The 128,429-nt window shown below is 39.5% G+C and overlaps 3 protein-coding genes and 1 long non-coding RNA gene across 11 annotated transcripts; 2 read left to right on the top strand and 2 right to left on the bottom strand.

Moving 5' to 3' along the window:
- The first annotated feature begins 987 nt into the window (after positions 1-987).
- Positions 988-1,601, top strand: LOC739614 (required for meiotic nuclear division protein 1 homolog). Its single transcript, XM_054658622.2, has one exon. The coding sequence runs from the start codon at positions 996-998 to the stop codon at positions 1,599-1,601; it is 606 nt and encodes a 201-aa protein (XP_054514597.1). The 5' UTR covers positions 988-995.
- Positions 1,602-12,374: 10,773 nt separating this feature from the next.
- C9H9orf40 (chromosome 9 C9orf40 homolog) lies at positions 12,375-21,279 on the bottom strand. Its single transcript, XM_520076.7, has 2 exons — positions 18,004-21,279; positions 12,375-14,000 (listed from the first exon to the last, which is right to left on the bottom strand). The coding sequence occupies exons 1-2, from the start codon at positions 18,436-18,438 to the stop codon at positions 13,842-13,844; spliced, it is 594 nt and encodes a 197-aa protein (XP_520076.2). The 5' UTR covers positions 18,439-21,279; the 3' UTR covers positions 12,375-13,841.
- Positions 18,839-66,930, top strand: LOC129135938 (uncharacterized). Its single transcript, XR_008537049.2, has 5 exons — positions 18,839-18,944; positions 45,407-45,504; positions 60,735-60,855; positions 61,191-61,244; positions 65,568-66,930. It is a non-coding gene; the product is annotated as an uncharacterized LOC129135938 (long non-coding RNA).
- Positions 50,570-99,532, bottom strand: CARNMT1 (carnosine N-methyltransferase 1). 8 transcript variants are annotated; one of them, XM_528328.9, is made up of 9 exons: positions 98,992-99,532; positions 97,571-98,584; positions 86,811-87,006; positions 85,826-85,989; positions 69,293-69,433; positions 68,166-68,344; positions 66,017-66,130; positions 54,451-54,554; positions 50,570-53,412 (listed from the first exon to the last, which is right to left on the bottom strand). In XM_528328.9, exons 2-9 carry the CDS (start codon positions 97,996-97,998, stop codon positions 53,311-53,313), a joined length of 1,428 nt encoding a protein of 475 aa, XP_528328.2. In that variant the 5' UTR covers positions 97,999-98,584; positions 98,992-99,532; the 3' UTR covers positions 50,570-53,310. The 8 variants fall into 8 exon arrangements, with proteins under 8 accessions (XP_528328.2, XP_063643847.1, XP_063643845.1 ...); XM_063787777.1 differs by lacking the exons at positions 97,571-98,584; positions 98,992-99,532 and adding exons at positions 96,609-96,708; positions 97,296-97,507; XM_063787775.1 differs by lacking the exons at positions 97,571-98,584; positions 98,992-99,532 and adding exons at positions 96,609-96,708; positions 97,096-97,443.
- Positions 99,533-128,429: the final 28,897 nt, after the last annotated feature.

Consider the following 128,429-nt stretch of genomic DNA (forward strand, 5'->3'; position numbering starts at 1 on the left):
TGCAGCCATAAAAAAGAATTAAATCATATCCTTTTCAGCAAGATGGATGCAGCTGGAGGCCATTATTCTAAGGGAATTAATGCAGGAACAGAAAACCAAATACCATGTTTTCACTTATAAGTGGGAGCTAAACACTGGGTACTTAGGGATATAAAGATGGCACAGTGGAAACTGAGGACTTCTTGGGGGAGGGGAGGCAAGGGGCAAGGGGCAAGAGTTGAATAACTGTTGGGTTATATGTTCAGTACCTGGGTGATGGACTCATTTGCACCCCAGATCTCAGCATCATGCAATATACCCAGGTAACCTGCACATGTAGCCCCTGAATCTAAAAAAAAAATTAAAGAAAAAAAAAGGAGTGCTCTAAAAATCATGTGAATTTGGAAAAAAATAAATACAGGTTTAGCCATTTTCAAATATTAGTTTGATTTAACAAAAAAAATGATGAATTCAAATATATGTGTATAACTGTAGGCAAGAAGCAATAAGCCAAAATAATAACTGTGGTTGTCTCTGGGAAATGAGATTTTGATTTTTTCTATATCGTTTTGTGCCTTTGTAAATTTCCACAATGGGCACATATCATTTAAATAATCATAAAAACAGTATTCATTATATAAAAAATTAATAAATAGATTAGTTAAGTACAGATAGAGAGTTATGTACTAGGTTAACAACTTTGCCTGCTAGACTTTACAAATGCTTGTTTAACAATGGAACACAGTAATCAAAGAATACCCAGAAAGCTTAGGGTGGGAATGCTTTTAGACACTATTGAATACACCCACACTTTTGCACCTGCAGTTTCACAGGCTCAAATGAGAAAACCTATCATGTTAATAAAAATAAAAATATTGGAGGGAGCGCCCTTCCAGGAGAGGGGGTGGCTGCCGTAGTGACAGCCTGGTGCTGCGGCTCTTTCCCTGCAGTCCTGCTGAGGAAGTGTGCATCCCTGGCGCTTCCTTCTCTTCAGGCGGAGAGCTTGGGATGTGGTAATGCCAGCCATACTTCTCAGAGCCGTGGCCAGATCTCACCGTATATTATCAAAAGCACATCAGTGCAGAAGAATTGGTCATCTAATGTTAAAACCACTTAAGGAATTTGAAAATACCACATGCAGCACACTGACAATACGTCAAAACTTGGATTTGTTCCTTCCTGATAAAACAGCTGGTGGTTTGAATAAATCTCAGATCCTCGAAATGAACCAAAAAAAAAAAAAAAGATCAAATACTAGCATGCTCTCTCCATTAAATGCTGCTTGTTGCCAAGATGAAAAAGCACACCTTCCAATCAGGAAATCCTTTGGTACTCACAGGAGAGTGACCCACAAACCAAATCTATTGGGTTCTAAATGGTTTATTAAAATATTAAAGAGGCATTTCTTATCTGTATCAACGGAAACATTTGTTCCAAAACAAGACTTTCCACAGATCAAGAGACCACTAAAAGCATCCAGGACCAGGCAGCCATCCAGGACCAACCTTCCCGTTCTGTCTGTGAACGAGGTAAAGTGGGGGTGGCCGCGGCTCTTGTGCTTAGTGATCATTGCCCACGCTAAACCAGTGTGCGTTTGCACCCCAGCCTTACCACCAACATAAGAGAAATGGCAGTCAACTCAGACTTCTTCATCAAGATCTTTGAAGCATAATAAATATTCAAAGGGATTCAAAATCTTAATTTTTAAGAATTAATGATACATATAAAAACAAAATACAGGCAATAAAACATGAAAATATAGTTTATAAAAGATTTAGTTATTGGTCTAAGGAAACTGAAAAAGAGGACTAGTATTAAGTCCAGTCTAAGAATGGAACTGTAAAACAACAACACAAAACCCATTAGAAAAAAAAAAAACTAGAAATTCTTCATCAAATTTAAAAAAAAATTGTAACTCTGCAGACAGATAAGCCTTTATTAGCCTGTGGCAACTGTGCGTGGGGCGGTGAAATGACACACTAGGATAGACTCCAAAAGCAGCAGGGGAAGAGGGCCTTGCTTTTTTATCCTCTTAAGGTTTAAGGGGGTATTTTTTATTCATCTGCAAGGGGTTTATGGGAATTTTTCTGCTACAATTTGCATTTCTCCTTTAATAACAATTTAAGGGTCAAAATCAAGCCCCTGGTAACCTTTGTATCTTGCATAATACCTAGAACTGTGCCTTGTACTTAAATGTTTATTAAATTGGAAAAGATCGGAAAGAGGCAAGAGGATCTTTAATGTCGATAGTCATCAACATTAAAGATATTTTAAACTTGATGAAGACTTCTGAATCTATCAGAAAACAGGTTAGAATGTCTGTCTTCAAGTCTTGATGCTGAAACGTAACCCCTGAGCCTGTTTAATTTTGGCTGTGTTTTTATTATGGTGTAGCTGACACCCCTTAGAAAGGTATACATACCTTTACTCATCCTCAGATCCTGAAGCTAGGAATTAACAAATGGTTTTTGTGTTGGATTCTGGAATGGTTTCAATTCTTGTATGGTTTCTGTGAACCCAGGATGTGAAGGATGGAAGCGTTGTGCAAGTATTGTTCCCCCTTTCCTTTTGCTGGAGCTTTGGGGTAACCTGGGAAATTCAGTATTTAAGTGTCCAAGATGACATTAAGTGTAAAAACCTGAATTCATGGCAGATCCAAAAAAGAGAAAGCTCAACTCATTTTGTTCTTTTGTTACATCTAGCAGCACAGTGCATCAGGTTTCTTAGGAAGATGCTGATACAGCCAGAGAATTCCCTAGGCTCTGTTTCTTTGGGCCATCCCTTAGACTTGGAAGCAATTTTCCTAAATACCATTTCTTATTTTTCCTTAGGATTTTTTTTTTCTACTTCCTTCCAGGAAAGGATTTGAAGTAATTTTCAACATTCAACATAGTTTCAAATGAGATAATAAATACTGTCACATATTAGTCAAAGCAAATAGTTGACACGAACAGAGAAATAAATGTTATAAAATACCTGAAATGAATAATCTAGTTGAATGTTTTGTTTTGAGAGGCCCAGTAATTAAAAGAGGAAATCGTCCTGGGATTTATTGTTTGCTGTTTATTGTTGTGGGGGAGGGCAGAGTAAAAACATAAAAATATCTTAAGAGAAATAATTTTTTCCGGCGCTGAAATTAAGGAGTCAGTTATTTCATGGGTCCTGTTATAGAAGATATTATATAACACGATAGACAATGACTTCAGTCGGAGTTTGGCAAAAAGAAGCCTATGCTGTCTTTCGGAAAGCACAGGAAAATAATAGAAAATCATATGTTTCTGGCTGGGTGGTGGCTCACGCCTGTAATCCCAACACTTTGGGAGGCCGAGGCAGATTACTTGAGGTCAGGAGTTCAAGACCAGCCTGGCCAACATGTTGAAACCCCATCTCTACAAAAATACAAAAATTAGCCAGGCGTGGTGGTGGTGGTGTGCGTCTGTAATCCCAGCTGTTTGGGAGGCTGAGGCAGGAGAATCTCTTGAACCCAGGAGGCAGAGGTTGCAGTGAGCCAAGATCAGGCCACTGCACTCCAGCCTGGGTGACAGAGCGAGACTCTGTCAAAGAAGAAGGAGAAGGAGGAGAAGGAGAGGGACATATGTTTCTAAAGTGACCTGAGATAACTTGAAGATTTTACTTTTCATAGAGAAAGCAGTCTTGGCATGACTAGGTAATATGTCCCCAGGACCAAGACTGACTTTCATCTGCCCCAAATTGAGGGCCACTCCATTTTCATACGGCCACCATAGTGCTGGTAAATCCTTTATACAACTCTTGACTGAGACAAGGAAAAGACTCTGCTTTGTGTCAGAAAGCATGTGGACTTTGTTTTGTTCCCATAGTTGCACCAAACTCATTTTGTTTAGCCCTGCAGAACAGCATGCATCTGGAGTTGGCTGAATGAGGTTTCAGTGATGCTCTCTGTTAAAATTAAATCTTTACCTGGCCTCATTTTCAGAGATCATAAACTGAGATATTCAACCCACATCCCATTGGCTTACAATTCCTAAAAGCAATAGTGGGTGCAGTGGCTCATGCCTATAATTTCAGTGCTTTGGGAGGCTGATGCAGGAGCACCGCTTGAGGCTAGGAGTTGAAGACCAGCCTGGCAACATAGCAAGACTCCCATTTCTAAAAGACTTTTTTTAAAAAAAATTAGCTGGGTATGGTGGTGTGCACCTATAGTCCTAGCTACTCAAGAGGCTGAGGTGGGAGGATCGCTTGAACTCAGGGGTTCCAAGCTGCAGTGAGCCATGACTGTACCTAACTCCATCCAGCCTGGGCAACAGAGTGAGACTCTATCACTAAACAAACAAACAAAAAAACAATAATAGCAGTACTTCTTGTTAATGTCTAGTCTTTGAAGAGAACAGCAGAGGATGGGAAAGGCAGGTCTGAGTGGCGTGGAGCCTGACACCAGGGAGAGAGTTTCCAGGCTAATAGCACAGGGTGTTACAAAATCACTAGTGAATTGTTAACCATTTTTTTGAAAAATGAAATAGAATAGAAAATAACAGAATACACCGCTCATGATAAAGGTAAATATTGGTTTGTGAAGCTTTTGTGGCAATTATTGGTGTGTAAGCATATATGTGTATATGTACTGTATATAATTATTTCTTATCATAGGTTGTAGTAAAAAAAACTTACAAGGTAAAGCATAATACTGGTAACGTAAAAATATAAAAAATAAAAATATTGTCTTCAATTTTTAATAAGCATTACAGAATTTTGTATTAATGCTCTCTGTAATTCTGATAGTCACCATCTTTCATTTAAAGAGCAAGCCAATGTATTTTAATCAGTTGATTAAAAATATGAACTACTAGATGGAATAAGCTATGAATTCAATTGTTAAACATAGGACTGTTCAGGTTATCATTTGTTTCTTTAATATGTCTTGGCAGTTTCCACCTTTAAAAAAATTCGTCCACTTGATCTAAGTACTCAAATACTATTTTTAAAATTCTAAATGTTAAAAGCAATACTATTTTTAAAATTCTAAGTGTTCAAAAGACTCATTAAGCCTTAGAAATATTCTAATAAAATGTCCAGGAATAAGAAAATCTTGGACTAAAAACCAAAATGAGCAGGCAAACAAAAAACAGAATTAGCTTATTATAAGGACAAAATAATAATGTTTATATGTGTTACACTTATTCTAGTAGTCCAGAGAGGGATACATATATTTTTATATACTGTCCTTTTCATATATTGTTAGATTTGTCAATATTTTGTAGAGGATCTGTGTGTTTATGTTCATGAGGGGTATTGTATTGATCTGTAGTCTTCCTCTTCTTCTCCTTCTCCTTTTTTTGAGACAGAGTCTCGCTCTGTCACCCAAGCTGGAGTGCAATGGCGCCCAAGCTGGAGTGCAATTGACTCAACCTCCGCCTCCGAGGTTCAAGCGATTCTCCTGCCTCAGCCTCCTGAGTAGCTGGGATTACAGGCACACGCCACCACGCCCAGCTAATTTTTGTATTTTTAGTTAGAGACGGGGTTTCACCATTTTGGTTAGGCTGGTCTCAAACTTCTGATCTCATGATCCGCCCGCCTCGGCCTCCCAAAGTGCTGGGATTACAGGAGTGAGCCACCGCGCCCGGCCGCTTTCTTCTTCTTGTAATATGTTTGTCTGGATTTGGTATCAAAGTAATGCTGGTTTCCCCAAGTGAACTAGAAAGTAATTCCTACTATTTTTCTGAGAAATAGTACATTTCCTCCTCAAATGTTTGGTGGAATTTTCCAGTGAAATTATATGAGTCTGGAGTTTTATTGTTAGAAGATTTTAAGCTATGAATTCAATTTTTAAAATAAACATAGGACTGTTCAAGTTATCTATTTGTTTCTTTAATAAGTCTTGGCAGTTTACACCTTTAAAGAAGTTTGTCCACTCAAATTTATAGGAATAAAGTTGTTTGTAATATCTGGGACACCAATGACATGAATATTGTACATTTTGATATTGTCTTAAAGGTTGATGAGGGTCTGTTCATTTTTAAATCTTTTTTCTTCCTGTTTTTCAAATGGTTTTCAAAAATTTCTATTGGCCTATTTTCAAGTTCACCGATTTTTCCTGTCTTCCTAATTCTGCTGCTTAGCACATGTACTGCATGTACTGAATCTTTTACCTATTGTAATTTTTTCTTCTCAAATTTCCATTTGATTTTTTCTTATAGTTGATTTTTCTGAAAAATCATATCTTTTCATTAAGTTTATTTTCTTTATGGATTATAAATCGCTTTAAAATCTTTGATAATTCTAACATTTGTGTCATCTTGAGTTTGGCATCTATTGATTGCCTTTTCCCTTGAAAACTAGTCACATTCTCCTAATTCTTTGTGTGTCAAGTATTTTGGATTGTGTCCTGGACATTTTGAATATTATGTTGTGAGAATCTGGGTCTTTTTAAAATCCTCTGGAGAATATCGATTTTTAAATGAGTAATCAACCCAGTTAGGTTCAGGCTTTAAGTTCTGTCTGTTCTTCTGTGAACACGGTTCTAACGTCACTTAAGTTTTCAAAGCCTTGGCTATGCTGCCTTGGGACTGTCCCACACATGTATCACCCTCTGGCGTTAGTATGGAGCTTGGGCAGAAGTTTATATTGCAGTTTAGTTCTCAAAGGCTTCGCTAGGTGGCTTTCAATCTGTCTCCTGTATCTGTACCTCAGGGATGAGGCTGGACCATTGCCAGTTTATACACAGAATCATGGGACCCGTAATCCAGTCCTCTCTGCTCCAGAATTCCTCCTGCTCTCTCTTGCTCAAAGTAGTTCCCCCTTTCTTGGTCTCCTGGCCAAAAAAGATAGGTTTTTATCAATTTCTGCTGTTCATACTGCCCACTGCAGTTCTGCTAGATGCTCACTCTTGCTTCAGAGCTGGGAGAGACAGGAAAAAAATGAAACCAGAAAACTGAACTCTACATGAGTTTCTTTGCCCAGTTCGACTTCCATTCCCAATCCAATAATGCTTTCATTTACTTTTCAGAGACTACAGGTGTACTCTAGCCAGAGCTTTTACTTGTTTTTGTTGTTGTTGTTGTTGTTTGTTTGTTTGTTTTTATTGAGACAGAGTCTTGCTCTGTTGCCCTGGCTAGAGTGCAGTGGTGCAGTCTTGGCTCACTGCAACCACTGCCTCCTGGGTTCAAGTGATTCTCGTGCCTCAGCCTCCCAAGTAGCTGGGATTACAAGCTGCGCTACCACACCCGGCTAATTTTTGTAAGTTTAGTAGAGACAGAGTTTCACCATGTTAGCCAGGCTGGTGTTGAACTCCTGACCTCAAGTGATCCACCTACCCTGGCCTCCCAAAGTGCTGGGATTACAGGTTTGAGCCACTGTGCCCGGCCACTTTTACTTGTAAGTGGAGAGACACATGGGGTATAGTAACTTACTTGATCAACACTGAAAGTCCTTTTTTCACACTTATTTTTAAGCATTTTTCTATACCATTAAAATTTTTAAGAATACCATCTTATCATTTCATTATATTCCACTATATGTATTTTAATTATGCATCGATTCTCTTAAACCGTTTTTGTTGTTGTTGTTTTTTGTTTGTTTTTGTTTTTTTGAGACCCAGTCTCACACTGTCACCCAGGCTGGAGTGCTATGGCACAATCACAACTCACTGCATCCCTGACCTTCTAGGCCCAAGTGATCCTCCCACCTCAGCCTCCCCAGTAGCTGGGACCACAGGCATGTGCCACCATGCCCCAGCTAATTTATTATTATTATTATTTTGTAGAGACGGGGTTTCCCTATGTTGCTCAGGCTGGTTTCAAACTCCTGGGTTCAAGCAGTTGTCCCACCTCGGCCTCCCAAAGTGCTGGGATTACAGGAGGGAGCCACCATGCACAGCCCAAAAGCTATTTTTGTTTACTTCTAATATATTACTATTATATATAACACTGTGACATAAATTTGCATCTTGTTTTCTGATTATTTAACATATATTTTTGGATACAGAATTACTAGTTCAAAGATCACAAAGATGGGCTGGGTTCAGTGGTTTATGCCTGTAATCTCAGTGTTTGGGGAGGCTGAGGCAGGAGGATTACTTGAGGTCAGGAGTTTGAGACCAACCTGGGCCTGTCTACAGAAAAAAAAAAAAACATAGCCGGGCATGGTGGTGCATACCTGTGGTCCTGTGGCTACTCAGGAGGCTGAGGCAGGAGGATGGCTTGAGCCCAGGAGTTCCAGCTGCAGTGAGTTATGATGGGACCACTGCACTCGAGCTTAGGTGGCAGAGTGAAACTGTTTTTGTTTTTGATTTCCCTTGAGTTGGCCAGACTCTGTCTCTTAAGGAAAAAAAGTCACAAAGCTGAAATTAAAGCACCAGCTAGTTTGTGTTCTTTTCTGGAGCCTCTTGAGAAGAATACACTTTCAAGTTCATTTATTTTATTGGCTGAATCTAGATCTTTGAAATTGTAGGGCTGAAGTCCCTGTTTCTTTGCTGACTGGCCGCTAGGAATCTCTCAGCTCCTAGAAACCACTCTCAGGTTTTTGTCCCCTGGCTCCTTCCATCTTCAAGGCCAGCAGGGGAATTACTTTCACATCAAATCCCTTGCACATTGTGCCTCTCCCTGTCTTCCTGTCTCTGACCACTCCATCCTTATTGAAAGGGCTCATGTGATTAGATTAGATCCACCTGGATAATCTCCCTATCTGAAGGTCAACTGGTTTGGGACAGTAGTTAGTCCATTCTTGCACTGCTATAACGAAATACCTGAGACTGGGTAATTTATAAGGAAAAGAGGTTTAATTGGCTCACAGTTCCACAGGGTATACAGGAAGCATAGCAGCTTCTGCTACTGGGGAGGCCTCAGGAAACTTATAGTCACGGTGGAAGGCAAAGGGGGAGTGAGTCATTTCACATGACAGGAGCAGAAGGAAGTGGGGTGGGAGGTGCCACACACTTTTAAACAACCAGATCTCATGAGAACTCACTATCATGACAGCTCCAAGGGGGATGGTGTTAAACCATGAAACCACCCCCATGATTTAATTACCTCCCACCAGGCCCCACCTCCAGCATTGGAGATTATATTTCAACACGAGATTTGGGTGGGGACACAGATCCAAACAGTATCAGGGACTTTAATTACATCTGCAAAATTCTTCACAGTAATGCCTCAACTAGCATTTGATTAAATAAGTGGATGTTACACCAGGGAAAGGGAATCATCCCTTAGGGACGATCTTAGGATTCTGCCACTACAGGGTCACATCAGAAAGACACAAGATACAACAATCAATACATATAAATTGCTAGAGTATTATTGTTTAGGTCTGTGGACTCAAGAGACTCCAATAGCTAAACTTCTTTAAAAGTGACCTTAATCAGAATGTTTGCCTCGGTTCACGTCAGGTTTTGCCAGACATCACTAATAGTTATCTGTCAATCATACATCTATCAGAGATATAGCAAATACATACATTCCAAGTACTACAGAGAAGGAAGAGGGGCCTGAAATGTTATTTAGTGTCCACTGAGTTCCCAACAGCCATCAGGTCATTCCATCCCCATTCTGCTTCTAAGATGGGTATCAGTGTCCTCATTTTCTGAGAATTCCGAGGCTCAAATTGTTTAGTGAATGACAGTGTTGCACAGCCAATACTGATTTCCAGCCATGAAACATGTAAAGTCCACTGTCAACGTTAACCAGTATTCACACAATAAATAATAAAATATATTGAAAAGTGGGGCAAGGAGGAACAAGAGGCAACTTGAAGGGCCTCCAACAGCTAAATCTGGGATCTGTGCCACAAAATGATAGCAATGGATAACTCAGAATAAATTATTGCCCATTAGTCTATATTGGTATCAATAAATACCTGAATAAAGAAATGGGTGAAAGGAAAGCTCTTCCTTTATAGCAGGGGTCCCGAACCCCTGGGCCACAGGTCACTACTAGTCCATGGCCTGTTAGAACCCGGGTTGCACAGCAGGAGGTGAGTGGTGGGCAAGTGATCAAAGCTTCATCTGTATTTATAGCCGCTCTCCATCGCTTGCATTACTGCCTGAGCTCTGCTTCCTGTCAGATTAGCAGCAGCCTTACGTTCTCATAGGATTGCTAACCCTACTGTGAACTGTGCATGCAAGGGATCTAGGTTGCAGGCTCCTTATGAGTATCTAATGCCTGATTATCTGTCACTGTCTCCCATCACCCCTAGATGGGACCATCTAGTTGCAGGAAAACAAGCTCAGGGCTCCCACTGATTCTACGTTATAGTGAGTTGTATAATTTTTTCATTATATATTACAATGTAATAATAATAAAGTGCAAAATAAATATAATGCACTTGAATCATCCCAAAACCATCCCCCACCCCCAGGTCTGTGGAAAAATTGTCTTCCATGAAACTGGTCTCTGGTGCCAGAAAGGTTGTAGACCACTGCTTTACAGAATTCCAATTAATGTAGAAGTCATAATAAAAATAAAAAATTTTTCCTGATTTCCTCCCTCCTCCCACCCTCCACCTTCCGATACACCTCTGTGCATCATTCCCCTCTGTGTCCATGTATTCTCATCATTTAGCTCCCACTTATAAGTAAGAACACGTGGTGTTTGGTTTTCTGTTCCTGTGTTAGTTTGCTAAGGATAGTAGCCTCCAGCTCCTGGATACTAGGCTTAATACCTGGGTGAAATGAAGTAATTCTGTACAACAAACCCCTATGACCCGTGTTTACCTATGTAACAAACCTGCATATCCTGCACATGTACCCCTGCAATTAAAAGTTAAAAAAAAATTTTTTTTACCAGCATGCAAGAAGAATAGAGTATCTTTCTTTTCTCTTTTTTTTTTGAGATGGACTGTTGCTCTGTCGCCGATGTTGAGGTGCAGTGGCACAATCTCAGCTCACTGCAACCTCTACCTCCCGGGTTCAAGCAATTCTCCTGCCTCAGCCTCCCAAGTGGCTGAGACTACAGGCACACACCACCACATCTGGCTAATTTTTGAGTTTTTAGTAGAAACGGGGTTTCACCATATTAGTCAGGCTGGTCTCAAACTCCTGACCTCAGGCGATCCACCCGCCTCAGCCTCCCAAAGTGCTGGGATTACAGGCATGAGCCACCACACCCGGCCAGAATAGAGTATCTTTCTATACTCCTATAGACAAAGATATTACAAAATTATCATCCTATGAAAAGATAATTAGAGAGTAATCAGCCAAAATAGGTAAGGAGAGAAAGCATTATAGAGATCTGTCAGGTAGTTATATAATTTTTAAGTAAGCTATTTTTCTAAATTAAAAAAAAATAGAAAATTACCATTTGACATATACCAGAGCAGTAAGGCAGTAAGGCAAGACTCATCAATCCTAAAATTTGTGGGCAGAGTATAAGAAATGGAGTATTTACTGTCTCAAAATATTTTCCCAGAAGGTAATAATTAATTACAAAAGGGAAAACAGTAACTTTACAAAAGAGAAACCTGGCAGACACCATCTTAACCAAGTAATCAATGTTATGATTACTGATCAGACAAGCTGAGATTCTTGTGCCTGTTGACATGATGCACTGATACATCAACATCACTTCCATGGAGTTCTTACCAAAAGGCATATTTTTAAGAAACATCAGACAAACCAAAATCGAGGGCTATCCTATGAAATACCTGAGCAGTGCTCTTCAAAAGGTACCTAGGTCATGAAAAGCAAAGAAATTCTGTTTTTAGATTAAAGACGACCAAGGAGATATTATAACTAAATATAACATGTGAACCTGAATTTGACGCTGGGCTAGAAAAAGAATAGGACAATGGTGAAAGTCGAATAGTCTATAAATTTTATACTTGTTTTAGGTTTTTGACATATATCCTCTAAGAGTTGTCTGAAGTCATTCTTTCCATGTCCTCAAAATCACACAAGAGAATTTTATCAATGTTAATTTCCTGATTTTCATAAGTGTACTGTGGTAATTTAAGATGTTACATTAGGGAATTGGGGTGAAGGGTTATAACACATTTAAAAACCCACATTTTACCTCAATTTATCCACAATGAAATTTTGCTGTTACCTCAAGTTTACTTAGTAAACAACTTTTTTAAAGGACGGAATTATTTTAACTCTTTCTGTTTTCTATATATAGACTGCCCCTGACTTGATGGTTTGACAGGATTTTTCAGCTTTACCACAGTGTGAAAGTGATATAAATTTAGTACATTTAACTAACCATGGGGTTATGTCCTGATAAACCCATCATAAGTTGAAAATATCATAAGCTGAAAGTTTCAATTCCAATTTCTATCCTGAAACTTCTAGAGGCAGTTAAAACTTTAACTATACGCAGCATGTTTATTCTAATGATTTTTTTTAACCTACCTTAAGGTTATTATGAGAACTAAACAAGATGATGCAAGTAAAGTACTTATAACATTGCTTGACAATAAACAGTCTCTCTGAGGTAGATACTATTTATTATTTCTCATTTTACAGGTGAGAAATTTGAGGCTTGGAGATGAAAAATAACTGGCTTAAAGATACATAGGTAGGAAGTGGCAGTACAAGACTTTGAACCATGTCTGACCACAATGCTATACAGTTTGTCTTCTGTTCTAAAGCATTCTTATTAATGTCAACCCATTCTTAAATCCTTCATTACACACAAAAAATCAAGTTTTTCTCTTTCCCTCTCAATGGCATTTACCATTTGTCTTGAATTTTGGATCTAATGTCATCAACAACAAAAAATGCAAGCAAGAACCAGTTATTCAATTACAAAACCAACATTCTGGATGCAGTACAAAAGTTAGTTAACTTAATCACTGATACTCACATCACAAATTGCTTACTTTATTTCTTTAACAATGAAATAGTAATAACACAATAATTCAGTTGTAACAAAGCCACCAACAGAGCAAAACAAAAACAAAGCTAATTAAGAAGCATTGCTTCAGCTCAAATTAGTTATCTCCTTTAAACAGGAAAAACGACCATTAGTCTACTGGTTCTCAACCCTGTCTGCACATGAGAGGAATGGAGGGAAACAGGACGGGTGTTTAAAAAAATAGTTATATCCAAGACCCACCTCAGAACTATTAAATGAGAATCTCTCAAGAGTGAGGCCCAGGCAAAGATTTTTAAAGTGCTGTCAGTGTTGAAAACTACAGGTCTAAAGTAATAAGGAATAAAACCATGCCTCGAAGCAATTCAAAACCAAGAAGCTGATCATACAATAAATTTTTTCCTCTAATCCTGGGAAAACAGGGGGAAGCAGGCACCGATTCAGTTTTCATTTTTCTTTATCCATCTTCAGTTGCCCATAGTAGAGCTTAACCAACATCAAATATTGGAAGCTTTGCAAACACGCTACCCAAATTGAAATTATCACTACTTTACATTTAGAAAGCTCTTTTAAAACAATAGCTTTTACAACAATCCCGCCCATCTTAAGTTTGCATAGATGTTCAAGTCAGCTATTTGTTCAACTAACAGAGTCAATAGAATGTATTAGAAAGTACTTTATTAACAAGTTATTATAAAACAATATTCATTTTATATACCACAAATAAACTTTTTGGTGCAGATAGGAGGAATATTTGAGTTTTTCCCACCTATTTCTAAAACTGCTAGAATTTCTTTTTATAAGATCAGTACCTTCAATTCTAGAATTTAAACAAAACTTTTTGCTCTAAGAATGCATACATAAAATACTTCCCCTACAACTGTACTCTATCCTTGACAAATCCTTATTAAGAGGTTCAGTAGTAACTGTAGGTATTTAATGTCAGAACAATCTTTCTGCATTTCTCAGGTTTGGAAATATAACTTCAAGTATGGAAAATAACTTTTCCCTTAAGAATACGAGAATTCACTTAGAGACATCTCCTCAAATCAGCCAATCCCACTGCTTCGGCTCCTTACATCAGGACTCCATGTCAACCTCAGCCCCTTCATTCCTGCCCTGAAGTGTTGCTTCTGTCAGGGTGTCTTCACTTAAATCTTCAATGTCTGCCAGATCAATAGGAGGCAAAGGATTCCTCCAGTACTGGAAGGTATTATACTGCCAAAATTCTTCATTGTGCTTTAGAGAAAAAAGAGAGATCAAAGAGCATCAATAGCTTAGAAAAAATTAAGTTTTTTTCAGAAAACAAATTTGTTTTAAAGGCAAACTCATATAAGATTTTGTAGTCTTCTATTTTGTATTTTTAACAAATATACATTTTAAATTTTGTCTCATCTAAGTACTTCATGTACTCGAGGAAATCTGTGCATTTTAATATTTACAATTTGTGAAAGTATTTGTTAAATTTAAAGGAATTTCCTCCAAGAGCATCTCTTTCCACAGTTTATCTCCCATTTTTCACCTAAAGAAAATTATCTAAAAAGTCTTAAAATTTTTTATCTTTCAATAAGGAAAATAAGAATTTATTTTAAAAATACAAACACAGACACACTCCTTATAACTTACTTTTGGTCTTGTTCTTAAGGTCTGGTATTTTAGGAGATTTACTTTACATAGGCCAAAATATTTTGAAATCTTCCAAAAAGTATTAGGTTATAAACATGATGAATAGCAAGAAAATGTTAAACTGATCATTTTATTAAAGATAAAAAAAAAATCAATGCTCAGTAGCCACATGACCTAGTGGCTACTGTGGTGGACAGCACAGGTCTGTAAGAAAGTCTCATTAGGAAGTTCACTGTCTTCTATGCTGAGCCTTAAAGAATTAAGTTTTGGGGGAATTTCTTAATATTGGGATAAACACACAATAAGTCAAAAGATATTAAGAAAAATTTCACTTTAATATTTTGGAAAATCTACTGTACAAATTATCTACTTATAAACATGGACCAAAAAAAGGTCTTTTAATTATGTTAGTAAAACATAGTGACTAAGGGCACATAAACTTTGCCACCAGACAGACCTGGGTTTGCAAGATAACTCCACCGCCCACTAACTCTGATCTTGACCTTATTGATAAAATGGAGGACTGTTGTAAAAATTCAGGCTTGGCATAGTAATTGCTCAATATTGCTAGGTATTATATCCCAATGAGCCTATGAATCATTAATCACTGTCTCCTTAGAGCATTTCTGCTTACTTTCTGTTAAGAATATCTAACAGTTGGCTGGGCATGATTACACCTGTAATCCCAGCACTTTGGGAGGCAGAAGGATCGCTTGAGCCCCAGAGTTTGGGACCAGCCCTGGCAACAAAGCAAGACTCCATCTCAATTTATGAAAAACAAACAAATAAACAAAAAACTAACAGTTAACACTGACAGAGCAGTGAATCTACATAGTGACACTAACATGAAAAAAATACATGAATATTTAATGAATACCTGATTTTATTTCTGTAGTCAAAAAACATCTGAAACAGGAAATACCCTGAAGTTCCGGGACAGAAATGACGTAACATTATCCTGCCTAGATTGTATTCTCAATGTAGAAAAAAAGGTATTTGAGGTAGTATTTCCTAAATGAAGTCCCAAGGGTGAGGGCTGGGACTTAAGCCCTATTCTGAGCACAAAAGAAACCAGGCATTTACTGTATTGAACTGTTTACTTCTTTTTGTTATATTCAATTTTCCCTTGGTAATCAGGTATAAAATCCTTAAAACAAAAAGCCTGTGTCTTTGGAGGCAGGAAGGAAAAACAGAAGCTGGAGAGAGCATGATTGTAAAAGAGAAGCGCCTCCAGAACAAATCTAACAAAAAGAAGGAATAGGAGTGTTACTGGGCTTTCCTTAAAAGAGGGCCTGACAGTGGCTCACGCCTGTAATCCCAGCTATTTGGTAGGCAGAGGCGGGAGGATCACTTGAGCCCAGCCTGGGTAACATGGCAAAACCCCATCTCCACAAAAAAAAAAAAAAAAAAAAAAAAAAAAAAAATTAGTCCAGCGTGGTGGTGTGCACCTGCAGTCCCAACTATTCAGGAAGCTAAGGTTGCAGTGAGCTGGGATGGTGCCACTGCACTCCAGCCTGGGCATGGGAGCGAGACCCCAAGACCCTTTTTTAAAAAACAACAAAGAGAACAAGGGTAGTCTTGGTGAAGAAAGAACCCCTGGAGCCAACCTTTTTCCCTGTCATGTGCTTGCAGCGACTATAGGAAGTAGAGAGCTGCCAGATCTAGTTACTGCTGTGGGGGAAAAGAGTGGAGTCTACGACTCTAAGCAAGCATCACCGTTTCAGGCTACTAGAGAACTCTTACGCTTTGCCTACTGCCATTTCCATATTTCCCTCTTATCACTGTGTGGCATACTATAGACAGTGTATTCTGGTAGGAGACAAGCCTATGCATGAGTGGAGTACTAAAATGGTCTGAAGAGCTTTCAAAAAGTTTTCAAACTACACAGTCCCTAATCTCCATATCCATTATGGATGGATGGTTTAGAAGACTATCCATCTGTTTTCAGTTGATTTTGAATATCTGAGAGCAATCTGAAGAAAAAGTTTAAATAAGGCTCATGTTTCAACCATAGGCAAAAAAAAAAAAAAAAAAAAAAAAAGTCTTTCCCAACTATAAAACTCTCGTTATTTTATTGGATTTTTCACATGAACAAGTCATGCCTAAGAAATTTCATTTATTTTTTTGGAAAGGTATTTGAAAACCCTGACATAAGATACTTGAGAAAATAGAAAAACGTTGGGAGGATGCTATCAGACAGCTGAAGAGAATTTGGTGAATTCTGAGAAACCTGTACTTGGTTCTTCATCTCCCAAGTCCCCTGTCATTCAGGATTGTGAAAAAGTAGTATGAATTCCTAAGTCTAGACCAAAGCTGTCCAATAAATATATAATGCTCCAAAAACATAATTTAAAATTTTCTAGTAGCTGTATTTAAAAAGTAAAAGAAACTTCTGGTATTAATTTTAATATATTTTCTTCAATATAGCCAAGTTATTTCATGTGTAATCAATATAAAATTGAGCTATTTTATCTTCATTTCTTATTAAATCCACGAAATTTCGTGTATATTTTAAACTTAGAGCACATTTCCATTTGGACTAGTCACGTTTCAAGTGTTCTTACCGGCTAGCGGCCGGGCAGCAGAGATCTAGGCAAACCGAGGCATGCCTAGATCTTCTCGGGATTCTTACATGCAGAGATGAGGCAGGCTCATGTCTTGAATAGAAACCCGCCAATGATTCTCATATACGCCTTAAGGCCCAAATTAATTTTCTTTTTTCTTTCTTTTCTTTTTTTTTGAGACAGCGTCTCACTCTGTTGCCCAGGCTGGAGTGCAGTGGCCCAATCTCAGCTCACTGCAACCTCCATCTCCCAGGTTAAAGTGATTCTTGTGCCTCAGCCTCCCGAGTAGCTGTGATTACGGGCATACACCACCACACCCAGCTAGTTTTTGTGTTTTAATAGAGACAGAGTTTCACCCTATTGGCCAGGCTGGTCTCGAACTCCCGACCTCAGGTGATCCACCCGCCGTGGCCTCCCAAAGTCCTGGGATTCCAGGCGTGAGACACCACGCCCCGCCCCCAAATTAATTTTCAATGATACTTTTGCCTAGGATCAGATTTAACACTATGAGTTAAAACAAAGCTTTGACCAAGGTACGGTGGTCCATCCTTTTCTCCAGAAGCTGTACCAGCCTGTAGGATGTTCAATTAATCAATGGCTACCACACTGGTCTCCCTCTAGAAAAAGAACTCTATCCCGAATTCTAGACTAATCATCGTTAAACCCAGGAAGGCCCTCTACACCTTTATCTGTCGTTTGTCTTTGGGCTGAACCTATGCCCTGACGGTCTGCGTTCTCGCCATGCTCACAGCCCGCCACGACCCACGGTCCCGTTTCCCTTTTACGGAGCGCGGCGCTGACGCCGCAAGGCCACTTCTATCGCTCCCGACCACGGTCTGTTTCCCCCTCGCCCAGCCCAGTGCTTTCTGCCCATCGGACTCTCGGGGTGTGCTTCTGGCGGTCGGCGTCCTCTCCCGGAGCGGTGACCCCTTCTTTCACCCCCCTCAGGCGTCTTAACCTACACAAGTCATGAGTGGGAACCGGGGCGTTTTGTGTGTGGGGGGAAAAGGCAAGCCCCTTCGCCCCTCAGCCCACCCGCCCCCAGCCCCTACCTGGCGCGATGCGACCCCCCAGTCTCCCCGCGGGGGTCCTGGGCGCCCCGCCCCGTCGTCGCCACCGCCCCCCGGGGGCCGGGCGCCCGGGAGCTCCTCCCCCGGCCCCGGCAGTACGGGCGGCGGCGGCAGCGGCGGCAGCGGCGGATCGCCCGTCTCCAGACCGTGGTCCTCACGCTCCTGGCCGCTCGGGGCGCTGTTGTCCCCGCTGTCACGGCGCTTGCTGGGCGAAGCCGAGGGCTCTGCCATGGTCCCTGCGTCGATTTTGCGCTTTCGGTGCTGCTCTGGGACGCCAAGGAGCTGCCCAGCATGCGCGACCCCGGGCGGCCGGATCCAGAGAGGCGGTGGCGGCGGCTGCTCAGCGAAGTCGCAAAGCAGGAGCCGCTTCCAAGGCACGTGGAACGTCACCGGCTCGGCCGCACGCCGCTTGGCCATGGGCCCAGAGGCTCGGGCGGAGCCCGCCAGGCGCGGGAGACCGAGTGCCGATAGCTGCGGGGGGCGAAGAGCGAGGACTGAGCGCGTGAGAGAGGGACAGGCCGAAGTCGGGCGAGGAGGCGACAGGACGCTGGAGGGGGTAGGGCGGGGCGGCTTGCGCAGGAGCTAGGGCTGGGGCTCCGGCTCGGAGGCAGCTCCCGCGCTCAGCCCTCGCCGCCGCCGAGATGCGGCCCGGACGTTGAGAAGCAACCGCGAAGCGGCGGAGATTCGAACCTGCGCACAACGTGCGCGCGCGCACTCTGTCTGGCCAGGCGGAGCCGCTGGTTGGTGGAGGCTCGCGGGGCGCGCTCCCGAGCGCCCTCGCGACCGGAAGTGCGCGCTCGGGGGTAGGCGGGAAGGCGGCGGCGGGATTAATTAAAGACCCGATCAAGCGGCCCGCAGAGGGGCGTGACCTTGTTTCCTCAGGAGCGTGGCGGTGGTCTTACTACTATGTTCGTTATAGCGCGGTACGTTCTAGACCCTTCTATAGGAAATTTAAAACCTTTAAAATGTGTATTTCCTTCCTCCAGTCAGTGACCACGGGGGCGTCTCCATGAGATTAAGACAAAGATTATAATAGAGTTCCAGACTATCCTGGGCAACATAGCAAGACCTCGTCTCTACAAAAAATACAAAAATAGGCCAGGCTTGTTGGCCTGCCCCTGTGGTCCCAGCTACTCGGGAGGCTGAGGAGGAAGATTCACTTGAGCCCGGGAGGTGGAGGCTGTAGTGAGCCAGAGATCGCACCACTACACTGCAGCCTGGGCAACAGAGCGAGACTCCGTCTCAAAAAAAAAAAAAAAAAAAAAAAAAGGAAAAGGATAATACAAGGTTTAAATAAAACTAGTGTTTAAGAAGCTTCACAGTAGGTTGTTATTCAAAACAAAAGACTGAAGGGGAGTCTGGGCTGAGGGAAGTAGCTAAAGCTAACAGAAAACACAAATCGAAGTGTATGTTTTGCATGTTTTGCGCAGCTGCTGTGGAAGGTGAAGCAGGCCCTACATTCCTGGAAGATCTCTTGATTAAAAACTTAGGGAGGAAGTTACAGACAAAATGTGCAGCTTATCCAGAATAGCTGAGTAGTTGGCAAGAACCAAGCCTGAAGCGCAGCTGTCCTTTCTAACTGAAACCTAAAATTGTTGGGCTCTTAAATTAATGTTGGAAGGCTGAGTTCCCTGCTTACTATGGGCGGTGGTCAGATCAAGATTCTATGGCCATTACAGCAAAATAGTGTTGTCAGGTGAAGTGAGGTGGAGACAATTGCAGTATATTTACTATTTTATTATTTTTATTTTTTATTTTGTTTGAGACAGGGTCTCTCTCGGCCACCTAGGCGGGAGTGCAGTGGTGCCATCACGGCTCACTGCAGCTGGGCCCCACTGAGCTCAAGCGATCTCCTGTCTGGACCTCCCAAAGTGCTTGGTTTATAGGTGTGAGCCACCGCATCTGGTCGTATTTACTACTTTAATAGTTTGATAAAGACAGTAACCAAGTAAGCAGAAATGGAAGGAAGAAAATAAGACTATTACCAGTGCTTTGAAGGGAAAAACTATCATCCTCTGTAGAAAAAGTGTGCAAGAAAGATAATTCTATTTTAGTGCTAGGTACTATCTCTACTAATTACCCTGTACCCCTGCATCTCAAGGTGGTTGTGAGAGGACAAGTTAATTATTAGTTATTAACAAGCACAGAAATGTACCAAGTTAGGGTAGTAAGCAATAGCTTTTCTGTTTGGTTTTTACTTTTCTTGTTTGAAATTGGTAACCGGCCGGGTGCGGTGGCTCACGTCTTTAATCCCAGCACTTTTGGGAAGATGAGGTGCACAGATCACCTGAGCCCAGGAGTTCCATACCAGCCTGGCCAACATGGTGAAACCCCATCTCTACAGAAAATACAAAAATTAGCCAGAGGTGGTGCCTTGCACCTGTAGTCCCAGGGAGGCTGAGGTGGGAGGATCGCTTGAACCCTGGAGGCAGAGGCCAAGACTGCACCACTGTACTTCCAGCCTGGGTGACAGTGTGAGACCCTGTCTCCAAAAAAAAAAAAAAAAAAATTGAAAACCCGTCTGTCTCAAACAGAGGAAGAGTTTTGCCATTTTTAAATCAGCAGGAAAGATCTTAATCGTAGTCATCAAGTGCTGTTTGAAAGGTTTTGAGTACCCCCAAAATAATAAGTTTAGCTAATGGTTGGTTCTTTTGTGTTCCTCTTTACAAACGCTCATTTTTTCAAAATTGTGAAACTTATATATGCAAAAGGTTGTATAAAATACACATGTAGTTAAAAGAATGATAGACATACAGCATTCTGTTTCAGAAATAGAATACTACCTATACTAGAACATGACAAGCTCCCTATGCGCCCCTTCCCCACTGGCACATACCCTTCCCTTTCCCTCACTCCCGGTAATTACTGTTTTACATGTTGAGTTAATCATTCCTTTGCTTTTTAACTCTTCCATTTGTATGTCTGTATGTATATTGCTAAATAACTTTTTTTTTTTTTTTTTTGAGACGGGGCTTGCTCTGTTGCCCCGGCTGGAGAGCAGTGATATGATTACAGCTCACTGCAGCCCTGACCTCTCAGGGGCAAGCAGTCCTCCCACCTCAGCCTCCTGAGTAGCTGAGACTACAGGTGTACATCACCACACCCAGCTAATTTTTAAAATTTTTTTGTAGAGCCAGGGTTTTGCCACGTTGCCCAGACTTGTCTCAAAGTCCTGAACTCAAACAGTCTGCCTGCCCTGGCCTCCCAAAGTGTTGGGATTACAGGCATGAGCCACCACAACCAGCTTAATATATTTTCTGAGACCAGGTCTTGCTCTGTTGCCCAGGCTGGAATGTAGTGGCATGATCACTGCTCACTGCAGCTTCAACTTCCTGGCCTCAAGCAATCCTCCTGCCTCAGCCTCCCAAGTAGCTGGGCCCATGGCTTGTGCCACCACACCCAGCTAATTTTTTATTTTTAGTAGCGACAAGGTCTCACTATGTTGCCCAGGCTTGTTTTGCCGGGCTTTTTTTTTGTTTTTGTTTTTGTTTTTAAAACAGCTTTACCTAGATCTAAATGACATACAATAATGTGCATATAAAGCGTACAATTTGACATTCATACACCTGTGAAACCATAACCACAATCAAGATGATCAAAGTTTTGAGAGCAATCTTTGACATCTTGTTCTTTAGGAGTGTGTCAACTATACTTGGCCCTTTGTTCTTCCATAATAGCATCCTCTGTAACATTTAGTTACCCTTTTGGAATTTTGGTTATAATTGCATTGAGATTATAGATCAATTTGGGAAGAATTATTATCTTTACAATACCAAGCTCATTTCCTCTTCAAGAATATAACTATTTAAGTTTTAAAAAATCTTTCAATAAAGTTTTATATTTCTCAACATAAAGAGCTTATATCTTTGTTAAGTTTATCCCTAGGCACTTTATAATTTTTGTAGACAATATTCTTTTTCTCTTTAAATAACATTTTCTGAGTTTTTGTTGCTGCTCTGGGTTCTTTTTTTTTTAAGGCCCCAGAAGTAGAATTTGAAATTAGTTTACCCTAAGTTGTAAGTAGTACCAGATCCACTTGTTCAAGGAATTTGTCCATTTCATTCATCACATTTGTTGGAATATTTTCTTAGTTTGTCTTTTTCCCATTTCATTGGCTTCTACTAAATTTGGATTTACTTTGCTCTTCTTTCTCTAGCTTCTTCTAATAGAACCTAGGTCACTGATTGTAGTCTTTGTTAGTTTCTTTTTGGAGACAGAGTCACTCTGGCTGGAGTGAAGTGGCACGATCTTGGCTCACTGCAGCCTCTGCCTCCCAGGTTCAAGCGATTCTCCTGCCTCAGCCTCCCGAGTAGCTGGGACTACAGGTGCATGCCACCGCACCTGGCTAATTTTTGCATTTTTAGTAGAGATGGGGTTTCACCATGCTAGCCAGCTTGGTCTCAAACTCCTGACTTCAGGTGATCCACCCACCTCGGCCTCCCAAAGTGCTGGGATTACAGGCGTGAGCCACCGCGCCCAGCTGTCTTTGTTAGTTTCTAAAATAAACACTTAAAGCTGTAACTTTCCCTGTAGCACTGCTTTGGCTACATCCTACAAATTTTGGTATGTTGTGTTTTTATTATCTTTCAGTTTGAAATACTTTCAAAATTTCCTTTCTTGTTACTCTACCTCCTTCCTATCGTTATGAATTTCATTTTAAGTTAACCTATTGGTATTTACTTAGCTATACCTCTTTGAATTAATAATGTGGTTGCCATAAGGACTGTTCATATACATCTTTATTTTTTCACAGTCTAGTTCGAGCTAACATTGTACCACTTTATGTAAAACATAAATACCTTGCACCCCTCCCCCTGCCCTATCCAAATGCATTTTTTATTGATGTAATAGGATCTTCTACCTATTCTACATATCCCATAATTTTGTGGATAATAACTCAGAAGTCATTAGTTACAACAAAGAAGGGAAACTTTTTTTCTTCTTACTGAAAAAGGAATACACACAAACTTATTCTGCTTATCTTTAAACTTGTGTGTTTCAGACTAACTGAAGCCTCACAGCAGTGTAGGGTGGGGAAGTAGTTTAAAATTTTTTAATTGCCAGAACTTTTACATATCTCATTTGATCCCAAAAACTTTGGGGCAGATTATTGCCAGTATAACAGATAAACCTCTCCTCTGAGCATCAGATCCATGTGACTTCTCATGAGTCTACCTTAACCACCTTATTTAAAATTGCAACTCACTCTACATTTCTCCTGACTCTTGATTCCCCTCTTTTCCCATAGCATGATTACTTTCTAATCTATTATATATTTCACTTACTTATTACTCTTATTGTCTCCCTTTCTAGAAAGTAAGCTTGTTGAAGGTAGGGTTCCAGTTTGTTTTTTGGGTTTTGTCCCCAGTCATATACTCAAAGTGACTAGCATGGTAGGTGCTCAGTAAATATTCGTTGCCTGAATGAGTGTCCATTATTTCCATCTGGGTGTTCTGTAGGCATCTCGTATTCCATCCTCCAGTGTCATCAGTCATCTATACAGGTACCCATACCAGAAATATAACTGTATTCTTTCATAATCACATTCACTCAATTTATTCTTTGAATACATATTTTAAGCATCTGCTACAGACCAGGCACTGGGTTACAACAGTAAAACAAAAATCCCTACCCCATGACTGTCCAAGGAATCTTGGGGGAGACAGACAATAAATAAGCACATCTATCAGGTGGTGCTGAGGAAAAATAAAAATAAGGCAGGATAAAAGGTCAAGATGGGCATCTCTGACAAGACTTCTGGGCCAAGACCTGAGGAAAGTGAGGGGGGGAAAATCATGTGATCCTAGTCAGATGTAATAGCAAGTATGAATGTCCAAAAGTGTAAAATAGCAAAAGCATGAGCAAAGGATGGCAAAAAAACAAAAACAAAACAAAACAAAAACCCAGTGCTGCCTTTTCCTCAGTGTTTTGTTTTGGGTAGTGTCTGTTTCTTCAAGTTCACTAGTTCGTTCTCTTGTACCTTATCTGCTGTTAACCCCACACACTATTTTTTCATCCTACACGATGTACTTTTCATCTCTAGTTCCATTTCGGTCTTTTTTTCTATCTTCCAAATCTAGGTAACTTTTTGAACATATGGAATACAGTTATTCTGTTTTAATGCTCTCTGCTAATTCTGACATCTGTGTCAGGTCTGGTTTGGGTTCACCTGATCTTTCTCCTCTCTATGGGTCGTGTTATCCAGCATACCTGGTATTGTGTTTGTCAGCATACCTGGTAGTTTCTGATCAGACACCAGATATTTTTTTACTTTGTTGGGTGCTAACTATTTTTGTATTTCAATAAGTATTCTTGAGATTTATTCTAGGATGCTGTTAAGTACATAGACATAGTTTGACCCATTTGGATCTTGCTTACAAGATTTGTCAAGTGGGACCTGAGCTTTTTAAATCTAGGGCTAATGACTCCACATTACCAAGGCAAGACTTCTCTGTACCACACCTAGTGCCCTACACATTTTGAGGTTTTATAGTCTGGGTGTGAGAACAAACACTCTGGTCCTGTGTGGGCCCTGGCTACTGTTCTGATACTTCAGGTGCTTTTTTTCTCTGGCCATGGTTTGTTTTCTCACACATGCACTGATCAGTAGTACTCTGAAGATTACTCAAGGGGCACTGTCCTCATATCTCCAGTGTTCTATGTGCAGCTACCAATGTTTGTATCATATTGGTTATTAAAATTTTAATAAGTGATTGTGTGGATAAGGATATGCAGAAACAGATGCTCTCTTTGTTTTAAAGTGTAAGTTAGTATAACCTTTTAAGAGAGCAATCTGGGCAGGGTGTGGTGGCTCATGCCTGTAATCCCAGCACTTTGGGAGGCCAAGCTGGGTGGATCACTTGAGGTCAGGAGTTTGAGACCAGTCTGACCGATGTGGTGAAACCCCATCTCTACTAAAAAATACAAAATAGCCAGGCGTGGGGGCATGCGGCTGTAATCCCAGCTACTTGGGAGACTGAGGCAGGAGAATTGCTTGAACCCGGGAGGCGGAGGTTGCAGTAAGCCAAGATCGCACCATTGCCACTACAGCCTGGGCAGCAACAAGAGCGAAATTCCGTCTCAAAAAAAAAAAAAAAGAGCAATCTGACAATATCTGTGAAAATTAAAAAATACACACACACATTCTGAAACTGTAACTCTAGGAACTTATACTCCAGATATACTACTGACAATAGACATAAACAACTACGTACAGGATTATTACATTGTGGCATAATGCTACATAGCAAAAGATTGAAAACAACCGAATGTTACTTATTAAAGTATGGCCTATATTATGTATTATATTAATAATATTAGTATAATACATATAATATGGATTTTATGTATAATGGAATGCTTTTTTTTTTTTTTTTTTGAGTCAGAGTCTTGCTCTGTCACCCAGGCTGGAGTGCAGTGGCGCGCGATCTCGGTTCACTGCAACCTCTGCCTCCTGGGTTCAAGCAATTCTCCTGCCTCAGCTTCCCAAATAGCTGGGATTACAGGCATGCACCTCCACGCCTAATTTTTGTATTTTTAGTAGAGATGGGTTTCACCATGTTGGCCAGGCTGGTCTCGAACTCCTGACCTCAGGTGATCTGACTGCCTCGGCCTCCTAAATTGTTGGGATTACAGGCGTGAGCCACCATGCCCAGCCTGTGCTTTTTAACTGAAGTAAATTTGTATTTATGGGTATAGAATAATTGTCAAAATGTAACAAAAAAGGTGCACAGTAGACTCTATTGGTCACAAATATATAGGCATTTCTCAGAGATACTGCATGTTCAGTTCCAGACCAACACAATAAAGCAATTATCATAATAAAGTGAGTCTCACAAATTTTTTGGTTTCCCAGTGCAAATAAAAGTTATGCTGGCCGGGTACAGTAGCTTATGCCTGTAATCCCAGCATAAGGGAGGCTGAGGTGGGTGGATCAGTTGAGCTCAGGAGTTTGAGACCAGCCTGGGCAACACGGTGAAATCCTGTCTCTACTAAAATACAAAAAAAAAAAAAAAAAAAAAAAAAAAAAAGTCGGGCATGGCAGTGTGCGCCTGTAATCCCAACTACTCAGGAGGCTGAGACAGGAGAATTCCTTGAACCCAGGAGGCGGAGGTTGCAGTGAGCCGAGATTGTGCCATTGCACTCCAGCCTAGGTGACAGAGCAAGACTCCATCTCAAACAAAACAAAACAAAACAAAAAAACACAAAAATTAGCTGGGCTTGGTGGTGCACACCTGTAATTTCAGCTACTCAGGAGGCTGAGGCAGGAGGATCGCTTTAACCCAGGAGGTAGAGACTGCAGTGAGCCGAGATGGTGCCACTGCACTCCAGCCTGGGCGCTAGAGCAAAATCCTGTCTCAAAAAATAAAAAGTGATGCTTACACTATACTATAGTCTATTAAGCGTATAATAGCATATCAAAAAAAGTATATACTGTAACTTACAAGTAACTTATTGCTACAAGATGCTAACAGTTATCTGAACCTGCAGTGAGCCATAATCTTTTTGCTCATGGAAGATGTTGCCTCAATGTTGATAGCTGTTGACTCATCAGGGTGGTGGCTGCTGAAGGTTGGAGTGGTTGTGCAATTTCTTAAGACAACAATGAAGTTTGCTGCATCAATTGATTCATCCTTTCACAGAAGTATCTGATGCTGTTTGATAGCATTCTACCCATAGAAGAACTTTTTCAAAACAGTAGTCAGTCTTCAAACCCTACCACTGCTTTATTGACTACATTTATTCTAAATTATTTGTTGTTATGTCAATAGTGTTCACAGCATCTTTATCAGGAATAGATTCCATCAAGAATTTCTTTGCTTAACTATAAGAAGCCACTCTTCACCTTTCAAGTTTTACCATAAGATTGTAGCAGTCCAGTCATATCTTCACTCATAAGCTTTTTTCATGTCATTCCATTGGGTGCTCAAGAAGGGTGGGGGCATACATAGCAGGAGTCTGCTGCGATCCCCCCTGTAAAGCAAAGATATATAGTATAGCTGCCCCTGAGGTGGGGATAGGCACAAAAACCCACCTGTTTCCCTGGTTCATTTTCTGCCGAAAACGGAAGCCTTAAGCCACTGATGGAGGGTTAACAGACATTTTCTCAGGGCAGAAAATGCTTTTGTGGGAGGAACAGAGGCAAAACGTCTCTGCCTCAGAAGGAAGGACAAAGGCAAAGATCTTTCATTTAAGGAGAAAAAGTAGAAGCACAAATCTTAGTTTAGAGGAGAGAGACAGAAAATAGTTTGGGGCCTAGCATCCTCCACTGATACTACTGGGAGAGGAGTAGGAAATTCCTGCTGAAGACCAGTCATAAATACAGGGATAGGAATGCTAAGAAGGACACAATTCTGAGGCCAGGTGTGCAAAGCCTGCCTAAGACTGAGGCTCAGCTAAGACAACAAAGATTCCTTATTGTCTCTACCATGAGCCTAGCACAGACTAACAAGAAAATTCAGTCTACCTCTGAGGGAGGGGCAAGAGCATGGAGAGAGAATGTCTTGGGAGCAAAGGCATACAGAGACAGCTGGAAGGTGGAGAGGGAGCTGAAACATTGAGGAAAATACCCTCTGGCATCCTGTCCTTTAAGCGCACAGGAAAAGCTCACTGCTAGACGAATTTGAAATCTGTGATGTGCTGCAGATAACAGTAAGAAAACATAAACTCAGTTTCTTACAATACTGACTCAACCTCCCATACCAGCCTAACAGGCATGTATTTATAGCCAGACATAAATACTGTTTACCTCAGTTTCTGTTTTTTTCTACACACGATAAATGAAATTCAATATTATAAGACTCAAGGGAAAAAAAGTAAAGAAAAAAAAACACCTTGTCAAGAGATAAAGCAATTAATAGAACAAGACTTGGAGGTGACTCAGATAAAATTTGAATTATCAGTTAAGGACTAACATTAATATACTATATTGAAGGATATAGTGAAATAGGTGGACAACACATTGACGCAGGGTGTTTTAGCAGAGATGAAAACTATAAAAAATAAATGGAAATGCTAGAAATAAAAAGCATGATATCAGAGATGAAAATCCCTTCAACAGGTTCATTAGTAGAATGGAGATAGCTGAGGAAAGATTCAGTGTATTGGAAGATACATTTAAAAAGTCATTCTGAAACACTGAGAAAAAAATTACAAAAAAAAAAAAGCCCAGTGTGGTGGCTCACACCTGTAATCCCAGCACTTTGCGGGAGCAAGACGGGCAGATCACTTGAGGTCAGGAGTTGGAGACCAGCCTGGCCAACATGGCAAAACCCCATCTCTACTAAAAATACAAAAATGAGCCGGGCATGGTGGCAGGTGCTGGGAATCCCAGCTACTTGGGAGGCTGAGGCAGGAGAATTGCTTGAACCCAGGAGGCGGAGGTTGCAGTGAGCTGAGATCCCGCCATTGCGCTCCAGCCTGGGTGACAAGAGTGAAACTCCGCTTCCAAAACAAACAAAAACAAACAATAAAAACAGTGCCCAGGAGCTATGGAATAATAACAAGCAGTCTAACATACATGTAATAAAAGTCTCAGAAGGAGAAGAGAAAACAGGAAAGAATATTTTAGGAGATAATGGCAAGGAATTTTTCAGAAATAATAACAAAACATCAAACCACAGATCTAACCAGTTTAGAGAACCCCAAACAGGATAAATACCAAAACCAATTAAAGCAGCCAGAGGAAAAAAGAAACAGAAGGACAAAGTTAAGAATTATAGTGGAGTACTCATCAAAACAACAGTGACATTTAAATAAATCAATCAACCCCCAATTTTGTATTCTGTGAATAAATCTTTGAAAAATAAAAGAGAAATAAAGACTTTTTAGACAAAAGCTGAAAGAATTCACTGTCAGCAGACTATGATATAAAGTAAGTTCTCTAGGCAGAAGTGTGATGGCAGATAGAAACTTGGATGCGTACAAAGAAATGACTAGTGCTTTATAACAAGTTATCCCCAAACTTAAGTGAGTTAAAACAACATTTTCTCAAGTCTGTGGGTTAGAAATTCACCATCAGTTTGGCTGGGTGTTACAGTGTCGCTCATGTGGTTACAATTATGTGGTTGGCTGGGTGTGTGATTATAGGAAGGCTTGCCTGGGGTGGAGGATCCACTTCCAAGCTCATTCAATTCATATGACTCTTTGGAGGAGGCCTAACTTCTTCACCAAGTGGGATTCTCCATAGGGGTATTTCAGTATCTTCATGACATGTCATCTGACTTCCCCCAGTGCCAGAGATCTGAGAGAAAATGGAAGGTGCAATGTCCTTTATGACCTAGCCTTGGAATCACACATTTCTACGACATTCTATTCATTTAGTAAATTAGTACAGCCCACAATCAAGGGAACGGGAATTAGGCTATTCCCAAGGTAGGAGTATCGAAGAATTTGTGGACATATTTTTAAAGCAACCCACACCAGAAACTATTCAAAAATCATGATAAATATAAAAGATATTTTTTTGTTAAAGAATTTAGTCTAAAGCAAAAATATTACCACTGTATTCTGGGGTTTATTACACACATAAAATTAAGATGTATGACAATAGCATAAATGATGCAAGAGAAATTGGAAGTATATTGTTGTAAGGTTCTTCTAACTATACATGAAGTGGTACACCATTTGAGGTTTGTATAAGTTGAACATGCGTATTTTAAAACCTGGAGAAGCCACTGAAACCTTTTTTTAAATAAAGAGCTGTAACTAATAAGCCAATAATGGAGATAAAATCAAGAAAATACTCAATCCAAAAGAAAGTGAGAAAAAAGAAAATGGGACAAGTAGAAAATAGCAAAATGGCGAGATTACATTCAACCACATCCATTATTACTGTAAACTAATTTCCAATTAAAAGACAGCAGATTGAATTAAAAAACAAGACCCATCGGTCTTCAAGATGGCTGATTAGAAGCATCTGGTACTCACCTTCTCCATAAAGAACCAAAATAGTGAATAGATAATCACAGTTCGAATAGATTATCTAGGAGAGAACACTAAAATTCAACAGAGAAGTGAACAGGAAACACCTAAAACAAGGAAGGAGAGGGAAGTGAGGCAGCCTGCTCAGCTGGGATTGGCTGGGAGCCTGTAGAGACTTCCCAATGAAGGGAAAGGGTACGGGATAGACCCCCCAGCAGTCCACATTTTTATTGCAGACTCCTACAATCCTAACCACAGGAGAGCCCCCTCAATCCTTGTGGGCCCTGAGACTAACATAGGGAGCTGCTGGAAGACCATCTGATGGTATTGCTCCAGAAAGGGAGCTAAGGCTGAGTCTTGCATACCCTGAGTTCTAAGCAGCTACAGCAAGGTCCCATTTTGAGAGCCAGCACCTCCATGTGCCACCAGGCAGCCTGGGGACAGGTTTGCCTAGACTGGCTCTGTACCCCCTAGTCCCCGAGCACACTGTCAGTGACCCTGGGGATTGCCCAGCTCAGCCCACCGCCATTGACGCCTGAGCACTCCTCCCAGGATCCTGAGGTCATCAGGCCCATCCAACCTGCCACTACCATCACAGATGTCACCCACCTGTATATGCCACCCTGTGAGCCTAGGGACTGGCCCTCCCAGCCTGTCACAGCCACTGCCAATGCTAGCATGGACCACTCGGGAACCAGAGAACTGTCCCACCAGTGCTACTGCCTTGGCTTATGCCATGCTGACTATCCAGGGGCCTGACAAACTGCCTACCTGCTCAGCCCACCATTGTCACTACCCAGCACCCAAGCAAGCCAACTGGAGGGCCAAGAATCTGCCCATCTGAACCTGCTAATATACCAGTGACAGCATACCCCACCCGGGGGCCCAAGGACAGGCATGCTCAGCCCACTCCTGCCATCACTGAGAATTGAGGACTGGCCCACCTATGTCCCTGTCCGCAGCAAAACTTCACCACAGCCTCCACTAAATGGACCCTAAGCCACTGAGAAAATCACAGACACCATTGACACTATTTATACCTAAAGAAAACATACAGAGACTACACTACTGCACACACTGAGAATCAAGGCCACAGTGCCCTACCCAACCAACACCACATATACATCTTCAGGAAAAAGTCCTCCACTATGAAAGCAAATCCAAAAAAATTCGAAGAAGTTACTGTTAGAACAGATGTGCCGAGAAAAATGTAAGGACACAACAAACATGAAAAAGCAGGGAAATATAACACCTTCAAGGGCACACAATAATTCTCCAGCAACAGATTCCAATGAAAAAGAAATTTATGAAGTACCAGAAAAAGAATTCAAAATAATGATATTAAAGAAGCTCAGTGAGAAAGAAGAGCACACAACAAATACAAAAAATAATGAGAAATTTACCAAAGACGCAACGATCATGAAAAAAAAAAAAAAAAACCACCAAATTTTGGAACTGATGAATTCACTGAATGAAATACAATATACATTTAAAAGCTTCAAAAATAGATCAAGCAGAACAAAGAATTGCAGAACTTGCAGACAGGTCTTTTGAAATAACCCAGTCAGACAAAAATAAAGAAAAAAGAATGAACAAAGCCTACATGACATATGGGACACCATAAAATGACCAATATTCAAATTTTTGGTGTTCCAGAATGCAAAGAGAAAAGGGATAGAAAATCCATTTAATGAAACAGTAGCTGAAAACTTCCCTGGTCTAGTAAGAGATTTAAAGATCCAATACAGGAAGTTTAGAGATCCCCAAACAGATGCAATTCAAAGAGGTCTTCACGACACATGGTCGTCAAATTTCAAAGACAGAGAATTCCAAAAACAGCAAGAGAATAGTGTCTAGTCACTTATAAGGGATCCCCCAACTGACTAAGCAGAATTCTCAATGGAAACCCTACAGGCCAGGAAAGAATGGGATGGTATAGACAATGAGCTGAGAGAAAAAACTGCCAGCCAAGGACGCTACACCCAGCAAAGTTATCCATCATAAATGAATGAGAAGTAGTCTTTCCCAGACAAGCAACAGTTGAGGGAATTCATCACACTAGGTGAGCCCTACAAGAAATGTTTAAGAGAGTCCTGGAAGGAAAACAATGATACACACCACCACAAAAACACAAAATTACAAACCCCACTGGTAGAGCAAAGACACAAATGAGAAAGGACTCAAACATTACCACTACAGAAAACCACCAAATCACAATAATAAATAAGAGAGAAAGGGAGGAACAAGGGATATATAAAACAAGTAGCTATCAAGTAATAAAATGACAGGAATTAGCTCTTACATATCAATAATAACCTTGAATGTAAACAGATTAAACTTTCCACTTGAAAGTTACAGGCTGGCCAAATGGATTTAAAAAAAAAACATGGCCCACCCATAAGCTGCCTAAAAGAAACTCGTCTCACTTGTAGGAACATATACAGACAAATGAAAGACATGGAAAAAGAGATTCCAATCAAATGGTAATCAAAAAAAAGCAGGGGTAGCTATACTAATGTTAGATAAAACAGACTTTAAGTCAAAAACTGTTAAAAGAGACAAAGAAGGTCACTATATAATGATAAGTGGATTAATAGAGCAAGAAGATATAACAATTATAAATAAATATGTACCCAACATTAGAGCACCCAGATATATAAAGCAAATATTAGATCTAAAGGGAGAGATGGACTGTAACATAGAGTTTGGGACTTCAACATACCACTTTCAGAATTAGACCAACTAGATGGAAAATTAACAAACATTTACACTGCACTTTAGACCTAATGGACCTAAACAGAACATTTCATCCTACAGCTATAGAATACACTTTCTCCTAATCAGCACACGAAGCATTTTCCAGCACAGACCATATGTTAAGCCACAAAACAAGTCTCAACAAATTTTTAAAATAGAAATCATATCAATTATCTTCGCGGACCACAATGGGATAAAACAATAAATAAGTAGCATGGGCTGGGCGTGGTGGCTCATGCCTGTAATCTCAGCACTTTGGGAGGCTGAAGCAGGCGGATCACCTGAGGTCAGGAGTTCGAGACCAGCCTGGTCGGCATGGTGAAACCCCGTCTCTACTAAAAATACAAAAAATTGGCCGGGCATGGTGGCGTGCACCTGTAATCCCAGCCACTCGGGAGGCTGAGGCAGGAGAATTGCTTGAACCCAGGAGGCAGAGGTTGCAGTGAGCTGAGATGGTGCCACTGCACTCCAGCATAGGCGACAGAGTGAGACTCTGTCTCAGAAAAAAAAAAGAAAAAAAAAAAAAAGAAGTAGCATGAGGAACTTCGGAAACTGTACAAATACGCAGATATTAAATAATATGTTCCTGAATGACCACTGGGCAAGGAAGGAGTTAATGAGGAAATTAAAAAGAAAACTTTTTTTTGCAACAGGATCTCGTTCTGTTGCCTAGGCTGCAGAGCAGTAGTACGAACATAGCTCACCGCAGCCTCAACCTCCCAGGATCAAGTGTTTCTCCAGCATCAACCTCCTTAGTAGCTGGGACCACAGCTGTGTGTCACTATGCCCAGCTAATTTTTAATTTTTTGTAGAGATGGGGTGTTGCCATGTTGCTCAGCCTGGTCTCGGCTCCTGGGCTCAAGTGATCCTCTTGCCTCAGCTTCCCAAAGTGCTAGGACTATAGGCGTGAGCCACCACACATGGCCAAAAAGTCTCTCGAAACAAATAAAAATTAAAACACAACATATTGGCTGGACACAGTGGCTCATGCCTGTAATCCCAGTTCTTTGGGAGGCTGAGGCAGAGGATCACTTGAGGTCAGTAGTTTAAGATCAGCCTATGCAACATAGCAAGACTACATCTCTACAAACAACATTTTTTAAATTAGCTGGGCATGGTGGTGTGCACCTGTAGTCCTAGCTACTTGGGAGGCTGAGGCGGGAGTTCAAGGTTAAAGTGAGCTACAATCACACGACTGCACTCCAGCCAGAGTGATAGAGCAAGTCCCTGTCTCTAAAACAGCAACATACAAAAACCTATGAGATACAGCAAAAACAATGCTAAGAAGGGAGTTTATAGCAGTAAACACTTACATCAAAAAAGTAGAAAGATTTCGAACAATCTATTGATGCACTTCAAGGAACCAGGAAGGCAACAAACCAAACCCCAAATTAGTAGAAGTTAAGAAATAATAAAGGTCAGAGGAGAACTAAACAAGCAGATAAAAGAGTAAGGCACAGTGGTGCAAGCCTGTATACCAGCTAATCTGGAGGCTGAGGAGGGAGGATTGTTTTCACTCAGGAGTTTGAGACCAGCCTGGGTAACATAGCAAGACCCCATCTTAAAAAACAAAACAAAACAAACAAACCTGGCCAGAGTAATCAGACAAGAGAAAGAAGTAAAGGGCATTGAAATTGGAAAAGAGAAAGTCAAACCGTCGACGTTCACTGATGATATGATTGTATACCTAGAAAACCCTAAAGACTCACCCAAAAAGCTCCTAGATCTGATAAACAAACTCAGTAAAGTCTCAGGATACAAAATCAATGTACACCAATCCGTAGCACTGCTATATGCCAACAACGATCGAGCTGAGAATCAAATCAAGAACTCAATCCCTTTTACAATAGCTGCAAAAAATAAAATAAAATACCTAGGAATATACTTAACCAAGGAGGTGAAAGAGCTTTATAAGGAAGACTACAAAACACTGCTGAAAGAAATAATAGATGACACAAATGGAAACACATTCCATGATCATGGATGGGTAGAATCAATATTGTGAAAATGACTACACTGCCTAAAGCATTCTACAGATTCAATGCAATTCCCATAAAAATATCATCATCATTCTTCACAGAATGAGAAAAAATTCCTAAAATTTATATGGAATCCAAAATGAGCCTGTGCAGCCAAAGCAATACTAAGCAAAAAGAACAAATCTGAAGGCATCACATTACCCAACTTTGACTGTACTATAAGGCTATAGCTACCAAAATAGCATGAGACCAGTATAAAAACAGGCACGTAGACCAATGCAACAGAATAGAGAGCACAGAAATAAAACGAAATACTTACACCTACCTGATCGTTGATGAAGCATACAAAAACATAAATTGCGGAAGGGATACCCTATTCAATAACTGGTACTGGAAAAATTGGCAAGCCACATGTAGAAGAATGAAACTGGATCCTCATCTCTCACCTTATACAAAAATCAACTTAAGATGGATCAAAGACTTAAATCTAAGACCTGAAACCATAAAAATTCTAGAACATCAGAAAAACTGTTCTGGACATTAGCTTAGGCCAACACTCATGACTAAGGCCCCAAAAGCAAATGCAACAAAAATAAAAATAAATAAATGGGACCTAATTAAACTAAAAAGCTTCTGCACAGCAAAAGAAATAGCAGAGATAACACACAGTGGGAGAAAATATTTGCAAACTATACATCTGAAAAAGGACTAATATCCAGAATCTACATTTGGATATTTGAACAAATTTGAACAAATCAGCAAGAAAAAAAAAAAAAAAACAAATAATCCCATCAAAAAGTGGGCAAAGGACACAAATAGACAATTTTCAACAGAAGATACACGGCCAACAAACATATGAAAAATGCTCAACATCATTAATTATCAGAGGAATGCAAATTAAAACCACAATGATACCACCTTACTCCTGCAAAAATAGTCGTAATTAAAAAGTCAAAAAACAATAGATATTGGTGTGGATTTGGTGAAAAGGGCATATTTTTACACTACTGGTAGGAATGTAAACTAGTACAACTACTATGGAAAACAGTATGGAGATTCCTAAAGGTAGAATTACCATCTGATCCAGCAATCCCACTACTTGGTATCTACCCAAAGGAAAAGAAGTTATTATATGAAAAAGACACGTGCACATACATGCATGTTTATAGTAGCACAGTTCACAATTGCAAAGATAATGGAACCAACCTAAGTAACCCACCAACCAACAAGTGGATAAAGAAAATGTGGTATATATACACCATGGAATACTACTCAGCCACAGAAAGGAAAAAAATAATGTCTTTTGCAGCAAGTTGAATGGAGCCGGAGGCCATTATTCTAAGTGAGGTAATCAGGAATGGAAAACCAAATATGGCATGTTCTCACTTATAAGTGGGAGCTAAGCTATGAGGATGCAAAGCAGAAGAATGATATAATGCACTTTGGTGATTTGGAGGGGGTGGTGAGGGATAAAAGACTACATATTGGGATAAAAGCAGTGTACATTGCTTGGGTGATGGGTGTGCCAAAATCTCAGAAATCACCACTGAAGAACTTATCCATGTAACCATGGATACTTTTGGTTACTTTTCCATGTAACCAAAAACCACCCGTACCCCAAAAACTATTGAAATAAAGAAAAGTTGGCTTTTAAAAGAGGATAAACAAAATGGATACTGTTAGCTAGACTAACCAAGAAAAAAAGAGACAACCTAAATAGAATAAGAAATGAAAAAGGAGACATTACAACTGATACCACAGAAATATAAAAGATTATCAGATATTATTAACAAGTAAACACTAATAAACTGAAAAACCTAGTGGAAATGAATAAATTCCTGAAAATATACAACCTACCAAGATTGAATAAAAAAGACATAGAAAACCTGAACAGACCAGTAACAAGTAATGAAGCTGAAACAGTAATTTTAAAAATCTTCCAACAAAGAAATGTGCAAGACTGGATGGCTTAATTGCCAAATTCTACCAAACTTTCTAAGAACTAACACCAATTCTCCTCAAACTATTCCAAAAAATTAAAGAAGGAATTCTCCATAACTCATTTTATAAGGCCAGCATTACCTTGATACTAAAACCAGACAGAGACTCAACAAAAAAGTACAGGCCAACATCTCTGAAGAACATGCACACAAAACTCAATAAGGCTGGGCGGGTGGCTCACACCTGTAATCCCAGCACTTTGGGAGGCCGAGGCGAGTGGATCATGAGGTTAGGAGATCAGGACCATCTTGGCCAATATGATGAAACCACGTCTCTACTAAAAAAACAAAAATTAGCACCTGTAGTCCCAGCTACTCAGGAGGCTGAGGCAGGAGAATCACTTGAAGCCGGGAGGTGGAGGTTGCAGTGAGCCAAGATTGCACCACTGCACTCCATCCTGGGTGAAAGAGAGAGACTCCATCTCAAAACAAACAAACAAACAAACAAACTCCTCAACAAATACTAGGAAACCCAATCCAACAGCATATCAATCCAACAGCATACCAACCATGATCAACTAAGATTTATCCCAGGGATTCAAGGATGATTCACCATATGCAAATCAATAAACGTGCTACATCACATCAACAGAATGAAGGACAAATACTGTATGACCATCTCAATAGATGCAGAAAAAGGATTTAATAAAATTCAACATCGCTTCATGATAAAAATTCTCAACTAGACATAGAAGAAATGTGTGTCAACATAGTAAAGGTCATATATAACACACAGTTAACATCATACAGAATGAGGAACAGCTGAACGCTTTTCCACTAAGAATTGGAACAAGACAGGGATGACTACTTTCAGCACTCCTAGTCAACACAGTACTGGAAATCCCAGCCACAGCAATCAAGCGAATGAAAGAAATAAAACACATCCAGCCTTATTGGCAATTTATATGCCTTATTGGATCCATTAAACTTTTTAAAAACTTTAAATAAATAAATAAAAGCAATCCACATTGAAAAAGGGGAGGTCAAATTGTACCTCTTTGCAGATGATATAATCTTGTATCTAGAAGAACCTAAAGACTCCACCAAAAAAATTATTAGATCCGATGAATAAATTTGGTAAAGTTGTAAGATACAAAATCAGCATACAAAAATCAGTAGTGTTTTGGTTTTTTAAACTAGAGATGGGGTCTCGCTATGTTGCCTACCTAGGCTGGTCTTGGACTCCTGGGCTCAAGTGATCCCCCCATCTTGGCCTCCCAAAGTGCTGGGATTACAGGCATGAGCCACAGTGCCCAGCCTCAAAAATCGGTAGTGTTTCTACACACCAATAATACACTAGCTGAGAAAGAAATCAAGAAGGCAATCCCACTTAAAATAGTTACAAAAAAATTTAAATACCTAGGAATAAATTTAACCAAGGAAGTGAAAGACCTCTACAAGGAAAACTGCCAAACATTGATAAAAGAAACTGAAAAGGACACAAACAAATGGAAAGACATCCCAAGCATGTGGATCAGAAGAATTAATATTATTAAAATGACTATACTGCCCAAAGCATTCTACAGACTGAATACAACCTGTATCAAAATACCAATGCAATTTTTCACATAAATAGGAAAAAACACTCCTAAAATTCATATGGAACCAAAAAAAGCCCAAATAGCCAAAGGAATCCAGAGCAAAAAGAAAAGAGCTTGAGGCATCATACTACTTGACTTCAAAATATATTACAAGCCTATAGTAACCAAGACAGCATGGCATTAGTTTAAAAACAGAAACACAGACCAGTGGAGCGAAACAAAGAACACAGAAAGAAATCCATGTATTTACAGCTGACTGATTTTTGACAAAGGTGTGAAGAACATACATTGGGTGAAGAACACCCTCTTCAATAAACTGTGCTAGGAAAACTGGATATACATTTGCAGAAGAATGAAAGAAGACCCCCTACCTCTCACCACAACCAAAAACCAGTTCAAGATGGAGTAAATACTTGACGTAAGTCCTGAAACTATAGAACTACTAGAAGAAAACATATGAGAAACACCAGGACATTGATCTAGGCAAAGATTTTATGGCTAGGACCTCAAAAGCACAGGCAACAAAAATAAAATTAGATGAGTGGGACCATACTAAATTAAAAAGCTTCTGCACAGCAAAGGAAACAATAAACAGACTGAAGAGATAGCCTGTTGAATGGGAGAAAATATCTGCAAACTATTTCTCTGATAAAGGACTAATAACCAGAATATATAGGAAGTCCAAGAACAGTAAAACAACAACAAATAATCTCATTAAAAAGTGGGCAAAGAACATGAATAGACATTTCTTTTTTTTTTTTACATTTCTGATTTTATTTAAAATACAAACATAGTAGATAGGACACATACTACATAATGATAATTGTTTAATAACATAGAAGGTAAATTAATATAGCCAAGGCACTGAGTTGGGAAGAAAGTGTGTGCAGTTACTGGCCTCTTTATTTTCTATGTGACTCCCTTTCCTTTTTCTGTGTCTTCATATGTATGTAAATATTTCTTTTTTTATTATTATTGTACTTTAAGTTCTAGGGTAAATGTGCACAACGTGCAGGTTTGATACATAGGTATACATGTGCCATGTTGGTTTGCTGCACGGATCAACTCATCATTTACATTAGATATTTCTCCTAATGCTATGCCTCCCCCAGCCCCCCAACCCCCGACAGGCCCTAGTGTGTTATGTTCCCCACCCTGTGTCCAAGTGATCTCATTGTTCAATTCCCACCTATGAGTAAGAACATGTGGTGTTTGGTTTTCTGTCCTTGTGATAGTTTGCTGAGAATGATGGTTTCCAGCTTCATCTATGTCCCTACAAAGGACATGAACTCATCCTTTTTTATGGCGGCATAGTATTCCATGGTGGATATGTGCCACATTTTCTTAATCCAGTCTATCATTGATGGACATTTGGGTTGGTTCCAAGTCTTTGCTATTGTGAATAGTGCTACAATAAACATACATGTGCATGTGCCTTTATAGTAGTATGATTTATAATGCTTTAGGTATATACCCAGTAATGGGATTGCTGGGTCAAATGGTAATTCTAGTTCTAGATCCTTGAGGAATCGCCACACTATCTTCCACAATGGTTGAACTAATTTACACTCCCACCAACAGTGTAAAAGCTTTCCTATTTCTCCACATCCTCTCCAGCATCTATCATTTCCTGACTTTTTAATGACTGCCATTCTAACTGGCGTGAGATGGCATCTCATTGTGGTTTTGATTTGCATTTCTCTGATGACCAGTGATGATGAGCATTTTTTCATGTGTCTGTTGGCTGCATAGATGTCTTCTTTTGAGAAGTGTCTGTTCATATCCTTTGCCCACTTTTTGATGGGGCTGTTTTTTTCTTGTAGATGTGTTTGAGTTCATTGTAGATTCTGCATATTATCCCTTTGTCAGATGGGTAGATTGCAAAAATTTTCTCCCATTCTGTAGGTTGCCTGTTCACTCTGATGGTAGTTTCTTTTGCCGTGCAGAAGCTCTTTAGTTTAATTAGATCCCATTTGTCTATTTTGGCTTTCGTTGCTATTGCTTTTGGTGTTTTAGTCATGAAGTCCTTGCCCATGCCTATGTCCTGAATGGTATTGCCTAGGTTTTCTTCTAGGGTTTTTATAGTTTCAGGTCTAACATTTAAATCTTTAATCCATCTTGAATTAATTTTTGTATAAGGTGTAAGGAAGGGAGCCAGTTTCAGGTTTCTACATATGGCTAGCCAGTTTTCCCAGCACCATTTATTAAATAGGGAATCCTTCCCCCATTTCTTGTTCAGGTTTATCAAAGATCAGATGATTGTAGATTTGTGGCACTATTTCTGAGGCCTCTGTTCTTTTCCATTGTCTATATATCTGTTTTGGTACCAGTACCATGCTGTTTTGGTTACTGTCGCCTTGCAGTATAGTTTGAAGTCAGGTAGTGTGATGCCTTCAGCTTTGCTCTTTTTGCTTAGGATTGTCTTGGCAATGCAGGCTCTTTTTTGGTTCCATGTGAACTTTAGTTTTTTCCAATTCTGTGAAGAAAGTCATTGGTAGCTTGATGGGGATGGAACTGAATCTGCAAATTATCTTGGGCAGTATGGGCATTTTCACGATATTGATTCTTCCTATCCATGAGCATAGAATATTCTTCCATTTGTTTGTGTCCTCTTTTATTTCGTTGAGCAGTGGTCTGTAGTTCTCCTTGAAGAGGTCCTTCATGTTCCTTGTAAGTTGGATTCCTAGGTATTTTATTCTCTTTGTAGCAATTGTGAATAGGAGTTCACTCATGATTTGGCTGTTAATGGTGTATAGGAATGCTTGTGATTTTTGCACATTCATTTTGTATCCTGAGACGTTGCTGAAGTTGCTTATCAGCTTAAGGAGATTTTGGGCTGAGACAACGGGGTTTTCTAAATATACAAACATGTCATCTGCAAACAGGGACAATTTGACTTCCTCATTTCCTAATTAAACACCCTTTATTTCTTTCTCTTGCCTGACTGCCCTGGCCAGTACTTCCAACACTATGTTGAATAGCAGTAGTGAGAGAGGGCATCCTTGTCTTGTGCCAGTTTTCAAAGGGAATGCTTCCAGTTTTTGCCCATTCAGTATGATATTGGCTGTGGGTTTGTCATAAATAGCCCTTATTATGTTGAGATATGTTCCATCAATACCTATTGAGTTTTTAGCATGAAGGGCTGAATTTTGCCAAAGGCCTTTTCTGCATCTATTGAGATAATCATGTGGTTTTTGTCACTGGTTCTGTTATGTGATGGATTACGTTTATTGATTTGTGTATGTTGAACCAGACTTGCATACCAGGGATGAAGCCGACTTGATGGTGGTGGATAAGCTTTTTGATGTGCTGCTAGATTCAGTTTGCCAGTATTTTATCGAGGATTTTTGCATGGATGTTCATCAGGGATATTGGTCTAAAATTCCCTTTTTTTGTTGTTGTCTCTGCCAGGCCTTGGTATCAGGATGAAGTTTGCCTCATGAGTTAGGGAGGATTCCCTCTTTTTCTATTGATTGGAATAGTTTCAGAAGGAATGGTACCAGCTCCTCTTTGTGCCACTGGTAGAATTCGGCTGTGAATCCGTCTGTTCCTGGACTTTTTTTGGTTGGTAGGCTATTAATTATTGCCTCAATTTCAGAGCCTGTTATTGGTCTATTCAGAGATTCAACTTCTTCCTGGTTTAGTTTTGGGAGGGTGTATGTGTCCAGAAATTTATCCATTTCTTCTAGATTTTCTAGTTTATTTGCATAGAGGTGTTTATAGTATTCTCTGATGGTAGTTTGTATTTCTGTGGGATTGGTGGTGATATCCCCTTTATCATTTTTTATTGTGTCTATCTGATTCTTCTCTTTTCGCCTTTATTAGTCTTGCTAGCGGTCTATCAATTTTGTTGATCTTTTCAAAAAACTAGCTCTGAGACTCACTGATATTTTTGAAGGGTTTTTTATGTCTCTTTCAGTTCTGCTTAGTTATTTCTTGCCTTCTGCTAGCTTTTGATTGTGTTTGCTCTTGCTTCTCTAGTTCTTTTAATTGTGATGTTAGGGTGTCAATTTCAGATCTTTCCTGCTTTCTCTTGTGGGCATTTAGTGCTATAAATTTCCCTCTACACACTGCTTTAAATGTGTCCCAGAGATTCTGATATGTTCTTTGTTCTCATTGGTTTCAAAGAACATCTTTATTTCTGCCTTCATTTTGTTATTTACCCAGTACTCATTCAGGAGCAAGTTGTTCAGTTTCCATGTAGTTGTGCGGTTTTGAGTGAGTTTCTTAATCCTGAGTTCTAATTTGATTGCACTGTGGTCTGAGAGACAGTTTGTTGTGATTTCTGTTCTTTTACATTTGCTGAGGAGTGCTTTACTTCCAATTATGTGGTCAATTTTAGAATAAGTGCAATGTGGTGCTGAGAAGAATGTATATTCTGTTCATTTGGGGTGGAGAGTTCTGTAGATGTCTATGAATAGACATTTCTTAAAAGAAGACATACAAACGATCAACAGGAAATGTTCAACATCAGTAATCATCAGAGGAAAATCAAAATCATAATGAGGGGCTGGGCACGGTGGCTCAAGCCTGTAATCCCAGCACTTTGGGAGGCCAATGCGGGCGGATCACAAGGTCAGGAGTTTGAGACCAGCCTGACCAACATGGTGAACCCCCATCTCTACTAAAATTACACAAATAATTAGCTGGGTGTGGTGGCGTGGTGCCTGTAATCCCAGCTACGCAGGAGGCTGAGGCAGGAGAATCGCTTGAACCCCAGGAGGTGGAGGTTGCAGTGGGCTGAGGTCACACCACTGCACTCCGGCCTGGGCAACAAAGTGAGACTCTGTCTCAAAAAATATATATATTTTTTATATAATATGCAATATATTTTATATAAGCTATGTAATATATATAATCTATATTATATATAATCTATAATAGTTATAATCTATATTATAATCTACAAATTATAATCTATATTATATAATCTATAATTATAATCTATATTATATAATCTATATTAATCTATATTATATAATCTATATTATATATAATATATATAATTATATATAATATAGATTATAATATATAATATACTATCTAGATTACATTATTTATAATATAGATTATATAATATATATATAGTGTGTGTGGTGTGTGGGAGTGGGGAGCAGACTTGTCTTGCTGTCTTTGTCAGAAATTCTAAGGGCTGTGTCTTTGTGGATTACCTTCTTTTGTTCTTCCTGCCAGAGATCATGTAAGGAGGATGTTGGGGGTAGGATTAGCTTGAATTTTTTTTTTTCATTACACTCTTCTCCTGTCTGCTCCCTGCTTAGCCCTCCGTTTTCTCATTCCTCTGGAGTTATCTTGGAGCAGCCCCTGTTGTTAGTTGGCTGGTCTTCAAAACTCTCATGTGTAGGGTTGACAATGTTGGGGGTAGGGGATCCAGCTTATTCTTTTATTTTCAAGTCCATTCTTGGAGCTGGTGGGGAGGCAGAATGCCCCTCCCTAAGCCCTTAGTGTGTGCTGAGCTTGCTTTTTGATGTTGGCAGTGGAGGGGGAACCTCCCCTCCAGTCTCCAGGGTGGTGACTGAGTTTCCTATATCAAACCCTTCAATGGGCACAAAATGGGAGTGCTTGATTTCAGGTTTTATTTTTTTCATGAATGTGCAAATCTGTGTTTCTCCCTGCCCTCCCAGACTGTGTGGTCAGTTGAAAGTGTCTGGTTTGTGTTCGTCTCTCCCTCATTTCCGGAGCAAGGCCTGAGACCCTGCCACATCTCCTATGCTCTGCATCCATGCCTCCTTTGGACATTAAAGGTTGACTGATGCAATAATAATAAATCATAATGAGGTCTCACTTTACATTAGAATACGTATTATTAAAAAGCAAAAAAAAAATTACAGATGCTGGTGAGAATGTACAGAAAAGGGAACTCAAACTGTTGGTGGAAATGTAAATTAGTTCAGCCACTATGGAAAACAATAGAGAAAAAAACTAAAAATAGAACTACAATACCACCTAGCAATTCTTCTACTGGGCATTTATCCAAAGGAAATCAGTATACCAGAAGGATACATGCACTCCCATGTTTTTGACAGCTCTACTGACAGCAAAGATAAGGAATCAACCTAAGTGTCCATCAACAGACAAAGGAAATGTGGTCTACATACACAATGGAGTACTATTCAGTCATAAAAGAGAGTGAAATCATGTCATTTACGGCAACATTGATGGATCTGGAGGACATTAAGTTAAATAAGCCAGGCAGAGAAAGACAAATACTGCATGTTCTCACTCATATGTGGGAGCTAAGAAAGTTGATCTCATGGAGGTAGTGAGTAGAATGATAGCCATCAGAGGATGGGAAGGGCATATGGGTGGGAGTGGCTATGAAGAGAGGTTGGTTAATGGGTACAAACATACAGTTAGATAGAGTAAGTTCTAATGTTTGTTACAAAGTTGGGTGACTATAGTTAATAGTTAACAACAATGTATATTTCAAAATAACTAGAAAAGAGGACTTGGAATGTTCCTAATATATAGAAATAAATATTCAAGGTGATGGATACCCCAAATACCCTAAATTGATTATCACACATTCTATACATGTAACAATATCACATGTGCCCTATATAAATATGTACAAATACTATGCATTAATTAAAATTTAAAAAGCAAGACCAAGGTATGTGCTGTTAATAAGAAACCCATTTTAAATATTAAGGTAGTTAAAAGTGAAAAAATAAGGGAAAAAAACAACAGTGCATGCAAATACTGGTAAACTCCAAACAAGGTCTGTCAGTAGTTTAGTAATAGTATTGTACCAATGTCAACTTCAAGGTTTTAATAATATGGTTACTTAAAATGCTATCTTTGGGGGAAGCTGGGTGAGAGTACACAGAACTCTCTGTATTATTTGTGTAATTTCTCATGTCTTTACTAGCATCTAGGAAACTGTAACAGACTAACTTATTAGATTGTAAATAGGGTAAACTCAAATAGCAGACTTAGCAATTTTGTTGAGAAAGGAAGGATGCTGATAGACATGGATTTCTGGATTAGGAAGGACAAGGCTCTGCAGGCCGATTCAAGAAAATAAGACTCCCAAGATCCAGTAATGAATACCATTGCCCAATTGGCAGGAGACCCTACTTCTTCCCGTTTATATGCTGAGCTGCTAGAAGCAGGACTGAAAGAAGTCACCCAAATAATAACTTCATTGTTGCTCACTCTCTTCCAGGCAGAAAGAAGAAATGTTATGACAACAGAGCAGCAAGTCCCATGGTCCTAGCTAAAAGGCGGTACGGCTGTGACTGCTGAGATGGAGAGTCCTCAAAGGTAAATTAATGTGTCAGCAATGAAGGCTTTGCTATTTAATATAGAGCTTTGAGTGACCTGAAGACAGAAGTTAATTTGGTTGAATTGAGCATGGGTGGCCACTTAAAAGTGAGTGAAGGAAACACCTTGCCTAATAGTATAAAGGCAAACACCTGGTTCCTGTCAACAGTCCAACCTGGCTTATAATGAGGACAGGGCTCTGGGTGCCAGGGCAGCCAAGGTTGAAAGACTGCAGGGCAGAACACAGTGGGGTGAGCATGGACAGAAAGGAAGTTAGGATCATAATCCTGAAAAACAATTCTGAATGCCATAATCTCAAATATTGAAATACTGAAAGATCAAAGTCCCTGAAGTCTAAAAATCCAGAAAATTGCAATCCCAAAATTTCAAAATCTTGAAAATATAATGTAGGGAAAAATATCTTAAAAGTTATTTAAAAAGCATTTATTTACATTTTAAAAAGGGGATTTATTTGAGAAACATAAAAACACTAGAGAACACTGTGTAGACCACTTCACACAATGAAATAGGCAATAACATATTTTTTGCAAGCATAAACACTCAGGCATACTAATGACAATTGCGTGGATGTAACAATTATGAGCAGATAAACTGTATTCATAAAGAAATGGGTGAAAAAGCTAAATATATAAAAGCATACACCCAGCTTTATAACTGCAGTCATCTGAAATACAGTGATAGACAACCTAAGTCTCCTGACGAGATCAATCAAAAACTTCAATGGGGGGGCGGGCGTGGTGGCTCATGCCTGTAATCCCAGCACTTTGGGAGGCCGAGGCGGGCAGATCACTTCAGATCAGGAGTTCGAGACCAGCCTGACCAACATGGTGAAACCCTGTCTCTACCAAATATACAAAAATTAGTCGGGTGTGGTGGCAGGCATCTATGATCCCAGCTACTCAGGAGGCTGAGGCAGGAGAATTGCTTGAATCCAGTAGGTGATTACAGTGAGTCCAGATCACGCCACTGCACTTAAGCTGGGGCAACAGAGCAAGACTCCATCTCAAAAGGAAACAACAACAAAAAAACAAAAAACAAAAAACAAAAAACAAAACTTGGCTGGGCATGGTGGCTCACGTCTGCAATTCCAGCACTTTGGGAGGCCAACATGGGCGGATCACCTGGAGTCAGGAGTTCAAGACCAGCCTGGCCAATATGGTGAAACCCTGTCTCTACAAAAATACAAAAATTAGCCAGGCGCGGTGGTGGGCGCCTGTAGTCCCAGCTACTTGAGAGGCTGATGCAGGAGAATCGCTTGAACCCAGGGGGCGGAGGTTGCAGTGAGCTGAGATGGTGCCACTGCACTCCAGCCTGGGCGACAGAGCAAGACTCTGTCTTGAAAAAACAAACAAAAAAACCAAAAACCTTCAGTGGGTCACCACCACATACACATTAGCCCAAAGAGCCAAGATTTTCAGAAATTTTATCTTTGACAAATGCAGATGTACAAAGAGGACATCTCTTCCTTTACTGAGGAAGTTTCTACATTTTTACATACATGCATAATGCTTACACATGGTTAATGCTGTGATAATGTAGTTTGTGGTGTCAAATTTCTGATGTCCAAGGCAGCAGCAGAAAATTTGTCCCAGCTCTGAGAGGGACTAATTTGCCTTCTCTGTTCTCTATAGGCCCCTGGCTGATTGGATGGCTCCTGCCAACACTGAGGACAGATCTTTCCCACTTAGTCCACTGAGACTCACATACACGTCTCCCCTAGAAGGACTCTCACAGATACACTGAAAATAATGCCTTACTAGGTTTCTAGGTATTCCTTAATCCAGACAAGGTGACACCTAAAACTATGTCCATAAGTCCACTTCTTGTCAATTTGGCACCTATATGAATCCCCTTAAACTGTAATTTCCTAGTAGAGACAATAACAAGGTAATAGTTCTGCCTGTCATGATGCAAGTACACTGCATACAACTGAAAACACATTAATCCCTTCCCCAGAATTTGTCTCATGGGATTTCAAAGATTTTAATCCATTGAAATTTTAGATGTTAGGGACTTTAGACCTTAAGGATTTTGGTATTTCAGGATTTCAACATTCAGAATTATGTATTTTGAGATTATGATCAGCACTAAAGTAAGGGGTCTTGGAAGCTGGACACTCATTGGATGCTGGAGATAGATGGGGGAAGAAGTAGCAGCAGTGCTCAGGTACTGAACCTGGAGACAGTGGTCAATGGAAAAAAAATGCTGAGAATCAAATTTCTTTCCCACCACCATTGAGAAACATAAAAACACCAGAGAACACTTTGCAGGCCACTCCACACATTGAAATAGGCAATAACATTTTTTTGCAAGCATAAACACTCAGGCATACTAATGACAATTGTGTGGATATAACAATTATGAGCAGATGAACTGTATGCCCCACCACCATTGCTCCTACTGTCATTGTAGACTAGCTTCCTCTGCCACCTGGAACTCCCAACTGGGGGATAACCTGATCTTTTGGAATCTGTGCTGTAGCACCTGATGCACATGTTAAACTTCTTGGTCTGTGTTCCTACAGGAAAAAAGGCACTTTAATTCAACTGACAGGGTTTGGACAGGGCTTGGAGTGGGGAAGGAAAACTGAAATTGTTAGGGGCCAGGGAGAGCTGAGCAGGCAGGTCGAACAGTCAAAGCTTTAATCACTTACTGAAATAGCAAGAGGTTAAACTAGAGAAAGTGCCAACTCTCTTCTGTCCTATCCCAGCCCCCAAGTTTTTGATGAGGAGCTGGACCCCTCAAAAATAATGTCACCATGGTTCTTTGGACATATTCAATATATGTATAATAGAATTTGTGGATTTTATGCCTGCACTTCTTGGTCTATATCTCATTCCATCTCACTTTCAAGGAATACGGCACAGACTGACCTCCCTCCCCAGGTGGTCCAGTATAGTAATATAGGCCTCCAAGAGGAGAAGTTTCAAAGACTTATGGCTGCCTGAGTACTCAGAGAGGCAACAGCTCAATACTAACAATCGCAACAGCTGCCTGACCCAGCCACCACGTACATCTTTATATGTTAACAAAAGAAGGCAGCTATTAATCTGCTAAGCTTTTGTTGAAACTTAATGTGACTTAACATGGGTCTTCTGACTCTTTGGCTTGACATCCCCATTTTGGGATGGGTCAACTTCGACTTGATGACTAAAAAGGTGAAAAGTATCTAACAAGCCTTGCTAGTCAAAGAGAAATAGCATAGCTGGCCTGGCCCTAGCAGCTTTTTGGTCCTACATGAAAAAATGGCAGCTATCCTTTTGGAGGTAAACTGTACGGCCAACTCCACTGCATAAAGCAATCCCATTGGTTCAATGGGGCCCTTGACTTAGTTTCCCCTAAATTTCTGGGTCTACTTCATGAATTGTTTGGCTACAATGAAACATAATGGAGTCCAATGAGGAGCTGCTGCTGCTGTTCAGCTTCAGTGCCAGCTATGTAAATCCAAAAGCAGATGTGGTTGCTCCTCTCAATTACTAAAACTCAAGGCAGTCCTCATGGCTCTGGCCAATACTCTCCCTGATGAACCTCACTATGTTTTAATTACGTTTGGAGCTATTGCCAATGGCCTATCAGGTCTGCCACATGAAATCATATAGACTGTCAGATTAAAAACACTTCTCTTTGGCCATTAAACTCAGAGAAATTGCTTAACTTTCCCAATAATTAAGTAAATGAATATTCAAATTAGATAACACTTCTTATACAGGCATACCTTGGAGATACTGCAGACTCAGTTCCAGACCATCATGATAAAGTGAGTCACACACATTTTGAGGTTTCCCAGTGCATATGAAAGTATGTTTATACTACACTGTAGCGTATTAAATGTGCAATAACATTTTGTCTAAAACAATGTACATACTTAATTTAAAAATACGTGATTGCAAAAAAATGCTGACACAGAGACATGACATGAGCACATGCTGTTGGAAAATGACACCAATACAGACTTGTTTGATGCAGGGTCGCCACAAACCTTCAATTTGTAAAAAATAAAAAAATTAAAAAAAAATACAGTATCTGCAAGGTGCAATAAAGCAAAGTAGAATAAAATGAGGTATGTCTGTACTGACAAAAATGAAAAGCTCAGCAATATCCAGTACTGGCCACAGAATGGATATACGTTACTTGTAAACACTGTTCCTGGCATGTAAATTGGTGCAGTCCTTCTGAAAGGCAACTTTTCACTGAAAATGCACATACACACTGACTGAAAGATCCCACATCTAAATAGGTATCAAAGAGAAAGAATCAAACATATATAAGAGGGATGTGCTAGCAGGTTAATAAAAGTGGGAGTAACATGCCATTAAATTTTACTTATGCCCTCACCCATTACCTACTATTATACTTCATTATAATTCCCAACAAACTTTTGGAATCTGTATCTGTACCCACCATTTTTTACTGTTTTCCCCAGGATTCCACGGAAATCTTTTTCAAAGGGTCACTGTATGATAATTAAAACTAATGTCCTGTTAACAATCCTCATTTTTTCCATCACTATATAGCAGTCAACACAGACTGAAATTACATTTATGGTAATCGTCTATCATGTGCTTTCATACACACAAAAATATATATAAAAGCTCATATGACCTAATAAACCATCTGAAATAGATGGTATTAATCCTCTCTTACAGATGAGGAAACAAGCCAAGAGTGGCTTGCCTGAGATCACAATCATTCAGGAAAATGAACCCAGAAGATCTAAGTGCTCATCCCACTGATGGCTGGTCCTAGAACTGTCTTCTACTAGTTCCTTTTATAGTTCTTTTTCCATTATTTAACAAAACTGAAAATCAAGATTATTCATTTTCCTCAATGGATTCTAACTTTATTACAGTGAACTTGAATGAAACAAAGTGAAAATAGTTAGTATAAGGCCTGGCATATTATAAGGCGAAGTATTCATGTTACTGACTTCTTAGAAGCATATAAAAATAGGCTAATCCAAGAGTTCAAAAGTATATATGCTCAACTCATTAAAATCCCCACATCTATAGTTACATTAACTTAGATGAAAACCAAGCAACTATCGTTTCATAGCAATTGGCAGACTTTAATATTCAAGAAAAATTAATTTCATCATACACATTAAAAATATAGGAAATTTCATGCAGACATGAAGCTTCCAATTCAGCTTTTGTGGCAACTTTTAGAATGAGAGTTACATATAAATACAGTACATTTTACAGTTACCAAACTTCATAATTTTATACTGTGATTTTTACAGCTTCTCCTTATATTGTACATATTCCACCTTGCTCACTTGATTAGCATACCCTATATCTGCACTGCTTCAGAATATAGAAATTAAACAAAAAAACATAAGCACAGTGGACTATCTCCTCCCATTTCATAAAGTAAATGAAAATGTTTGTGTATAAAGCTAATTTAAGAAAAACATTTTAAACTTTAAGGCTTACATACTTTAGTAGCTAGGACTAAAATTAAGAAATACAAAGTTAAATAAATCCTCCAGTGATACTTCTATTATTGATTGATACCACATTTTCAAGTTTAGATTAACTGCAAAAGCTGTAAGAAAAAAAGTGATGCAAATTTGTATAGAACATTTAAAAAACAATATTCATGATATGAGGGATAAATTAACAAATGAAGTAACTGATTTCAGAATTAACTAAAACATATGCTATAATTTAGAAATTTAACATTATTAAAGAAAACCTAATAGAAAAAAATTAATTAATAAAGCCAACCCACCAGTGTCAACCTGTTTTTGCCTGTGACAAAAACAAAGATCATTTGTTTTGATACAAGTTGTAAAAAAGTGAATACTAGTCAGTGAATAAAAAGCATGTCTAAGCCATTGAAAAACAGCATGCATTCCTTTCTGTTCAATTGATTTTTAAAAAATACTTATGTACTTTGCAAGTTTTCTTCTTTTAAAACAATAATTTGAGTTTTTTTTTTCTTCCTTGCCACTAAATTCAAACTCATTCATGTAAGTAATAAGAATTTCCACCAAATGAACATCTGCTAAGTATTGAGGGACACAAAAAAGAGAAATCTTTAAAAAAAAAAAAAAAAGGTTACAGTCTTCCCAATTTTGACATGTCAGATTAACTACATGAAACCCTCTATTGCATAGTGAGAGTAAAGGTCACAAAAGTCCCATCACTGTACACGGAAAAGGTCCCCCCAACTAGTAAGATGCCAAATAGAGTAGTGACTCCCCAGCCTAAGTGACAACAAAGGTCTAAAGATTTACAAGTAACTTTTCCTATTAAAACATGACATTTATGCGACCAGCACATTACTGAGATTAAATCCATCTAATTTAAATTGCCACAGAGGTCATTTAAAGCAATCACAATCATCTGTGAAAATATTCAAGAAGAGTTCTTCCTTTTCTCCAAGAAAAGGCTAAAACATTAGTCATCTCTACTTTCCAAGCTACTGGAAACAGAATATCATACATTAAAAAATACAAAGGAAAACTCCCTCCAATAAAGATCTGCTAGAGGTAGAAATTTAAAGCAGCATATACTGTTTAAGCTCCATCTATCAGGGAACAAAATTGGTATTAATCTGAAATTACATGATGGCTGCTGCTTACAATATTGAAGACACAGACCACGGGCAGTAATTTATCCCTGAATTTCATAATCAAAATTCCCCACATTAATACTATTATGACAGTTTTTCCTAGTATATAATTTTTTTAATGAAAAAAGTGCTTGCTTTCATAATCCAGATAATCTAAAGAAAAGACATTATTGTAAACATCACACTGTCAAACTCTGTATTCATTTAGAGTCTGAAAATCACATATTTCAAATGGGTAAATTTTATTCTTATTTTCTCTGTTTCCTAGCACTACTTTTAATAAAGGCTTTTTATTTCTCACTTTGAATGTTGAGATCTCGTATATTTCAAAGTGATCCATGATGAGTATGCTTTCATAAAGTGTTCAGTTTATTGTGGCCAAAAGACTTTGATATTTCTGTTACTTGAATATATTTTACCGGCCTGTGATGCTATTAAATTTAACATTTCATAAAAAAGAAATGTTTGATGCTTCTTTAAGTTCATCTGAGCCAGAAAATACAAAATTAAATTAATCTGAATGATAAAAGAATAGACACAGGCCAGGCGCGGTGGTACATGCCTATAGTCCTAGCTACTCAGGAGGCTAAGGCAGGAAGATCGCTTGAGTCCAGGAGTTTGAGGTTACAGTGAGCTATGATCGTGCCACTGCACTCCGGCCTGGGAGACAGAGCGGGATCCTGTCTCTGAAGAAAAAAAAAAAAAAAAGACACATTTTACGCATAGTTTTCTTAGATTGAAAGTGAACAAAGTCCCAACTCCAGATGTTGAATATGACTGAGGATCCTTAGACTCTTCTAAAAGTTACATGTGCAATGCATACAAAACAACAAAAAAAGGAAGATTATTATGTACTTCAATACTATTAGTCATTAATTCGGCAGACTTGCAATGGACAGCATCATGAAGACACTGGAGATTAGGTTTTTTTTCCTACTGAAACACAATTCTGGGCTTCAAGGAAAAAGTATACTTCAAGACATTTCCTCCATTTTTACTTGTGTAGTACAAATCTGCATGGCATAGTATATTTCTGAAAAAGCAATAGACATATTAAGAAAATAGACACTATTTCTAAATTTCGTTAGGAATAAGAAGGCACCACTGATTTGAGGTTGTGTCCTGTCATCACTGATAGTTGATTTTGAGTCGTTGATTTCAGCATTTGTTCTTACTAAACTTTTTTCCAGGTGGTATCACTTGAGACCATTATTGTGGCTTACGGACCACAAACAAGACACATTCATAGTAGTATTTCATCATAGAGAGATCATTCACAGTATATGTTGACAATACAGATTCTTTTTCCACCTGCAATGCAAACAATAATCATAATACTATGACAGTCATGATGACCACACCACTAACAAATTCTGAGCACATATGTATCAGTGGCAGGCACTATTTTAAGCATATTCATTTATTACATACAACTACCCCCATAAGAGAGGTACTATTAATATTAGTAGTCTCACTTTACAAAGAACAGTCACACTAGTAAGTGGTGGAACTGAGATTCAAACTCAGGCAGTCTTGAGCTCTGAACTACTATAATATGTTGCTTCTCGTCATTCTTAAAAACAAACCTATTGTTTCTAAAATGGAATGCTTCTAAATAAATGAACTGAAACACAATAGCCAAAATATCACAGAACTTTATAGTAATGCACATGATTAAAAAAAGATGAAGCAGTACACAAGGACATATTGTGAATATCCCTCTTATACCTGCCCTCCGACCCCCTTTTGTTTTCCCCAGAGCCTACTCTACTTTCTATCAGTGAGAGTCTGTAAGACCAGTATTATAATGATCGGCTACCATTTATTGAAAGGCTATTTCACCAGAAAGTAGTTTTCCCTTTATGTACACATTATCCCAAATCCTTATAATTCTGAAAGCTAAGGAACACAGGTCAAGCATCCCTAATCTGAAAATCTGAAACGCTTCAAAATCCAAAATGTTTTGAGCGCCTACATAATGCCACAAGTGACAAATTCCACATCTGACTTCATGTGGCAGGTGGTCAAAATTTTAAAATATTGTATCAAATTACCTTCGGGCTACGCTTATAAGGCATATATAAAACATAAATGAATTTCACATTTAGACTTCAGTCCCCTCCCAAGATATGTCACGTATATGCATATATTGCAAAATTGGAAAAAAATCCAAAATCCCAAACATTTCTGGTCCCAAGCATTTTGAATAAGGGATACTCAACCTGTATTATCTTCCCTTTATAGATAAGAAAACACAGAATTCAAATAGTCACTAACAGCCATGATATCAACACTTCTGTTGAGGTGCTTTGGGAGTTAAACTTTGGCAATATTTTATTCCATTCTTACCTCTACCTTGAATCCATACTGCAGAACAACGTTTTTTATATCCTCATAGCTCAATTCTATGGAAAGTTCATTTGCCAGATTTTCAAAGTGGTACAGCAGAGGACCTATGGTTTAAAGATACTATGAATTACTTGAATATAAACATACACTCATAGCTGTGTTACACTGAATTCCAAGTTGAGTAAGTTAGGTACTGGATGAGACAAACATAAAAAGTCTGGGCATTTGCTGAAAATGCCCAGACCTCTGAAAATTTGGCCTAGTATCTGACACCCTCAAGAGTTGGGCCTACACTCATGAGGAGTGAGTCCCTCTGGTATACCTGCCTTGCACTGTGATTCACACCATGGGCCTTCACCTTTAACTTGCAAGTTACTGAAGGAGTAGATGAATCAGAGAATGCTAAGTCCTCAAATTCCAAATGTATTCTGCAATTATAATTCCATAAGCAAATGCAAAACTGCAGTTACCAACTGTATATCATATGAAAACAAAGGAGGAGCCTCAAGTTAACCTAGGTAGTAAAAGGTGGACAGGAGTTATATGGAAGGTTTCCTGAAAGGAAGAAGTAACATTAGAGCTGGCTTTTGTTTTTTTAAGTGCACTGTTCATATCCCAGCTCTAACATCTAATAATTGTGTGTCTGTGGGCAATTCAATAACTCCACTTCATCTACAATATGAGTTTTTTTTTTTTTTTTTTTTGAGACAATCTCACTCTGTTGCCCAGGATGGGTGGGGTGCAGTGGCACGATCTGGGCTTACTGCAACCTCCACCTCCCAGGTTCAAGTGATTTTCCTGCCTCAGCCTCCTGAATAGCTGAGATTACAGGAACCTGTCGCCACGCCAGGCTAATTTTTATATTTTTAGTAGAGACAGGGTTTCACCATGTTGGCCAGGCTGGTCTTGAACTCCTGACCTCAAGTGATCCACCAGCCTTGGCCTCCCAAAGTGTTGCGATTACAGGCGTGAGCCACCGTGTGTGCCCTGTAGTATGACTTTAATGTGAGATAATATGTATTACACCTGTCATAAACAAGGCACTAAGTAAATGACAGGTATTACACTGTTTATATGACATCCTCCCTTTACCATTTGCTCATTCTATACATTCAAGAAATGCACATATGATTTAAAGCATGATTTTCAAATCTTTCAATCTATCATTTTGCCCAATCCATCAACCTCATCCAGGAACCATTATCACTTAACACAGTTATATATACCTCAGGCTAATCTAGACAATCTTCTCTTTACACCTTTCATTGGGTTAATTATAAATCCTGCAACCAGCTCTCTACTCCTACTCCCCATACAATGTGCTAATCATGGAAGACAGAAGTATTTAATAACAAGACAAAGGTTCTGCTACCAAGAGGCTTAACATTCTGTGGATCACAGGGTAAAAAAGTTTTTCTTTCTCTCTCCTTTCTGTATCCTACATAAACGGCTAGAAAAAATGACCATGAATATAATGTATATGTTAGTGCTACTTACAAAAGATAACAATGGTTCCTTATCAAACTACTCTATCAAGCTGAAATTTGTTACATTAGTACTAGTAAAAATGATTGTTTTCTACCATTTCCTGAGCACTGCTGTTCCTAGACTACCCAAAGCTTTTATAAGAATGCAGAGCCTCACAGCAGAGTCTTTCCAGCTTTTAAAGATTATGCTGTTCCTGTTCCATTATTTTAAGAGCCTCCAATAACATAGTTTTATTATCTCTACATACATACATACATTCCAATGATTTTTACATACTTAGACCATTTTTACCTCTAGTCATGGTGTGTTCCACCTAGAAAGCTCCAACCCTCCAACTCAAGCTTTAGCCGTGCTTCAAAACCTTGCTGAAATCCATCCAAGTCTTCATCCCTACTGCTCATTCTTCTTAATGTGGCATATTTTAACACTCATTTAATGCTGTGTTGCATTGCTCAGTGAAAATTTTTCAGGCAATTAGCAGTTTTCTCACTAGATTACAAGTTATGTAAGTCAAGGAACACATCTTAAGTTGCTTTTGAACCCACCACAATGCCTAGCTTAGTGCTGAATTTATAAATTTTACCAAAGACAACAGCTGGAGTGTATATTTTTAGTCTTCTAATACAATGGTACTTTGACAAATATCCTTGTGCATATTTTAGATTATCCCTTACAAAGATGTTTCTTGAAGGCCAGAGAATAAACATCTTTACTGACCTGATTCAGACTGCCAAAAATGCTTTCCCAAAGAGTTATAAGTTTTCACTCACAATTGCAATAAGTACTTATTTCAGCATCTTATATTAAGTTGTGGGAATGCAATAGTACAGTCACTTTGGAAAACACCTTGCCAGTTTCTAAGTTATAGATACACTCACCATATGTGACCCAGCAATTCTGTTAGGTACATATTTACGCAGGATAAATGGAAATTTGTAGCCACACAAAGATTTATACTCATATTTAATGCAACTTTATTCTTAATCATAATAATTTGGGAATAACCCAAACGTCCACCAACCAGTGAATGGATAAACAAAATGTAATATATCAAATGGAAAACTACTCAACAATAAAAAAAGACCACCACAATAGTACATGCAACAAAATGATGAATCTCAAAAGTGTTATGCTAAGAAAGCCAGAGACAAAAAGCAGCATACTGTATGATTCTATTTATATGACATTCTAGAAAAGGGAAAACTATAGTAACAGAATCCAAAGTAGTGACAGCATGGTATTAGGAGTAAGAGGAGAGAATGGAGTACAAGGGGACATTTTGGGGTGATGGAAATGGGAAGATTCCCGGTCTTGATAGTGGCCATGGTTACACAATTATCCAGTTTTCAAAATGCATCAAACTGTACATTTGTAAAAAGGGTGAATTTTATTATATGTCAATTATATCTCCAAAAAAATCCAACTTAAAAAAAAACACAACAAGAATTTTTATTAAACAAAATATTTGCTAATTTGATATGGGGAAAATTATATATAATTTGAATTTGCACCTCTTTGAGGCTGAGCAGTTTTTCATATTTACGACCTAGTTGCCCATTCTTTAAACAAATGTTTACCAAGCACCTAGCTAATGTCTGGCACTGGATATATATGAAGATGAATAACAGAGACACATTCCTCAAAGGGTTCTTTATTTTCTCAACTCTCATGTCTCTTCGTTCTTTTTTTCTTTTTTAATTTTTAATTATTTAACTTTTTTGTTTAGAGACAGTGTCTTGTTATATTACCCAAGCTGGATTAGAATTCCTGGGCTCAAGCAATCCTCTTGCCTCAGTCTCCCAAATAGCTGGGACTACAGGCATGCAACACCACACGCAGCTTTCTTCATATTCTTTTAGTGGCCATAACAGAAGGAGCAAAGATATGTTTTTTTCCTTGATTATAAGATCAAAACTAGGAAGCTGAGATAACATGAAAAAGCATTAAAAAATTAAAAAATCACCTATAAGTCTAACATTCAGAGTAAGCACTTGAATATTTATCTCCTTGCAGTCTTTCCTCGATGTACAGTATATTCCATATACAGTTTTACATCTTATACTTCATTAGGAACATTTCTCTATTTCATTATTTCTAGAAAATAGTTTTACTGTATGAATGTCTTATGACTCTCCACTCCATTACTGTTAGAAATATAAGTTCACTCTAAGTTCTTGCTGAGTATGTCTGTCCATTTCATCAGTCTTTAGTCCGCCCATATCTGATTATTTGCCTCTGACAGACTTCTAGAAGTATAATTAATCTAATAAATATAGGTAATAGTGAATTAATTATGTAACAGGACAGATGGCAAATAGTTGAGGCTTTGTGTCCCACTTACAGTGTCTAGCATATATTCTTATTTGTGTTTTTCCCCATTACCCTTTAAGAATGTAAGAAATACTTGTAGTGGTAGGGCCATACAAAAATAGGCTACAGGCCAAATTGGGCTGTAGTTTGCCAACCCCTGACTAATTGTATGAATATTTAAGGTTTTCCCACACACTATTTTATAACATGTTACTGTTTTTCTAGAAGAAAGTCATATCATTTTACATCCCCACTAACAGAACAAGAGCATATCCCATCTCACTGTACTTACCTAAGCTTTAAGTAAGCAAATTTAAAAACTTAGTGAATATGATAGGTGAAAAATGGTAGCACATTTATGTTTATTTACTTAACAGTGAGAATGAACATTTTTTTCTGTATATAGGTTTTTTACATTTATTCTTTTTTTCATTTTTTTACTGAGTGTTGGAGTTTTGCTCTGTCACCCAGGTTGAAGTACAATGGCATAGGCATAGTTCACTGCAGCCTTGAATTTCTGGGCTCCAGTGATCCTCCCACCTCAGGTCCCAAGTAGCTGGGACTACACGCACAGGCCACTACACCTGGCTAATTTTTAAACTCTTTTTTTTAGAGATGAAGGGTCTTGCTGTGTTGCCCAGGCTGGTCTAGAAATCCTGGCCTCAAGTGATCTGCCTGGCTTGACCTCAGGAGTTGTCAGGATTACAGGCATGAGCTACGTCATCTAGTTTTTTTATTATTAAAATAACTTGCATATTTATGTTGTACAGCCTATTTCATTGCTGGGTAGTTTTCTCTTTGTTCCCCCTTTAAAGAATTTTTTTAATCTAAAAATATAGTTTACTGCTGATATGGTTTGCCTTTGTGCCTCCACCCAAATCTCATCTCAAATTATAATCCCACGTGGAGGGAGGGACCTGGTGGGAGGTGACTGGATCATGGGGGTGGTTCCCCCCATGCTGTTCTCAGGATACTGAGTTCTTGCAAGATCTGATGCTTTAAAAGTGGCAAATGCAAATTCCTCTGGGGAAAAACACTTCAACCCAGGCCTTAAGAAATCCAAAGTGTGATTTCTTATGAACAATCCCCAATAAACACTCAAAGTCAACAGCACAGAGAAACAAGGAATCATGAACAAGAACCAAGAAAAGCAAGAGAAAGCAGAAAATGACCTGCAAAGACTTGAGATGTCAGAATTATCAGAAATAATATGCTCAGTATTTTCAAATAAAAGACTATCGGTCAGAAGAAACTATCCAGAGTGCAGCATGGCGAGAAAGATAGCAAGAGAAGTGGTTGAGATATATGAAAGCTACCATGAGAAGTTCTAAAATATATTTGATTGCATTTCCAGAAGAAACAGAGAAAAAGAATGAGGCAGAGGTAGTATGTGAAGAAATAATGGCTATTGTTACATATTTTAATGCTAAACCTATGATTGGTAAGAGGGGATCCCCCCGCAAAGCTGAGAATTTTTCACAACTGATAAGGTCAATTCATAGACTTAAGAAGCCTAACAAACTGTGCACAGTATTAAAAAGAGAACTCCACACCTAGATGTAATATTAGACCTGATAAAACTACAAGGTAAAAATCTTAAAAAAACAGAATACCTTCAGAGGAGCAACATTTTAAAAAGCTGAATTCTCAACAGCAAAGACGGAAGCTAGAGGCCACTGAGTGTGATATATTCTAAGTGTTGAAAGCTACCTGCCACCTTAGTATTTTATACTGAGTGTTGCATTGGAACTAAAGTTATCAGTATGAACTTACGATTTTGTCTGTATGTTTGTGTGTATGTATGTATGTGTGTGTGTTTAGTTTTTCTTAAGGGCCCTCCTTTGATGATTTTTACATACACGCATATACATGATTTTTACAGACGGACATATACATATATTTCCCACCCTGTTTGCCAAAAAGGCCTAGACAAAATACCACTTCGGTGGTAGGAACTAGATTTTCCATTTCTACAAACCATTCCCCATTAAAAGGAACTAGGAATCCTTGGAAATAATGGCTGGTCAGAGAAAGTACAAGATGGGCTTGGAATATCTGGTTGTTTCACAAAGGAGGTACCAAACAGTGACAGGGATATGTCGAAAGAACAGGAACTAGCTTAAAGGGGGTTGCCAAACCACTTGCCAAATCTGTGACAGGCGGATTTAAACCATTTACACCTGTAAGGCTCTAAAAGTTCTGGCTAAGAGATAAAGATTGTTTGACTGGATAGTAAAAATGTACTGTATGCTGTTTGTAAGAGACACACCTAAAACATAAAGATTGCCACAAAAAGGCTGAAAAATCTAAAAAGTTAGGCATAAAGATTTAAGAAACAGAAAAAGATACAAGAAACAGTTATTAATTTTAAAATAAGCTCATATAGCGATATTGACATGCCCACTCCAAGAAATGTGACTTGCATCTGTGCAAAACATCTGGAATTCAAACCTTGGTAAGTTTTTTTTTCTTTTTTTTTTTTCCAGAGGGAGTCTCGCTCTGTCGCCAGGCTGGAGTGAAGTGGCACAATCTCAGATCACTGCAACCTCTGCCTCCCAAGTTCAAGCAATTCTCCTGCCTCAGCCTCCCGAGTAGCTGTGACTACAGGTGTGCGCCACCACACTCAGCTAATTTTTGTATTTTTAGTAGAGACGGGGTTTCACCATGTTGGCCAGGATGGTCTCAATTTCTTGACCTCATGATCTGCCTGCCTCACCTCCCAAAGTGCTGGGATTACAGGTGTGAGCCACCATGCCCGGCCAAACCTTGGTACGTTTTATAGGCAGGGTAGGGGTTGGAGATGGCTTGGGCTGATGTTCACTGCTTGAGCATTTTCCAAAGTTTTTAATTAATCCCCTTCTTTTCTGCCCTACATTTTGCCCCCATTCTATATGAGGACACGCTTTCCTAAATCCTGCTCCTTTCCTATTTACTTTTTCTAGGGAATTAAACTTATGGTCTCTCACCTGAGCATGGAGTGGAAATGGGCATATAAGGTAGGCATCTTGATTATAGAGGAGTCAACTGTTAAATATATACAGATTTTCAAGTTAGGTTTTTCCATACAGCACCTCGTTTTCCAGAGTTATTCGGGTAAGGTGGCTCTCACATGTGTTTTTCTTCACAAAACTTACCTATCTACCCCAACTTCTAAAAACTGGCACATTATTTTGTCCCCCAATAACATGCCTGCCATTCTTTGTCCATGTGTTTTATATCTTTTTATATTTTTACTACTACTATAATGAGGAAAGGCTGTATGTGTTCAGTCATCTATCTTTTAAAGGGAATCTCGTTTTAAAAAATTCTAGGCCGGGCACAGTGGCTCACGCTTGTAATCCCAGCACTTTGGGAGGCTGAGGCAGGTGGATCACCTGAGGTCGGGAGTTCAAGACCAGCCTGGCCAACATGGTGAAACCCCATCTCCACTTAAAATACAAAAAACAGCCAGGTGTGGTGGCACACGCCTGTAACCCCAGCTACTTGAGAGGCTGAGGCATGAGAATCGCTTGAACCCAGGAGACAGAGGTTGCAGTGAGCCGAGATGGTACCACTGCACTCCAGCCTGGGTGACAGAGTGAGACTCCGTCTAAAAAAAAAAAGAAAAAAAAAAGAAAAAAAAAATTCTGTAGCTTCATAATGCTCTAAAATCTGATAAGACCTATCTTTCAGTACACTTTACAAAGATCTCCTTTGCTACTTTTACCAGATGTAGTTACATTTTAATTCTTCAGATGTAGTTAGATTCATTTTATTAATTCTTCCAGATGTAGCTAAATGCCTGCCCTCCACTACCTGACTCCCAAATTTATCAGTGGATACATACACACACACTTTCTTTTTAGAAGAAATTATAAATAAATGTGTTTAAGGAGTGCTGGTCAGGATGAAAAACTGAAAAAGGGAATTCACAGGCATTCTTTTGTTCTTTGCCAAAATCATAGCCTTACCCAAAGGGCATATGCATAATAGTTCCCTTAAAAGGCCTACTAGCTTTCCTTAAACTGGGTAGTGTTAAAGAGTCCATCAAATCCTCCTTAATTAAAGCATTTGTAAATTAATGATCCCCACCAAATCTGATTTCATGCAGTTTGGGCAACATTTTCATATATAATTTTACCTCCAATGTCATTTGTTCCAGAATGGCTGGCCATTACATTTCCCATTATATATGAATATATTGATGTTCTAGTCTACCTAAGCAGGGTTAGGGTAAAATCATCCCCAAGAGGTTGATCTCTCAGTTTACAGGGTAAATTAAGCCTCCAGGTCTATATAATTAAAGCCAAAACCATAAGAATGTTATGAATTTACCAATATAGATGGCACTTCATCATGTCTTCAAGACATCTTAGTATGTTCCCTTTTTCAAATTTTGAAACAATACATTCATACATACATGTAACAGTCATTAATACCCACTGTTTGCCAGGCTTTGTACCAGGTGACTAGGAAGCATTAGATCTTTGCCCTTATGGAGCTTAGAGACTAGCAGTGGAAACAAAAGCATATGGGTGCTAATACCAAACTGAAGTATATGTTACAGCAGAGTCTCTTAGAACATAAGAAATACAGAATACTTAACCCAACCCGAAAGGATCACCTGAGCTAAGTGTTTAAGAACACATAAGGGCTAACCAAGGGAAAACAGAAGAGAAAGAAAGGGCTAAGTCAAAGGACTGGCACTTGAGGTCAGAGAAGGGGTGGTAAAAAACAATCCTGAAGGTAAAAAACATAATCCTGAAGAGTTTAGGTTTTCCAGAAAGCTAGAATTTCATGCAGGGAGTCTTACAGGAACAGATTTGCATGTTAGGAAGGTCACTGATGATTATGTGGAGAAATGAAAAGGGCTGAAGACAACTTGAAGGCAGGGGGGTCCTTAAGGAAATTACTACAGTAATCCTAATGCTAATCCAGGCAAGAAACCATGAAATTGGAGCAATGGTTCTCAACTGGGGATGACTTTGCCAACACCCTCCACCCCCAGAGGGCAACATTTTTCAATATCTAAAGACATTTTGGTTGTCAAAACTGGGAGGTACTACTGGAGTCTTAGAGGCCAGGAAGGCTGTTAACCATCCTACACTATACAGGTCAGACCCCCACTTCCCTCCCCACTCCCACTGAAGAATGATCCAGCCCAAATGTCAAAACCACAATCGAGAAACCCTGGAATAGAAGGATATTCAAGAGCGATTAAGTAGCTTTAGGAGATACAACTTTTAGACTGACTAGAGACAAACAGTGAGGAAAAAGAGAGGTCCTATTGACTGTGTCCCCCTGCCTCCAAATTCACATGTTGAAGCCCTAATCCCCAGTGTGGCTGTATTTGAAGGTAGGACTTCTAAGGAAGTAATTAAGGTAAATGAGGTCGTAAGGGTGGGGTCCTCATCCAATAGGATTAGTGTCCTTATAAGAAGAGACACACCAAAGAGCTCACTCATGCTCTCATTCACTCCTTCTCCCTCTATGCATAACCAAAGAAAGGCTATGTGAATACACAGCAAGAGGGTAACCCCTGCAAATCAAAGGAAGAGCCCTCACTAGACACCAACCTGGTGAGCACCTGGAATTCCAGTCATCAGAACTGTGAGAAAATAAACTTGTTATTTAAGCCACCCAATCTGTGGTATTGTTATGGTAGCCTGAGTGACCTAATAAAAGGGGTAACGAAAGGCTCCCAGTATTTTTCTTTGGGGTAACCTGAGTAGATGATTAATAGAAAAGATATTGGGAGGCATGGAATCATTTTCTGTTTTGTTTTGGCTTTTTTTTGAGATGGGGTCTCGGGGCATGTTGCCCAGGCTGGTCTTGAGACACAAAGATTTTGAAGTATCTGTGGTACACCCAAGTTGGACATACTGGCTTGGAGCACAAGAGAGATGTTTGGACCAGAGATACAGATTGGGAATCGAAAAAGTAGGAAAAGCCATGAGAATAGGTAGGAGGAATATAGAGTCAAAAATGAGTACATGGCATAAAAAATGAAAAACACAGATTAGATGCCCAGAACACAATAACATTTAAAAGAAAGCTGATTCTGAGATTTTTTTTTAACATTCTTTAACTTATACATGCAAAAGATGTATAAGTTAATACTTTATAAAGTACTAACCTTCCAAATAACTATTTTTAAGGACTGTGTTTCTCCATTATTACAATTTTCAAAATTGTTTTGAGACTCCATAATGGAATTAGCTCTCCTAATTGACTTCCTGTTAACCAACATGCTCCATTACTTCTGATGCCCATGACAGATCATAAGTCACACTATAGTACATCTACTCTTATCAAACAGTATACTTATCAGGAGCCAACTTTATGTGCTTCAGGTAGTTACAATTATTGTATTATATAACTTAATAAAATATTCATAAACCAATAAAACAAATGTTAAAAAAAGCTGTTTCTATGAAAGTCACATGCTCTGGAAATACATAAAACCTTACCATAACTCAGTAATGGGGGTCAAAAAATTTAATTATGTAAACACAGGGTCATGTTAATGCTAACTTACAAATTAACTGAGGGTGATCAAGAAATTGGCTCTGGGCTTCAAGCCTGTCTTTGTCACATGTAAGCTACAGGACTGTTCTGCTAGTTATTTAACCCAAGACTCTAAGTCTCTTCAACTATAACATAGTGCCATTTCAATATAGGGCTGCTTTGAGATTCCACAAGGTATTTATAAGGGACCAACACAGTACCTAACCCATAGTAAGCAAATACCCAGTAGGTAATATCTTTCCATTTTTCCTTGGGAAAAATTTCCCAAGGTAACTACTTTTAAAGAAGACTTACAGTTTGGGATATTTATTTTATTATGATTGCATTGTACAGCTGCTTTCATCTGGTCCTAAGGAATTCTTAAGAGAAGTTTGCAAAAGACTTACTACTACCTCCAGGGCTTAGTCCCAAATGGCAAAATTTCTGGTAAATTAAAATTAAAAAGAGAGTAGGTGTCAGAAATCAGTCACAAAACTAGACCCACCCGGAAGGTCAAGGGCTCAAGACCATGTACGTTATGTCCTTTTATGTAGTATAATAATCCTTATCTTGAAAACCTTTATGTTCTAGTCGTGATGTCTTTCTGAACACAGATTATATATCACGAAAGAATACATGTATATCTACCTGAATACTATCATTATACCCCCTTTATTTTAAAAAGGAGTAAAGTGGCAATTTCCTTTAGATTCTGGACTGGAGGGACCATGTTATAGTCAACATTTAATTTCTAACATCGAGTAGTAAGTAGAATGCAGTAAAAAAATTTTTTGCATAAAAAAATTGTGTTTCTATTCTTTCTTAAACTCAAGGTAATCACAGAAGTTATCACACCTACACCCTTCCCAGTATATGGATGTACTAGGGAGGAAGATTCCATGGAAGAGGTAAAATCCCCCCCCATGCTTCATTATAGAAAGAAAAAGAGAACACTCTCTTCCTAACAGAACGGACCACTGTCTCAGCATGTGGGATGGTGATAATGAGGGAATGATTACCTACCATCAGATCAACAATTAGTATACACTGAAATTACAATGACTGTGAGACTGACCTAAGTGTGAATATACAACTTCTGAGCTTCCACTGCCTTTGGAGGGATCACCACCAGGATGCAGTCTAAAGGAAACTGTAGTGGTTTTAAAACATTTACAACTTAATTCTAATGTTCATGCACATTTGAGACTGTGAAGTTAAATGTAATACAGCTGTAAGTACTCAGATTAATATACAAAATTTTAGTAAATACTAAAAAACTTACCTAGATTTATCCAAATTCCACCTGGCTTGAGTATTTTCCATATTGTATCAATATAATCAATTACATTGTGAGCTGTGTCTATGAAGAAACAGGTAGCAATACAGTCCCAGGTATCTAATGAAGAAAAATCAAATTACTGCATCTGTTATGTTATTTTGCTTTTTTCTTTTAATTAATTATTTAAATCTGCCAGTTACCTTTTACAGAGTATTAATATTTGACAGAGATACAGAAGCTAAACTTCTGATCAACATTATAATTACAGTAACCAACAGTCATTTATGGGAAATACTGATATCAATAATCTGATTAAGTAATCAATTTGGAAATCATCCCCAATAACACTAATATTATAATCTAATCTCTACATATTATTACCAAATGGTATTTGTTAGAGTTTTGTTTATCCTCTATTCAACTTCTAGCCTTCATTTAAAATCACTTAAAACAAAATAATAGTCATTCAAATTTAAACTAGTGTTAACCACCAATTCTGGCAGGTTTCAGAAAGACTGCAGGCACCGGTTGCCAACTGAGAAATGAATGACATCCAAATACTTCAACATCTACCACAACTTCGAATAATTACCAGGGAAAAAGGGGAGCCAGGGGCAGGCAGAAGCAGTGGGTGGGAACCCAGCAGAGAACACCGTTTGCCTGTAGGAGGTATGGTGTCTATACAAATGCTGGTGCAATAAAGGCACTTGATCCCATGGAGGACTACCTTCATCATCTGTTCTCTCAAACCTTGCTCCAGAAAAAGGGGACTTTTACTTGCCTAAGTGATGTTTTACATTATTTCATTCCTTATCCACAACACCTAACATCTTCCATCTCTCCCTTTCTTCCTTCAGAGTACAGGTTGTCCCAATCTCAGAGTTCAGAGAAAAATAAACAGAAACTTTCTATGTTGTAAAATAAATAAATAAATAAAAACAATCTATGTTGTTGCTATCCCTGCTTTAAGCCCTCCAGTGGCTTCCTGTTTCTCTGAGTACAATTCCAAGTCCTTGCTATGGCCTGCCAACAAGTTTGCCTCATCAAACCCTCTCAAGGCTGACCTCTCACCACTGTACCCATTGCTTACTACAGCCTAGCTCCTCTTTGAGCAGAGCAAGCACTCGCTCTACTCCCTGATCCTCTTCCCTTGCCATTCCCCATCTGCAAAATTTTGCCTTCAAATATCTCAGTGGTTTGTCTGTGTACTCTTTCAAGGTTCTCTACTAGACATTTTTTTTTTTAGTTTCTACTCTTAGAAAGGCTTTCCCTGACAACTCTATATAAAGCAGCAGCCTCTCCCCAGTCACTCTGTAACCCCTCTTCCCTGCCTTATTTTTTCTTCCTTACAATATTATATTTGTTATTGCCTCACTTTCTCTATTGGAAGTTCTCTGTGGACAGGGATTTTGTTTTGTTCACTGTTCTCTTTTGACACCTAGAAAAATACCTAGTACTTAGTAGGTGCTCAACAAATACCTATTGACTCAATGATCTTGCTGAACCCTCGGTATTCTATTTTGCTTTCCTTTTAGTGCCAATCTCCCTCTCCTCTTTCCCTATTACCATCTCCCTTTCTCTCCTGCCTAGCTCAGATTTCTTCAACAGTTTGCCAGGCTGAAGTCAACTGTGCAGCCTGACTATACAAGTCCTCCATGATCTGGAACAAATTTACTTTTCTAGCAATAGCTCCCATTAAATCTCATTATATCTCCCATTAAATCTTTTCTTTCCCTGCCAGTACAGCTGTGCTGCCATCCCCAATCACCTTGTTCATATCTTTGTACTTCTGTCTGCCTCAAATGCTATTCTCTCAACCTTCAAGTCATAGCCTCACTATGAACAGCTTCCTTCTTACACTAATAACCTTTCATTTTTTTGGTATTCATTACTCATTTAACCTTTGTTTACATGGTGTCTCTTAGTATTAATGGGCCCAACAGATTCTAAATTTCTTGACTGTAGATATCTTACACTTCTTATTTCCTATCACTGCCTTGTACATGACCTTGAAAACATTCTAAATTGACACTGACATATGCCTTATGTTCTACCATGAAAATGAATGATCTAAACCTTGGCTTAGGATAAAACTAGCTCATTAAATTTAGAATAAAGGACACGACTTTTTAAACAATTGATTTGGACTTACTGCATTCTGAATAAATCTCTTGAAAATCTCCTGCTGTCATAGAAAAGTTAGAACCAGGAGGAAGACTGTGGGGGTCAACATCAGGGAAAAAGATGGGTCGAATCTGATCAGCTGATCTCCGGTTATTGCTAAACTGATGGATCCAAGGATAAAGTTTATATTTATTAATTTCAGAACATCTGCAAAATATGAGTATAAAATCAGGTGTTAACTAAATATTTTACCAAGAAAATCCACTTTAAATACTAAAAATATACTGTTTAATTGAAGATTTGCATATATAATTAATATTTAAAGAGTCACTATTACAGCTTCCCTAATTATCTGAAAATGTACATATACATGTAGATGAGCAACCAATGGATTAAAGACAGAAAAAAAAAGTAAATTCAGAGATATAAATGTGCTGTTCATTCAGATTTTTAAAAATGTATTTCGAAACTTCAAAACCAAGTAAAACAGTCCAACGAGGTTTTTTAAAATGGTACTGGTTTCAACTAAAACAGTTTGCTATTTTTTGTATAACCCTCTTCTTTTTTCCCTTTTTCACCAACCCCCTAAAACTCATACTGCCATCCGAGACAACGTATTATTTAAACAAGGCAGCTACTCAATGTACATCTTCTGGCTTTAAAAATAACAATTGTTTTCCACTGCCTTCCAAAAGAGGCCACAGAAGTTCTGAGAGATCTTTCCAACTCAGTCATGAGAGCATACTTGGCCATTTTATAAGAACTTGATTAAGGAGAAAAAGTTATAATTGCTAAACTAAACTCTTATTTAACTAAAGAAACAAGGAAGTAAAGAAGCTTAAGGAATAAATTTAGAAATACTCCTTCCTGGTTCATACTTAGTCCTGAAGATTTTGTACAGAAATCATTTCATGGAATGCCCAGTCACTTTCTATAAAGTCACTTACCCATCTTGTTTCAACACTCTAATAACTAGGCAATTGGTTCAAGTGATAATTTGTGTAAGTACTTTGATTTTAACATAAGACACATTTGTGATATATATAATAATCAAATGCTATGTACTTATCTTCAAATTCAAAATTGTTCAAGAAAATAGGTAAGTCAATCTGATTCTGAGAAATTACTATTTCCAGCAAAAAATAAATTAAATACCTGTTGAGTACAAAGTTGGAAGAAAAGAGCATAAAAAAACTCCATTCATTTCCTTGACAAGCATAACCTAGCATAGCTATTTCCCAGGCCAGTCTTCCTAGTCCAGCACCAGGTACCAGAATATTTACTTTAGAAGGATCCCTGAAATGAAATAAGGCAATTATGTCCAACCCCTCAAAGAAAAAAAGGAAAAGACAAAATCCACATTAACAACTAAAAACTTACTCATTTACTCAATAAGAATAAGCTAAGACTCTGACTTCTCACAATCAAGAAATACTTCTAAATATCAAAAATAAAAGGTATAAGGAATTATTATGTATGTTCCGATATCAGATGAGGGTTTTAGCCCTCAAAAATTATTTTTCAGAAAAAAGGAGTCCCCTTACATCTGAAGACTTATAAAGTCACTCATATTCCTAATAGCTGTCACCCTGAACAACTATCTTAGAAAGACAAATTATTCCAAAGGGATCCCAATTAAATATGAAGAGTTTGAACAAAAGTACTTCATCATATGGGACAATAAATACAACATAACTTTATTTCTAAATTTTATATGTAACCCAATTGTTTATGTTAGATTAAACAGATGTAGAGTTTAATGTGTCAGGTATATCTCTAAATCCCTATATATTTTAGTTGACAGAAGAATTTGGGGGAGGGGATATTTTTATGGGGAAAATGGGAAACGGCCCTCTAATTAAACATACATGATAACAAATATATTACACCAAACCAGAGTTTCACAATCAAACTGATCTCTACCTACTAGCACCACACTGCCATTACATATTTCCTTCACGTAAGATCCATCATTCCACTTTCAAACCACTAAAAGTTTTACCAAAACAAGGCTTTTTCTCAGGAATTTTGGCAAATCAATATAATCCCGAGGAAACTAAAATTGTAGTCTTATAAGAAGCCAAAGGAAAATGTATACAATCAGCTAATATCATGTCAACAAGTAAAAAGAAACTTCACTATTGTATTTCCTAAATTTGGTTCACAAATCAAATCCAATTTCCAAATCTACTCCTACTAATGATTTTTTTATCTTTAACTATGTGGCCTTTAAGTTTGGCATGCTCCAAGCAGCAACAGGGCACTTTACTAGTAGCCCATATAACCTTTGCATGTCCCACTTCAAAATAAGAAAGAACACTATGGGGCTTTTGAAAACTCATAGCTCTAGGACTCTGTGCTATTCCTTATATAAGGGAACTGCCATGATGGCATCCTACTCAGACCTAACGCTCTCTCATTTCTCACTCCCTACCAGACCCACCGAAACCCCTACTCTGGAGAATTACCTTTCTTTTCTCAGTTCCCATCTGTCCAATCATAACATGCATTTCTACCCTTACCCCAGCAAGTGGCTGTTCTCAGTTTAGAATTTTTAAAAAAATTATCTGATTAAACTCATGCAACAGAAAGCAAAAGGATTTGGAAGTAAATTCATATAGTATTTAAATCTTTATATAAAAATAACCAGCAATCGATTTCCAAATGGCTGATGACCCCAGTAAAATATTACCATGCAGGAGTTAGAAATTATGCTACCCTGAAGGGAAAGCTGTGACATAATGTTAACAACAATTATTTTGCTAACTTACAGAAAGTTAACTTAATGACTGCTTTTATCAAATTCTCCTTAACTAAACAGAACCATAGAACTCTCTACCTCAACCTAATGGCAGAAAATATATTAACAGTACCTTGTATTAAAACTGCTATTGAAAGGCTACCCATCAAGTCACAGAATGAAGAATATATCAAAGTCCTATCTTAAGAGTTAACAGACACTAATATAGATGTAAATTACTGGCATTATGACAAAGAGGAAGTGGACATGTAAGAAATGCATTAAAACAAACCCTCTAGAACTGAAAAAATGATCAGGAACTATGCAATGAATGGGTAAGATGGAGAAAATTTTTCCCTAAATCTTTGTTCTTAGCTAGATTTTCTTCATTTGGTCTTTACACAAGGGATATTAACAGCATAATGAAAAGTTCCTCTAACTGTGATGTGTATGAAACTAACTCACTCTAAGTGGGAATTTCTGCTATGAATCCGTATGAAGTCTAGGGCATTTCTATGAGGTCATTTCTGTGGAGAAAAAGAAACACAAATCTAATACAGACCTTAATGGTGAGACAACCTTAAACCAGGCTGAAATTTTTTTTAAAGCCGGAATAGAAAGGCATACAATATGTGGCTCAGTAATCAAATGGTGCCTACTTGAGATTCTTAGTGAAAACAAGCAAGCCAACAAGTTTACCTAGTTAATAAGGCCCAAATGTGGAGAAGCAGTACATTTACTACAGTGTGACCTCCCTAATAACAGGAGGAAAAGTTTCAACAGTTTATTCAAGACAAACAGGAACGGAGAAGGGATACATCTGTAAGGACATAGAGCCCATGTGTCTAAAGAGGCCATAGATCACACTTCCATCACCCTTTCTGCTCCAGCTTTTTCACCAGCAGTAAACATTACTCTTGACAGAGGTTTCCTTTGTTGCACACAGAACGATCTTTGCACTGCAGTTGTAAATTTTAAAACTCCAACACAAAATGCTGTCTTGTTGGGTCATTATGACACTTGGCTGACCCCTAGTGGTAGAAGTAAATACAACTTTTAAGTACCTACAGTGGTTCTCTTTGAATCACAGTACAGTACAGTAAAAGCCACTAACTACATGTGGCTACTGAACACTTAAAATGTGGCTATTGCAAATTGAGACGTGCTGTAAGTGTAAAATGAACACCAAATTTAAAGACAGTACAAAAAGGAATGAAAAACATCTCATTAATAATCTTTTATTACATTGAAATTTTCAAAATAAAAATAAAATTGCTTCTTTTAAAAAATATGGCTGCCCTGAGCACACTGCCTGTGGCGTAGCCCTGCTCTGCAGAGGCAGTCAAAAAAATTTTTTTTAATATGAAAAAGAGATCTAAAGCAAATATGGCAAAATGTCAAGGTTTAACAGAGCTAGTATTGAATTTCTTTTTTTTAAATTTGAGACAGTCTTGCTCTGTTGCCCAGGCTGGAGTGCAATAGTGCCATCTCAGGTCACTGCAACCTCTGCCTCTCAGGCTCAGACGATCCTCCTGCCTCAGCCTCCCAAGTGGCTGGGACTACAGGTGTGTGCCACCATGCTCAGCTAATTTTTGTATTTTTAGAGATGGGGTTTCGCCGTGTTGCCCAGGCTGGTCTTGAACTCCTGGGCTTAAGTAACCTACCCACCTTGGCCTCCCAAAGTGCTGGGATTATAGGCATGAGCCACCACACCCAGCCAAAAATTTTTTTATTCATCATAGAAAATTGACTATAAATCAGGAGTGTTTAGCATCTCCTAACTTACCTCTTCATCAACTCCCAACAAAGAACTCATTTCAGCCAGACAACTTCTCACTGATCCCAGAAGACTTTCTTTAGAGCTCTTACCCACAGAAACTCAATTACCTTATTATTATAAATTATCACTTCATCTATATTTCCTAAATATCCCAGGCAAAGTTCCCTGAACTCTCTTCTCTATGCTTTCAATAATTCATTCACAGTTCTATTATAGTTTACATACCAAGGTTCTTCACTTCGCGTCATTCACTTAACACAGGTACAGCAACTATGGCTTGCAGGCCAGTCACCTGTCATTGTAAATGAAGTTTTACTAAAACGCAGCCATACTCACTCATCTAAGAATTGTTTATGGCTGCATTCCTGCAACAAGGCGCTAAGCAGTCTCAACAGAGACGACATTGCTGGCAAAGCCTAAAACATTTACTGTTTGGCACTTCAAGAAAACATTTGCCAACCCCTGATCTAATACAATACCCCTGAATCTCCTTCACAGCAGTACACAGAGCTTCCTTAACTCACTGCATGACTGTAACATAATTTATCAAAATCTCCTAATTAAGGACATTTATATTGTTTCCAATCTTTCACTATCATAATGTTAAAACGAATACCCTTAGCATGAATAACTTTTTATTTTGAAAAATTTTACTTCCCACACTACACTAATGTAGTGGCATAAATAACTTTCACATGCAGAAATATATATGTAGAACACCTTCCCTTAAATTGAACTTCAAGAATCAAGATATGCATTTGTTTTTTGTTTTGTTTTGTTCTGTTTTGCTATGAGACGGAGTCTCGCTCTGTCGCCCAGGCTAGAGTGCAGTGGCACAATCTTGACTCACTGCAACCTCCGCCTCCAGGGTTAAAGCAATTCTCCTGCCTCAGCCTCCCAAATTGCTGGGACTACAGGCCTGTGCCACCACACCCAGCTAATTTTTGTATTTTTAGTAGAGACAGGTTTCACCATGTTAGCAAGGCTGGTCTTGAACTCCTGACCTCAGGTGATCCACCTACTTCAGCCTCCCAAAGTGTTGGGATTACAGGAGTGAGCCACGGCGCCTGGCCAAGATATGCATTTGAATTTTGACAAATAAGCCACATTGTTCTACATAATTTTTTGCTAATTTATTCTTCCACCAGCAACATATTTATGTTTCCTCACACCTGCACTAATAGTTATCTTTTAAATCTTTGCAATAAAATAAGTAAAAAATGGCATCTTAACGTGGTTTTTACATTTGCATTTCCTTATGAGATTGAGTGTCCTGTATTTCTTTTTCTGTGATCTATTTACAGGATTTGTCTACTGGGTTATGAATGCTGAGTGGTTTTTCTACTGTGTTATTCTTCTAGATCTGTAAGCACTTGAAATCTTGACTTGAAAGAAATATGAAACACATACCTGTCTTTGGTCTAGGAGAGCTTTCAGGATGAGGGAGAAATCTGTCTTTAGTCTCTGAACTACCACCTGCACTATTTGGCAGTCTACATTTTCTCCAATTTCCTCCATTTTCTTTTTAAAAATGAGTTCTCCTAGCTAAAAGAATCTTTTCATGAACTATAATTTACATTACTTATTTTATCTTAAGTGGAAAAAAAATGCTTCGTTAAAGCTCAGAGTATTTTTTTCCTAATGCCCAACTATATAAAAGAAAAAACGAATTCAACCAGTCAGTAGTGCATCAGTATCTTTTTGGAGTGTTTGTGTATATATATTAAAATGCAAAGACATAACAGATTTTCCCCCACAAATCACTTCAAAGTCTTCTAAAATTGAATGGGCTAATGAAATTAAGATCTAAAAAATATAGTCCAGCAACTTTTAGACTCAAAAAATGTGATTTTACATGTTAGCCTTCCTTCCAGATAGGATGCAAACTTAAGAATCTATATTTCCTTACCTACTATAAGCTTTACAGCACTGAATTCTTATATTTAAATGATTAGACATTCACTTGGAAAAATTTTTTTTTAAATTTCAATACATACAGGTCTGACCATCAATTAAGAAGAGTTATTACATTATGTTTATGTTCATACGTGAGAAAAAGGTTTAAACCCTAAGCTCATTCTTTAAATTAAAAACATATATATCATAAATTTCAATGAGCAACTGCTCACTAGAGTAGTGTTCAAATACTATTTAAAACAAAAACCAGAGGATACGAAAACAGCATTTCCTTAATTAACAAACAGACTCTATACAAAAGCAAGTCGATCTGTGGCTCCAAACTGCTTGTGCTTGCAAACTCAGGCATATTAAAAACTTGAAACATAGACAGATTGGAGAAACTGATATATGTGTTTCCTTAGGAAAAATATCTTAATGACCACAAATATAGTTAATTTTACACATATTTCATTAAGTATATGATCTTTTTTTTTTTTTTTTTTTTGAGACGGAGTCTCGCTGTCGCCCAGGCTGGAGTGCAGTGGTGCAATCTCGGCTCACTGCAAGCTCCGCCTCCCGGGTTCACACCATTCTCCTGCCTCAGCCTCCTGAGTAGCTGGGACTACAGGCACCTGTCACCACGCCCGGCTAATTTTTTTGTATTTTTAGTAGAGACAGGGTTTCACCGTGTTAGCCAGGATGATCTCGATCTCCTGACCTCGTGATCCACCCACCTCCGCCTCCCAAAGTGCTGGGATTACAGGCGTGAGCCACTGAGCCCGGCAAGTATATGATCTTCTATAGGCAGTACAATTAGAAAAGGCCTTCAGTGAAATTAAAACACACACACACACACACACACACACACAATAAAAGGCTAGCTGACATAAATTTGTGTTAACTCCAGCCTGAGTATAAAGACATTAAATTCCCCATGTACTTACTGTGGCATAAACAGAGTCCTAGAAATTTACCTGAAAGACACAAAGTTGACCAGAATTTATCTAGAATCAACCTGGATTCTGAAGGGCTACAATTAATGACCCTTTTCTTCCTTTTCTTTTTTTTTTGTGACAGAGTCTCGCTCTGTTGCTCAGGCTGGAGTGCAGTGGCTCGATCTCGGCTCACTGCAACCTCCACCTCCCGGGTTCAAGCGATTCTCCTGCCTTGGCCTCCCAGGTAGCTGGGATTACAAGTGCACGCCACCACGCCCAGCAAATTTTTGTATTTTTAGTAGAGACGGGGCCTCACCATGTTGGCCAGGGTGGTCTTGAACTCCTGACTGCAAGTGATCCACCCACCTCAGCCTCCCAAAGTGCTGGGATTACAGGCATGAGCCACCACAGCTGGCCTAATGCCCCTTTTCCAGGCTCTAGGGTTTAATTTATTCTGACAAAGCTATGATTTTAATATTGATGCAGCCTTTACTGTGTTTTATTAGGTTTCCTGTTTAGGTTTTTTTGATAGCTCACCTTATCTACTATAAGGAAATCAATCTAAATCAAGTAAGTAAAACAAATAACATAGGAAGAAATGTAACAAAAAACAGTGTAATAGATATTACATTTCAGTGTACTTCATTTAAAGTTCATATATACCTATCCACTTTTATAACAATTACTTTCAGGAAAGGAAACTGGGTAACTGAGGAACAGTTATGAGGAACAGTTATGGAAAGGAGACTATATATCCCTTGAAACCTTTTAAGTTTTAAATCCTGCAAAATGTTTTAGTTATTCAGAACGGTTTTAAATTATTTTTATTTAAAAAATAACCTATTAGTACCATTTAGAGTTAACTCATCCTTTCCTCACCAGTTTACATTTTGTCAAGTAATAATAACAATGGAAAAGTAACAGTGTGTGCTAGTTCACTAATTATCTTATAATTATCTAATAATGCCATGCCCTTTTAGTATTGCTGACACTGTTATACTAATGAATGGTATCATACATGATTCTATAATCACTGAGTATAAACCAAGTCATGTTTTAAGTGCCAGAAATGATGTTGATATAAACATTTCACATTCAGCCTCCAACATTCACTCAAACTTTGGTACATTTCTATTAAAAGCCTTATCAATTAAAACCTACAGATATTTCAGCAACAGATATTTTGAATTTTGAGTTATACCTGGACTTTATAGAAAGTATTAAACTTGTATCTATTACTTTATAAAGCAGGGCACTGAATATATTGAGAGAGAATACCAGCTAGAAACTTTAAGAATATAACATCTTTTTGGAAACAACAATGTTTATTTAAACAATTATTTACCATGACCAAGTGGTATTTATCCCAGGAATGCAAGGGTGGTTCAACACAAGAAAATCAATTGATGAAATATATCACATTAATGGAAGAAAAAACATATATATCATCTCAACTGATGCAAAAAATATATTTGACAAAATTCAGCACTCTATCAGAAAAACCTTTAGAAAACTTTAAGAAAATTTGGCTGGGCGTGGTGGCTCACACCTGTAATCCCAGCACTTTGAGAGGCCAAGGTGGGTGGATCAATTGAGGTCAAGAGTTTGAGATCAGCCTGACCAACATGGTGAAACCCCGTCTCTACTGAAAATACAAAAATTAGCCAGGTGTGGTGGTGGGCGCCTGTAATCCCAGCTACTCGGGAGGCTGAGGCAGGAGAATCACTTGAACCTAGGAGGCAGAGGTTGCAGAGAGCCAAGATCATGCCACTGCACTCCAGCCTGGGTGACAGAGCGAGACCCTGTCTCAAAAAAAAAAAAAAAAAAACTAAGAAAATTCTTCAACACGATAAAGGGTATTTACGAAAGTCCCACAGCTACTCAATGGTGAAAGACTGAAAGCTTTCTCCCTAAGAACAGAAACAAGGAAACAAAAGGCATTCAAATTGGAAAAGAAAAGGTAAAAACTCTCTTTTTGCATAATGTGATCCACAAAGTATCCCTAAGAAAGCTAACAGAGCTAATAAAGCAAGATTGCAGGGTACAAGATCAACACACAAAATTCAGTTGTGCTTCTACTACATTAGCAACAAAAATTCTGAAAAGTAAATTAAGAAAGCAATTCTATTTATAATAGCATCTAACACAGGGATGTCAAATCTTTTGGCTTCCCTGGGCCACACTGGAAGAACTGTCTTGGGCCACACATAAAATAACACTAAAAACAGCTGATGAGCTTAAAAAAAAACAACAAAAAAAACCCCTCATAATGTTTTAAGAAAGTTTATGACTTTGTGCTGGGCCACATTCAAAGCTGTCCTGGGCCGCATGCAGCCCACTGGCCATGGGTTGGACAAGCTTGATTTAAAAGAATTAAATACATACAAATAAATCTTTATGAATTTTTTTTTCTTGAGACAGAGTCTCACTCTGTTGCTCAGGCTGGAGTGCAATGGCACAATCTCAGCTCACTGCAACCTCTGCCTCCTGAGTTCAAGCAATTCTCCTGCCTCAGCCTTCCAAGTAGCTGGAATTACAGGTGCACGCCACCACGCCCAGCTACATTTTGTATTTTAGTAGAGACAGGGTTTCACCATGTTGGCCAGGCTGGTCTTGAACTCCTGATCTCGTGATCCACCTGCCTCGGCCCCCCAAAGTGCTGGGATTACAGGCATGAGCCACCACGCCTGGCCACATATGAATAAATCTAACCAAAGTGAAAGACCTATACACTGAAAACTACAAAACACTGCTGAGAGAAATTAAAGCTCTAAATAGATGGAAAGACATACTGTGATAATGTGTAAGATTTAACATTGTCAAGACCTCAGTACTACCCAAAGCAATCTATATATTCAGCACAATCCTTAATGAAAATTCCAACAAACTTTTTTGCAGAAATGAAAAAACCTGAAATTCACAAGAATTACAAGAGGCCCCCAAAATAATCTTGAAAAACAACAAACGAGGACTCACACTTCCTGACTTTGAAATTTATAAAACTACGGCAATTAAAATAGTATGTTATGGCATAAGGACAAACACACAGACCAATGAAACAGAATATAGAGTCCAGAAAAAACCCACATATATGGTCCACTAATTTTCAACGAGTCTACCAAGACCATTCAATCGGGAAAGGACAGTCTTTTTTTTTTTTTTTAACAAATGTATTGGGAAAACTGGATATCCATATGCAAAAGAATAAAGTTGGATTATTACCTTACCCACATATAAAAATTAACTCAAAATGGATCAAAGACCTAAACTTAGGAATTAAAACTATAAAAATTTTATTAAAAAATTTTTTTTCTTTTTAACTTTAGAGGTAAGTCTTTGCAATGTTGCCCAGGCTGGGGTGCAGTGGCTATTATTAGAGGTGCAATCACAGCACACAGCACACTACACCCCTGAACTCCTGGGCTCAAGCAGTCCTCCTGACTCAGGGACTACTGGTGTTTGCCACCATGCCCAACCCAAGTATTTTTTTTTTTCTTTTTGGTGTAAGTAAGTAACCCATACCAAGTATTTCTTAATGTTGCAAAGATATTCCTACTACTCTGACGCAGGAAAAATATTAAAATCATCAAACATAAAATAAAAGGTGAGAAGCATATGAAACTTCAGAAAGCAGTAATATTCCTATATTGCCATATTTCTAGATGCAAGGCTTATGGACAAATAAGTGATTAGTAGAAGCAGCTAATACATGCAAATATATTAGAAATTAAAATCACTTAAATGATTCAGTCAGCACCACCCTTCTCCCCACCCCCCAGCCCACTAGTGGCCTAATAAGACTAAGGAGAAATGATTTTTTTCTGGTCATTAATATTACTTTATTGTCTACTATTCCTTTACATACAATGCCTGGCATTCAATAAAAAAAATTAAGAAACATGCAAAGAAGCAAGAAAATGTGGAACTCATTGTTATAAGGAAGCCTTCAAGAAAACAGTTGCACAAACAGAATGTAAGAATCATTAGGTAGGGATTTTAAAATAACCATGAAAAGTACGTTAAAGCATGTAGTGCAAAAGGTAGATCATGTATACAAAGAGATAGGGAATTTGGGTACAGACAGAGTATATGTGTAGGGGTGTGCATGTATATGTAAGTGCTAGAAATTTTTTAAAAAATCAAAAAATGAGTATAAGAGATAAAAAAAACTCTTTCTCTCTTATAAAAAAAGAAAGAAATTCTTTTTTTTTTTTTTTTCTGAGACGGAGTTTCGCTCTTGCTGCCCAGGCTAGAATGGCATGATCTCAGCTCACTGCAACCTCTGCCTCTTGAGTTCAAGGGATTCTCCTGCCTCAGCCTTCCAAGTATATGGGATTATAGGTGCCCACCACCACACCCAGCTAATTTTTTGTATTTTCAGTAGAGACAGGGTTTCACCATGTTGGCCAGGCTGGTCTTGAACTCCTGACCTCAAGTGATCCACTCACCTCAGCCTCCCAAAGTGCTGGGTTTACAGGTGTGAGCTATCACCCCAGGCCAAGAACTCTTTCAAAGGACTTATCAGCAGATTAGCATAGTAAATAATCAGTGAAGTTGAAGTTAGGTTAACAGAAATTATCCAAACTATACTATAAAGGGCTGGGAGGAGAAGGAGTGTGTGGAAAGAGTCATGTGAAACCTAAGAGATGACATGAAATGGTTTAATACTTAATATACATGTAACTGGAGTACCAGAAGAGAAAGAAGTAGAGGAAATGACAGAGAAATAATGTGAAGAGACATAGCAAAGAATTTCTGAATTGATGATATAGATCTACCTAAACCCCAAGACATTAGCAAATCTTAACCAAGATAAATACAAAGGAAACCACATTTAAGACACCTCACAGTCAAACTGCTAAATAATAAAGGTGGAGGCAGGGTGGGGAGAATGGTGGGGAGAATGGGGAGTAACTGCTTAATGGGTATGAGGTTTTATTCTGGGTTGATGAAATGTTTTGGATCTACACAGTGGTGACAGATGTACAATACTGTGAAGTACTGAATGTCCCTGAATTTAAAATGATTACTTTTGTTATATGCAATTCACCTCAATAAAAAACTGAGGGCAAAAGACATAAATATATAATTCTCAAAAAAAAAAAACATGTAACATGACCCTTTAACATATGAAGATGTTCAGTTTCACTCATCATAAGAGAAATGCAAATTAAGACTATGCCAACATATAATTTCCCACCCATCAGGTTGGCAAAAGGTCAAAGGCTTAAAACTACAGTATTTGTCAGGGCTGTGCATAAACAGGCACTTTGATACACTGCCAGTAGACAGACAAAACAGTGCAACCCTTATAGAAGAACATAGTAATGACTGTGGCAGACAGACCCTGTAGTGGTGCTCCCACGCTCCCTACCTCCTGGTCCCCATGTCTTGTTTCTACCCAACAGAATATGGCAAAGGTGATGAGATGTCCCTCCTGTGATTGTCATTATTATTATTATTGAGACAGGGTCTTGCTCTGTTGCCCAGGCTGGAATGCAGTAATCTTATCACTGCAACTTTGAATTCCTGGGCTCAAATGATCCCCTTGCCTGGCATCCACCTCCAGAGTAGCCAGGACTATACAAGTGCATGCCACCTCACCTAATATTCAAATTTTTAGTAGAGATGAGGTCTCACTACATTGCCCAAGTTGGTCTTGAATTCCTGGCCTCAAGTGATTCTCCCATCTCAGTCTCTCAAAGTACTGGGATTATAGACATGAGCCTTGACACCCAGCTCTGTGACTGTTCAACACTGTAAGACGGTTGACAGCTTGCTTGATCTAGACACCCTCCTTGCTGGCTTGATGAAGTGGTCCTTTTGGGAAAGACAAGGAACTGTGGGTTGCCTCTAGGAGATGAGGCAGGCTTCCAACTGACAAACAGAGAGCAGCTAAGACCCTCAGTCCTACAGCCACAGTGAAAACAATTCTGCCTCAGTACTACAACTGCAATTAAACAAAATGAAATATGAGTGACAGATTCTTCCCCAGTCAAGTCTCCAGGTGAAAACACAGCCCGGCAGACACGTGGACTCCTGCCTTGTAAGCTCCTACACAGAAGAACCAGTTAAGCCAAGCCCAGACTCCTGACCCATAGCAACTGAAATCAATGTGTTATGCAGCAATCCCACTTCTAAGAATTTAAATTAAAGATACTCTCCTGCACACATACCCGATGAAAGGAACTGAGATTTTTCTGCTAGCAAATGTGAGCTTCAAGGTCTTGATGCCAAACACTATATATCCTTGACCATTTGAGATGTGACTGAATATCACTTATATCTGAGCTCTGAATGTACATTAATATGTTGGGTCAGTTAAGAGCCCAGGTACTGAGGGTCTTCAAGTTTTCGGTTTTGTTTTTTTTTTTCTTTGAGATAGCCTTGCTCTACTGGCCAGGCTGGAGTTCAGTGGCATGATCTTGACTCACTGCAACCTCTGCCTCCCGGGTTCAGACAATTCTCCTGCCTCAGACTCCTGAGTAGCTAGAATTACAGGTGTGCACCACCATGCCCAGCTAATTTTTGTATTTTTAGTAGAGACGGGGTTTCGCCATGTTAGCCAGGCTGATCTTGAACTCTTGACCTCAAGTGATCCATCCAGCTCAGCCTAAGTGCTGGGATTACAGGCGTGAGCCACCACGCCTGGACAGGTCTTCAAGTTTTAAGAATTTTTTAAAAATTTGAGCTCCATTTTTCTTCAGAATGATCCATGCCCAAATACAGAACCATGTTGACAGTGGGTTACAGAGTTTGCATGGCAAAGTTCAAGTTGTTACACTGTGTTTTTAAAAAATCTTATCTACCCCGTCTCTACTAAAAATACAAAAAAAAAAAATTAGCCGGGCATCATGGCGGGTGTCTGTAGTCCTAGCTACTCGGGAGGCTGAGGCAGCAGAATGGCGTGAACCCGGGAGGCGGAGGTTGCAGTGAGCCGAGATCGTGCCACTGCACTCCAGCCTGGGCGACTGAGCAAGACTCCGCCTCAAAAAAAAAAAAAAAAAAAAAAAAAAAATCTTATCTATATGTACTGTTAAATCAGAGACCATGAGATCTACTTATCAGAACCAGGAAGATAAATTCTTCAGAGCTATTTCAACTGATACTTCTTTTCCTCAAAACTTGGTGGACTGTCGGGGAAAGGGCCCCACAATTTTTTGTCTTTGATATTAGCTCCAATTCTCATAAGTATATACAGGCCCTATAATTGCAGCAGAAAAAAATGCATGATGGAAAATTTCCATAACCCATGCACGGAGACCTGAAAAATCATCCTTACTGGGTATAATTTATTATGATGCAATTAAGTGCCAACTGATATTTCTCACCATGGACTGGTCAGGAACTGCTGCAAAGAAAAATAAACAGATCCTTCTGCATTATTTATATTCTAAAATGTGGGAAGGGGAAATCAGGAGAAATTACTTCTGAAATTATATTATGGATTTTTTAAAAGATTATCAAATAAAGTTATTTTTAAATAAAAATTAAAGTTATACCTCCAATTATATAAAAATACATATGCATAAAGTTATTAATTTTAGCATTATGTATAATTGCTAGATACTGCCAACTACCTAAATAGCCTAATGTAGGAGAAAGTTGGTTGAATAAACTATGATACATCCAAATAACAGAGTAATCTTCAGCTGGGAAAAAAAAAAATGACTGAAGATCTCTGTGAAATGACAGCATAGCTATTTCCAGGATACACTAAGTGAAAAAAGCAAGGTACAGAATACATGTATGCTATATTATCTTTTGTGGATGACCAAAGAGGGTAATTATAAAGAAAAACAAAAAGGCCAGGCACAGTGGTTTATGCCTGTAATCCCAACATTTTGGGAGGCAGAGGCAGGAGGATCACTTGAGGCCGGGAGTTCAAGACCAGCCTGTTCAACATAGCTAGACCCCTGTCTCTACAAAAAATACTAAAAAATTAGCTGGGAGGTTGAGGTGGGAGGAGTACTTGAGCCCAGGAGTTTAAGGCTACAGTGAGCTACGATAACACCACTGCACTACAGCCTGGATGACAGAGCAACACTTTGTGTCCAAAAAAAAAGAGAGAGAGAGAGAAAAAAAAAAACCACATCCACTTACTTAAAAAAAAACAAAACAAAAAAAACCCTAAGAATAAAAGGATGAATAAACAAGATGCCAATGATACTGATTATCCAAATGGGGTATAGAATAAAGGGAGGGAATAAAACACCAGGAGGCTGAAGATTAAAGGGAGAGCTAATTTGGGTAAACTGCAAAGAATAAATTCACTATACAACCTTAGTCTAAGGGAAAAATAACTATTAGCAAATCCCGAACTCCTTTTAGTAGGTTTCTTTTTCACAGAGGTATGGATGAAGCAATTCTGAAACCATTCTGTGTGTACTGTAGACAACTGGGCGAATAAGTAAACGTATTGATGTTGTTGGAAGTGAGGTAAACAGATACAGAAAAGAGGGAAAACCAAGGATAACCCTATAGAGTTGGGACTGGAATTAAGAGTTATCAGTATGAACCACAGTAAACTATGAAACTTGAATATAGACTGTAAATTACCTAACAGTATTCAGGGTTAAATTTTCTCAATGGTTTCAGACACACACATACATAATGCAAGGGAAAGAGGGAGGGAGGGAAGAAGGAAGAGGAAACAATAAAAGCAAATGTGGCAAAATGTTAAAAACTGGTGAATTCAGGTAAAAAGTATAAGTGAATTCAGGAGGTCTCCATATAATTCATGCAATTTATCTGTAATTTTAAAGTTATTTCAAAATAGTTAAAATAGCCAGGCATAGTGGTAGGTGTCTGTAATCCCAGCTACTCGGGAGGCTGAGGAACGAGAATCACTTGAGCCCAGGAGGCGGAGGTTGCAGTAAGCAGCGCCACTGCACCCCAGCCTGGGCAACAGAGTGAAAAATAAAAATAATAAATAAATAAATAATCAATAAAATAAAATGTCCTAACAAAAAATAAAGAGAGAGAAGAGACACATATGTATTGAAATTTCTGAAAGCAAATACTCAAACGTAAAGTTGTCAATCAATATGGAGGCAAAGGAGAGGAGGAAAAGGGGTCTCTCTAAAAGATCTTTAAATAAGACTGAATTCCATCCAATAGCTTTCGTTAAATATATACCCCTAAATCAGGGGTTCCTAACCTGGGACAGAGGTTAGGTGGATTAAATTCTATCCATCAAGAGGTCTGTGGATAGAATTCACTGAGTCTCTGAAGGGAATGGGAAAAAATTACATTTTAATTTCAGAAACTGATTTTTTTCCCTCAATTACGGATGCAGGCAACAAACAATAGTTTTAGCAATACCTATGACTTTATCACGAAGAGAAATCACACATATTTTCACTTCACATTAGCTGAAGTTCTCAAAACAGTGTATATCCCATTCAGCATTTTCATAATACAGTAATTATACTTGCAGCTAAATTCTATTTAAAGTGATATATGATTTAAAAAAACATGCATCACAAATTTTAAATATTTTGATAACTGTATTTCAAAATCAGTTTTCTTTGTAATCATATGCACTTAAATTTATTCACTTAAAATTGTTATTCTGGGCCAGGTGAGGTAGCTCACACCTGTAATCCCAGCACTTTGGGAGGAAGACACAGGCAGATCACTTGAGGTCAGGAGTTCGAGACCAGCCTGGCCAACATGGTGAGCCCATGTCTCTACCAAAAACACACAAATTAGCCAGGCGTGGTGGTGTAAGCCTGCAGTCCCAGCTACTTCGGAGTCTGAGGCATGAGAATCACTTGAACCCAGGAGGCAGAGGTCGCAGTGAACCAAGACCACACCACTGCACTCCAGCCTGGTCAAGAGAGTGAGACTGTCTCAAAAAAAAAAATAAATAAATAAATAAAATTTAAAAAAAAATTATTCTGAAAAGCAGACCATGGGCTTCAGACTGAACAATGGTTCCAAGGCATAAAAAAGTTAAGAATCTCTGCTTGCTCAGAGGTACAGATCCCTCACTTGTTTACAACTATGTCATAATGAGGGGAATTAAAAGTTTAGTTTTTTTGCTTTGCCATAAAGCAAATTATAAAAAGATACACATCATTGATAATTTTCGATCTAACCTTATTATTTAATTTCTAAGTAATTTCCCCTAAGCACCAGCACAAAAATTATTCAAAATAATAACTGTAATCTCACACAGAGCATCCAATAACAAATGTTAACACTTACACATGTAAAACATACAGGCACACAGCAACTATAACAATGAAGCGAGACTGTGAAACATTTTATCAAGAAACTCAAGTGTTCATACACTTTAAAAACTTGGTTAAAAACGAGGTACTATTTACCATCTCTCTTTTGGAAAATTTTTTAAAATTTCTTTAATGATTGGCTGGTAACAGGCATCCCTTTCTGCTTTCCCAGTTTCACTCCAGTCTCTCACAAACTGTTTCAGCGTGGATTTTAACTTATCCATGTCAAATGTAGATGCTGGCATAATCTTTCCATTCCCCTGTTTAAAAAACAGACATCAATTAGCTTCTGAGAGAGTAATCCACTTATATTATGGTTAAATAGACATGCTACTAAGGGGCTATATAGGTGGTTTAGTGGATAAATCACTAGCCTCTCACCTCAACTGGGGTTCAAGTGCAGCTTGAGATCCTAAATGAAAAGAGTTTGGTGGTCTCACTGCTACCCTCAAAAGATTAAGGTCCATTAATCATAAAACCACCATATAATTAAGCAGTCTTTACTCAGGAGAGGACCAAACTGAGCTGCTATGGAGACCGAACATCCTCTCTAAGAGAGGGAAGAAAGTCCCTCCAGGTCATTGATGGGGCAGCATGGAGAGGCTCACACTGGAGTGGCCCAACTGTATCCATCCTGTGGATACAAAAAGAGGACTTCAGTTTCTATGTACTGCCAGTCCCTTGAGATTTATAAGTGAAAACAATTTCTTACAATAAAAGATGAACAGCAATAGATACAAGACACTGAAAAAATATGAGTTAAGCAAGGGAAATTAATTTCTAGCTAGTAAAGTTGCTTTTAAAAATTTAAGTCACTAACCCTGTATCCCAAAACAGAACATTATGTCAAAATGCATCAAAATCTCAACAGTTATATTAGTACTTAAAAAAGGAAAACAAGTGAACAGATCCAGTCTCTGGCTATTAAGCCTAATCAAATGACTGAACATTTAAGTTAAAACTTTCTGAGTAGAGCAAATAGCCTGTGCCAGATTATAAAAATGAAATCCAGAAAATAAAAGACCTCAAAATACAGAGGTTGACCCTAAAATAAACAGAAATAGAACAAACTTTGACATACATCTTCTCCATATTCTTTATTTTCAAACATATGTATGCAATCATTCACAATGGTCAGTAGTATTTCTTGATTATGATCAATGCATTTCCGGATCTTGTCCAAGTGAAGAAGAAACTGAGGAAGTAGTTTCTGTTGGTTAGCTGGAAGTGATCGAAACTGTCTTTCTGTTCGGTTCACCCGCTCATGCATACTGGTGCTAAAACATAAAAGGTGTTTTTTAAATTCACAGAAGAATTCTCACCAGAGGCCAATCTTACTTTAAGGTTGTCTTTCTGTACAATTATTTCCTTATTATGCTGGATACTGTCCTATCATTTACAATCTCTTGGCTTTAAAAAGGCATTAACTTATAAAGTTGTAAATGTTTTTACTTTATTACAAATCCTTCTCTAAGCAACCAAAATACAAATGGTTTATCACTAGTAAAAGTAAACATATGCACCAATTAGAAGAGGAAAAAGAAGATTAATGTACAATTAATTTATTTTTGTGTTTTAAACTTAAAATTTTCAGCAAAACCAGCTTTAGATTTTTCCATCTTTAAGTAGCAAAATAAATACTGCTATGAAATTATAATACACACAAAATATGTCCTGAAATTAACTAAAAGCTAACCAGGTTGATTTTTTTTAAATATCATAGAAGATCTTATATACTACAAATTACTAAGCAAATAAAAAATTAAAATTCTATAGTGTTTTACTTAACAATAACCACAATTTGCATTCCAAAAACGAACCCAAAGGTCACTTTGGGGACTACTTATTCATAAAACCAGAAAATAGAACATAATTTTTACTTATATTTACTTACTATTATTATTTTTGAGAGGGATTTTCGCTCTTGTCGCCCAGGCTGGAATGCAGTGGCACAGTCTCGGCTCACTGCAACCTCTGTCTCCCAGGTTCAAGCCATCCTCCCACCTCAGCCTCCCAAGTAACTGGGACTACAGTCATGTGCCACCACACTTGGCTAATATTTTTGTATTTTTTTGTAGAGATGGGTTTCATCATGCTGCCCAGGCTGGTCTCAAACTCCGGGGCTCAAGGAATCTGCCTGCCCTGGTCACCCAAAGTACTGGGATTACAGACATGAGCCACCATGCCTGGCCATAAAAACATCATTTTTTAAAGTTAAATATATACTCACAGTATATCATTTTTATATTGACAAGATGGCCAAAATTTAAAATCCTGACTATATCAAATTTTGGTGATTGGTGAAAATATGGTGTAATTAGGACATTTACACACTAATGGTAAGTGCATACATCAGTGCAACCACTTTGGAAAATTAAATTTAGAGCATTACCTAGTACAACTTAGCATGGTACTTGCCTTATGACCTAGCAATTATATCCTAGAAACTCTTGCAAATGGGCCCCATGAAACATGAACAATCTTTGTCATAGCACTGTTAGAGATAAGAAACAGGTGGGCGCAGTGGCTCATCCCTGTAATCCCTTGGCACTTTGGGAGGCCAATGTGGGCGGATCACTTGAGGTCAGAAGTTCAAGACCAGCCTGGCCAACACGGTGAAACCCCATCTCTACTAAAATATAAAAATTAGCTGGGCATGGTGGCGCCCACCAGTAATCCCAGCTACTTGGAAGGCTGAGGCAGGAGAATCGCTTGAACGCAGGAGGCAGAGGCTGCAGTGAGCCGAGACTGCACCACTGCGTTCCAGCCTGGGCGACAGAGTGAGACTCCATCTCATAAAAAAAAAAAAAAAAGAAAGGAATAAAATATCTGGAAACAACCCAAAGGTCTACTATCAGAAATTATCATATAGTTACTGTAGAATGAAGAAATTACAGTATAGTTATACAGTGGAATGCAGTGAAATGAGTAAATTACAGCTCATACAATAATATGTGAGGACTAAACGCTGATCTTTTTTATTTTTTCTCTCTTCTCCAAGTTCCTCACTAAGAGGCCTGGGGAGTCATGCTTTACAAATTATGAAATCTCACTGGACAGGTTTTTATTAACCCTATATAATATGACTTACTTTCCAACCTGACTGTGGTATGGCATCTTATGACAAATAGCAGACTCAGAAGGAAATCAGAATATTTTACCCCAAAATATATTTGACATTTTGAAATGGCTGCCACATGGCCAACGGATTTCAATGGCCCCACAAAGCCATGTTTCCTAGGGGAAATATGCACCTGTCAAGAATCTCCATTAATGCAACCAGGCCTTCCCTTCTAGGCCTTTCCTGGATCCAGGAGAGATTAACTGAGAGCCTGATAACATTAAAGTCTAAAAAGTGACATTTAGTATCTCTTCCCTCTGAGGGCTGCTACCTAGGAGGCTTCAATTAACTTAACAAGAACCTTGGCCTTCACAAGCCCCTTAACTCAAGCATTCCTTTCTACTTACCATAGCTTACCTCTATCAACCAACTACCAACTGAAGAATCCTTAAAACCCACCTATGACTTGTAACCCCCTCTTTAAGATGTTCTACCTTTTGAGTGAGATCAATGTATACCTTGCATGTAATTCCTGTATCTAAAATGTATAAAACCAAGCTGTAACCTGACCACCTGGGGCGCACTTTGTCAGGGTTGTTTGAGATCGTGTAACCACAGGCTGCAGTCACTATCATATTGGCCCAGAACAAACCTCTAAATATATTTTGGCAGAAATTGGTTACTCCCATCACCATCTGGATAACCTCAAGAACATATACATTTGTTGAAAACAATTGCAGGAAAATACATAATGTACAATTGCATTTCATAGAAAACTAAATATTATTTAGGGACTGAGCATATGTGGAAAAACTACAAAGAAAGCAAAGAAGTAAAAATTCAGATTAATGATTCTGAGGGTGAAAGAGACAGGATAATGTGTTTTAAAAACTAGGTGATTTATAAGTGTTCACTGTAATATTCCTTACATTTTATATCTATGTATGTATGTGTATATGTTTAAATGTTCTTTGGTATTAATTCAATATTAAATGAAAATGGAAGTATTTTTCATTTTCTATTTCATTTTTCTTTTTCTTTTTTTTTTTTTTGAGATGGAGTCTTGCTCTGTTGCCCAGGCTGGAGTGCAGTAGCGCGATTTCAGCTCACTGCAACCTCCCCCTCCCAGGTTCAAGCGACTCTCCTGCCTCAGCCTCCCGAGTAGCTGGGACTACAGGTGCGCGCCACCATGCCCAGCTGATTTTTGTATTTTTAGTAGAGACGGGGTTTCACCATACTGTCCAGGATGGTCTCGATCTCTTGACCTCGTGATCTGCCTGCCTCCGCCTTCCAAAGTGCTGGGATTACAGGCGTGAGCCACCACACCCAGCCTTCATTTTCATTTTCAATTTCACTTTCATTTTCAATATCTTTGTCATTTGGTTTCTTAAATCTTTATTCATCCAAACAATTTTCTTATTTTTAACCTCTGCCAAATTATTCCAACTGCCGAACAGTAATGAACTTCAGAAGAAGCTCCTGACAAACAAGCAAAAACCTGGCTGGTCGCGTTTTTACAAGCTTGTGTTTGGTGGCTTGGTGTGGGGGGCCCTTAGGGATAAGGTGAAGAGATCAAGTTGTCAGAAGCTCTACTGACATCCCCCTCTGGGGAGAGTATAATAATGAGCTTTGAAGTCAGAAAGATCAGGGATGAAATCCAGGTTACGACACCTATTTGCCACATGACACCAGGCAAATTACCGCCTTCCTTTGTCCAACTCTCTCATATACAGAAGCAAGATAAGAATGAACAATGATGATGATCATGGAAGCTACCATTTATTGAGATTTAATAAATACCAGGGACTAAACCAAGTCAGTTAATACGGATTATTCTGAAAGATCTTCATAATTAGGTAGGTAGCATTACCTTCCTCTGCCTAGCAGACAGGGTTTCATTGGAAAAATAACGTACTCAAAAGATTTAGCCCAACAGCTGAAAATACAGCAAGCACTCAAAATATATATACTATATATATACCTACTGTTCAATATACTATATAGAGTATATATATACTATATACATAGCATATATGTATATATACATAGTATATACATAGTGTATATATGTATATATACATAGTATATACATAGTATATATACTACTATATACATACCATATATATTATATATAGTATATATATACTATACATACCATATATAATATACATAGTATATATCTACTATATACAGTATATATACTATATATACTATATATAGTATAAATAGTATATATAATATAAATAGTATATATAGGATAAATATATATACTATATATATCTCTACTGTTCAAAAAAGGAGTAGGTATATCTCATTTATATTACTAAAATGTTCAAAGCATGAACAATGTAGAAATTAGAAGTACTCAGGAAAGAAGGCCTAATAATTCCTCTTCTAGAGGGAACCACTTCTAACCTTTTGGCACATTTCCGTTTTGCTTAATACAAAGTTGCAGTGGCTCATGCCAGTAATCCCTGTATTTTGGGAGGCCAAGGTGGGAAGCCTGTTTGAGGCCAGGTGTTCCAAACCGGCCTGGGCAATATAGCAAGACCTTCCTCTCTACAAAAAAATAAAAAAACAAAAGGAGCCAGGCGTGGTGGTGCATGCCTGTAGTCTCACCTACTTGGGAGGCTGAGGTAGGAGAATTGCTTTAGCCCAGAAAGTCAAGGGGGCAGTGAGCTATGATTGTGTCACTGCACTACAGGCTGCGTAACAGAGCAAAAAACCCTGTCTCCAAAAAAGAGAAGAAAAAAAAAAGTCATCTAGCATCTTACTTTTTTTAAGGTGAATATTGACAAATTATAATTGTCTATATTTGTGGGGTACAAAGTGGATGTTCATCATTCCATCTTAGGTAACCATCAGTGACTTAGCTATTTCCCAACTACTGGGCATTTAGACACTCACTTGTTTTTATGATGAACATTTTGGGTTCAAAATCTGTCTATAATTTAGGGAAAAAATTAGCATAAACTCTCAAAACCAGAATTACCAGGTGAGAAGGAATACTTTTTTTTTTTTTGGAGATGGAGTCTCACTCTGTCACCTAGGCTGGAGTACAGTGGCATGATCTCAGCTCACTGCCAGCTCTGCCTCCCAGCTTCAAGCGATTCTTCTGGTTCAGTCTCCCAAGTAGCTGGGACTACAGGTGCACACCACCATGCCCGGCTAATTTTTATATTTTTAGTAGAGATGGGGTTTCACCATGTTGGTCAGGCTGATCTTGAACTGACCTGAAGTGATCTGCCAACCTTGGTCTCCCAAAATACTGGGATTATAGGCGTGAGCCCCTACACCTGGCCAGGAGTTAGTATTTTTAAGGCTCTTGATATAAAATGATGTGCAAAAAGACTCCATAAATTTACATTCCTAACAGCAGAGTATGACATTAAAGGAACTAAAATGGCCACATCAAGTTAGGCAAACAGCAGAGCTTCAACAGTTGAACAGCCTCACAGAGCTTTCTTCCTAGTGTTTACTCCCGGGCTCTGGATGCCCCACAACTTCCCTCTCACCATACTCAAAACTCATATCCAAAGTGAACTTAGCACATGCCCCACAAAAACCTGCCCTCCTTCCTTCATGGCTAAGATTAACAAATGCACCCAAGTTAGAAATTAAAGGAGTCATCAGCCGGGCATGGTGGCTCACGCCTGTAATCCCAGCACTTTGAGAGGCTGAGGTGGGCAGATCACTTCAGGTCAGGAGTTTGAGATCAAGAACATCCTGGCTAACACAGTGAAACCCTGTCTCTACTAAAAATACAAAAAATTAGCCAGGCATGGTGGCATGCGCCTGTAATCCCAGCTACTTGGGAGGCTGAGGCAGGAGAATCGCTTGAACCTGGGAGGCAGAGGTTGCAGTGAGTTGAGATTCTGCCACTGCACTCCAGCCTGGGTGACAGAGCGAGACCCAAAAAAAAAAAAAAGAAATTAAGGAGTCATCCTAAATGCCTCTTCTCCTAGTCCCACAATCAATAAACCCAGGATACTTTTCAATTCTACTTCCTAACTCCTCCCCTGCCCTTCCTGCCCCACCTCTAATCAGAAGAATTATTCTAAAACACAAGTGTCATCTTGGTCATTATTCAATATCTCCGTATTTCAGCATATGTAAAAAGCAATAAATGTTCAGTTATATTCCCACGGGTGCCACTTTTGGTTTTCCATGGAGACTACTTATCACCAAGTAATATCAAGGTTGCAAGGGTGAGTTGAGATGAGTTATAGATTGGTTACAAGAGCTGTCAATTTTTGATACAGAAGTAACTACACAGAGCAGGATGAGATCCTTAAACCCCTGGTTACTTAATGGTGTGCAAAGCTGCCATAACATACATCCACCAGTGACTCTTAAAATAGGTGGGATCTTACTAAAGTTGAGAATACAGTCCAATCCCTATTATACCCTTATAACTGGGGCTAACTTCACTATCCTGCACATGCTTACCCTATCAGAATTGCTTTAAGCCAGGGGCCCATTGGTTACCTGGTTTTTGTACAGTCTTATTGGTACAAAGCCACACTATTTGATTACACAAAGCCTAAGGCTCCTTCCATTCAAGGGCAGAGTTGATGAGTTGTAACAAGAGACCACTTGGCCTTCAGAGCTTAAAATATTTACTGCCTGGCCCTTTTAAGAAACTCTGCCAAACCTGCTTTGAAGGAGTATTTTACAAAAATCAGACTCTCCTTGGTTCTGAACTAAGTCAGCATCAGGAGGTGACATCCTCTTGCTGATAAGAGGAGAAAGTAAACTTAGTAGCCATTTTTCCCCAATGGTGGTATCTCTACCTCTAACTCTCTCTAGAAACCTGGTGTCAGCAGTGACCTCAACTCTGATTTAGTCACCTGTCATCAGGGTGAACCCATACCAGGTCTGATCTAAAGGCCATGGTCACAGGCCCATTCCTCTGCACCTAGTTGAACTACTCTAGGAAATCCAAATAGAAAAAAACATAACTTGTCAGAAACAAAGCCTGGCCTGTCTTGATTCATTTTAAATCTTTATTAAATACCTAACATTAAATTTGTGTTACTAGTATAACTCCTCATTAATGCACAGTAAAATTTTAGGTAACGATTTTGGATTTTAGGTCAGATTCTACCACAACTGGATTGTGTAACCCTGAGCAAGTTGCTTACCGCTTTGTGTCTATCCACATCCTCACCTGTAAAAATCAGTTCTAAATCTCAATATTAAAAAATCTCACCCCGTTATTTCTAAAAGTAAGAAGTTTCTGAAAAGACTTTCAGCTTTTCAACTCTAGTGTTTTCTATGTGCTGAGGTGCTTCATTCATAACAAGACTGGGTTATAAAACTAACACTTTTGCTATTCAATACAAATGAGCTATATCCATTTTTACCTTAATGAGAATGTCATCTAAGCAAAATCTGTGGGAATCACAAAATTGAAACTCATTAGAAAGAGAAAATATTAATCAAAAGACATTCCTTGCTTTATGACCTTTTATCTAAATCTCCTACGTATTAACTAAAAGACATTTTGCAGTAAAATTGAAGCCTGCAAAATCTGGACGTACAGCTGACCCTTGAACAATACTTGGGTTGGGGCACCAACCCCCTGTGCAGTCGAAAACCCACACCTAACTTTGATTCACCAAAAACTTAACTACTAATAGCCTACTACTGACCGAAAGCCGTACCAATAACATAAACAACTGACAGATATGTTGTATGTTAATATATTACGTACTACATTCTTACAATAAAGCTAAAGAAAATATTAAGAAAGTCGTAGGAAAGGGAAAATACATTTACACTACTGCACTGCATTTATCAATACTATAAGTTTACATAATTTGATTACAAGATGAATCCTCTGTCTGAAATGGGGTTGGGGGGCAACCTCCAACTGCAGACCTCTATCTACAGTACATATCAAACAAATCAACTTTTTCTTGTAATGTCTTTTTTCTCTGCTTCTTGGGAGCACCTGCAGCATCACCAGTGGCACGTCATATGGGACCCATGGTATTATTTAAGGTTTATGGTATTGCATTAAATTTGATAAAATCTGTTTACTGCTATATGCAATTTACTTGACAGACAAAAGCAGAGTGATTATTTTAAGAAGATACTGGTAACATTTGAGCTTACTGCAAAAGCAACAGGAAGTGGCTACAAAATTATTACAGTAGTACAGTATCTACTACAGATAATTTTATGCAACTAAGATTTAATGCTACATCTTTGCTTGTTTACATTTATCTCAATTGCAAATAGCTCCATGTAAGATCTGTGTTTGTGTAAGTTTTGATAAATTTTAACTTTTTATAATAGATTTGTGTATATTTTATGGTAGTAAATAATAAACTAGTATCTACACATATGCATTCATGGCATAATTTTTTCTTAATTTTTTCACTATTTCTAGGCTATGCAAGTTTGCTAAGTTTTTCAAATTGTTGCAAATCTCAAAACAATTTTCCAATATGTTTATTTCAAAAAATTTGTGTATACGTGGACCCGTGCAGTTCAGATCCATATTGTTTAAGGGTCCACTGTACTTGCTAAATGTGTAGAACCGGATTGTCCATCACAACCTACTTCGATAATGGAAAAGCTTTTATTTGCACTGTCCAGTACAGCAGACTCTAGCCACATGTAGCTATTGAGCACCTGAAATATGGGTAGTGAAACTGAGCAACTAAATTTTAAAGCTTATTAAATACTAATTAATTTTAGCTTAAATTTATCCAGATATGATTAGTGGCTACAGTTTAAGTCTAGAAGATCACAAAATATTAGAATGTAACAATCCACTGTTCTCTGCTACATAAACTTTCTGTACCCCAGGCTTTAAGTGACATTTTAAAAAGCATATTTTTGATGTTATACTATTTTCAGCCCAAGTATTTGAAGTGTTTCAAGAGAGTATATACAAATAAAACTATTTTTTTTAAAAAATGAAATGTCCTGAATCCAACATTACGCTGGTAAAGAAGAGAGTATAGGAAATAGTATCACAACCACTAGAATATTCACACAAGATCTCTTCTCTATATTGCCACACTTCAGTTCCTGATCAACCCCTACCCCAACAAAGTCCCATCCCATACTTACCCATAAATATCAATTTTAAATTGGTCCTAATATATTAAAAGTAAGTACAACTACGCACTTAACTAAATGGGTCCACCATATTCCCAAGACATTTCCCAATATTCTTTCTAGATTTTTCAAGAGCAAAATGTATCAGACTTTTCTGTATCTCCCACTCTTAGCTATCTGATGTTAGCTGCCTTTCCTAACTTTATGGTTCTTTCCGTCACAATTCCTGCATCAAATTCAATTCTCTGATGGTCTGCCTTGCTCCCTCTGTTACTACTAAATCTGGAGAAATAAAATATCCAAACTACTCTTTTGGGCTCCGTAAAGTAATGCTGTCCCTGGTCCCTATTTCTGGGTTTAATCATTAAATTATTTCATCAAGATCTTCGAAGTTCAAAAGTTCCTATCACATATACAATCAGATTCCAAATAACTTTAAGCTTTCACTAAGCAAGCTTCTAAATTCAGACTAGTAAACTAATTTAACTATCAGTCAAAAACTTGACAGACTATTTGGGAATGAGAAATGTATTTCTTTGCTACTATTTGTTTTGTTAAAAATAGAGCTTAAACAACATATGCCAAGCACTAGTGACATAAAAATAAAAAAGACTCAGCCCCTGCCCTTGAGGAGGTCACAGCAAAGCAAGAGATTTATAAAAACAACTATAATACATAAGATGAACAATATAAAAAAACTTTGCATAAAGCACAGCAGGAACCCACCTATGGGAACAGGTTTACCTGCGTAGGAGGTCATGTCTGTCTGATTCCAACTGCAGCCTCAGAACATAGTCACCGGTGGACTCATATCTCTTACGTGAATAAAAGTGTTATTCTTCACCTGAAAATCCAGTTGATTTAAGTCCCTTTCAGCTCTTGGAATTATAACTTTGTGATTAAGCTACTTTAACATCTATCTAGAAGAAACGTGGAAGTTAGGGAGCTGTTTTTATGAATGAGGAGCATAAAGGTCCTACCACAGTGCCTAGCACACCAGGGAGAATTAGATACAGATTTGCAGAAAAAAAGAACGTAAAGGCAGCTCTTATTGTGACTTCTCTCATTTCTCTCCTAATAATTAGCAAATTTTAGAATATCCGGACCACTTCCGCCCTTAATCACCCACCAGTTAAAGACACTGAGCAGCATCATTCAATCGCTCACACAAAAGTGCAAGTGCGTTCACAGCGCCAAAGAGGGGTGGGTGGAAATCTTAAACTGCTCTTACAAGCACTGGTAACAGTTTGGGAAAATACGTCCTACAGCATCCCACGCGTAGGTGAACTTGGGCTCTCCGTGTGTTCAGTTTGGAGGACATCGACCACACACACCAATCAGCCCAGCAGTGGACGATTGTACCACCATCGTCTTCTATCTGAAATTGTTACAGCGCTTCTCCGGTCACCCCCATCGGCCTCAAAGCCAAACCTTTACGAGGACGGAGGCAGGAGAGCTAATCTGATCCTGAGGTCAGAAGACACGAGGCTGTGCAGCAGACGGCGCGGCGGACACGCGGGTGTGCAGGGCCGGGAGGGGCTGGGGTGGTGCGAGGTGACTCGGGGCCCGGAGGTCAGCTGCAGCAGCCGGGTCCCGACGCCTCGGAGGCGTGGCGGCGGGACGGCGAGCGCCCCCGTTCCGGCGGGTCCGCCGCCACCAGTGGGCGCCCCGACGGTCTGGGCCGGGGTCCGCCACGGGCTCCTTACCCGTAGTAGCGGAAGGCATTAATGATCTTCCAGAAGTGCTCACGCTCAAGCCTCTCCTCCTCCTCCTCAGTGCTACGCGTGGCCGCCGCCGCTGCCGCCGAAACCGCCGCGGCCGAGCCCCAACGCCCGGCGGAAAACTGCACTTCCACCTCCTCGCTGCCACCGCCTCCTCCCCCGCAGCCCTCGGGCAGCCGGGAGGTGGGCGGCGGAGGGCGACGCCGTCGCTGCATCGCCGCCGCGGCCCTCGGCCTGGCTCGCTTGCGTCTCTCCGCGACCGACAGCGTGGTGGCGGCTGCTTGGCCTTCCTCTAGACGGCGCCCGCCGCGGACATGCCCCCAGCTCGCGGCGCGCTCCGCCCCCGCCACCCTCAGGCCTCCATCCGCGCTGGGCTCCGCCCGGTCTTCAGGGCTCTCAGAACCAATGCGCATGCGTATGCCTTGGTACGCGGAGGGCCCGTGCGGTCTGCGCTCATTTGCTGCCGGGCTTCGGAGACAGCGCGCTGACGTCACAACCACGCTTCCAAGGGCGGGGCCAAGGCCCCTTGGTGGGAGGCGGAGGAGGAGCTCGTAGGTGGGGTGGGACTGGCACTGCGGTTACCTGTGCGCTGCCGCGTGGGTGGGACTTAAGAACCTGCGAGTGCCGGATTGTTGAGCTGGAGGCTGAACGCGGTCCCAGGCACTAGCAAGGAAGGGAAAGGCAAAAAGGAAAAGTTCGGCTTTGATGATTTTATTCGGAATTTTTATTTCAGAAAGTCTAGAAGGAACGTCTTGTATCCACCCTAATTTAAGTTTTAATTCACTTCCTAAATGAATTCCTATTTTTAATTACTTAAGGGGGTCGGAAGTGGGCGCCATCATCTTTTCACTTTTTTTTTTTCCCCCCACTCTGTCGCCCAGGCTGGAGTGCAGTGGTGCGATCTCGGCTCATTGCAACCTCTGCTTCCTGGGTTCAAGCGATTCTCCTGCTTCTGCCTCCCGAGTGGCTGGGATTACAGGCGCGCGCCACCACGCCCGGCTAATTTTAGTATTTTTAGTAGAGATGGGGTTTCACCATGTTGGCCAGCTGGTCTGGAATTCCTGGCCTCAGGCGATCCACCCTCCTCGGCCTCCCAAATTGCTGGGATTACAGGCGTGAGCCATCGCGCCCGTCCCATCTTTCCAGTCTTTAGGGGCTTGCGGCAGTTCTAATTCCTCCTTTACTGAGGATGGCAACAGATGAGGAAAATGCTAGGACCTTCTATCCAGCACCTGGTCTTGGGAAGACCATGACACCTACCAGCATCTAAGGGTGGCTCTTGGGAAATAACTTATTCTGGGGCCGGGCGCGGTGGATCACGCTTGTAATCCCAGCACTTTGGAAGGCCTAGGTGGGCGGATGACGAGGTCAGGAGATCAAGACCATCCTGGCTTACATGGTGAAACCCCGTCTCTACTAAAAACACAAAAAATTAGCCGGGCTTGGTGGCTGGCGCCTGTAGTCGCAGCTACTCCGGAGACTGAGGCAGGAGAATGGCGTGAACCCGGGAGGCGGAGCTTGCAGTGAGCCGAGATCGTGCTACTGTACTCCAGCCTGGGCGAGAGAGCGAGACAACGTCTCAAAAAAAAAAAAAAGAAAGAAAGAAAGAAAAGAAAAAGAAATAACTTATTCTGTTCAATTTAATCCACCACCCAGCAAATGAGTCTTACAAAGTAATGATAAATGGGAAAGATTGCTTTATTCGAGGGGTTAAATATGCCCAGTGACCACAAAGTCTGTTAAAAAGTTACAATCATATTGAAAGTGAAGTGGCTTCATATTTTCATAATTTAAATTAATAGTTGAAATAAAGGTAATGCTTAAAATGACTTAACATTTTTATATAAAAGTTTTCTAAAACGTGAGTCTATTAATAGTAATGCAGTAATACATGTTTCAAAATTCAAAAAGAAAGTGCAAAGGATTACAAATATGAATTGGAGACAGTCTCGCTCTGCTGCCCAGGCTGGAGTGCAGTGGCACGATCTCAGCTCACTGCAAGCTCCCGGCCTTCCAGGCTCAAGCGATTCTCCTGCCTCAGCATCCCGAGTAGCTGGGATTACAGGCATGCGCCACCACACCTGGCTAATTTTTTGTATTTGAAAATACTAAAGTAGAGACGGGGTTTCACCATGTTGCCCAGGTTAGTCTCCCTGAACTCAGGCAATCCACCTGCCTGGGCCTCCCAAAGTGCTGGGATTACAGGCGTGAGCCGCCACGCTCGGCCAACTGTGAATAATTGTTTTACCTGTCCCTAGCCAGCTATGTTCCTCTCCAGACACAATATACCAATTCCTTGCCCATTCTTCCAGATTTTCTATCTAATGTCTATTTTTCCAAACACTAATTGTTCGGAAGTTATGTATAAACACTCATAGTAGTAGCTGTTTCTAATACTGTTCTCATGTACACATGCACAGAAGTTTTACATGTTGTAATTCATTAAATGTATTGATATAGGTCTGAATGACCTAATTGATAAAGGCCAGAATGTCATGGATAAAGATAATCAGCTCCATACTTTGAAATATCCTCGGAGGTAGAATAAACAATTTCAAATTAAAATTATGTGCAGAGGCTTCCTTGACTCTGTCTCCTAACTTGGTGAGTCTTAGAGTCTGTGTCATGAAGGTGCTCAGCTTTAAACTCAATTGTGATCTTACAGGTGAGGAAACCAGGGAATCAGAGATATTAAGTGATCTTCATACACCCACCCGCCTCTCATACCTATATTTATCAATATTTGTTTATGACTGTGACTGTACTTTTTAAATATTATGCTAGCTAACATTTGTTTAATTAATATTTTTCAAATTGTTTTCCCAGTTTATCACCTTATTTGTCCCTTAGCTCTGTGAACTAGATGTCATTATTATCTTGCTATAAGAAATGAAGAAATAGACTCAAAGAAATTAATTTTCCTGCCCAGGGACACATAAATAGCAGAGCTGAAGTTAAGTCGCTCATTCATTTATTCTTTTTTTTTTTTCAACAAACATGTTGATTGCCTTCTATGTTTCTTTGCCCTGAGCTGAAGGCAGCAGAAGCTACAAGTATGGGCCTCTCACTCTCACTTCACCACCTAGTAATTCCATGACCTGTACGAAACATTATGTAAAGCTTCAATTGCAATATTTCTTATATTTCTTTTTCTTTTCTTTCTTACTTTTTTTGAGTGGGGTGGGGTACAGAGTCTGGCTCTGTCACCCAGGCTGGAGGGCAGTGATGTGATCATGGCTTACTGAAGCCTTGACTTCCTGGCCTTACGTGATCCTCCCACCTCAGCCTCCTGAGTAGCTGGGACAACAGGCATGCGCCACCACTCCTAGCTAATGTTTTTTTAAATTTTTAATAGAGATGAGGTCTCATTATTTTGCCCAGGCTGATCTTGAACTCCTGAGCTCAAGCGATATTTCTGCCTTGGCCTCCAAAGTACTAGGATTACAGGCATGGGCCACCAAGTTCGGCAATTGTAATATTTATAAAATAGACATATTACCCTTTTTACAGGGTCATTGGGAGGAATGCATGAGATAAAGACTGAAAAATGCCTGGTATATAGGCTCAATAAATCTTAGTTACCTTCCCTACTCTCAGTTGTCTTTAGAATAAAGTTTTAGCCTTGTTTTAAAACACTTTTCTTAGGACTTCTTTGACTTAACTTCTTTGCAGTGAGTTTCTTCCACTGATATCTTCCCAAACCATACAGTGATTTGAGCTGAAAGATTTGGAATGTTTTTATCAGAAGGAGACCAATTAATCTCCAGGAATTAATAAGTAAAAAGCACCATCGTGCTTTTGTTAGTTATTCTGAAGAACTGTTGGTTAAGCACTTAAACTGCTTACATACATTTGCACACTGCTGCTGGAAATGTAACACGGTGCAGCCACTCTGGAAAAGAGTGCAAAGCAGGTTTGCTGTGCACTGGTTACCAACTGAGTCTGGTGAGACAGAACACCCATGTGTACAAGTTACATGAAGTGAATTTATTATTTACAGCTAGGCAACAAGGGAAAACCGAAGCATAGGATTCACTGTGAGCCAATCTCCCGAGACTCAGGAAAGTTGCCCTGGAAGGATGGAGTCTCATTTGTGTGTACCCCATTTGTACCACAGCTGAGTGACCCTGGAAAGCAGACCATCTTGGGTTTTATATTCTGGAGGCAACATGACATGTTGGGCTAAAATGATGAAGGACATCCTGTTTCTAGGAGGGACTGGAACAGAGCCTGGGCTGTTTCAGCCAGTCCCTCCTTATCTCAGGATATTGCATTCCTAGCACATTCTACAGTTATTCTTGAGAACTATTAATACAAGTGAGAAACTGGGGAGAAGTTGATCAGTCCAAGGCCACTGGGAACTGTCATGCAAAGAGTATAGTGATTTTTTTTTTACAAAACTGAACGTGCACTTACCATACAACCCAGCAATTACGCTCTTAGACATTTATCTCAGATAAATGAAAACATGTATACACAAAAACCTGTACATAAAAGTTCATAGCAGCTTTATTTGTAAAAGCCAGAAATTGAAAACAACCCAAATGTCCTTCAACAGATGAATGGTTAAACAAACTGTAGCTACTCAGCAATACAAAGTAATGAACTCTTGATATATGTAATAATTTGGAAGAATCTCAAAGGGATTATGCTGAATGGAAAAAAAGGGCAATCTCAAAGGGTTATATACTGTATGATTGTATTTATTTTACTTTATTTTTATTTTTTTTAGAGACAGGGTCTCACTGTTTCACCCAGGCTGAAATGCAGTGGTGTGACAGTGGCCCAGTGCAGTCTTGAGCTCCTGGTTCAAGCGATGTTCCTGTCACAGCCTCTGTGAGTAGCTGGGACTACAGATGTGCACCACCACACCTGGCTGATTTTTTTTTTCTTTTGTGAGACGGGCCCTTGCTTGGTTGCCCAGGCTTGTTTTGAACTCCTGGCTTCAAGTAATATGATTACATTTATGTAGCATTTTCAAAATGACAAAATTATAGGGATGGAGAACAGATGATTAGTCGCTTGGGGTTGGCGGTGGTGGGGAGTAAGGGCGGTGTCTGTGTTTATGAAAGGGTAGCTCAAGGGAAACTTGTAGTAGAACTGTCCTGTATCTTGACTATAGCAGTGGTCACACAAATCTACACACGAGATACAATTGCATAAAAATTAGGGCGTTTCTCTCAGCCTACTTTGGCTCAGGAGACCGCCCCACAAAATATAAAATAAAATTTAAAAATTAATATACACACCCACCCACACGCAAGTGAATACCACTCACAAATTCATCCATCTGGTGAATTTCAAATAAGTCCATTAGTTATATCAATGTTAACTCACTAAACTCCATGCTCTATTGTCTGAACCAGGAAGACTCAACTTGTTTTCCCAGTCATACCAATGAAGTTACTCCCTCATTATTTTCAAGGATGTTTCATAATCAATAAATGTTTGTAAATAAGGGCTTTGAAATGTGCAAGTCTTCTCATCTATTAATCCTAAGTATATATACATATTTTTAAACATTAACGTTTAGCAGCTACTAAATATATTTTTATTAGCCTCATATTTCCCAGTTAAATGCCTCATTGAAAGTTTGTAATATATATTATGTTGGTTTTAACTGACCTTTTAACTGCCTTGCCTAGTAGACTGTATGTCTGAGGGCAGAAGGCATATCTGTTTTGTTCATGCCTGTATCCCCAGCATCTAACAAAGTGAGATTTTTCTATAACCACTTTTTGAAATGAATAAATGAATTTACAAGTGCCAGACACTGCACTAAACCCTGTAATATATCATTACATATAACTTAATACAATAGTATCATCTTTTTTGTTTTTAAACAAGGACTTGCTGTGTTGCCCAGGTTGGAATAGCTGGGACCCCCCTGACACACACTTTTTAAAAAACCAATGAGCACACTATAATTAAGTACCTTGCTCAAAGTCATACAGCTGTTAATAAGTAAAGCCTCAATTTGAAATCAAGCCCAGGAAATGATTAACCACTGGATCTACTGCCTCTGCTGAAGTTGGTCTTGTCTATCTTTAAATAAGTTTCATGAAGTTGTTTTACTTTTGGAAATCTTATTAATTTGTAAATAATTGTTTGCAGTGATTTAGCATTTTAGTTGAGTAAGAAAATATATATTTTGCTGACCAAAACTGAAAGACTAGATTGCCCACAGAGTATGTTTATAGAGAAAATGAACAATTTCTTACGCTTTATGTTAAAAATCTGGTTTATATATCAACAATGACTCAAACTGCTGTTGAGCTAAAACCTCAAGGAAAAAGGCAAAGGCAAGTAGGGGCTTTTTTCACTTAATACAAGGGCTCCCTTATAATTCTCATCGTCATTCTAGGATTTATTATTTTTACTCTTGGGATTCCTCTATTAATTCTGTTCTTTATGCAAAACCGTCTTTGACTTAGAACTAGCTAGTTTTGTCTTTGTATTCTTTGTTCTAGTCCCTGGATCCACATGAAGGATATTATAATTTGCTCTTAAAATAATAAGAATGCTCTCCACTATGGAGCTAGGGATATGATTCCTATAAATGGTCACTTCGTGCCTTTGGTGAGTTTTTTTATTTAAATATTTTGTACGATAATTAAATTGTTTTTTGTCTTATTACTCCTAGTAACTCACAGAACACCTTTAGTGAATTTTTATATTCTTTCTTAATCACAGGAACCGGAACCCAGTTGCAGTGTTTGTATGCACGTAGTTTTAATGCTCTCAATGGTTATTCTCAAACTTGGAATGAAAATTCTATTATTGTTGTTAATTTTTGAGGGGGTGGTTAAAAAGTGAAGTGAAATGGAGTTTGTGTAACTGATTAGTGCTAAGTTAGTTTACAGAAAAACATCACAGGGTATGTACTGCTAGGAATAAGTCTCTCTTTCTAGGGATCCTATAATGGTCCCTACAAAGATATCTTCCCATCCCATAACCTTTAAATCTTTTTGTTGTTGTTGGGGAACATTTCAAGTTAAAAGAATACACTGAACTGACGTTATTCAATGCTTTCTCATGCATGCTTAGGGTATTAGCCAAACAACTGCACCCAAATAAAACATTTTGGGAAGATATGTATGTATGTATGTATATATGTATATATGTATTTATGTATGTATTTGAGACCAGGTCTTGCTCTGTTGCCCAGCCTGGAGTGCAGTGGCATGAATATGGCTCATTGCAGCCTTTACCTCCTGGGTTCAAGCCATCCTCCAGCCTCAGCCTCCCAAGTAGCTGGGACCACAGGCATGCAACATGATGCCCTGCTAATTGTATTTATTTTTTGTAGAGGCAAGGTCTCACTATGTTGCCCAGGCTGGTCTCCAATTCCTGGGCTCAAGTGATCCTCCTATCTTAGCCTCCCAAAATGCTGAGATTAAAGGTGTGAGCCACTGTGCTTGGCTGAATTATGTATTTATTACTTCCCCAAGTAGCATCAAAATAGTAATCATGGGGGGAAATATCAGAATTTGGTTGGACTTCCTCATATTTATCTTACAGATTATTTTTGTTATTTTAAGTTACTTTTAGTGGCAAAGATGGGAGTACCACAGGATGTTCAGAGCAAAAAGATTTGTGTTTTGTCTGAGACCCTCACACAAGTAAGAAAGATACTTTCTACTTCCATCTTCACTGCGAAGCCAGTCTCCAAGATCTTGGCCTGTTTTTATCATCTGGCCCTGATGTTTTCTGAAATTATTAATAAAGGGTAAGATTGGGCTATCATATTTGAATTAGCAGAATCACTCTAACGCCCTATCGTGACTCCTGTCTCTCCATTTAAAATCCTTTCAGTCTCTGGAAGGTTCCCCTCTACCCAACGCTTAATGGATGATACCTGCAGTCCACATTTGCTACTCAAAAGTATGGACCAGCTCATTTATATCTCCTGGGATACTGTTAGGAATGCAGTATCTCAGACCTCACCTACTGAATCTGAATCTGCATTTAAACAAGATCCCCAGGTGATTCACAGTCATGTTAAAGTTTTGAAAAGCACTGCTCCAGAAACAAAACAGAACATATACATCTCAATCCTTTTACTGATAGATTAAACCCTCATATGGGCCAGGCGCGGTGGCTCACGACTGTAATCCCAGCACTTTCGGAGGCCGAGGTGGGCGGATCACGAGGTCAGATGGAGCCCATCCTGGCTAACACAGTGAAACCCTGTCTCTACTAAAAATAGAAAAAAAAATTAGCCAGGCGTGGTGGCAGGTACCCATAGTCCCAGCTACTCAGGAGGCTGAGGCAGAAGAATGGCGTGAACCCGGGAGGCGGAGCTTGCAGTGAGCCGAGATCGCACCACTGCAGTCCGGCCTGGGTGAAAGAGCGAGACTCCGTCTCAAAAAAAAAAAAAAAGGGTGGGCTGGGCACAGTGTCTCACACCTGTAATCCTAGCACTTTGGAAGTCTGAGGTGGGAGGATTGCTCGGGGTCAGCAGTTTGAGACCAGCCTGGGCAACATGCAAGAAATTAAAAAATTAGCCCTAACTACTCTGGAGGCTTGAGGCAGGAGGATTACTTGAGCCCAAGAGTTCAAGGGTGCAGTGAGCTATGATTGTACTGCTGCACTCCAACCTAGGCAACAGAGAGAGACCCTGTCTTTAATAAAAAATTAAAAAATGAAAGAAGAAAGGCGAACAGTGGGGTAGAGATGGGAGAGTTTGCTTCTAAGAAGACAAGTGAAAATAACTTTATCTTCATGTTTAAAAAGAAAAAAACCCAACTAAATCTTCTTCAAGAATGCATTCTCTCTGATTTAATATATACCCACACTATAAGAATAACTAGCTAAATACGTGTATTTAATTAATGTTTGGCTTCAGTTTACTTTATTGTGTTCTATGCTGTATGCCAAACGAAATGCTAGTGTGTGCTTTACTTGCTAATCAATATGCTTACATAAAAATTATTTGGGGCGGGGCTTGGCATAGTACAGTCATTGGGCCAACACTTTTTAACTAATCTGCCAGCCTCCAGACTTTCCTCCAGTGCCACTAGATATAGAGTGACTTCAGATTATTCTTTTTTCAATAAATAACTTTTTTTGTCCAATGTGAATTGATTATGTTACTCTTCTGATTCAAATCCCTCAATGGTGTTCCACTATTTATTGGACAGAGTCTTACGTTCCCTCACATAACATATAATGTCCTTCCCATGTGGGCCACAGGCCATCTTTCCAGTCAATCCCATGACTTCCCTCTCAACCCCTTACCTTACCATCCCCCAAAGAGTCACTCCTTCCTCAGTTACTAAGTTTCTCACACTGCTAAAATATCTGGTTTCCCAGTAGAATGTGAACTCATTTAAGGCATAGGTTGTCCCTGTTCATAGCACTGTCCCTTGCACAGTGAGGGCAATCTGTAAACATACAATGAACATATATACAGCAGGCATTGACAAACTTCTATAACAGGGATCCCTAACCCCCAGGCCATGGACCAATATCATTCGGTGGCCTGTTAGGAAATAGGCCACACAGGAGGTAAGTGGCAGGCAAGCAAGTGAAGCTTCATCTGAATTTACAGCCACTTCTCATCGTTCACATTGCCTCCTGAGCTCCACCTCCTCTCAGATCAGCTTTGGCATTACATTCTCATAGGAGCATGGACCCTATTGTGTACTGCTCATGTGAGGGATCTAGGTTGTGTGCTCCTTATGAGAATCTAATGCCTGATGATCTGCCACTGTCTCCCATCACCCCCAGATGGGACTGTCTAGTTGCAGGAAAACAAGCTCAGGGCTCCCATTGATTCTACATTATAGTGAGCTGAATAATTATTTCATTATATATTACAATGTAATAATAATAGAAATGAAGTGCACAATAAATGTAATGCACTTGAATCCTCCCAAAACCATCCCTCTGCAACCCGGGGTCTGTGGAAAAATTGTCTTTCACGAAACAAGTCCCTGATGCCAAAAACTTGGTAACCACTGTTCTACAGAGAATCAGTGCATAAATATTTTCAGCTTTGCAGGCCACGAGACCCTTACAACTACTCAACTCTGCTGTTATAGCATGCAAACAATCACAAAGAACACAAAAAGGAGTGATGTGACTGCGTTTCAAAAAAAGTTTTTTTTTTTGTTTTTTGTTTTTTTTTTAGATAGGTTCTCACTGTGTTACTCACATTGTACTCACACAGGCTGGAGTACAATGGCGTGATACTGGCTTACTGGAGCCTCAACCTCCCAGGCCCAGGCAATCCTCCTACTCAGCCTCCTGAGTAGCAGGGACCACAGGCATGCACCACCATGCCCAGCTAATTTTGCGTATTTTTTATAAAGATGAGGTTTTGCCAGGTTGCCACGGTTGGTCTTGAACTCCTAGACTCAAGTGATCTGCTTGCCTCTGCCTCCCAAAGTGCTGGAATTACAGGCATGAGCCATAGTGCCCGGCCAATAAAACTTAAAAAACAAAACAAAACAGGTGACTGGTTGGATTTGGCCAATAGGACATAATTTGCTGACCCTAACATAGATGAATAAATGTTGACAGTAAACATGAATGCTACTGTAAATGACTTTCTCCTGTTTTCCCATACCACCTTGAGGCCTTTCTAGGCCTCAAACATCATGTCTAGGTCATTCATTACTAACATATCTGCCAGATGATAGTTCCCCAGTGTCTGGGCCTATAGGCCCTTCCCCTCGCTCTTTCAAAAAAAGTCTAAGTAGGAGAGTATGCAACCAAGAGCCATAGCAGGATATTTCCCACATACCAGAGAGTCTGAAAGTTCACCCTAAATTTTATAGTGTAGGAACCCACCTATGGACCCCTATGTGGGTTGAATCATTTCTCTTCTTCTGAACGTCAATTAGTTAAAACTCTGGATTTAAAATGTAAAACCTTGAAGCTGGAACCATAACTAGGAATGTGTCAGAATTTTATCTTCCGAAAATCTCTAGAAAAGTCAGCGTTTCTTGGTGTTGGTGGAGGGGGGTGGGCAGTGATATTTCTTTCTCATGTTTGAGGTTTCCACAGAAAGGGAGTTCAGTCAAGCGACAGTCCTTGGCTTCCTCTATTCTTTACTCATCCTGTTTGGGAAAGGTAGAGCAAGTTGTCTGATTGGTACATCTGGAAAGAATAAACTGGGCTTACTTGGCTCAGCCCCTGACCTTATTTTTTCCTCCTAGGATTACATTTGCTTACATCAAGCACAATTTCTTCTCTGTTACTCATTCCATAAAATTCTTCCTAGTTGTCCTCATTTAGTACTGCCTATCATGATGTGAGTAAGCCTGACTATTTCTGGATAGAGTTAGGAGGCTCATTTTACTCTCACATTAACATATTTCTTCCAGTGTAGCTTTATTGCCTGTGATTGAGCAGACATTTTGGCCACCATCAGTTTCTTCTTCGTCTTATTGTTTAATCTCTTCTGAGCCGAGTGGGAAAGAGGGGAGTGTATAAAGATATCTTCTTATATTCAGTATTCTTGATTCCCTGGCATCTGCAGCCTCACTGGCCAGGGAGAGATTGACTCTCCCCAGACTAGCTAGTTCCTAGAGATAGTCAACAACTCCTCTGTGCCTTTCATTGGCAAATTGAACAGTCCAGAACTCATATTCCCCAACCACCTCCTTTATTGAACTCTTATACACAAGCCAACTTTCCCCTGCCCTAATCAACCTAGGGTCAGGTACCACGCAACTCAGGACAGTCCCTACACCCCAGAGACTGCTGAAATTATTAAAACTAAGCAATCCTACATCTTCCTTGCCTTGCCTTTTTTCTTGCCTTGCTCCTTCCTTGCCTTGCCCCTCCCCTCCCCTTCCCTCCCTTCCCTTCCCTTCCTCTTCCCTCTCTTCCCCTTCCCTTCCCTCTCCTCCCTTGCCCTCCCCTCCCCTTCTCTTTCCTGTAGAAACGATGATAAAGGCTCATGCCCATGGTTTCCTCTTGCTTCTTCTGCCTCCTGACCGACACTGGTGCTTCCCCATGTGGCCCTGTGTGGCATGTTGTGCCCCTTCCCTCTTGGGAACTGTGAGTCACAAGCTATCTCTTCATTGGCAGTCATCTCATCATCTGCTGGCCTCACCGTACCTAAATAATAACATCTACATTTTAAAACAAACAGTTGTTACTGGGCCCCTCCAAAGGCCCAACAAATATCGTTTTTCCCTTCGTTCCTGATGTGTTTCTTTTGAAATCAGGAAGATGGAACAGAATTACCTAAATATCTAGGTCCTGATTAGCAATAATTTGCCCAGTTTTCATTTGTTTTTGAGATTCTTACTACTGATTTCTTAAAGAGAAGTAACTTATCTTAAGAATTTATCAATCTGCATCTTAAGTATGAAACATTCTTAAGCTTTGGGAACTAAGAGAAATGTAATTCATGGTCCAAGCCCTCAGTAAACTTATGGCCCATTGGGAAAGCAAAACTAGAAAATGTTAGACAGTTGAGACAATTTAGTGTTAAAACAATATGGATTAAGGAGGGTGTAGTGGGAATTAAGGAAAGGAAAGAACAGTTTGAAAGGGGCATGACAGCTAGATCTCAAAGAGTGAATTTAACTCAAAGAAGCAAAGAGGCAGGAGTACTCCTTGCAAGCCAATTCAAGTAGGTTTAAGCCAAAAGGCAAAAGGATTTCTTGTTTGTAACTAAAAAGATCAGGCATAGATAGATCTAGAGGCTCAAATTATATCATCATCAGGAACTTCTCCCTTGCTATTTCTTGGCTTTCCCAAACACTATTCTTTCCTAAAAATTCTAACAGAAGCTCTAGGCAGGGCTGGATTGGACCAAGTTGCATCTTGTGCCCTTCACTCAAGTGCTGTAACCAAGGGACTGAGGTGCTCTGATTGGCCAGGTTTGGGTCACATGCTACCCTAGAGCTGGCTGTGGAGTCAGCCATATCCAAATTTATGGACTCTAAGTAAGGGTCTGATGGTTCCCCCAAAAATTCTGAGAAATATTACCAAAAGGTAAAACTGATTCTGGACAGCAAAATACAACCATCTTTGGTGTAGTGGAAGAACAATGACATGAGCAAGGAGTAAAGGAAAGTAAAGACCTGTCTGATTACAAACCATGTTAAGAAGCAGGAGAAACCACATTCAATAATTCAGGTGGTATAAAACTATTAGGAACTTTACAAGTCAGACCAAAAGTTTGGATAAATCACTAAGCAATGGAGATTGTTTTTTAGATTCTAAAGCACTAGAGTCATATGATGAAAGTAGTAGTATAGAATGATTCATTAGACAAGAGCCAGGGGATTAACTGTCATCAAGAAGACCAGATGAGAAAATTGTTTAAAGAATCCGGAAATGGCATGATAAAAGTTTAGGCTACACAATAATAGCAAAGGGAAGAGATTAAAGCAAAAATCCAGATAATATTTTCAAAGAAAAGACAGAGTTGAATATAGGGGAAGAATAAGGGGAAAAATCAAAAGAGATGCTGGAGGCTATAGCTAGAGTTACAAAGGCATTACTATTAGAAATTTATAAGGGAAGTAGGTTTCCCCTTCTTCTGATGCCTTCTGCCCCACAGGCCTGCTCTCTTATCCTCTGATTTCTATCAAATCTAGCAGACTGAATTAAGACTGCTGGGGGTTCTAATGACTGAAAGATTATGACCTCCCACCTCCATCACTGTATGTGATTCCAAATAAAAATACTAATTGTCAGGCCCGGCGTGGTGCCTCATGGCTATATTCCCAAACCTTTGGGAGACTGAGGTGAGAGGATCGCTTGAACTGAGAAGTTCAAGACCAGCCTGAACAACATAGCAAGATCTCATCTCCACAAAAAGTTTAAAAAATTAGCCAGGCACTGTGACATGCATCTGTAATCCCAGCTACTTGGGAGACTGAGGTGGCAGCATCCCTTAAGCCCAGGAGTTTGAGGTTGCAGTGAGTTCTGATGGCAACCCTGTACTCCAGCCTGGGTGACAGAGTGAGATTCTGCCTCTAAAAACAACAACAACCACAACAACAACTAAATGGTCAAGGAAGTCCAACAGGCATGATTTCTCACATGATGCTACCATGATGCTTTGCTTACAGTTGCATATATGACATTTTATAATTTTTTTCTAACTAGAAATTGACTTGCTGCTGATACCCTAATTTAGGTAATCCATCACCACTTTTTTTTTTGAGACAGAGTTTCACTCTTGTTGCCCAGGCTGAGTGCAATGGCACGATCTTGGTTCACTGCAACCTCCGCCTCCTGGGTTCAAGCGATTCTCCTGCTTCGGCCTCCCGAGTAGCTGGGATTACAGGCATGTGCCACCATGCCTGGCTAATTTTGTATTTTTAGTAGAGATGGGGTTTCTCCATGTTGGTCAGGCTGGTCTTGAACTCTCGATCTCAGGTGATCCGCCCGCCTCGGCCTCCCAAAGTGCTGGGATTACAGGCGTGAGCCACCATGCCTGGCCATTACCTTTTTTTTTTTTTTTTGAGACACAGTCTCACTCTGTTGCCCAGGCTGGAGTGCAGTGGTGTGATCTCGGCTCAGTGCAACCTCCACCTCCCAGATTCAAGTGATTCTCCTGCCTCAGCCTCCCGAGTAGCTGGGACTACAGGTGGGTGCCACCATACCTGGCTAGTTTTTGTATTTTTAGTAGAGACAGGTTTTCACAATGTTGGCCAGGCTGGTCTCAAACTTCTGACCTCAGGTGATCCACCTGCCTTGGCCTCCCAAAGTGATGAAATTACAGCCGTGAGCCACTGTGCCCGGCCTCATCACTACTTTTATTGTCATAATTTTTCACTCACAGGTTGGAAACATGTTTTTGGACTATAGATGTTCTCTCTCTCTCTCTCTCTCTCTCTCTCTCTCTCTCTCTCTCTCTGTGTGTGTGTGTGTGTGTGTGTGTGTGTGTTTTAAGGCAACTTTTAAAATGGTGCTTGAATACTACAGAATTTTTTTTTTTTTGAGACAGGGTCTCACTCCCATCACCCAGGCTGGAGTACAGTGGTGCAATCATGGCTCACTCTAGCCTCGACTTCCCAAGTTCAGGTGATCCTCCCACCTCAGCCTCCTGAGTAGCCTCCCAGTGTACTACAGGCACACACCACCACACCTAGCTAATTTCTAATGTTTTTAGTCTTGAACTCCTGGGCTCAAGCCATCCATCTGCCTTGGCCTCCCAAACTGCTGGGATTACAGGCATGAGCCACCATGTCCAGCCTATGGCTGAAATTATTTATAACTTCTGGCTGGTAAAAAAGTGTATCTAGGCTGGGCGTGGTGGCTAACACCTGTAATCCCAGCACTTTGGGTGGCTGAGGCAGGCAGATCACGAGGTCAAGAGATTGAGACCAACCTGGCCAACAGGGTGAAACCCCGTCTCTACTAAAAATACAAAAATTAGCTGGGCATGGTGGTGCACACCTGTAGTCCCAGCTACTCAGGAGGCTGAGGCAAGAGAATCACTTGAACCTGGGAGGCGGAGGTTGCAGTGCGCTGAGATTGTGCTACTGCACTCCAGCCTGGCAACAGAGCAAGACTCTGTCTCAAAAAAAAAAAAAAAAAAGGGTGTATCTATCTAGGTAGAGTGCAGTGGCTCATGCCTGTAATCCCAGCACTTTGGGAGGCTGAGGTGAGTAGATCACTTGAGGTCAGGAGTTCGAGACCAGCTTGACCAACTTAGTGAAATCCCATCTCTACTAAAAATACAAAAATTAGCCAGGCATGGTGGTGCTCGTCTGTAATCCCAGCTACTAGGGAGGCTGAGGCAGGAGAATTGCTTGAACCTGGAAGGCAGAGGTGGCAGGGAGCCAAGATCACACCACTGTACTCCAGCCTGGATGACAGAGTGACAGCCTGCCTGCCCCCCACACACATATGTCTACCTAATTTTAGTAATTAAACTATTTGATAGGGATATCAATTATATAGAGGCAAAAGGAAGAGAAGAGAGAGAAAATGAAAGATGAAAAGTGCATCAGGTAAAGATGTCTTCAGACTGGGAGAGGGCTGGCATTGGCACTTGGACAAATATATTCATCTTTCCTTCCTAGTTTCCCTTCTCTGGGCACTAGATTAGAAGGATAGATTCTTCATTTTAGGAAACTAGAGTGATTAGATGATTTGGTGGATAGAATGTAGAGAATGTAGGAGTGAGCAAAGAAGTAAAGTCTACAATGAAAAAGGAAAGCTGAATGCCAGCTCACAATTTCAAAACTGTTGATTACTGGATTACTGGAACACACATTAGCGCAATATCCAAAGAACTATAAGCCAACAGCTGTACTTGAATGTCTTACCCTTAGCCTTCCACTGCTACAAATTTTAGACTTTTGTTTACATCTTTAAATAATAATAACTAATATGTAAAGGCCATGTGTCCTATGCCAGATTACTGTGATAAATGTAAAGTGTAGGTTAAAAAATTTAATCTTCAAAGCAACTTTATAAAGCAAGTTTGTCATTATCTCTGTTTTATAGACAAGGTGACTAAGTCTCAAGACTTAGCTTCTTGAAATCACACAGCCAGATTTGATTCTGTTCTAAATGATGGACACCAAAGTTCTGCATTTTATTATTACATTATACCCTTTTCCAAATACACAGAGAAATACTGAAATTTCTTTTCTCAGGGAGACAATGTTCTAATCTGAAAACCAGGATTTTTATTGCTAAAGAAGAAGGGGCAGATGGAAATTGGGAGGGCTTCTCTGCCACATCCAATAAATTAGCACAATCATTTTTTCCTGTAGTGCTGGAACAGACCACTGTTTCTTCAGTTGAGTGCCAGATAAAGTAACTGACTTGCAATTAGGCATCACATTCTCTCAAGAGTTAAACCACATTTAGCACAGTGGGATGTTCATACTATATGTGCATTTGGGGGAGCTGATGGTTTGTCCTGTAAATTCACATCTCATCTCATGTACCTGCTAGACATGCATTCATATTCTCTCCAACGCTCCCCACCCCTCTATCTGTCTCTCTTTCTCACTCTCTCTCTCTCTCTTTCCTCTAAGCCTATATAGTTGATTAGAATTTGATGCAATGGGATACACTTTTTTTTCCCTGCTTTCTTTTCCATCACCTTGTGAAATAATTTCGGACTTTAGGATTTTCTAAGAGCAGTACAGAGGGTCTTCATATCATTTTCACCCAGCTTCCTCTGTCAACATTTTGCTTGATGATATACAATGATCAAAACTAAAACATTGGTACCATAGCACTACTACAGAATTTATTTGCACTTCACCAGTTTTCTCACTAAGGTTCATTTACTGTTCCAGAATCCAGTCCAGGATCTGGCATTGCCTTTAGTTGTTGTGCCTACTTAGTCTTCTCCAGTCTGTGACAGTTCTTCAGTCTTTTTCTTTCATGACCTTGACACTTTGGAAGAGTGCTGGATATTTGTTTCATAGAATGTTTCTTAATTTGGGTGTATGTGCTGTTTTCTCATAATTAGATCAAGGGTACACATTTTCAGCAACAATACTATAAAAGTAGCGTACCTTTCCCAGTGTACACATTAGGGGGTACATGACAGAAATGGCATATTTTTAGTCAAATGAGTGGCACGATACAATTCACAATTTAAAATAAAAAGACAACTCAGGCAGCTATGTGCAGGGTAGGCTGGAGAGAGGAAGATTACTGTCAAAGCCACCAGTTAAGAGGCTGTTGTAATAAACTAGACAGGGAATGAGCAAAGGTGCTCTGAACAAAGGCTGTAGTTGCAGAGACAAATGAAAGTCTGAATATGAGATTTCTGAAGTAAAAATAATAGGATCTGGGGGCTGTTTCCATAAGTGGAGTGAAGAGAGAGAGGAAGTGAGGGTAATTACTAGGATATTAAGTAGATGGTTGACTCCATTGTCAATTGGTGGCCAAGATCTTTGTAATTTAGATTCCTTAGTAAGATTTTAAAATAATTTGCTAATGTGTGACTGCCTCCATGTTTGTGATAAAGAGAGGGGATGGGGAAGAGATGCTGAGCAATTTATTGATTCTGTTTTCAAGTTCCAGGTTTGGAAATTAAGTATCTTTGGTTTATATCTATGAGTGAGGACCAGGCACAAGTACCAGCATCTCATCATTGCCCTCATTTTCTCTGGGTAAAAGATAACTTGACATGTACTTTAAAAATATTTGTTGAGCGCCTGTAGTCCCAGCTACTCGGGAGGCTGAGGCAGGAGAATGGCGTGAACCCGGGAGGCGGAGATTGCAGTGAGCCGAGATCGTGCCACTGTACTCCAGCCTGGGCGACAGAGCGAGACTCCATCTCAAAAAAAAAAAAAAAATATATATATATATATATATATATTATATATATATATATATATAAGTTGAATGTTGTATGAAAGAATTAGTACATCTGAGTCAGGGGCTGGCAACAGAATGTCATGGGAGCAGTTGTAAATTGTTCCAGAGCCAAGGAGTCTTACACATAAATTACCTCTGGTGTTCCCCTGGAACACTGAAGCCAAGATGGATATTCAAGAGTAAAGTAATGAAAATTAATCTTTTTTGCTCATTTCTCTGTTAGAAATAGAGGGGAAATAAAACGCTTAAATTTCCCTAATTTTGGAGAAGCCTACCTGAGCTCCCATTGACCTAAAAACTGGACCTAACACTAACAATGTATCATGAAAGTAAGAAGGAAATTTAGCATTTGAAAGCAGTGGGTTATCATTACATGTTAAATATCTACATCCCCAAATAAAACAGGTTTTTAACATGGGGCTGCATATCAGAATCATCTGCAGAGCTTTTAAACCATACAGGTGCCCAGGACCCATCCCAAGCAATTCTGATACAGTAGGTGTGTTATTCAGAATTTCTTTGGTTAGGAGTGGCAGAGAGCAATTCAAATCAGCCTCAGCCAACAATTGGAAGGGAGTTGTGTATTAGTTATCTAATGCTGCCTGACAGGTTACCCAAAGCTTAGCAGCTTATAACACAGTCACCTTGTACTGTTTCTTTGGTCAGGAGTTTGGGAGTGACTTAGCTGGTGATTCTACCTCTGAGTCTCTCACAAAGTTGAAATCAAGGTGTCAGCTGAGCTTCAGTCATCTGAAGGCTTGACTGGAGTTGGAGGACCTACTTCTGAGATGGTGCCTGTCACATGGCTGGCAAGCTGGTGCTGGCTCTTGGCAGGTGGTCCTGCTGTTTTGCCATATGGGTTTTTGCGCAGAATAGCTTGAGTATTCTCACAATGGGTTGGCTGGTTTTTCCCAGAGCAAACAATCCAAGAGAGCAAGGCAAAGCAGCTCAATACAATTTTACAGCTGGGATTCAGGGGTCCTCGAGTAGGAGAAGGTGGGTGGTATGCATAGGTTGGATGATCTAATGCTGCAAAGGCTGAGGGCCACCCTTATATGGAGTTTTAGGTACTAAGAGAAAATATACCACATGTTCCACTGTACCCATTTGTTTTTTAATAAGGTGAAAATAATTAAATAATTAAAATGAATATCAAGGGAAGCCTTGAAGAGGAAAGAATAATACTTTTTAAAACTCCAAGGTTATGGATGACCTCCTTTAGCCACAGTGATAGACTTAGCTCTGTCTTTTAACCTTTAACATCTTTAATATTTGCAGAACCCTTTAGAGTTTCTCAGGTAATTTCATAACTTGTTATTTGAATTTAAGAACAAATCTTAGGTTTGTAGGATGGAATGAGGAGAGTTGGGATTGAAAGATGGAGCTAATAATAGTGAACGCCCACCAGGTGCCAGGCACTTGGCTAGATGCTCTATATTCATGAACTCTTTAAATAAAATACCATGAAGCAGAAATGAATAATTTTAATTTTGAGGGAAGCTCAGCTTCCTTAGGCTTGGGGAGGTTAAATGACATGCTCATGGCCAAGCATTGGAGTCGGGCTGAGAACCCAGCTTTCCCAGTCCCATGTGCTTTCAACTCAGCTGCTTCATTTTTCAGCATGACCAGCCATTGCTGTCACTTCCCTTATGCTCCATCCCTGACTTCCTCTTCCTCTTCTGGCAGCAAAGGACTCCCCAAAAGACAGAGGACCCTACAAATGTAGACTGTTCCATGGTGGGCACCTCTATGCAAGTTTGCTGCCAAAGTCCAAGGAAGTTGGGAGGCCAAAGGAATAGGCTGACGAATTCCGTTTCTTAGAAAAAAAACATCTAGGCCGGGCGCGGTGGCTCACGCCTGTAATCCCAACTCTTTGGGAGGCTGAGGCGGGTGGATCACCTGAGGTCAGGGGTTCAAGACCAGCCTGACCAACATGGTGAAACCTCCTTTCAACTAAAAATACAGAAAATTAGCTGGGTGTGATGGCGGGGGCCTGTAATCCCAGCTACTCAGGAGGCTGAGGCAGTAGAATCGCTTGAACCCGGAGGCAGAGGTTGCAGTGAACCGAGATCGCGCCATTGCACTCCAGCCTGGGCAACATGAGCAAAATTCCGTCTCAAAAAAAAAAAAAAATGAAAAAAATGTATTTATTAAGGACTTAGGAACAGAAGGCATGTCTGTGTCTTGGACAGAGGCAAAACAAGATGGTGGATCCCTGTGCAATTACCCCCCAGACCCAGAGCTCATATTCCCTAGGGAAAGAGTGGTTCAGAAGGGATGTGTAGGACAATCGAAGTATGACAACACCAAGATTGTTTGATCTAAGGGCAGGATCTATGGTATGTACCTGCTCTTACATAGGGACAGTAGATAAACTGAAAATCTTAGAGGCCTTCTTGGACCTGGGGTTAATCAGAAGCCAACATGGTGGATTAGACATTGAAGATGGAATTGCTTTGGCCTCCACACAGGTCCAGACTTATGCCCTAAAAAGTTTTTTTCCTTTTGTTTTGGTAACTGCTTTATTGCAAGCCTATTGGAAAGAAAAAAGAGAGAGAGAGAGAGAGAAGGAAGTATATTGGATTGGAAAGGATAAGTAGTTCACAATTTATACTGAAATAAACCAAACAAGTCTGGCTCTAACACTGACTACTTGAGTGGCCTCAAATAACTTCTTGATGCCTCATTTTCCTTTGTTGTCAAGTGTAGTAACACTTCTTAGGGTTGCCCTACCTTTCATGGATATAGTAGAATAGGTGGCATGAATGGTGGAAAGCGCTTTGTGTTCCTATAGGTATTTGGGTGAAATAAATCATTTTCAGGCAGTTTATATTATCTCTATTACTAATGTCTCAAGATTTTTAATCACTCTTTTACCTTACAAATATGCTTAAATGTGATTTGAGTCAAAGTTTCCAATTGCAAGAAGTAAACATTACTTCTTCACATGGTTTGTGGCTTACTAAAAGCAATAATAGTAATAGCTGGGCATGGTGGCTCACGCCTGTAATGCCAGCATTTTGGGAGGTCAAGGTGGGTGAATCACTTGAGGTTAGGAGTTTGAGACCAGCCTGGCCAACATGGTGAAACCCCATTCCTACTAAAAATACAAAATTAGCTGGGGGTGGCAGGGGGTGCCTGTAGTCCCAGCTACTCGGGAGGCTGAGGCACAAGAATCTCTTGAGCCCGGGAGGTGGAGGTTGCAGTGAGCTGAGATCGCACCACTGCATTCCAGCCTGGGCAACAGAGTGAAACTTCAACTCAAAAAGAAAAAAAAAAGTAATAATAATAATACCTGAGATTATCCAATATAGATGTCAACTTTCAACTTTCCCACCAAATGAATCTGCTATTTCTAGCAGCTGTAGACCAGCTGAACAACACATCCTAAATCCAGTATTATCAGGGTGATCATAGGCGAGAACAAGGGACCTTCTTTTCTGAGCCTTGCAACACCTCTGCAGGACAGTAAGGACCACATAAAAATAGAGGTCTTGAGGAGCTGTCATCTTACATGCTCCAGCTATCTAGGACTCCCAAACAGTCAGCTAGTCATATCCTCAGTGAAGTCTGTGGAGCCCTAATTAGGGAAAAGGAGTCAAGCTAGTGGGAGCAGAGGAAGGCAAAAAGAAAAAGCAGATAATCTCTAAGTCTGCCTTTCTTCACAATCCAGGACACATAACCCTCCTGCGCAAATAACTCACAATCTTCCTGTGGCCAGACCCTTGGCTGATAGAAAAATGCAAGTTAGCTCACTGCAGCCTTGGCATTATCGGTACTGCATGTAACTCTCTCCAGCACAAGTACTATCCTATAAAATCCCCAGCAAGCCTTTGTCTCCTTGCAGTCAGCTCCTTTCTTGCTGACTTGCCCATTACTTCCTTGCAACGTATTTTCATAGTTTCTCTAATAAATCTACCTTTCTTTATCTATAACTGTCTTGGTAAATTCTTCTTACCACCCACACCACCAACCCCATAGTTGGCTTTCACTCACAACAAAATCTTATTCTTCTGACACTATCATTTTACTCCTGCCAATCTGATAGACAATCACTTCCGCCAATAGAGTCCAGTGGTTAAGAGCACGGACTCTGAAGTCAAATTTGAATTTGGCTCTGCCAATACTTGTGTGGCCTTGGTCAAGTTACTTAACATCTTTGTGCCTCATTTTCCTCATCTGAAAAGTAAAAATATCTCCTAATAGAGGTTTTTGTTTGTTTGTTTTGTTTTTGTTTTTTGTTTTGTTTTGTTTTGTTTTTGAGATGGAGTCTCACTCTGTTGCACAGGCTGGAGTGCAGTGGCACGATCCTAATAGAATTTTATGAGTATTAAATGAGATCTATGTAGGGAGCTTAGAATGGTGGCTGGTATGTGATAAGCACTCTACAAGTTATAGCTATTTGAGGTATAACTTGAGATATAGCTACTTGAAGTGTAATCTGAGTTACCTCCTCAGAACTTCAAGACTTAGGTAAATGGCTGTTTAAGTAGAAAGTCTAATAAGCATTCACAGGCCGGGTGTGGTGGCTCATGCCTGTAATCCCAGAACTTTGGGACGCCGAGGTGAGTAGATCACTCGAGGCCAGGAGTTCGAGACAAGCCTGGCCAACATGGCGAAACCCCATCTCTACTAAAAATACAAAAGTTAGCCGGGTGTGGTGGCATAAACCTGTAGTCCCAGCTACTTGGGAGGCTGAGGCACAAGAATTGCTTGAACCCAGGAGGCAGAGGTTGCAGTGAGCTGAGATTGGGCCATGGCACTCCAGCCTGGGCAACAGAGCGACACTGTCTCAAAAAAAAAAAAAAAAAAAAAAGCAGCATAGATGGAGAAGACATGAAGATCAGCATAGACCTAAACCAAATAGCATTAAGTACTGATATCATCAATCTTTGATGCCTTTGTGCTTTATTCTACCATATCCATCCACCATTTGTAAAATAGGAAGAGGGACAAAAATGTGAGTATCAGGATAAGCGAGTCTCTGCAGAGTTCCTGCTGGGTCTCTCTTTTGCCTGGAGAAAGCAGCAACTCACTCATGGAGATAAGTTCAAGGAGTGTCTTGAATTGAGTAGCTACAGATTCCAGGTACTCCTCAATCAGCCTCCTGTGATAATACAATTAAGTGAGCACAGCATGTTCCAAAGTTAAAGGGCTTCTTTGATTGGTTCTTGGATTCTGAACTGTGAAGCCTCTTCATAGAACGTAGTGTGGGTAGCCAAGATAACAGAGGTGGAATTGCAAGCTACATGCATGATAGTGGCAAGCTAGGTCATAGAGTTTTGGGGCTAGCTTCATAATACAGTATAGCATGGTGGTTAAGAACTCACTATTTGGGCCATGCAAACTTGGGTTCCAAATCTGGCTCTGAAACTTGTAAGCCATGACATTTTGGGTAGTTACTTTACTACTCAAAGCTTCATGTTTATATGGTTGTTATAATGATTAAATAATGTATGTAAACTATTGTCAAAATATACTTTCCAAAAGTTGAAAATATGACTCTCATACCAATATAAAGAGAACATGACTCAAAGATTTATTCACTTAGCCTGGCAAGATGGTAAATCTTGTTCAAAGAGAATTGGAGGCAGCAAAGTATTCGTGGTGGCTGAAAGAAGAGTGTTTGAATAAGATCATCAATTTGATATAAAACTTGTTAATGTATAGAGCACTATAACAGTAACTTTTAGGATGATCTTTTCTACCAAAAAAATCATTTGCATCTCTACTGGACAAATTTAATTTCTATCACAATCAACAGTTCTCAAGTGGGGACGATTTTGCCCTCCAGGGGACAGTTGGCAATGTTTGAAGTTATTTTTGATTGTCACAACTCTGTTGGAGGTAGGGGAGGCGGGTGCTACTAGCATCTAGTGGGTAGAGAACAAGGATGATACTAAACATCCTTTGATGCACAGGACAGCCTCCCACAAAAGAACTATCCAGCCCCAAATGCCAACAGTGCTGAGGTTGAGAAACCCAGGCTGTCAGCTTCTGCAAGTTAATATCTACCTTTATGAGATTTAAAATATGCTAATTAAGAAAAAACACCAAGTGAAAGGTACACACTCATGAAGAATTTGATAACCACTGGGCAGGTTGGTTAGACAATGCTCAGATAACCCTGAAAGGACCTCTTTTGCTTATTTCCAAGTTTTTAGAAAGTTTTCTTTTTTCTTTTTTTTTGAGATGGAGTCTTGCTCTGTCACCCAGGCTGAAGTACAGTGCCACCATCTCAGCTCACTGCAACCTCCGCCTCGTAGGTTCAAGACATTCTGCTGCCTCAGCCTTCTGAGTACCTGAGATTATAGGCACCCGCTACCACACCCAGCTAATTTTTTCTGTATTTTTAGTAGAGATGGGGTTTCTCCTGTTGGCCAGGCTGGTCTTGAACTCCTCACCTCAAGTGATCTGCCTGCCTTGGCCTCCCAAAGTGCTGGGATTACAAGCGTGAGCCACCACGTCAGACCCCAAGTTTTAGAAAATGTTCTTAACAGCACTTGACACAGTAGTCACCTAGTCCATGATAGGTGCTGAGTAAATGTTAGTTATTACTGTAAATTTACAGGCCACTAGGTAGAAGGCCAAATTTCCATTCAATAAAATAAGCACATTATTAGACTGGAGTCTGTGAAGAGCACTACAGTGGCCATAGCACTGTCGGAAATTATTTTTGTTAGATTATTCCATCATAGTTACTTTGAGGTTTTAAGAAAGTCCTTCAGTATAACCTTCAGACTAACAGATGGTAGATCATGTCTAAAAAGCAAGCCATATTTTAAAATTATCTTGAAATCCTGGACTCAAAAAAACCAAGCCCCTCTTTCTGCCTGAGAAACTGTACCCTCAAATTGAGGGTATCCAACGTATCCTTAGGAAACCCGTTGACTGTCTGATGCAGAACAAGTATGGTAAGGTAAAATTTCAGGACCGCAGTCTGTGGCACTTGTGATTGGCCAAAATGTTTTTATTCTATGGGCAAATGGTATGTGCATTGAATCTGAGAAATAAGAGGTGGCAAAAGTTTTTTTTTTTAAAGGAAAGGACAGCCACACAGTTGCCCAAGTCCATCTTTGATAAATCAGTTGGATAGTACACCCAGTAGTTGTCTTAGTCTGGGTCCAATCAGGAGAGAAAAGTCACTCAATAATAATGCGAACAGGAGGTTTAATATAAAGAATTATATAGGCCGGGCAAGGTGGCTCACAGCTGTAATCCCAGCACGTTGGGAAGCCGAGGTGGGTGGATCACTTGAGGTCAGGAGTCTGAGACCAGCCTGGCCAACATGGCAAAACCCTGTCTCTATTCAAAATACAAAAATTAGCCATGCGTGGTGGCGCACACCTGTAATCCCAGCTAACCTGGAGGCTGAGACATGAGAATCACTTGAGCCCGAGAGGCAGAGGTTGCAGTGAGCTGAGATTGTGCCACTACACTCCAGCCTGAGTGACAAGAGGGAGATTCTGCGTCAAAAAACCAAACAACAACAATAAAAATAATGATATAAATTCTTTCTATGAAATAAATATAATTATTTTTAAAACTCTAATAAATGTGTTTATATAAATTTAATAATAAACAGATAATAAATTATATGTAAATGTGTAAAATATATTTCAAGTAGATTTATTTAAATCTACTTAAATAGGTAAAATACAAAGCATTCATGCTTTAAAAAGAGCTGTAGAAAAATATAAAACATAAAAATACAATATATAGATACACATAAACAATTTAATAAATATAATTAGATATTATGTAAAATATAAACAAAGGATTGGCTAGTAAAAAGTAAAGAGGGAACTCTAAGAAGAGATAAAAGAACAGCTGGCTGGGTGCAGTGGCTCACGCCTGTAATCCTAGCACGTTGGGAGGTCGAGGCGGGTGGATTACCTGAGGTCAGGAGTTCAGACCAGGAGTTCAAGACCAGCCCGGCCAACATGGTGAAACCTCATCTCTACTAAAAATACCAAAATTAGCTGGGTGTGGTGGCATATGCCTGTAATCCCAGCTACTTGGGAGGCTGAGGCAGGAGAATCGCTTGAACCTGGGAGGCGGAGATTGCAGTGAGCCAAGATTGCGCTATTGCACTCCAGCTGGGCTGACAGAGTGATGACTCTGTCTCCAAAAAAAACGTAACAGCCACCGAAGGAAGAGCCTTGGTAGGAAGGAGAGCCAGACCTTGTTGGAGAGGGCACTAAAGAAAGTAGCTCTGGTGCCATGTTGGCATAATTTGCTGGAAATCTATTCTCTGGAATTTTGGGGAAATCTGCCCTCTGGGGCGCCGTGGAAAAGCTGCTCATGGGGAGGTGTTTCTCTATAGGTGCTCCACTGCAGCGGCTGGCCCTGGGGTGCTGCTCTCTGCCCTGCACTGCAGGAACTGAAAGCTGGGGAAGTCATGCTTGCTGCAGTCACCTGGCAAGCAAGCACACAGGAACCAAAAGGCAAAACCTTTTCCTCCTGCAGTGTGTCTCCAGAGCCTTCTACTGACAATGCTCAACATTATGCCACTTGGCAAAAGAAAAAATATTTAAAGGGCCCAGATTCATTTTCACAGATGAGGCAAAAAGGGAGAATTTGGAACTAAATGTCAGTAAAATCAATAACTGGTATAAGAGCGATTCTGCAATATTTTAGGGGCTGATAATACTGATAATTTCAGGCTTTTAGTATCCAAATAACAATTCAGTGTGGCCCCTTCAGAGCCTGGAAGCTGCTATTTGTCCACTATAGAGCCGGAATTCTGAAAGTGTGGTCCGTGGGTAATGAATATCAGCATCTAGCTAGAAACATGCTAGAAATGCAAATTTTAGGGCCCTATCCCAAACCTACTGAATCAGAAACTCTGGCATTGGGGACTAGCAATCTATGTTTTAATAAGCTCTCCAAGTGATTCTGACACATGCTAAGGTTTGGAAACCACTGCCATATGCGGGAAGTTCCAGGAATCTGCTTGTGCAAGCTTGACAGGAAGAGTCAATAGGATTTCTTTGTATGAGTTTTAGTTTCTCTCTTTCTTTTTTTTTTTTCTTTTTTTTTTTCAGAGACAAGGTCACTGTCACCCAGGTTGGAGTGCAATGGCACAGTCGTAGCTCACTGCAGCCTCAAATTCCTGGGCTCCAGTGATCCTCCTGCCTCAGCCTCCCATGTAGCTAGGACTACAGACACAAGGCACCGTGTGTAGCTAATTTTTACTTTTTTTGTAGAGACAGGGTCTCACTATATTGCCAGGCTAGTCTCAAACTCCTAGCCTCAAGTGATCCTCCCACCACCACCTCCCAAACCCTGGAATTACAGGCATGAGCCACCACCAGCAGCCTAGTCTCTATTTTTCTTTTTTTTTTTTTTCATTTTTGAGACAAGGTCTTGCTCTGTCACCCAGGCTGGAGTGCAGTGGCACAAGCACAGCTCACTGCAGCCTTGACCTCCTGGGTTCAAGCAATTCTCTCATCTCAGCTTCCTGCACACCCAGCCTTGTCTTTATTTCTAATCTTGAAGAGGACAACCTAACTTTTCTAGGATCTGGAAGTGGAACGTATTACTTTGTCTCTACTTTTGCATTTCTGGACTCAGGAGCATGAATGCATCAGATATGCTCACTGTGGTAAGAAGTTTTGCTTTTGATGTTCTCTTATCTGCATGTCATGCTACCCTGATTAGGACCCAAAAGCTGCATTGCAATTTTCATCTATTTCTGTGTGGGCACTGGAGAGTAATGCCTTTTTTGCCTTGTCCATATCTTTTCAGCTATATCACCTTTTATGACCTGGCCTAAGAAGTCACATAGCTCACTTCTACCATAGCTGTTTTTTTTTTTTTTTTTTGAGACAGTATCTCACTCTGTTGCCCAGGCTGGAGTGCAGTGGCACGATCTCTGCTCACTGCAACCTCTGCCTCCCAGGTTCTGAGATTCTCCTGTCTCAGCCTCCTGAGTAGCTGGGACTACAGGTACATGCTGTCAAGCCTGGCTAATTTTTGTATATTTAGTAGAGATGGAGTTTCACCATATTGGGCAGGCTGGTCTTGAACTCCTGACCTCAGGTGATCCACCTACCTCAGCCTCCCAAGTGCTGGGATTACAGGCAAGAGCCACTACAGCCAGCCTGCTTTTTCTGAACTCCCCACCATTGATGGCATATTGAAAGAACAGCTAGAGCCACAAACCACAGGTCAACACAGCCAGATGGTGGCATGGAGCTCCAGGACCTCACCACTGTTCCTTACCCCATGGATAACCTGATGAAATGGCTTGCATCCTTGACTAGGCTCCAAAAGTGTGGAACAGAAAGCTTCATTTTGCCCTGACAGAGCTCTTGCCTTTCCAGGCTCCTTGATTTGCTCCCTTAAAATAGGGAAAGAGAGATGATGTATTCTAGCAGGCTATTTTTCTGCCATTCTTTGTGTTGGGAACAAGTCCCCTGAAATCTGGCCATAAACTGGCCCCAAAACTGGCCATAAACAAAATCTCTGGAGCACCGTGACATGTTCATGATGGCCATAAAGCGCACACTGGAAGGTTGTGGGTTTACAGGAATGAGGGCAAGGAACACCTGGCCCACCCAGGGCAGAAAACCGCTTAAAGGCATTCTTAAGCCACAAACAATAGCATGAGCGATCTGTGCCTTAAGGACATGCTCCTGCTGCAGTTAACTAGCCCAACCTATTCCTTTAATTCGGCCCATCCCTTTGTTCCCCATAAGGGATACTTTTAGTTAATTTAATATCTATATGAACAATGCTGATGACTGGCTTGCTGTTAATAAATACGTGGGTAAATTCCTGTTCATGGCTCTCAGCTCTGAAGGCTGTGAGACCTCTGATTTCCCACTGCACACCTCTATATTTCTGTATGTGTGTCTTTAATTCCTCTAGCACCGCTGGGTTAGGGTCTCCCCGACTGAGCTCGTCTCGGCACTTTGTCTAAAATGAAAAATGTATGTGTGCATGCTTGTATGATGTCAGGATTGTGGACTTGTCCTGTCACCAGGTAGTTGCATGGTGTTGGACAGCTTTAGTTTCAATTTCAATACTAAGATATAGTGTTGGACTAATACCTCAACATTTTGTGACTGTCATATATCACAAGCATATACTTAAAAGATAAACCATTTGGCTTGAATCTCATCCTTTAGTGTAATGGTCTGTGCATCTTTCAAACCTTTGAAATCGAACTCATGTTTAATTTAATACTAAACACAATGAAGCCTTCCTACAGCAAACTCATCTTAAAGGGACTGGGGTTATTTATGCACAGAAAGTGAAGACTTCAGCACATGTGCTCCTTGTCAAATATGTATTGTATCTTTCTAAATAGATAACAGTACCACCATTAACTCCTGTAATAAAGAGTAACTGTAATGTGAATCAGTGCATACAGAAATGAAGCACTGGTATTCTTATTTCAAATTCCTATTTATTTCTCACTGATACTAGTGAGCAAAAATATACTTATTTCTTCCCAAAATTACTGGAATGTTTTCCTTTTTGATGCATTTTTTTCTCGCAAGATGTATTTTCTCTGACCTTCATATGCTGAAATGGGGAGAAAACTGATGATTCTCAATTAGCAGGGCCGTGCCTCTGCAGTGGGAAGGGGGAGAAGAGGGCATCTCAGAAATTCTTAGAAGTGAAGTTTAATAATCATATCTATACTCTATTTTTATCCTAATAAAACAAAACAAAATTCTCCTAATGTATTAATAACACAAATTACAGCAACCCAAACTTGATAAAATCATGGCCAGGGAAGGTATGCAGAAAAAGGCCGTGGTAGGCATCTTCAGTGGCTTTCCTATTTCCTCACTAAAAGATCCTTGATGTTGATCAGTGGCAACATCCCAAGGCAGAATCACAATTGGTCTGAAACTATCATGACATCTTCCCAGCCTCCCTTGCAGAGAGAAGTGACTATATGACCCAATTCTGATGGGAAATGAGGATAGAGAGGTACACAGAAGCCAGATCACAGAAAGCCTTGGAGGCCACATTAAAAGATTTGAACTTTATCCTTATTCTACCCTACACCCATTCTAAATACTGTTGATATCCCTTATCTTAAAAAGAGAAAACCAAAACTTTAAATAGCTTGATTGAACTCATAGCTACTGAGCAGATGAACTATAATTTGAGCCTGGGTTTTGTTTCTGTATTTTTTGTAGTGTGTGGGATCCAAAGAACTGTCTGGTCATCACCAAGTGAGTGCAAGCTAGTTAGAAATAAATAAATAATGAGAGTTGACTGAGTCTGTAGAGAATGGTTAATGTAACAATATATTTTAAAGATTGAGATAGTTGGCTGGGCATGGTGGCTCACGCCTCTAATTCCAGCACTTTGGGAGGCCAAGGCTGGCGGATCACTAGGTCAGGAGATCAAGACTATCCTGAAACCCTGTCTCTACCAAAAATGCAAAGACTAACTGGGCATGGTAGCATGCGCCTGTAGTTCCAGCTACTCAGGAGGCTGAGTGGAGAATCGCTTGAACCCGGGAGGCCGAGACTGCGGTGACCGAGATCGCACCACTGCACTCCAGCCTGGCAACAGAGTGAGACTGTCTCAAAGTTGGCTACATCCC

The sequence above is a fragment of the Pan troglodytes genome, chromosome 11, assembly GCF_028858775.2.
Source record: "Pan troglodytes isolate AG18354 chromosome 11, NHGRI_mPanTro3-v2.0_pri, whole genome shotgun sequence".
Classification (NCBI taxonomy): Eukaryota; Metazoa; Chordata; class Mammalia; order Primates; family Hominidae; genus Pan; species Pan troglodytes.

What these genes read in the sequence shown, in the direction of transcription:
- LOC739614 (XM_054658622.2), top strand. Translation starts at nt 996, where the DNA reads ATGCCAGCCATACTTCTCAGAGCCGTGGCCAGATCTCACCGTATATTA.
- C9H9orf40 (XM_520076.7), bottom strand. Translation starts at nt 18,438, where the DNA reads ATGGCCAAGCGGCGTGCGGCCGAGCCGGTGACGTTCCACGTGCCTTGG. An exon ending in GGGGGGTCGCATCGCGCCAG is followed by an intron (nt 14,001 to 18,003) that starts GTAGGGGCTGGG and finishes TTTTCTCTAAAG; the next exon opens with CACAATGAAGAATTTTGGCA.
- CARNMT1 (XM_528328.9), bottom strand. Translation starts at nt 97,998, where the DNA reads ATGCGCATTGGTTCTGAGAGCCCTGAAGACCGGGCGGAGCCCAGCGCG. An exon ending in AATGCCTTCCGCTACTACGG is followed by an intron (nt 87,007 to 97,570) that starts GTAAGGAGCCCG and finishes TTTATGTTTTAG; the next exon opens with CACCAGTATGCATGAGCGGG. An exon ending in TCCAACTTTGTACTCAACAG is followed by an intron (nt 68,345 to 69,292) that starts GTATTTAATTTA and finishes CATATTTTGCAG; the next exon opens with ATGTTCTGAAATTAATAAAT.